The sequence below is a fragment of the Micromesistius poutassou genome (assembly GCF_964030765.1).
Source record: "Micromesistius poutassou genome assembly, chromosome: 6".
NCBI lineage: Eukaryota > Metazoa > Chordata > Actinopteri > Gadiformes > Gadidae > Micromesistius > Micromesistius poutassou.
Window position 1 is genome coordinate 9,812,960 of NC_140276.1, and position 142,919 is coordinate 9,955,878.

Here is a 142,919-nt window from a genome sequence, read left to right on the forward strand (position 1 = left end):
AATGGCTAACTGTGTGTGTGTGTGTGTGTGTGTGTGTGTGTGTGTGTGTGTGTGTGTGTGTGTGTGTGTGTGTGTGTGTGTGTGTGTGTGTGTGTGTGTGTGTTCAGGTCCTGGTGACTCTGTACTGGTTGGGGCGTGCGGCCAACAGCTGTGTGTGGTACAGCGGACCGGCTCTGGACCTGACACAGTTCAGCGGCCTGCTGGCCCACTTGAGACAGGTGGGTGTCTGTCTGTCTCTGTTTACCTCTGTCTGTGTCTCGCTCTCTGTCTGTCTGTCTCTTGCTCTTTTATACATCTGTCTGTTTGTCTGTGTTTACCACTCTACTTCCCAATTCAATGCAATACAATCTCTCTCTCTCTCTCTCTCTCTCTCTCTCTCTCTCTCTCTCTCTCTCTCTCTCTCCCTCTCTGTCTCTCTCTCTCTCTCTCTCTGTCTCTGTGTCTCTCTCTCTCTGTCTCTGTCTCTCTCTCTCTGTTTCTCTCTGAAATGAGTGAGTGATCGACAGTGAGGCCACTGTCCCTCTCTCCTTTCTCTCCCTCTTTGTTCTCTCCCCCTCTCCATTACCCTACGCACAAGAGGGAGGGAGGAAGAGAGGGGGAGGGAGGGAGTGGTATCGGTCTGTAGTGTGGGAACAGTGAGGGGTGGGGCGGACAGGAAGTTCCTGCAGCCCAACAGGAAGGAGCTTTCTCCACCTTCCAGTCCCAGAGAGAGGGGGAGAGAGAAAGAGGGGAGACAGAGACAGAGAGAGGGGGAGACGGAAAGAGGGAGAGGGGGAGAGATGCATAGAGGGAATGACGAGGAAGAGAGTGCAAAGAGGCAATCGATATTCTGTCAATATGCTTGTGTGCTGATGCACACTTCTGTGTGTGCAAGGTGTGCATCTCTACTTGTTTGTGTGCTGTGGATCATGTTAATGTCCCTGATAAATATATCTGTAGTGGAGGAGGAAAGTCTTTAAGCCAGTGTCCTGGACAGCATGTAGGAAATAAAGATTGATATAGATCAGTGGCGGCTGCTGGTCTTTCAAAGAGGGGAAGCTCATTTTCGGCCTACATCATATAAATTGTCAATTTATGTATATGTAAATTCTGCTCTCTGTTCCTTTTCAAGGAAATGCTCTGTGACTCATACCAACTAGCTATCACTCAAATCACTAGTATTTTCCAGTGATTTGACCAGTGTTCTCTCAATGGCCAGCAGAGCTAGGCTGCTTAAACAGCCTTGGCCCATTGTGTTATGGGTGTAGGACTTGAGCCGCTTTAAACAGGAGAAGCTCCTTTCTACACCTGAAGATGTAGCTCCAATTGTTGCCACTAATGAGAAGAGTTTGTAATGCTGAGGCATTGCACTGTCCAACTCCATGTCTTTAAGGAACACCAAGAAATCACACAGCTTTCCCCTGTCACCCTGCAAGTCCTGATCTGAATACAGGACTTGAAGTTCAGACCTCAGGCTCCCTGAATCAAAGTGATGGCCAACTACCGATAATGATATTAAACTTGAACAAGGAAATGTGGGAATTATGATAAACTGAAACAAGGAATTGTGTTTATAACTGTACGAAATGTACGGAAATTGTCTAGCAATTTCGCCAAGCAAATATCAAGAAATTGGTTGCAGTTTGTCTATCGACTCGCTTGCAAAATCCGCGATGGGACTGAGGACTAAAGAGAGCTCCTGCAACGTTTTATAGTTCAAAATCGCTGTCACTCAAACGGCAACTCAGTCTTTCACAAACCCTTCAATCATCACGCAGAAGCCCAGCGTCCAGGCCAGCCCACTCCTCCATTCACCCCCAGAGACGCTGAGCGTCCATGGGAGGGACATAATCGCAGCATTATCCAATGACCATCCGCTTTCGACACACTAAAAAAAGCTGTACTATGCAGCCCGATTGAAGTGGATGGACGCTGAGCTTCAACAGGCAAATGCACTGTAGCTCTACGGGAGTGTGTGAGAAGGAAATCGAGTCAGTCGACCTGCGATAAGCAGCTGATTCTGAACAAACTCGTCTTCGAGATGGACGTGTTCTAACGCATTTTTAGTCAATGAAATGTTAACACAACAGTATATATTTGACCATTTCATTTTGGAAATTTTAGGGGAAGCTGAGCTTCCCTTGTAGTGTTAGAGAAATCACCACTGATATAGATATGTCTGTCTGTGAGTGAGATATATAATACATTAATAAAGATGTTTGCCTCCAGGAGGAAGACAGTCCTGCAGCATCCAGTACAGCGTGGTGAATCATAGATATAGAGATACAGAAATAGATATATTAATATAGATAGATAGATATAGATATATAGACATTAATATAGATGTGTGCGTCTGTAGGAGGAAGCCAGTCCGAAGGCCGGCAGCATCCGGGACAGCGGGTACATCGACTGCTGGGACTCTGAGCGCAGCGACTCGCTGTCGCCGCCGCGGCGCGTGAGGGAGGACTCCTTCGACAGCCTGGACTCCCTGGGCTCCCGCTCCCGCCACACGCCCTCCCCTGACGTCCTGGCCCCCCGCGGCAGCAGTGATGGTACGTGGTCCGCTGACCCCGGAGAACACCCCTCACTGGGGAATCTCTCTCTCTCTCGCTCTCGCTCTCGCTCTCGCTCTCTCTCTCTCTCTCTGGAGAACCCTCCTCTTCTGGAGGGGACACATGAGACAGCTTCTACCTGATGCTGATCTGATCTGTTCTGTTCTCCTCATGCCTCCCAGTAGAAACATGGGGTCATCTTTGTGTGTTTCTCAGTTTTTTCTTTCTTTCTGTCTCTCTCTGTGTCTGTCTGTCGTCTGTGTTTGAGTATTTGTGTGTTTCTTTCTTTCTGTCTTTTTGTGCACGCTACACTATGCCAGGTAAATAGTTGTGTATCCTGTTTCCATACACCGGTGGGGCGGCCATCTTGTCTTGGTGGAGAGGGGAGGGGTGTCCCTGAGTGGTTCTGAAACAAAGGGGGGCTCTGTCTGGAGCCGGGGAGTCTGTTGTCAGGGCGATGGAGCTCTGATGGCCGTCTGGAGGACCAGAGAGAGAATAGAGCGAGCAGACTGAGGACTCTTTGTTTACTGGTGCTGAGCTATATCTGTTAGTGCATGTGTCTGTCACCCTGTATATCTGCACTCTTTTCTGTCTGTCACTCTTTTCTGTCTGTATATATTTCCTCTTCTCTGACTGACTGACTGACTGACTGTATGTCTGCCCCTCTTGTCTGTTCCTCTCTCCGCTATCTGTCTGTCTGTCTGAGTGGTGTAAACCAATGGAGACAGGTCTGTTCACTTCAGTTCAAACATCAAACAAACACCAGATTCCATCAGACGACATCATCACCTGGCGCACAAGTAGAGACCCATTCTCCCTCTCGCTCTCCCTCTCTCTCACGCTCTCTCCCTCTCTCTCACTCTTGCTCTCACTCTCTGTCTCTCATAAACACATCCCTCATAAACCAGAGGGGTGTTTTTTTAGCTTCTTGCCACAGGTTCATAACCTGCAGTTATGATGTCATGCGTGTTGTTGTCGCCGGTCGTCGTCTGAAGCGACCGCGTGAAAACATCCGGACGCTCTGGACTCTGGTCTGGCTTGTGGTGATTGCTTACTTTGTGTACTTTTTTATCGCAGTCTTTAACGTCTTCAGGTTTTAATGAAGGCCCGTAATAGTTTTACGACGGCCAAGGAAACGTCAGAGTTCTGTCCGCTGTACAGACGGCCATGTGGCCCTGCTAGACCAGCACTTCATGGAGCCATCCTTCTACCGTCAGACCCCTTAAGGAGCAGGGAGGGGTGAGGGCGTCCTGCTCATGGACACTGGGGATCGAACCCTCTATCGCTGTGCTGGCAGGGGAACACCCTTACCCAGACCCCAGACCCAGACCCCAGACCCCTGACCCCTGACCCGAGCAGCAGACCCCCCCCAGCCCTCCCCTCTATGTATCACAGCTTGTCCCCCCTCACCCCAGGTCCGGTTCAGTTCTTCCTGAGGAAAGGTGATCTGTGTGCCGTGTTGTTCGGCGGACCGGTTCCTGATCAAGGGGGTCTTTGTGTTCCTGTGGCTCCCAGTCCGCCGCCCCGCCCAGCACAACAAAGCCATCTTTTAGCGACTTCTCTGATTCGCCTCAAACTTCCCCTCAGAAAGCCTCTCCAAACCCGTCAGGTCCTTCAATATCAGACACCGAACCCGGTCTGACGCGGGTTGTCAACGGTCACTCCTCCGTGCTCCAGAACGTTCCTCCGCTCAGCGCCTGGTCTCTGTACAACAGCACCTCAGTCCCGGGTCACTTCCTGTTACCCCGGGTCACTTCCTGCCCCCCGCGCTGTGTTGACTCTGAGGGGGGCAGAGGGGGCCGGCTGTGGGGGGCTACAGGAGGGCTCTGTGCAGCCGGACACACTCCCACCTGTTGGTCCAGAGACCGGACCCCAAGGGAGGCGGTCTGCTGGAGACACTGGCCCCACTCACTGAGGTCTGGAGCCTTCAGCCAATCAGACACCCTACCCCCGCCCTCCATCGGATCAGAAGCCTAGCCCTCCACCCATAGGTGGAGGGGACTCGCATGAACAAACACATAAACACACACTGACACGTTTGCATGTTCACACATGCAAACATACATATTATTGGTTCAAATCCTACAGCCTACCCTGTTCCCCTGTCCCCCATAGCCCTCCACTGATAGGTGGAGGGCTAGGCTTCCCCTGGGGTAGGGTATACGATCTGAACCAATGGGTGGTCTAGTAGGAGGGGGAACACTCTGAGGTCTCTGGGCCTGGACCCCATGACCTCCTCAGATCACCTCCTGAACCCCAGAGGAACCCAGAGGAACCCCAGAGGAACAGACAAATGCTGATCTGATTGATAGTATTGATCCAGGTCTGAAAGTCTTTGAATCCCCACCATAGTGGTTGTCTGTGTCTGTTGGGTCCATTAGATTTGACTTGATTTAACTTAAGTTGTTATTTACTCTGCTTGCAGCAGAGCACAACAAGCGTTCATAGGAATGTTTTACATCCTTCTGCTTGTGGCATTTCCATACACAGCTCCGGCCTCCTGAACACTTTACAAGGCAAATCCCTTGTTTAACCAGCAGGACTTCCTGTGGAGATCAGGAGGAGCCTGTCATTGAACTGGGAGGAGCTTGTTGTTGAACTGGGAGGAGCTTGTTGTTGAACTGGGAGGAGCCAGTTCAGATCTGGGTCCCATGGGGGATTCTGGCCTCCATCTTCTGAAACCTCTGCTGCATTAAGGGAAGACTTGGCGCTTGTGTCTGGTGAGGAGCTTCGAACTTCGAGTGTTGCTCAGGTTCATGGTGGATGTGTGGATGACTGGAGGGGCGTGCGGGGAAAGTCCTGGACTCGTAAAGCATGCTGGCTCCAGGTGTCTCCAGGTGTTCCTCTGAGCCTGGCCCTGAGCGTAGCGCCTGACGGAGACACAGCGAGGCCACGCTGGCTTCGCTCAGCTGTGATTTACGCAGCGAGACGCCAGCATTCCTTCCTCCTCCGTCAGCCTGTTGGTCTACGCTGTGAGGACCCGGGAGAGGACACCACACAACAATACAGACGCACCACTGGTCTGAGGTCTGCTCTCTCACCCTGCAATCAGCGGCCCGACCACGTCTGGTGGCGTCCGCCACTCCGGTTTAGACCTGTTTACTGTTTACTGGGCTATCTCTGTGCCTCACCACTTCGCATCACTCTCTCTCTCTCCATTCAGCTCTCTCTCTCTCTCTCTCTCTCTCTCTCTCTCTCTCTCTCTCTCTCTCTCTCTCTCTCTCTCTCTCTCTCTCTCTCTCTCTCTCTCTCTCTCTCTCTCTCTCTCTCTCTCTCTCTCTCTCTCTCTCTCTGCACCTCTCTCCATCGGCCTCTGACTTACTCACCAACTCTTCATCTCTCTCCCTCCTTCCCTCTCCCTCCCCCCCTCTCCTTCTCCGTCTCCCTCTCCTCCTTCTCTCCCTCCCCCTACTCTCCCTTCCCTCCCTGCCTCTCCCTCCTCTCCTCTCCCCACCTCTCTCCCTCTCTCCCTTCCTCCCCCTCCTTCTCCTCTCCCTCCCTCCCCCTCTCTCCCTCCCTCAAACTCCAGGCCGTGGCTCTGACTCAGAGTCCGACTCCCCGACCCAGCGGAAGGTTCCGGACGTGAGGAAGGACGACATGCTCGCCCGCCGCACCTCGGTGAGCGAGCCGCGCGCCGCTGTGCCCTTCAACCAGTACCTGCCCACCCGCAGCCAGGCCGCCGCCCACCTGGCCCACCCGCGCCCCACCAGGCCGCCGCCCACCTGCCCCCCCCGGCCACCTCCCTGCCCCGCTGCGGCGCCGGAGGGGCGACCAGGAGGAGGCGCCCCGCAGCAGCTGGAGTACCGCTTCCTCGCCTGTAGGGGGCGACAGACCGCTCAGGTGAGGAGGGAGGAGAAGGAGGAGGAGGTTACCTGTAGGGGGCGACAGACCGCTCAGGTGAGGAGGAGAAGGAGGAGGAGGAGGTTACCTGTAGGGGGCGACAGACCGCTCAGGTGAGGAGGAGGAGGAGGAGGAGGTTACCTGTAGGGGGCGACAGACCGCTCAGGTGAGGAGGAGGAGGAGGTTACCTGTAGGGGGCGACAGACCGCTCAGGTGAGGAGGAGGAGGAGGAGGTTACCTGTAGGGGGCGACAGACCGCTCAGGTGAGGAGGAGGGAGGAGGAGGAGGAGGAGGAGGTTACCTGTAGGGGGCGACAGACCGCTCAGGTTAGGAGGAGGAGGAGGAGGAGGAGGAGGTTACCTGTAGGGGGCGACAGACCGCTCAGGTGAGGAGGAGGAGGAGGAGGTTACCTGTAGGGGGCGACAGACCGCTCAGGTGAGGAGGAGGAGGAGGAGGAGGAGGTTACCTGTAGGGGGCGACAGACCGCTCAGGTTAGGAGGAGGAGGAGGAGGAGGAGGAGGAGGTTACCTGTAGGGGGCGACAGACCGCTCAGGTTAGAGGAGGTCACCTCGGTTTGGTTTGGTAGCAGGTGGAAACCCGGGCGTCACAGCAGCAGAAGAAGAGCTTATTATTGTTTATGAAAATATGTAAGGATTCACACACACACACACACATCTTTTATATGCAGTACATCGTATCAGACGTTAATATTAGACCGTGAATGAAATGTGTAGGCAGAGTTTGAATACAAATGTCGTTGTAGATGTTACACTCCTGACGTTGTCTTGAATGTGACTGGGTGTCATAAGGTTCCTGTGGGGTCCTGGTTGTGTCAGACCCCCTGATAGGAAACATGGAGGCAGGGTGCAGAGGTATAGATATAGGTATATAGATAGAGGTGTATATAAGTAGGTATATAGAGGTGTATGTTCTGCTGAAACAGAGAGCAGGGATTATAGATATTTTTTGATGGGAGGCTTTCATTGGCTGTAGAGGAATTGAGCTGACTCTGGATTGGTGCTAAGATTAAAGTTGTTCCCTGAAGGGCTGGGAAGTCAGTTCCTGTTTTTGTGTTGTCATGGACACCATGACATGTTATCATGGACACCATACTACCATGTTGTGTTAGAAGCATCACTTAGAAGCATTGCTTCTAACACAACATAACACAGCAACCTTTTCTTTACCATCAGTTTCAGTCATATATTTATCAAATCATGAATTATCTCCATCGCTTATGTCATAATATATTCAGTTTATGTTCTGTTTAATCTCTCTCCATAACTTTTTCTCCATCTCTAAAAACCTCTGTCTATCCCTCTTTCCATCCCTCTCTTCTCTTTCTCTTTCTTTCTCTCTCCTCTCCATCTCTCCCCATCTGTCTCTCTCTCTCTGTCTGTCTGTCTGTCTGTCTGTCTGTCTGTCTGTCTGTGCCTCTTCTCTCCTTCCTTCTCCACTGTGTGTCATCCTCCTCCTCCTGGACCATATACGGTCGTCCCCTTTGTACCTTCACATCACTTCCTGGTCCCATCGTTGCCGTGGACACCATCCTCTGGGGCCGTGGTTGTGTTATTGTTGTTGTTGCTCCTTTAGTCACATGACCCGCGTCAACAGTCCGTCCCTGGAGCCCCGATCCCATCCTCCTAGCCCCTCCCCTCTCCGAACACCCCATAACACCCCGGTCACCATAGTTACCCCTCCTCCCCCTCCTCTTCCGCTGGTCGCTGGACCGCAGGCCTGGATGACGGAGCAGGAGGAGGTGGGAGGAGCCGCCCCGCCTCCTGGCCTCAGGGGGCTGTACGTCAGGAGGTGTAGTGCTCCCCAGCCCCGCCCCCATGACACGCCTCCCCGGGAGACAGCCAATCAGCTGGCGGTTAGCGCTGACCACAGGTGACTCCTCCCTCCCACAGAGATGACTCCGCCCATATGATGTCATCCCTGTCCCTCTTGCGTAGCTAGACGGTGCAGAGATGGATGAGCGCGTCGATAGATGAATGGCGGACGCGTTCTTCTGAAAATACTTCGGAAAACACTCTCACTGCCTGTTGAACAGGAGAGGATGCATGATGGGTAGAATGCTTGGGTGTCTCACTCTGCAAGCTGCTGTGAAACCAACCCTGCTGGTAAAACACACACACACACACACACACACACACACACACACACACACACACACACACACACACACACACACACACACACACACACACAGTGACAGTGAGGTGGGGACCAGCCCTCAGGATGTGAAGGAAAGGAGGAGGTCTTCCTGGGGTTGTGGGAACGGCGTGACTGACAGTGTGACGGAGAGCAGGTGGTTTATGTGTCTGATTACAGCCCAGTGGTGATTGGAGGAGAGACTCTTGTAGTGTAGGTGCTACGCTAACAGAGCTAGCTCCGCTAAGCTAGGGGGCGTGGCCTGTGTAACACGGCGCTTCTCCCAGCAGCGCCGCGGCACGCTGCTCCTCCGAGGAGCACTTCCTGCGCCCGCCGCCCCTAGCGGCCCCCACCTCACCCACGGACAGGAAGTCGCCGTCTGAAATTTACGGGGAGGAGGAGGAGGCTGTGCTCATCAGGACGAGGGCCGCGTTCTCATTGGCCGGGGTGACGGAGCGAGGCCACAGGCGTTCCCTCCGAACCATGACCCCGTCCCCGCCTCCGTACGCCCCGCCCACCAAGCCCAGCTTCCTGCCCGTGCCGGACGCCAGCGTCGCCATGGCGACCGGCGGTGGGGGGACGCCGGCGCCGTCGCCAACGTGAGCTGCCTGTCGTCACGCCGACGCACTGCATGCGTCTCCACCCGCGGAGAACTACAAACGCAGCCCCGGGAGAACTACAGCTCCCATGATGCATTGCAGCATGTGAACGACACGTTGGCTCGTGCGGGGATGGAATGCTGAGGATCACATGACCACATGATCACATGACCATGTTAGATCAGACCGTCGGCCATGACACTCTGCAATGTTTGTTTTTGTTTTGATTTTTCCCGTTTTTTCGCTGCATGACGCTGCAAGTCGGTTGGCCGACTTTGACCGAATGTTTCCGATGTTCTGTTTTGCTTCCGATCGCCTGGATGATGTTTGGCTGTAGCATGTTCCATCACTCTCGCCTGATTGGTCGGCTCAAAATAGAGCAGCCAATCAGCACGCCGCAAGGGAGGAAACTTTGAAACACGAAAAAATTTAAGTCAGTACGACTGAGGTTTTGCCCAGGAGGCGTGTCCGCTGATCAGTGTCGGTGGAGTCACACGGCAGGGCTTTTATTTTGAAAAGGTAAAGTAACAGGACACAACTTTTATTTTGAAAAGCGTGTGTGTTGTGTTAACACACAGGAAGCTCCACTCCCTGCTTCCTGCCAGGGTAGAAACATCCAACCAGACAGCTCTGTCAGCTGCAGGGTGGAGTAGCTAGCCTCCATTACCCCACTAAAGCCCTCCTGCAGAGACCAGGAAGGGTCCTGAAGCTGGTTCACCTGTCTGTAGGAGTCTGCACCTCTCCACCACAGCCTGGAAGGTCAGCCTCTAGACCTCAGGGATGTGTTTATCCCCACCTCCAAGCTCCTCCTCCTGCGGTCTGGTGGACAGCTCCCCCGTGTGGTCGGAACAGGTGTCTCTGACCTCTTGTCATTGGTTGTCTGTCCGACACCATGTGACCAACTGCCAGCAGGGTTCATGTCTTTCCTATCAATATAAGACGGACTGAATGTGTCATTTACTCATCAAAACAGTTTCCCTCGACTGACACTTTATAGACTGAACACAATGCTTTCTAGTTGAGGCTTATGTCTGCTGAGGTGTGTTTCAGGCTAGCCTCTAGCCAGGTTAGCCATTAGCTGGAGCCTAGAGCTAACTAGCCAATAACCAGGTGTTGTATGATTGTGTGTGTTGTAGGGGTGTAACGATACTCATTCGTAGCGAAATTTTTCGATACGGGTCTAACGGTTCGATGCGTGTTTCATTTCGGTACGTACCAAAAAAAAATTTGACTCAAGTTTTTTTTGATTATCATTGTGTGTCTTGTCTTGTCCTGATGTTTTGTGTTGAGGACCACAATGGAAATAAGTCCTGGACTTGATTGTGTTTTTATCCTCAATTGTATTTTCATTTGTGTTAGGCATTTGTTTGATACAATTTAATAAATCAAATCAAAATCCAATTGTTTAATAAAAATAAAATAATAAAAACTGCTGTACCGAAAAACATACCGAACCGTGACTTAAAAACTGAGGTACGTACCGAATCGTGACTTTTGTGTATCGTTACACCCCTAGTGTGTTGCTATACAGTGTGTGTTGGGTTCTATGGTGGCTCTCTATCATTCTCTCTCTCTGTCTCTCTCCATGGTCCATCAGAACCACTGCTAGTGGGACCACCCAATCACCGTAAGTCCTGCTGTGATTGGCTGCCTGAGGCCTGTCGCTGCAATGCTGCACCCTGCCTATGAAGTTTCTCTTGAACAAATCAGTTGATGGAAGACTGTCGTCAGTTAACTGGATTAAAGCCCCTGGTATAAATGTATAAAATCTAACGGCTTGAATAAGTACTTGGTAACCACTTTTATTCAAACGATTATTCAAATTGTATTGGTGGATTGATGAATTGATTGATTAGTTCATGGAGTTGACTTTGAGCAGAACTTAACTATTAATAAACATGCCTTGGACTTGGTTGCCAGATTGCCTTTGTCTAATCCCCCCTTCTCAGATCTAATCAAAGTGTCTTGAGACACACTATTTTAAGGACACTCTTTAACAATTGTCACGCCCCTAAGGCTGGACACACCCCTAAGGCTGGACACGCCTCTATGACTGGACACGCCTCTAGGACTGGACACACCCCTAATGCTGGATATACTCCCATCTCTGGGCACACCCATTATTATGGACACGCCCCTAATTCTGGACTAGCCCCTAAGACTGGACACGCCTCTAAGACTGGAAAAACAACTAATGCTGGACATGCACCTAACTCAGGGCACGCCCGTTACTATGGACACGCCCCCAGCTCTGGACATGCCCCCAACTCTGGGCCCGCCCCTAATGCTGGACACGCCTTAACTGGGATCCACAGCATGTCTTACTGAGCACGGTCGCCCCCCTGTGCTTGAGATGTTGCTAAGGAACTGGTGGAGGCATGCTGCTACCTTCTGAATGCTAATCAGTAGCCACCGCAGAGAGCAGGCCGGACAGCAGGGACTCTGCCTGCCATCTCTCCTGCTCTAGCTCTATGCTAACCCCTCTGCTCTATTTCTATGCTAACTCTTCTGCTCTAGCTCTATATTGATCCAAGCTCTATGCTACCTCTATGCTGCTCTAGCTCTATGCTAACGCTATTCTGCTCTAGCTCTATGCAGAGTGCTGCCAGAAGACGTCTTCTTGGTCCCCTTGGGAAACGCAGAAGGTGCAGTCAGATGTACAGCCTGTCGCTCTAACTCTGTGTGTGTGTGTCTCTCCAGGAGTGTGAGCATGATTGACATGCGTGGCGAGGAGGCGGGGCTCCAACCCCACTGCCAGGCGCGTCACGAGGGGATCCACAGCCAGTACCACCGCATGAAGGACGACGACGACCACTGGCAGGATGTGAGCTCCCCCACTTCCTGTCCTGTCGTTGTCCACTTCCTGTCCCGTTGTCACTTTCCTGTCCTGTTGTATCTCCTCCTTGTCTGGTTGTCTTCTACTTCCTGTAGCCTGTGATGTGTGTGTAAATGTCTGTGTGTGTCTGAGTGTATGGTGTGTCTTTATACGTCTGTGTGTGTGTGTGTGTGTGTGTGTGTGTATGTTAGGACCTGGCGCGCTGGAAGACGCGACGGCGCAGTGTGTCTCAGGACCTGATGAGGAAGGAGGAGGAGAGGAAAAGGATGGAGCAGCTGATGTCAGGGGGCGGAGCCTCCGCCCAACGCCGGAAAAGCATCAAGACGTACCGCGAGATTGTGGAGGACAAGTACGACCTCCCCTAACCCTAACCTAACCCTCACCTAACCCTCACCTAACCCTCACCTAACCCTCACCCAACCCTAACCCAACCCTAACCTAACCCTAACTCAACCCTGTTTGGGTTAGGGTCTAATTCCTGTTTAAATCTCTATCTTACTCTTCTTCCTATTTACATCTCTATCTGACTCGACTTCCTGTTTATATCTCTATCTGACTCTACTTCCTGTTTACATCTCTATCTGACTCTACTTCCTGTTTACATCTCTATCTGACTCGACTTCCTGTTTACATCTCTATCTAACTCTTCTTCCTGTTTACATCTCTATCTGACTCGACTTCCTGTTTACATCTCTATCTAACTCTTCTTCCTGTTTACATCTCTATCTGACTCTACTTCCTGTTTCCTGTTAACTTTAAATGTTCTACACTGTGTTATGAAATAGAGTTTGTGTTTCATCCTCCACCGGAGGAAGTCGGATGAGAGTGTGGTTGCCTAGTAACCCCCCCTCCCCCTCCCCCCTCCTAGGGAGCGTCGGGAGGAGGAGCTACGGCTGGCCTATCGCAGCGCCCGGTCCCCCGAGGAGGCGGCGGTGGTCCTCCAGCGCTACACCCAGCGCTTCTCCATCAGCGAGGCTGTGATGGAGCGGCTCCAGCTGCCCAAGCTCCTGGACTACAGCGGCGCCTCCCCCTCCTCCCCCCTCTCCCCCCTCTCCCCCCTCGGCCCCGCCCATGACCCCGACGGACCAATGAGGTTCCTGCGGCAGCAGTCGGCCCTGGCGCCCCGCTTCACCGCCACGGTGGAAGCTCGGGTGGAGGAGGTCCCCCGGGACTCCTCCCCCTGCTCGTCCTCCTCGCCCCCCCACCGGCCCCAGATCCGCTCACGCTCCTCGGAGCCCCCCTGCTCTCGGGCTCCCCTCTCCCCTAAAGCCGCCCCTCTGCTGAGCCCCCGGCCCCTCCCCAGGGTCCCCGCCTCCCCCTCCAGACCCCGGGGCCCCTCTGGAGCCCAGGGACCCTCTGTGGAACCAGGACCCTCTGTGGAACCAGGACCCTCTAGAGAACCAGCACCCTCTGTGGAGCCGGGACCCTCTAGAGAATCAGGACCCTCTGTGGAACCAGGACCCTCTGTGGAACCGGGACCCCCTAGAGAACCAGGACCCTCCAGAGAACCAGGACCCTCTGTGGAGCCGGGACCCTCTAGAGAACCAGGACCCTCTGTGGAGCCGGGACCCTCTGTGGAACCAGGACCTTCTACAGAACCCGGACCCTCCGCAGAACCCGGAGCCTCTGGATCTCCTCGACTTCCGAGACCCTCTAGATTTCCAGGACCCTCTAGATCTCCAGGATCTCCAAGATCCTCTGGATCTCCTGGACCCTCTGCAGAACCAAGATACTCTGGATCTCCTGCACCCTCTGGATCTCCTGCACCCTCTGGATCTCCTGGACCCTCTGCAGAACCAAGATACTCTGGATCTCCAGGACCCTCTGGATCTCCAGGACCCTCTAGATCTCCTGCACCCTCTGGATCTCCTAGACCCTCTGGATCTCCTGCACCCTCTGGATCTCCAGGACCCTCAGCAGAACCAGGACCTGTGAGTGGGAAGGTGAGTCTCTCTCCTCTGGACTAAGGTTACACAAACTAAACTACCTAGTTGTAACCACGGTAACTACCTTCTACCACTACTTAGGATAGTCTGGATAAAGGACAGTCTGGGTGTTGGGTCTGGGGGGTCTGGTGGGTGTAGGGTCTGGTGGGTCTGGGGGGTGCAGGGTCTGGTGGGTCTGGGGGGTCTGGTGGGTGCAGGGTCTGGTGGGTGCAGGGTCTGGTGGGTGCAGGGTCTGGTGGGTGCAGGGTCTGGTGGGTGTAGGGTCTGGTGGGTCTGGGGGGTCTGGGGGGTGTAGGGTCTGGTGGGTCTGGGGGGTGTAGGGTCTGGTGGGTCTGGGGGGTGCAGGGTCTGGTGGGTCTGGGGGGTCTGGTGGGTGCAGGGTCTGGTGGGTGCAGGGTCTGGTGGGTGCAGGGTCTGGTGGGTGCAGGGTCTGGTGGGTGTAGGGTCTGGTGGGTCTGGGGGGTCTGGGGGGTGTAGGGTCTGGTGGGTCTGGGGGGTCTGGTGGGTGTAGGGTCTGGTGGGTGCAGGGTCTGGTGGGTGTAGGGTCTGGTGGGTGCAGGGTCTGGTGGGTGTAGGGTTTGGTGGGTGCAGGGTCTGGTGGGTGCAGGGTCTGGTGGGTGTAGGGTTTGGTGGGTGCAGGGTCTGGTGGGTCTGGGGGGTGTAGGGTCTGGGGGGTGTAGGGTCTGGTGGGTCTGGGGGGTGTAGGGTCTGGTGGGTCTGGGGGGTCTGGGGGGTGTAGGGTCTGGTGGGTCTGGTGGGTGTTGGGTGGGTCTAGTGGGTGTTGGGGGTTTAGGGTCTGGATCGGTCGTCGGGGTTACAGGGTTTCTGTCGCGGTCTTTATGAATCGGGGCGAGCGAGATGTGGATCTGGAATGTGTTGTCGGGCCCCCAGTGAATGGGGGCCCACGGTCCTATTGACTTAAGGAGGCGACGAGTGGGGTCACTCGCCCTGTGAAGTGGATCCCAGATGCACAAAGAGAACAGAGAGAGAGAGGGAGAGGGAGAGGGAGAGGGAGAGATTCATCATGGAGCCGCCTCCCCCTCTCTCACATCAAAGGTATTTTAATGTGTAGATCTTCCTGTAAAATGGATTGACTTGCCCCCCCCCCCCCCCCCCTCCCCCCCATACAGGCGGACATTTTGCTGCGCGTCATCGGAGACACAGGAGATGATGTCACCCTCAGCACGCCAACAGCTTCTCCATCCCACCTCGAACCCTCCCCCTCCAGACCCCTGCCTCTCCTCCCCCCTTCACCCACCCCACGCACGCCTCCCCTGGCCACACCCGCCGTGGCCACACCCACATTGCCCTCACCCGCCATGGCCGCGCCCCCCGCCGCCCAGGGGCCTCCACAGCCCGGTCCTGGAGCCCAGAGCCCCGCCCCCCTGGGCCCCTCCCCCCCGGGCAGACCCAGCTCCGCCCCCACGGTGAGGAGGGGGAGGGGCTAGTACTGCAACCAATAAACACTCGGTCTGGATGAGGTTAGACAGTACAGAGACGGGTCATTAAGGAGCAGGTAGGGGTTAGACAGTACAGAGACAAGTCATTAAGGAGCAGGTAGGGGTTAGACAGTACAGAGACAGGTCATTAAGGAGCAGGTAGGGGTTAGACAGTACAGAGACAGGTCATTAAGGAGCAGGTAGGGGTTAGACAGTACAGAGACAGGTCATTAAGGAGCAGGTAGGGGTTAGACAGTACAGAGGCAGGTCATTAAGGAGCAGGTAGGGGTTAGACAGTACAGAGACAGGTCATTAAGGAGCAGGTAGGGGTTAGACAGTACAGAGACGGGTCATTAAGGAGCAGGTAGGGGTTAGACACATTATTACGTGATGCATTCCGTAAAGACACCTCCTGTTTCTCCTCCAGGAGCAAGGAGAGCTGAGAGGAGGCGGAGAAACTGCCGACCATCTGAAGAGGGAGGAGCCAAAGGCTGAAGTTCCGCCCCCAGGTCAGAAGTCACAATCCACTCCTTGCTGCAGGCGGTTCTATGACTGGAGATCTACATTTCATAGACTCTCATAGTTTATATAGATCTACGTTTCTAGTTCTCTTATTGTGTTCATAGAGCTACGTTTCTAGCACTCTCGTTGTGTAAATAGGATATTTGTATTCTTATTTTATTTATTTATTTATACATTTTTACACCTATTTCTGTCCTGCTGTCACCCCCTAGTTTTCTCATTTTCTCTCAGAGTCTGCCCTCGTGTGGACGGTTTAGGAACAGCATCTGAAGCCTCGCTCTGCTGCTGTGATCTGGTGCCGCTGAAACAGAGCCTCACCAGGTCTGTTGTGTTCTGTTACAGAGCCTCAGAGCGTGTCCCAGGAGCCCACGCAAACGCCAAACACCCCCGCTCTCGTCCAATCAGAGGCCAGCGTGTGTGTGCAGCCCGGTGGCTCCGTGCCCGAGTGGTCGTACGCGTCAGACTCCGTCTCCCTCGGTTACAGCTCTCCCTCGGCCACTAGGACAGGTGAATACATCCCATAATGCTAAGGCCGGTTCCTCCTCCTGCACCTCCTCCTCCTGCTTCTTATGGTTTGCTTCCTGGGTGAAAGGTCATGTGTGTAGTGGTTCACCGTCGCTCGCAGGAGAGACCTGAGGTCTGCTCCTCGCCTGACTCCTTCTTCTCTTCCTCCTCCTCCTCCCCCGCCCCTCTCCTCCCCTCCCCTCTTCTTTGTTCTCCTCATTTCCTCTCCTTCTCCGTTGTTCTCCCAACCTCCTTCTCTCCCCCCGCCCTTTCCCTCTCCTCCCCACCTCCCTCCCCCTCTCCCCCCCTCCTCCCCCTCTCCCTTCCCCTCTCCTCCTCCCCTCCTCTCCCCCTCTCCTCCCCTCCTCTTCCCCTCTCCTCCCCTCCTCTCCCCCTTCCTCCTCTTCCCCTTCCTCTCCTCCTCTCCTCCCCACCTCCTCTCCCCCTCCTCTCCTCCCCCTTTCCTCCTCCTCTCCCCTCCTCTCCTCCCCCTCTCCTCCTCCCCACCTCCTCCTCTCCTCCCCACCTCCTCTCCTCCTCTCCCCCCCATCGTCTCCACCTCCCTCTGCTCTCCCCCTCCTCTCCTCCCCCTCTCCTCCTCCTCTCCCCCTCCTCCCCCCCTCCCCCTGTAGAGCTCCTAAACAGTGTGAGTTCCCGTCGGGAGTTCTTCCTCTCGCCAGGTAACCCCGCCCCTCAGATATTGTACAGGGTCTCCCCCCCCCCGCCCCCAGGGGCGCCCCCCCCCCACCCCCCCGCTCCCTTAGCTTGTTGCGTCTTGTTTAGCTTCTGTTCTCGGTCCGCTTCTGCTTTGGACTCTGTTCAAATTAATCCTAGGGGTGGGACTAAATATCGATACGGCGATGTATCGTCGTCCTTTGTTGTGCGATGCAAGAATTGATACACTGGCGCCAAATATCGATATAATAATTTTATATTTTGAAATCTTTTTTATTTATTTTTTTTATTTGCATTTTTATGCTTCATTCCTGAAGAGTTAGGCAGGAAATATCGCCCCAAATATCAATCTTTAAATGAATAAAATATGGCGTTCTAAAAAGATTCCCCTGCTCCTCCAGGTGGCGCTCAACACATGAACGAAGGAAACTATAACGGAAGTTAACTAGCCCAAAACTCAGTTTGGACAGGGAAGTTCAGCACTTTACTTTTTCACGGTTGTTTATTGCGATAGTATCGGTATCGTGGGCCATGTATCGCGTATCGTATCGTGAGGTACCCTGTGATCCCCACCCCTAGTTAACACTGCTTTACTACTATGACGGACAAACCAGTACAAAACAACTCCGCTGTTATTAAAGGAGTCTTTAGTAAGCGTCTGTTAGGAGCCCGCTGACGCCATCGGTGGGTCTTTCCGACTACTCATCCACGCGGACTTGCTTGGTGTTCTCTGTCCGTGGATGAAGACGTTTATGTGCCGTCTGTCTTGTTGACCCCGTTGCTGAAACGCTTCCATGTTGTGGTCTGACGTCACTAAACCCCGTCCGTCGCATGTCCCCCCCTGTGTGCTAGCATGCAGCTCTGTAGCGCTTGCGGCTAACGCTAGCCCTCTGTCTCCCTCTCTCTCCCCCTGCAGATGGCAAGGAGCAGGGTCGCCATAGCAACGTGAGTATGGACCCCCCCCGTCAGGCGTTGGTTATGGGATGTGATCTGAACATGAACAGGAACAAAACAGACTGAAATTTTAGAAAACAGTTTATTACCCACGATGCATTGTGGCACATGACCCATACTACTCCAGATTTGGCTCTCCTTTCACTTTCTCTCTCCTTCTTTCTTCCTCTGTTTCCTTCTCCCCCTCCCTCTCACACTCTCTCTCTCTCTCTCTCTCTCTCTCTCTCTCTCTCTCTCTCTCTCTCTCTCTCTCTCTCTCTCTCTCTCTCTCTCTCTCTCTCTCTCTCTCCCCCTCCCTCCAGTAGTTTCTCTGAGCCTGGTCTTGTAGTCTTGTAGTTGTGTAGTCTTGTAGAAGTGTTCTGTACTCTGTTGTGGTAGAACAACTCTCTCTCTCCCTTTCCTTTCTTCCTCAACGTGGGTGTGTGGTTATGTGTGTGTGTGCGTGCGTGCGTGTGTGTATGCATGTCTATGTATGTGTGTATACGTGTGTGTATGTGGGGGTCCAGGGGCCCCCGGGGGCCCTCCGGGGGGAGCGGGGGCCCTGGGACCCGGAGGACGAGCGGCGGAGACAGGAGAGGTGGCAGCAGGACCAGGACCGGCTGCTGCAGGTACCCTGAGCAAGGCACCAGGCTGCCAGTGCCATTCCCTGTCTCCCTTGAACCTTGAGCCTAAAGCAGGGCACTAACCTGCCAGTGTTGCTGGTTCTATTCCCTGTGTACCTTTAACATGGACCCTGGGCAGCCTGGCAAGGCACTAACTCAGGGTCACTAGTTTAAATTCCCTTTGTACCCTGTGGCAGGCGCAAGCCAGGGCTGCTGGTTCGATTCCATGTATACTTCAACTTGCTGCAGCTACCCTCGGCAGCCGAGCAAGGCACTAACTAGCAGGGGTCGCCAGCTCCATCCCCTACATGCTCTAGTGCCTTTAAAAGTAACACATTCCGGTCTGTTGGACTCTGTCGTGAGGATCAGTTGTGAATGTGGCGCCCCCTGCCGACAGGAAGAGGTTAAAAACATCGAGTTCAAAAGCATCAGCTCATTGAGTCGATGGGGTTGTCACGTTGGAGGAATGCAGCCGCTGCAATATAAACCATGCATGTTTTAATACAGGCAAAACAGCATGAGCTACAATAGCATGTATGCCTCACAGAGAGACCTAGGCTCTAACACAGCAGAGCTCCGTGTGATGCTAGGAGAGATATCTCCTCAGCTAGCTTCGCTCTCCAGCCTCAATCTGCTCCACCGTTTTAGTGTAGTTCACACATCGGCCACTAGGTGGTGTCAGAGCGCCATAGAAAAACGCTGTAGAATTACAACGCTCAGCTTTCTCAGAATACCCCCATCACACCTCCTCACGCAGGGAAGAGTGCGTCTCATGGGTCCAGAGTCAATAGTATAGAATAGTTTAAATCATCTGAACTCCAACTCTGATGCAGACAAGCCGACTCAGCTCTGTTCAGCCGACTTAGTTCAGTGTTCTGTGGGCTCTGAACTCACTGCTCAGAGACTCTTGATGTTCTGCTGTCCCACTCGTATCACTCTATCACTATTTACCTTGATCACTCTTTATGACCTACCTTTATCACTATAACTCTCTCTCTCTCTCTCTCTTCTCTCTCTCTCTCTCTCTCTCTCTCTCTCTCTCTCTCTGTGTGTCTGAACACTCTGATTGGCTGCTTATTCTGCACTCCCTGTTTCCAATGAGTGCAAACTAAACCATCCCACACCCCAGACACTCACACTCTCACTCTCTCTCTCACTCCCTCACACACACTCACTCCCTCAACACACTCATTCACTCACTCACAAGCAGGAGAATCAGAGTGTGTTGTGGTGCTGATGAGGCTGTGTCCCCGTGCTGGTGCTGATGCTGTTGTCGTGGTTACAGGAGCAGTATCTGCGGGAGCAGCAGAGACTGAGGGGGGAGTGGGAGAGGGCCCAGAAGGAGGTGGTGGAGGAGGAGCTGAAGTACCACCAGGAGGTATGTGTGTGTGTGTGTGTGTGTGTGTGTGTGTGTGTGTGTGTGTGTGTGTGTGTGTGTGTGTGTGTGTGTGTGTGTGTGTGTGTGTGTGTGTGTGTGTGTGTGTGTGTGTGTGTGTACACATGTGCGTGTGTGTGTATATGCGTGTGTGTGTCTGTGTGTGAGATACAAGGGTACTTCTATTAATAACTGTAATGCATGTGGGTAATATTTGTTGCAACAGGGAGTAGGAAGAGCTTTATGTGCCTGCTAACAGCACTGCTATGAAGAGGACCCCTAGTAACACTTCAACTGAACCTGTAGCTCAGCAGAGAAACGCAGACATGGCTATGGGACTAACTGAGTGTGTTAGCACATTTTATGTTCTAGCATATCAGGTGTGCTAACATCTTTAGTGTTCTAGCATATTTTATGTTCTAGCGTAGTAAGTGTGCCATCATATGTAGTGTGCTAGCATATTGAGTGTTCTAGCCTAATTAGTGTTCTAGCATATTTAGTGTGCTAGAATATTAAGCACGCTAGCATATTAAGTCATCTAGCATATTAAGCTAGCATATTTAGTCTGGTAGCATATTTAGTGTTATAGCATATTCTAACATATTACGTGTGCTAGCATGTTAAGTGTAGTAGCATTTTATTCAGGAGATACTGCTGTAAAAAGTGTCTCCTCAATGACTAAATGGAGTTATAGCTTGTGTTAATATGACAATGGCTCAACAGCAGTGGCGATTTCTCTAAGACTGCAAGGGAAGCTCGGCTTCCCCTAAAATTTTAAAAATTGAATGGTCATATATATACTGTTGTGTTAACATTTCATTGACTAAAAATGTGTTAGAACATGTCCATCTCAAAAGACGAGTTTGTTCAGAATCAGCTGCTAATCGCTGGTCAACTGACCCGATTTCCTTCTCATACATTCCCTTAGCGTCACAGTTGAAGCTCAGCGTCAATCGACTTCAATGGGGCTGCATAGAACAGCTTTTTTTAGTGCGTCGAAAGTCGACGGTCATTGGATAATACTGCAATTATGTCACTTCTATGGATGCTCAGCGTCTCTGGGGGTGAATGGAGGAGTGGGCTGGCCTGGACGCTGGGCTTCTACGTGATGATTGGAGGGTCTGCGAAAGAGTCGCAGTTTGATTGACAGAGATTTTGAACTATACAACGTCACCGGAGCTTTCTCTGTGTGATTTCTTGGTGTTCCTTAAAGGTACACTGTGTAGTGTTTTAAGTAATTTATTACCTCAAATCAACGTCTTCATTCATAAATATCATTGGTGTAAAATTATGTCTGCCAACAATCTCACTTATCCTCCTGAGTGAAGAATCACTTATCTGTATTTACATAGGACGGGTGAGCTCTACGGAGGCTTCAATGTCCTTCCATAAAAAATGATGAACTGCCGAGAGGGACAAAAAGCACTATCCTATCAAGATTTTCTTTTGTAGCTGCTGGGCGTCTTTGTCGTCGTGGTTGTGACTCTCGTTCTCCTCCTCTTCCTCGTCGTCCTCCCACCGATCCACTGCCTCTCTGTCCTCTCCCTCTTCCTTTCCTGTTTAAAGCGGCTCAAGTCCTACACCCGTAACACAATGGGCCAAGGCTGTTTAAGCAGCCTAGCTCTGCTGGACATTGAGAGGGCACTGGTCAAGTCACTGTAAAAGGCAGCTAGTTGGTATGACAGGGTCACAGAGTATTTCCTTGAAAAGGAACAGAGAGCATAATTTACATATACATAAATTGACAATTTATATGATGTAGGCCGAAAATTAGCTTCCCCTCTTTGAAAGACCAGCAGCCGCCACTGCTCAAGAGGTAGAGCGGGTGGATGGTGCTAGTTCGACTCCTAGCTGAGTGTCGAGGTGTCCCTGAGCAAGACAAGTAACCCTAACTGCTCCCAACGAGCTGGCAGTCACCTTGTATTAAATGTAATGTGGTCCATTTATCGTTTACCATACATATTTATATATTTATGTTTATTTCTGTGTACTCCCAGGAGCGTAAGCTGCTGCAGGAGACTCTTCCCCCACTCACCTCTCCCATGCCCCCCCTCACCTCCCCCCTGCCCTCCCTCTCTTCCCCCCTCGCCTCTCTCCCCTCCCCGCGCCGGGGGGTGCAGAACCCGCGGCCGCCACAGGGGGGCGCTGCTCCCTCGCTGAGCAGCTGGGAGAACCAAGAGCGACAGTCGGTGGGGATCCGATGATAATTAGGAATACGTTCTGATATTATTAATATATCATTATTAATGCTACATGTGCTCGTTGTTATATTTTTACTTTTATTTTCCTATTATATTATATTCCTAATTATATTTTGTTATATTCATGTTATAAAATTATATTCATTTTCTATTTTATTTATGTTATATTATATTATATATATATATATTATTATTATTATTATTATTATTATTATTATTATATAATATACATGTTATTTTGTATTATATTCATATTATATTGTATTATATTTCATTATTTCATTATATTATTTCATTATTTCATTATATTATTTCCATATTGTACTATATTATTTTCATATTATATTGTATATATTATATAATATTCATATTAAGTTTCCTATTTTCATCCTTTGTGATTGGCTGACAGGTTGGAAGTGAAAACTACAGAACGAGTGACATCAGCACAGCAGACGATAGCATGAAGACGGCCAAGAGGTCAGAGTTTACTTCACCACATGACCTTCATCACATGGCCTCTATCACAGCTACAGTCTGTACTTTATCACAGCTACAGTCTGTCCTTTATCACAGTCTGTCCATTATCACAGCTACAGTCTGTCCATTATCACAGCTTCTGTCTGTCCTTTATCACAATCTGTCCTCTATCACAGTCTGTCCTTTATGACAGCTACAGCCTGTCCTATATCACAGCTACTGTCTGTCCTCTATCACAGTCTGTCCTTTATCACAGTCTGTCCTCTATCACAGCTACAGTCTGTCCTTTATCACAGCTACAGTCTGTCCTCTATCACAGCTACAGTCTGTCCTTTATCACAGCTACAGTCTGTCCTCTATCACAGCTACAGTCTGTCCTTTATCACAGTTACAGTCTGTCCTCTATCACAGCTACAGTCTGTCCTTTATCACAGTTACAGTCTGTCCTTTATCACAGCTACAGTCTGTCCTATATCACAGTATGTCCTTTATCACAGCTACAGTCTGTCCTATATCACAGCTACAGTCTGTCCTTCATCACAGTCTGTCCTTTATCACAGTTACAGTCTGTCCTTTATCACAGCTACAGTGTGTCCTTTATCACAGTTACAGTCTGTCCTCTATCACAGCTACAGTCTGTCCTATATCACAGCTACAGTCTGTCCTATATCACAGCTACAGTCTGTCCTTCATCACAGTCTGTCCTTTATCACAGTTACAGTCTGTCCATTATCACAGCTTCTGTCTGTCCTTTATCACAGTTACAGTCTGTCCTATATTATGAGTCCCGTTAGTTATGAAGGAAGCTTCATATTTGTGGATGTATGCCCATATATGCTCTGACCGTGTCACACTTGTCTTGCAGCTCTTTCAGTCTCAACAGCAGCCAATCAGAAGCTGTCCACCAGGCTATGCAAAATGGACAAAAGGCACCGCCTCAAGCCCCGCCCACAACCATGCCCCCTGCCAGAAGCCCCACCCACAGTGGGAAGCAGGAAGAGGTCCTGGACTGTAGCACCCCCACCAAACCCAAAGGAGACCGCAGGTGTGTGTGTGTGTGTGTGTGTGTGTGTGTGTGTGTGTGTGTGTGTGTGTGTGTGTGTGTGTGTGTGTGTGTGTGTGTGTGTGTGTGTGTGTGTGATGAAACTGATCCTGATATCGTCCATAATCCCTTTCGCCACAGGACATTAGAGTGTGTATTTCCCATCTCTGTGAAACGGGCTGCAGTACTTAAGAACGGCCGCCAGGTGGCAGCACACTCCTGTTGATTTCCCCTCGTCACTCTCTGGCCATCAGGCGCTATAACCTCATGACAGCGTCGCAGATATTTTCGCCAATATCTGTCTTAACTATTCCTGATGTTTACCTTCGCGGCGGGTTAGCGTTAACTCGGGGCTGCTCAGGGTGGAGGCGGGCGAAGGTCGACGTCACGCCTGGTCGGCCTGCTGATTGGCTCCTCTCCGCGGGGCCGGGCAGCCAATGGGGTGCGGGCAGCGGTGTGACGTCCTGTTGTTGCTGTCTGTTTTCAGGTGCCGTCCCGTTGAGTTAAACTCTAAGCCCCCCCCCTGCCCCGCCCCCAACAGGTACAGTTTCTGCCCGGTCATTGCGCGCTCTGCTACTTACCCACAATGCACCGGGGGCCCTCCCCCCCCCCTCCTCCTCACAATATGCGGCAAACGGATTGTCGATGACATCATCTCTGCACTCACACCCGTTGATTCCACACGCGTGTGCTGGTGTGTGCGTGTGCCAGCAAGTGTGTGTGTGTGTGTGTGTGTGTGTGTGTGTGCCTGTGTGTGTGTATGTTGTCATTAGTGCGTGTGCCATTGTGTGTGTGTGTGTGTGTGTGTGTGTGTGCGGTCTTGGGGGTGTGCCAGCAAGTAAGTGTGTGTGTGTGTGTGTGTGTGTGTGTGTGTGGTCGTGTATGCGTGTGCCAGCAAGTGTGTGTGTGTGTGTGTGTGTGTGTGTGTGTGTGTGTCTAACCCTTCACACTCACCCAAAATAACCTCTCTAACCTTCTCACCGCGAGCTGTGATTCTAGAGCCACTCTGCAACCCGTCCAGCTCTTAATGTAGCTTCTATGGTTCTGATTCTACGCTTTGATTCGGTCTCTGCCTCTTTAGAGAATTAAAATGAGCTTCCTGATGATTCTACATGTTCTAGATCTATATCACCTATCTCCTCTTCAGTGTCTCTGGTCTCTTCAAGCTTAACGTTATTAAATCATAGAGGAGTACGACTGACACAGTCAGCCGGGGGGGGGGGGGGGGCCGGACAGGAAGCAGCTCCGCCCCTTTGATCCTCTCCATCGCTCCTCTCCTCTCCTTCCCTCCTCCTCTTTCCTCTCTTCCTCTCCTCCTCTCTCCTCTCCTCCCTTCTCCTCTCTCCTTCTCTCCTCCTCTCCTCTTCTCCTCTACTCTTCTCTCCTCCTCTCTCCTCTCCTCCTTTTTTCTCCTCTCCTCTTCTCTCCCCCTCTCCTCTTCTCCTCTCATCTCCTCCTCTCCTTCTCACGTTCTCCATTTGTCTCTTCCTCTCCACCTTTATCTCCTCTGTAACCCCCCCCAGGTCGGTGAGTGGCAGGAAGCTGTGCTCCAGCTGTGGGCGGGCCTTAGGGAAGGGCGCGGCCATGATCATCGAGACGCTCGGACTCTTCTTCCACATCCAGTGTTTCAAGGTACACACACACACACACACACACACACACACACACACACACACACACACACACACACACACACACACACACACGGGGTGTGTCGGGGCCTCTCTCTCTGTTTAAAGGTCTCTCTCCCCTCTCTCTCTCTCTCAGTGCGGGGTGTGTCGGGGCCTCTCTCTCTCTCTCTGTTTAAAGGTCTCTCTCCCCTCTCTCTCTCAGTGCGGGGTGTGTCGGGGCCTCTCTCTCTGTTTAAAGGTCTCTCTCCCCTCTCTCTCTCAGTGCGGGGTGTGTCGGGGGCTGCTCGGGGACACCACCACAGGGACGGACGTCCGGATCAGGAACGGACTCCTCAACTGCCACCAGTGCTACATCCGCTCCCGCTGTACGTGTACGTGTGTGTGTGTGTGTGTGTGTGTGTGTGTGTGTGTGTGTGTGTGTGTGTGTGTGTGTGTGTGTGTGTGTGTGTGTGTGTGTGTGCGCTGAAGGACTGTATGCTTAACAGTCAAAATAGTATGGATGTACATTAGTTATCTAAATAACTCATGCATATAACAATGACTCATTATCTAAATCATTTTTTGGATTCATTCAATTTAATTTCTCTCTCTCCATCTGTCTCAGCTGCTGGTCAGCCGACCACCTTGTGATGTGTAGGAGACCAAAGATGTCCTCCTCCTCATTCTCCTCCTCCACTGGTTCACCTGGTTGGCCCCCCCCCCTGCAGGGCATGGGCCAATCAGAACGTGCGGTAAAAGGTTCCAAGACTTGCCATGTATATGTTATCATATATGTTCATGAAATCTCAGCCAATGGATGTGATTGCTGCGTGTGACATCAGAGTCTCTCCCCCTTCGACCAATCAAGAGACTGCATCAGATCTGACCAAGAAATCAACTTCATGAGATGGTCTGTAAGACCCTCCTTATAGATTACTGCTCTAGAGGGTCCTTATAGATAACTGCTCTATGAGAGGACCCTTATAGACTACTGCTCTATATTATAGACTACTGCTCTATAGAGGATCTTTATAGACTACTGCTCTATGAGACCTTATAGACTACTGCTCTATAATAGATCCTTATAGACTACGGCTCTATAAGAGGACCCTTATAGACTACTGCTCTATGAGACCTTATAGACTACTGCTCTATATTACAGACTTCTGCTCTATAGAGGATCTTTATAGAGTTGTAGTCATCATGTGTCAAATAGCAAGGTTTGAGTCCTGGTCCCACAGAGCAACGAAAAGATGAGCAGAAAATAACTGAGTATATAATCACTGGTATCCAGGTCTTAGAGATATTGTTATTCTAATCCAGTGGTTTTGATTTGTATGTTAAGGATTTCTTTACGCGTAAACTCTGAATGTGATTGGCTTTAGTTAAGTGGCTGTTCCTTCTGTCTCCTGATGACCCCAACGAGGGACGCCTGAGCTGCGTTTGACCTTTGAACTTTGACCTTTTCACCTTACTGACCCATGCAGTAAACAGGCCTTGGCTGCGGTATTTTGCTTGAGATAAATAAATATTTTGTATTTATAATGATGCTTCGTCGATAGAGCAATAACATATTTACCATATTTGTTATTGTATTACTTTATAATAACATGAAGCATATTTTTATCCTTGTTATGGAATCACGATGTACGACGTATGCAAATGTCCCGCTTGTTAAACACCGCCTGATTGGCCGGCCGGTCAGCGGGGGACTTAACGAGGAGAGACTAACGAGGGGCGAGTTACGAGGGGGGGCGAGTTACATGGAGCGAGTAACGAGGAGGGAGGAGCGATAGCGTAAATGTGCCTTAGGGTTAGCAGGACAGAGCTAGCTGGTCTCTCAGAGCTAGCTGGTCTCTCAGAGCTGGCTAGTCTCTCAGAGCTGGCTGGTCTCAGAGCTAGCTGGTCTCTCAGAGCTAGCTGGTCTCTCAGAGCTAGCTGGTCTCTCAGAGCTAGCTGGTCTCAGAGCTAGGGGGGGGGTCTCTCCCAGGGAGCCCCAATTTGGTCGGTCCTGGGGATTTTCACTCTCATTTTCACACTAAAGAAATTGCCGAATTGAAATATTATCAAAATGGTTTCATTTTAAATGTTGTTTATTGCGCCGCAGCTGTTTTCGTGTTTGATGAAATTGCAGATTTAATATGATTATGTTAATTAATCAGCCGACGCGTTCGTACGATTTAACGGCAGAAGTAATATCGGCCGAGCCGCGCTCGCACCGCTGAACTGGGATCTGTGGCACACGACACGCTCTGGTCCAGATGGGATCCAGATGTGGCCCAGATGTTGTGGTGCTGAGGCTGTATGCAGAGGCACGTTGAGCCCAGACCAAACAACCCTCTGCTCTTCGTCTCTCCAGTATTCCTGCGCTCTTCTCATTTGTATTCTTCTTGAGCTTCTGGTTCGGATGTCGCTGAGGCTTCTGGGTAGGATTCATGGCTGGGAATGAGCTGGTATTTATTGTCATATGCACCCAAGGACTTTCCCAATAGGAGCAGGTCAAATGCAGCGGAGTTTCTAGCATAATGTATGTTTATAAATAAAATGTATAAACCAAAGGAGTACTAGTTTGTGTCTTAATGTTTCACCGCTTCACAGTATGGATTTGTCTAAATAGATTTACTTTAATCATATCTCTACTAATACTAACAGATCTACTAATACGAATAGATCTACTAACACTAATATATCTACTAATACTAACATACCTACTAACACTCACTTATATATATTATTACTAATAGATCTAACACTAATATATCTAATACTTATAGATCTACTAACACTAATAGATCTACTAATCCTAATAGATATTCTAATACTAATAGACCTACTAACACTAATATATACTCATAAGAACAGATCTACTAACACTAATATATCTGCTAATACTAACAGATATACTAATAGTAATAGATCTACTAACACTAATAGACCTACTAACACTAATATATACTCATAAGAACAGATCTACTAACACTAATATATCTGCTAATACTAATAGATCTACTAACACTAACAGATCTACTAACACTAATAGATCTACTAACACTAATAGATCTGCTAATACTAACAGATATACTAATACTAATAGATCTACTAACACTCATATCGACTAACACTAACAGATCTACTAATACTAATAGATGTATACTAATAGATCTACTAACACTAATATATCTAATACTTGTAGATCTACTAACACTAATATATCTACTAATACTAACAGATATACTAATACGAATAACACTGATAGACCTTAATTATAGCTCTAACACTAAAAGGCCTACCTTACTAATATATCTATTAATACTGATAGGCCCACTTTAACCTCTAGCGCTCTACTAAATCTGCTAGGTAGGCCTGATGCATCCTGACCAGCCCCACACAGACTAAATTAACTATTGTCGGGCAGATGCGCGAAACTAGATCAAGATCTTTAATATTTACTAGTAAAGCTTGGTTTGGATCTACTTCATTGTTTTGACTTTACAAACGGCGCTGTCCGTGGTGCTGAAGCACGCCTCGGCTGACGTCACACCTGCAGCCCTCCAGACCTGAACTAGAAAAGTACCGTAGGCCTATTTATAATAACATGAAATAGACTCGGTCATTTGATCATCAATAACACGTGACGAGGCATCTTGGACCATTATTTTTTTTTTTATCATCAACAATCATTTCAATGGTACACCTGGAAAACTATGTGCACGTGTAGAAATAGTTCCTTATTCTTAAATATAAGCATTCATGACCTACATATAAATAACTTTGAATCCGGACGAAACGAGTTACATAAAGTTCACAGAGTGAGGTGGGGGAAGGGGGGGTGGGGGGGGGAGAGACGACATGCAAATGAGACGAAATAAATACAAAGGCTTGCATCACTTCTCGGATGAGCGGAATCAGAGGGGGGGGGGGGGGGGGAGAGCGGAATCGGGGGGGGGGGGATGCTCCAGAGATGAACTACGTCAGACGAGAGTACACAACACCACAAAACACTTGCGTACAAACACACACAAACATACAGGGGGGGGGGGGGGGGGGGGGAGGGGGCACTGCGGGGCGTTGTGCGGTTCGAGGCGGCGGGGCTCCGCTCTTATCGATCAGCTTTCGATCGGTGAACGGAAACCACCGCGAGCCCTGAAATCTGTGATGAGCCGCGTGCATGACGACGATCTAGAAAAACAAAATGATGCACGCGCATCCCCCCCACCTTCTCAGTCTGTCGGGGGCGCGCGAAGTGTCTTTTCCGTCCTGAAACAAGAGTCGGCAGCGAGCGGACGACGCGTCTTGTCCCAAACTTCGACTCTGATCGGATCGATGATCGATGCTCTGCTGCTGCTGTGGTGGTGGCGCGATGACGTCACCTTGTGATTCTTCTAACCTGACCGCGCGAGGAGCCGGGGAGGGAGGGAGGGAGGGAGAGAGGGAGGGAGGGAGGGAAGGAGGGAGCGACCCCCGCAGCGGAAGTCGTCATCGTCTTGTTGATGTGTTATTATGTGTGTCCGTCGGTCATGTCCACCCCCCCCCCCCCCCCCCCGCTACAGTCCTCCTTCCCGTCCGCCGCGGACCCGCTAAAACATGCCGCTCTTCACGAGCGCCGCCTTGTTGGCGCCGTTCTGTCTCTGCAGGGACGACAGCACGCTCGCGAAGGGCCCGCCCAACGAGTCCGGGATGGAGGTGATGGTCCCGGGGCCGCCGGCCCAGGAGCCCTGGCCCCCCTGGCCTCCCGGGACACCCATGGACCCCGAGTTCTTCCCCGGGTCCCCCTGCCCGCTGCCCGGGCTGCTGAGCGCGCCCCCCACGGGGCTGGGCCCGGAGCAGGAGGAAGGGGGCCCCGCGGAATGCGGCCCCCCAGGGCCCCCCGTACTGTCTGGGTCGGCGCTCTTCTGCTCCTTGCTGTCCTCGTCGCGCGGGTCCGACTTCTTCCCGGTTCCGTTCTTTGCCGCAGCGGCGGCGGCCGCGGCCGCGCGCTCCTGCTTGCGGAACTTTGCGCGTCGGTTCTGGAACCAAACCTAGAAATACGAGATCTAGATCAGTACTCAATAATTTTCTCATTATTGAAATGATGGTTAATATGATCAGTAATATGACCATTAATATGATCATATTAGGCTACTGATCGATGATCAATGCATGAATAAAACACCACAAAAAATATAATTAAAAAGTATGAAAATGATAACTTGTAAATAATGACACACCGATAGAGGTCCTGCGGGTAAAGTAAAATAATAATTTATTATATTCCATAGTGCGTTTATGTTTTGTGTGTGTTTATATCTCGTGCCGTAGTGACGGTGCGGGCGCGCGCGGGGCATACCTGCACGCGGGCTTCGGTCAGGTCGATCTTGAGGGCGAGCTCCTCGCGGGTGTAGATGTCCGGGTAGTGCGTCTCCGCGAACACCCGCTCGAGCTCCTTCAGCTGCGCGCTCGTGAATGTGGTCCGGATGCGCCTCTGCTTCCGCTTCTCGTTCAGCCCGCCGTGGTCCGTGAACAGCTTGTAGGGAACTGGAGGAGAGGGGGGGCAGGGTCCCGTTAGGGGGGCGGACAGGGTCCGGTTAGGGGGGCTGGACCGAGTCCCGGGGTGCGCGGACACCCCGGTGTATTCGGGTCACCGAGCGGAAGTCAACTTAAAATTCAGTATTTTGTGTAAAATGAGTCGCGCGGTGATAGTATAGGCGCGTGAGTCGCTGAGGTGCGGAGTAGATGCGCGCCGCGCTCCGTGATGCGCTTAATTGTAATGTTAACTTAATTGTAATGTTAACTTAATTGTAATGTTGACCTAATTGTTTGGCTTGGGGTTGGTGATGTTGTCATAATGTTGTGTACCGTGATGTACCGCCGCTCCATCTCGTTATTAAGATGCTTCTCGTCTCAGAGTAAATAAATGATTCTCTCCTTCCTAAGATGATGTTGTTGGCGGTTAGGGCGCGAGGAGGACAGCATAACCCGCTAACCCAATTACCGCCGCCTGCAATCGCTCCTAACCTGATAAATCCGCTTCATTTGGGTAAGCAGATTCGCTTTGGTAAATACTAAACACGTTTCGGCGTGGAAACGCAATCACAGACTTTATAAAGACTACCGGGAGCGGCTCGCGCATGGGGGCTTACCTGCGGCGTACGGGCTGCTCTGGTGGTCTCGGAGGGTCCCGAGGCTGCAGGAGCCGGGCGCGAGGGACGGGCAGCCCGCGGTGGTGCCGAACGACGTCCGGATGGGGTTGTACTGGAAGCCGCTCGCCTGGCTGCACGAGCTGAAGTCGGCGTAGGCGGAGGCCAGGCTGCCGCTGTCCATCCCGGCCATACACGACTCGTAGGCGGAGGAGTTCAGGTAAGAGTATTCCATTTTATACATCGGAAGAGGCTTCGTGGAGACGGAAAGACGCACTTCCTAGGAAACCAAGAAAAAAATGTGGAAACAACAAAACGCGAAATTGGATTTAAACACACGGAGAGGAGGACGCGCGTGACTCGTGGCGCGGCGGGAGCGGGGCGGAGGAGATGTTGACTGGTCGGCGGCCGCTCCTCGACTGGCCTGCTTTATAGGCGCCTCGCCCGCTTTTATGAAAAGCCCCCTAAGAGCCGCCTAGCCCCACGGTCTCTAGAGCATCCAGCGCTCCTAATAAACTTGGCTCTTTCCGCTTGGACAATAGCAAAGCGTTTGGTCTTATTGCTCGCGCTTTTTTACATGACAATAACTCATCAGTCTATTGGGCTGGCACTGGGGGCCTCGCGCTGTCCAACCTCCCTCCCATTGATCCGCTGCGTCTCTAATTAGAATTTAATACCGCGCGCCATTACGCGCCAAGCCTCCGCGCGCCATCCACCCCTCTCCTCTCTAACCGCCATCTTGCCCTTTAATTCAATCACACCACTTGGAAATAATGAAAGTTGGGTGACGATTCTCCCTGATCCAATTTTCTCCCCGAGCTTTTAAGCCTTTTAAGCGCGCGGATACCTTGGGCAAATTTCACGTCGGATCCTCCGCGTCTCTCTGGCGCGCGCCGCGGACGGCCTCGCTGCTGCTCTCGTGACTGCAGATGCGACACGCACACGCACACACACGCACACGCACACGTACACGCACACATACAAATAGAAAACAAACACACATGCACACGCAAAACAACTACACGCACGCACACGCGCACACACACACGCAGACGCACACGCACACACACGGTTAACTGCGACTATTCTGCGGACTGTGTTTTTATTTATTTGAATTTATTTGTATTTCATTTAATTACATTTTTATTTTTATTAGGTTACTTCAACGAAATGACGCCCAATTATGTAAAGATAAAAGCTGAAACGCCGTAACATTCTGAGTGAAGGATACCAACCCTTCGGTCCAGATGTGTGTTTCCCGGCCCGTCGGTCGGTCTATTTATTACCCAACACCCCGGCTCCAAGAGGCCTTTATCTCATCAGCTTCGCGGCCTTGATTCAAACGAGATCGTAATTACTATTATTGGCTTCATAATTCCCTTTATTCGGCGAAGAACATCTTTGTAATGAATGCGAGGAACTCGCGTCCAACCTCTCTGGCTGATAATCCGGTTTCCGTAATGAGAGGAACCTTTTGGTTTGTGTTTACACCTCCTCCCTTCTTACCTCATCTCCTCTCCTCTTATCTCCTCTCCTCTCTCCTCTCTCTCCTTATCTCATCTTCTCTCAACTCCTCTCCTCTCTCCTCTCTCCCCTCTCCTCTCCTCTCCTTTTCTCTCCTCTCTCCTTAACTCCTCTCCTCTCTCTTCTCTCCTTATCTCCTTTCCTCTCCTCTCCTCTATCCTCTCTCCTTATCCTCTCTCCTTATCTATTCTCCTCTCTCCATATTGGCTGTGTGTTTTTCCTCTCCTATTCTAACGGTTTATTCGTAGTGCGCGCACTCCTGTTGTCTGAATCCGGTTTAAGGCCGTGACGGAACTGGTTTAACTCATGAATTCATATTCCATCACCGCGGCCTTTAATGCCATTACTTTTGTTGCGCGTATAAACAGTTATTAATAAAATATGAATTTAATCTCGACGGGGACAATGGGATGACCATTCTCTGAATCGCATGTTATTTAGTGTGCAAGAGGTAATCAATAAAATAATACTTTAAATAGTGTTTCTAAAGTGCTGAAGTGTCATATTAGATCATTTCAATTTAAAATAGGCCCAGTTTCAGTTTGAACTATTTACTATTTATTTTTTGTCCTTGTCAGCAGCATTTAATAGTTCAGCAGAACCACGTTTACGCATAGTTCAGATGACCAGAGAGTGTGCGTGCGCGTTGCGATTAAACGGGCATCTGGCCTCCACGCGCACGCAGATGACCCGCGCGCCAGCCTCCGCCATCCATCTGACTCCTGCCGCGTCGCGCCTTCCCTTTAAGGACCATCCGCGCCACAAGTTAACTCTCTGTGGACAACAACGCGCCCCCTGTTATGCAAATCCGCTCTTTCTTTCCTTTCTGCACGCGAGCCGGGACCTGAACGTTGTACCGAACGTTAATCTGATTATTCAGAGCAAAGAGCCAACTGGTGCTCCGTCCCTCCACGTGTCTGGCGGGAGAGAAGCCATCTCGGAATTAATCGAATCATGCTGAAAGAAACGAGACGTCTTTTCTGATATTCCGCCGAGCAAATACAATTATAGCTTTTAGCCGCGCGCTTCTTTCAGCGCAGCGCCGCCTCGTCCTGTGGTTCTATTGCGCGCGGTTCTATTGCGCGCGGTTCTATTGCGCGCGGCTCTATTGCGCACGGCTCTATAGCGCGCTTCTATTGCGCGCAGCTCTATATCGCGCGCTTCTATTGCGCGCGGCTCTATATCGCGCGCTTCTATTGCGCGCGGCTCTATTGCGCGCGGGTCTATTGCACTAAGTCCTTTGAATTCTATCGACCTGAACATCAGCCGCACACTAAACACACACACGCACATGGACACACACACACACACACACACACACACACACACACACACACTCACACACACACTGCGGCCTCCTCGCGAGGCTAGAGGAACTCCTTCACTTCATGACAGAATCTTCCTCTTTCCTACATAAATAAATAAACGCGCGGGGGGTCAAGCCTCCGAGGTGAACCGCGTCTCGCGCCCGCCGCGCAAGGAGTGATTTACAGTACCATGTAATGGCGCTTTAACGCGCACGCCGGCAGTTAAAGTCCAGTCACGAGCGGCGGCGGCCATATGCCGTCACTTAAATAAATCAGGGCGAGGCGATGTTTGCAAGACCCTAAATTTCCCTGGCAAGTGCGGGACAATAGCGGGGGACGTTTTGAGGGCGTGCGGGTCCCTCCCCCCCATTTAGCGGCTGGTCGCGTTGCCGCGCGGCCCAGGAATGCGGCGTGACAGCGCGGACAAAGCGCGCGGAATAATGCGGTGTGTGAGGAGCGATGGGATGGAGCGGAGATAAAGCGCGAGGGCAAGGGGAGGGCCCGCGCTGTCACGGGCCGCCTGACGTCTCACTCCGCCTCGAGTCTCACTCCCCTAACGTCTCACTCCGTCTATGCGCGCGGATCAGAGGAGTTATTAATAAGGGATCTGGTCGCTGAGGGAGAGATGGCGTCAAATATTCATTCACGTGCCCTCCTGACAATTCAGTTTGATGTCTCAATCTGACAGCTGAGGCCCGGGAACTCTGAACCATCGAGCGATGTTATCATCATAATAGGAATCATATGATCAACATTATTATTAATAATGATATGATGATACGCTAATACTATTTCCATCATTATTGTTATATTGTTGTTATTATTAATATTATAATTATGATGGTTGTTGTCAGTATGACAATAATTATCATTATAATAATGGTTGAGTGAGACCGAACGTAATATTATATGAGGCCTATACTATTATTGTTAATAGTTTTATTATTATTATTATTATTATTATTATTATTATTATTATTATTATTATTAAATGATCCCCGTTGTGATACTATTATGATATTATGGCCGTGTTTTTGCTTTCGTCATAAGGAAACGTTATTGTTGGTTTATTTACATTTAAATGTGAATATGAATCTTTAATGGCTTCAGGTGATCCGCGGAAGCGCACGAGACGAATCACATCTCCACGCAGGTAAAAAGTGACGTCATCTGCGGCGGCAGCAAACTCAATCAGCAGAGCGTGCCCTCGGTTTCCGGTGTGCGGGAGGAGACCCGCGCGCAGGTCGGGGTTCGGTTAACGGTTCTCTGATGTGATGCGTGATGAGGAATATTCCGATCCTTCTTCGTGTTTTTGTTCTGCTCCACCATGATGACACCTCCTCCCCCTCCTCCTCCTGGCCTCCTCCTCCTCCTCCTCGTCTTCCTTTCCTCTCCTCCTCCTCCTCCTCCTCCTCCTCCTTTTCCTTTTCCTCTTCCTCCTCTTCCTCCTCCCCCTCCTTCTCCTTCTCGGACCTCCTTCAAGTCTTCTCGGAGGATTAGCATATAAATCTCATTCCGTTGGAGGAGATGATCCAACATGGAGGAGGAGGAGGAGGAGGAGGAGGAGGAGAGCCAGAGAATCAATTACTAAATGACTCCGGCCTCTAAGTCGACATTAACGGAGAGGAATGCTATCGACCGCTCGGAAACAAGATTTTCAAAAGATGGGATCATTAAATCTCTTGCCAGTGTTCAAGAATTTGATTCATAAAATCGTCTGAAATGAGATGAAATTAAATTCTTATCGGGGCTCTTGTCATCGTCCCGCCTCACGAGCTCCGCCGGAAACAAACCTAATAAGGATCCGGAGACGTTGTTTAGTTGTTACTAATTTATTGCAGGAGGATTATGGATATGAATCCAGACAGGACAGCCCAGGGTACGGAGGACCATTCCAGCGTCTTACATCGTCTTACATCACTGGAATGTATATATATATATATATATATATATATATATATATATATATATATATATATATATATATATATATACATCACTGGAATGTATATATATATATATATATATATATATATATATATATACATTCCAGTGATGTAAGACGCTGGAATGGTCCTCCGTACCCTGGGCTGTCCTGTCTGGATTCATATCCATAATCCTCCTGCAATAAATAAAGATGTAGACGTATATATCTATATCTATATCTATATCTATATCTATATATATATATATATATATATATATATATATAGATATAGATATAGATATATACGTCTACATCTATACATATATCTATATAGATAGATAGATAGATAGATTTAGGCCTCCATCTATATAAATGTATATGTTATATATATACTGTATATATTTATGTGCAATATACATAGATATATATTACATATTAGAGGGACTGCAGTGATCTCTCGGCCTTCAGACCAAACCCAACATCACACCAACCTGTATTATTTTGTTTGTGTTATTTCTGTTAGTTTGTGTGTATTATTTATGTGAGTTAGTGTGTATTATTTAGTTAGTGTGTCTCTCCGTCCTCACGGGGTCAGGCCATATCTTAGCCCGCAGCTCGCTCCATTATTCTCCACATTAGCAATTGACAATTATTATCCCCCTCCTCATAAATCAGCGCGCGGCGCGTTATTATTGTTCAGCTGAATGGCTGTTGGGGAAGTCGGGGTCAGTGTCATTAACTCCGCCCCCCCCGGCCCCGGGCCCCCCGCGCTCCCACCCCCTCGGGCCCCCCTCTATACAAGGACCTGCTGGCTAAAAGCTTAATCACACATGCATTAGCGCAAGACAGCGCGCTATTGTGCCGCGGTTCACTGGAATGAAGCGCTGCGCGGCGCCAGCGCGGCAGGCGACGCGGCGGCGTCAGGATGATGGAGCGCTTTTTAATGTCGAGGCCGGAATCCGCGCGGTGTCGCCGCTCCGCCGCTCGTGGCGTCACGCGGCGCGGCAATTACAGTAGACACGTCCTCGCGATCCATCATAACGCGTCAATGTCACCGTGCGTCATAATAATTACGATACCCCTTTGTGGTGTTTATTGCGGCGCTATTATAATATGCACGATGGAATTAACCATGTAAGCACCTGCTATCAAGTTCACGGGCCGCCTAATTTGTCTCGCCTCGTGCAGCAGGCGCCATTGTTTCCCGTGAGGCGGACGACCGACGGGCGGGATTCCCTCCAGGCGCCGGAGCGGTCACCTAAGCTCCTCACGAGGAGGACCCCAATCATCGTGTCAGAATGAACATGTTGATGTGTTAATCTGCCGTCTGGTCCCATACCATGTAGTGTGTGTGTGTGTGTGTGTGTGTGTGTGTGTGTGTGTGTGTGTGTGTGTGTGTGTGTGTGTGTGTGTGTGTGTGTGTGTGTGTGTGTGTGTGTGTGTGTGTGTGTGTGTGTGTGTGTGTGTGTGTGTGTACAGGACTGAACATATTGAGAGCATCAAAACATCTCTGTAGTTTATGATAAATACACTTACAGTATGGTAAAGGCTTTAAAACAACATGCTGCTCTGAAAGATATTCTGTTCATAAGGTCCCAACAAATCACTATCAATAACTGATTTATTAATATTCCACTGGATATTGAATAACGGCCGATGTTTTGAAAGAACCAACAATAAAACGATATGAGAATCAATTATTTTAGAGCTTTATTATATTCATACTGTATTTACACACATCGAATATTCCCCTTATATTGAGTTTATTACTGCTTGTTTTGTCTCCTGTTTGATTTCATCGATAATGATGAACCAAACCATCATTAAATCAGGAGATCAGAAGCTACTTACCTTACAACAGGTTAAACACCAAATATATTCATCATTCATTCATTCATCTCCAGCAGACTTCATATGAAACATATCTGGTTGTTTGACAATAATCTTCTGAAATGGTTCCCCCCTTATCCCCCCCACCCCTCTTACACACTTATTGTTCTCAGCATCATGTAGCATCTTATCCTAGCTCTGTTGTATACGGGGAATGGGTTAACCTAGTGATGGTTAGTGCTTGGCGCTCGGTTCTATGAACATCCTTACTGTACCGACAGAGAGATATATTGTTGTTTCTCTTTCTTCTGACAAATGTACTCATTGTAATTCGCATTGGATAAAAGCGTCTCGTAAACGCCCTAAATGTAAATGTTCAAAACCATGAAACAAAAGGTGATTCTGCATGTTGCGTTCCTATAACATGTTGTGTAACATGTCCAGACCCCCCCCCCCACTCCCGGTCCTATTGTGTCCCGGTCCGGGCGGCGGCGGTCCCCTCTCCCCCCCGCTGATCTCCGTGCCGATGCTGCGCTGATCCATCAGTGCTGATCTGATTGGCTGTAGTCCTTAAAGAATAACCAGATGGAACATCAGATGTACTCCCCCCTCACCCTCTCGTCCCATCACCCCTCTCACCCCCCTCACCCCATCTCACCCTCTCCCCCCCTGCCCCTCACCCCACTCACCCCCTTGCCCCTCACCCCCCTCACCCCCTCGCCCCTCCCTCCCCTCACCCCCCCTCACCCCTCACCCCTCACCCTGGTTCCCAGCAGAATGCCACTGTAACACAGAGCTAGAATAACTAGAACAGAAACCCACTGTGCTTCCAGCGATCTGTGACAGATCCCACGGCCGGTCTGTTCTGGTTCTATGCGTTCTGGTTCTAGGCGTTCTGGTTTTCGGTATTCAGGTTCTAGGCGTTCTGGTTCTGTGTGCTCTAAGTCTATGTGCTCTGGTTCTATGTGCTCTAGTTCTACCTGCTCCTCCTCCAGCTCCTCTCTGAGGTCTGGTTCTATGTGCTCCTCCTCCAGCTCCTCTCGGAGGACGGTTCTATGTGTTGTGGTTGTACGTGCTCCTCCTGCAGCTCCTCTCTGAGGACTCCTCCTGACAGATCGCCCGATCGGCACTTCTGTGCAGCGAGCAGCTCGGTGTTCATCACCACCGCCAGAATGTGATCAGGTCCCCCCCTGACTCCCCCGTCGCCACGGTGATGAATCGACCTATTAGAGGTGATGTTTATGCATCAGGCCCCCCCCACCCCCCCCCCCGCCAATCAGAGCCCTGTGGGCCGGCAGGTGTATCCCCTCGTCAGCGAATCATCTAGAAGATTATCATCACCAGGAACTGGGAATGGAGAATACTGTAGTACTACTGGAAGAAAAAGTAGTATTAGTACAGAGTAGTACTAGACTATAAGTACTTTTCTTTTTTTAACAATAAACTATAGGATTACTAGTACTACAGTAGTACTGGAATGACAGTAGTATTAGTATATATAGTACTACAGTAGTACTACTGTAGTACTAGTCCTCCTTAGTATAGAGTAATACTAGACTTACAGTGCTAAAGTAGTACTATTACTATAGTAGTACTAGTACTATAATAGTACTGTAATAAAAGTATAATTAGTAGAGAGTAGTACTTGAGTAACAGTATTACAGTAGTATTAGTACACAGTGCTCCTCCCTGTAGATCAAAGTTTCTGATACCTTACTGAACAGTAAGTAGAAAGCAATTAGAGTAACATTAGAACTGTATCAGCTTAATAACCTTTAAAAAACAGTGTCAAAAACATAATGGAATGGAATTCGAAAGTCTATTAATATTCTTTATTGTTATTATTAATGGCAATAAAGTCCATGTTATATCAAAACAAAGTGTTGTGATATAAAACATGTTACAAGCAGTGTTAAGTTACAGTTCTGTTACGTGCATTTTAGACGTGTAACTTAAGATCTCTAGGGGGACAGGATAGAGGCCTTTTACAATCCTCCTCATCCTCATCCTGCTCCTCTCTATAACCTTGTTTCTGATTGGAGGGTTTGTTTAGTAGAAGATGTATATGTGGGTTGACATGATATAAATACCTTCATTATGTTAATTCATGTCAACACTGTTTTCCTTTCTTAATGACATCATCCCTTCCCATCCCCATCCCATACATCCTTTTATATTGACAACAGAAAGCTAAATGGAGATTCTTCCTTTCCTCCTTTTTCTCCACTGGAACCCTCTCAGCCAATCAGCCATCAGCTCTGGTCGCCCGGGCAACAGACAAGATGGGATGAAATAATAATAAAGTTTTGTTTGAGTAAAAAAACCCGACCATTGCATTCCAATAATAGCTCCTCCTCTAATCCAATCGCAGGGCTCTCAGAGGACTTGTGTTTTTTGTTCAATATCTCACAGCACAAAGGCCGTGAAACATCTCTGTCGTATAATCTCCGCTACACAGAACTCGTCTTTATGAAAACCAACCAAGCTTTCTTCATCATCTCCAACAATAAGAGACCCAGCGTTCTAACCATAAGATACACCATGCTGCTGCATCGCTGCTGTTGGGATAAATCAGGTGAACATGAATGATAAGCGCTTTATATTCCAGTTATGAATCAGGTGAACATGAACGATAAGCACTTTATATTCCAGTTATGAATCAGGTAAACATGAACAATAAACGCTTTATATTCCAGTAATAAATCAGGTAAACATGAACGGCTAGCAGTTTATATTCCAGTTATAAATCAGGTAAACATGAACGGTAAGCGGTTTATATTCCCGTCCATGACAACGTCTCTTGTCCTGCTGTGTCTCTCAGTCCTCCTTTCTTTACTTCCTGTCTTCAAAACAAACAAGATGGCGGCCAGTCGGCCGGCCACTCTCTGTCCTTCTGCTACGAGTCTCCTCAGTTTGTTGTTGTGCATGCAGATCAGCAGCCCGGGGGCTGGGGGGGGGGGGGGGGGGGTAGATGGATGTCATGGAGCCCGCCGTGCTGACCTTTGCTGTAAGACCCTCAGCAGACATCACAAACTCTCACATCAATTTGGTCCAATTGGACGTGGCAGCTCCCTGCTAACTCGATTTGAGGAGCAATGCACCTGTCTCTGTATTCTCTCCCCACAGGGAGGGGGGGAGGGAGGGGGGAGGGAGGGGAGGGGGAGGGAGGGAGGGGGGAGGGGGGGGGATGGGGGGTGGGGGGGCGGGGGGGCATCCCAAGGCACTGGCACGCACTCCGGCACACACAGGCTCGCTCACTCTCTCTCCCTCACTCTGTGCACAAACACGTGTGTGTGTGTGTGTGTGTGTGTGTGTGTGTGTGTATGTGTGTGCATGTGCATCTGTGAGTGTGTGTGTGTGTTTGCACGGTCCTTGCAGAGCGTGCCTGTGTGTGTGTGTGTGTGTGTGTGTGTGTGTGTGTGTGTGTGCAGAGGGGGTACATAAATGCCATTATCCATCATTAGTTCCATTAGCACAGTTTACCCTATTCGCAATATTAGCAAAGTTATCACCGTTATCGTTGTTGGCAGTGTTAGCACTGTTAGCACTGTTAGCATCACTAGCAGTGTTAGCGGGTGGTAAGAGCTATTCGGAAGAGAGATGAGCTAAGGTATCCTCTCCTACTGTGTGTGTGTGTGTGTGTGTGTGTGTGTGTGTGTGTAGGCCTACTATGACATGAATCTCCATGCATACCAAGTATACATCCTCTCACACACACGCACACGCACACGCAGCAGGCCCCCAGCTGGTCTTGTGTTTCTCTGTCCTGCTGGTATTGACTGGCCGGTCAATACCAGCAGGACAGAGGCTCAGTCCTCCATTCACTTACCATCGACCTCACCGGTCTCTGTTGGACCCTGCTGGACCAAGACTACACTCAGACCAGACCCTACTGGACTAGACTCCAACCAGACCCTACTGGACTACACTCAGACCAGACCCTACTGGACTACACTCAGACCAGACCCTACTGGACTACACTCAGACCAGACCCTACTGGACTAAACTCAGACCAGACCCTACTGGACTACACTCAGACCAGACCCTACTGGACTACACTCAGACCCTACTGGACTACACTCAGACCAGACCCTACTGGACTACACTCAGACCAGACCCTACTGGACTACACTCAGACCAGACCCTACTGGACTAAACTCAGACCAGACCCTACTGGACTACACTCAGACCAGACCCTACTGGACTACACTCAGACCCTACTGGACTACACTCAGACCAGACCCTACTGGACTACACTCAGACCCTACTGGACTACACTCAGACCAGACCCTACTGGACTACACTCAGACCCTACTGGACTACACTCAGACCAGACCCTACTGGACTACACTCAGCCCCTACTGGACTACACTCAGACCAGACCCCCCCTCACCCCTTCCCTCACCCTGTCCTCCGGTCTGTGAGGTGATACCGTCTCTTCTGGCCACCGGTCCAGCAGAGTGAGAGATCAGAGTCTCACATCACAACAGACACCACAAGGCCACCGTGTGTGTTTGTGTGCAGAGGTTTCTAAACTATGTGAGGCTCGAGTCAACCACAGAATGGACAAAATGCCCCCCCCCTCCCCCCCCCCCACAGAGACTCACACTCACACCCACACCCTAGGCTCCACCCCCCACCCCCACCCAAGGATTCACCACCACCCAGGGCCACCCCTCCCCACCCACCCGCTCCCAGAGCACCATCGGGGCCCTGAACCCCCTGTGCCCCCCTCCATAGAGCAGTCCGGGACTTTTAGGGGCCGGGGGAGAGGAGGAGGAGGTGGTGGTGTGGGGGGGGCGGGGGAGTTTCTGAAAGATTGATGGTGTAAAATTGGATGGAGGAGTAAGAGGAGGTGGGGCAGGAGCAGGTGGTTAAGGAGAAATGTCCTCCTTAATGCCCTGCCTGCGAGTTAATCGAATCACTATGAAGAGTGGCTCAGGAGAGGAGGAGGAGGAGAAGGAGGAGGGAGGGGATGGAGGGATGGAGGGATGGACATATAGATAGATAGATTCCTCTATTTGATAGATAGACAGACAAATAGAGGGATGGATAGATGGAGTGAGAGATAGAGAGATAGATAGTTATGTAAATATAGTTGTATAACAGGGTGTATGGTTAGGCTGAGGGTCAGGTGTTGGTGTTGGTGGTTTCCTCAAAGGCTTCCTGATAAACATCAGAGTGGTGAAGTCCACCAGGAGAACACCTCACTTGTTCAGTGCCCAGGTGTGTCCTCATGTTGACTCTCTCCTTCTGCTCATCTAGTTTATTTAAATGGTTTGTCGCTTAGTGAAACACAACATGTCAGGCTAACTTCTAATCTGGCAGGAAGGACGACTCCAGCTGGTAGAATCTAATCTCAGGGTTATCTCTGTTGTTGGAGGGCACTAATATCCCTCCTATGATTATTGGTTCACATGTGTACTCTCCTCTCTCCTCTCTCCTCTCTCCTCTCTCCTCTCTCTTCTCTCCTCTCTCCTCTCTCCTCTCTCCCCTCTCCTCTCTCCTCTCCACTTCTGGAAACATCCGTCCTTCTGAGTATTAATGGCACACAAGATGGAGTCTTGTGTGTGGAGTTTGTTTTCTGCCAGAGCTGTGGTTTATCAGACCTGCCTGTCAATAAAACATCTCAGACAGCACGTGAAACTCTCTCCGTGAAATCCTCCTCATCTTTCATCTTCTCCCCCTCCTCCTCCCTCACCTCCTCCTCCTCCTCCTCCTCCTCTTCCTCCTCTCCTCTCATCCTCCCTCTCCTCCTCCTCTTCCTCCTCTCCGTCGCTTGTCTCTTGTACTCTGCTCTCCTCTGTCTCTCTCCCTCTCCAAGATGTATTGATAATTTCCCACAGAAATCGGGTTTGAGTTTATTCTACAGAACGCTCCGCTGCGCTCCTGAAGTGGATCTGTTTTAGCGAGGGGACAATAAGCCGCAGCCGCCACTCGCTGCTTATTGTTCAGAAGAGACCGTCTGCGTTACAGGAAGCAATAGAGTATAATCTCATCACGCATGTCTCTGCCTGCGCCGACACTAACATTCATCTGGTCCGCCGTGGCCCGGCCCCGTGACAACGGCGCGTTGCCCCGGTTACAGAGGAGCGTTGCCATGGGGACAGCGGTCCACCCGGTCCTCTGGACCGGTATGAGTCCCGGAACCAGTCCGGGATCGGGTGTGTTTAGAATTTATAAATAAATAATAAATATGATTATATAGGTTATTAAATAAGATTATATAGGTTATTAAATATGATTATATCGATTGTTAAATATGATTCTAAAGATTATTAAATATGATTATATAGGTTATTAAATAAGATTATATAGGTTATTAAATATGATTAGATTGATTGTTAAATATGATTCTAAATGTTATTCAATATGATTATATAGGTTATTAAATAAGATAATATAGGTTATTAAATATGATTAGATTGATTGTTAAATATGATTCTAAAAATGATTTAATATGATTATATAGGTTATTAAATATGATTATATAGGTTATTAAATATGATTAGATTTATGATTATATCGGTTATGAAATATGATTATACAGGTTATTACATATCATTACACAGGTTATTAAATATTATTAAATCAGTTTTTAAATATAATAATATAGGTTATTAAATTTGATTAAAAAGGTTATTAAATAGGATTGTATAGGTTATTATATATTATTATGTTGGTTATTAAATAATATTCTATAAAAAATGATGATGAATCTCATTTCTGATTCTAACCAGCCTCTAACTAATCTCTAACCAACCACTGACCAGCCACCGGGTCAAACCTGTATAACCAACCTCTCACCAGCCTCTCACCAACCTCTAACCAACTTCTATCCAACCTCCAACCAACCTCTATCCAGCCTCTAACCAACCTCTAACCTTCCTCTGGTTCAAACCGGTATAACCAGCCTGTAACGCTCCTCCGGTTCAAAGCGGTATCAGCCTCTAACCAGCCTCTAACCCCCTCTTACTAGCCTCTAACCAGCCTCTGGTTCAAACCGGTGATACAGAACCTGAACCGAGAGGAACCAGAGAAATAGGAGTAATGTGTGATGGGAGTGCGAGGCTGTGTGAGGTGGAGAGGAGAGAGAGAGAGCAGATGGTGAGGAATGGCCACTTTTACACAAGCAGACAAGCAAAGAAAAACAAGAAGGCAGGCCAACATGAACCCTGAGAGGGAGTGTGTGTGTGTGTGTGTGTGTGTGTGTGTGTGTGTGTGTGTGTGTGTGTGTGTGTGTGTGTGGTGTGTGTGTGTGTGTGGGGGGGGGGTATCTGTGTCTCTGTGTGTGTGTGTGTGTGTGTGTGTGTGTGTGTGTGTGTGTGTGTGTGAGGGCCAGGGGGGTTAAGTATGGTAGCATGGAGTCATACTTCAGAGTGGCAGCAGGAGAATCCAATCAGGGCCCGGAATTCAATTACCTGCCTCTGAGGGGCCCACCGGCCGGCTGCTATAGGGGGCCGCCTGCTGCTCACCAGGCCCCCAGTCTCCAGACCCAGACCCACATGACCAACCTCCCAGGACACCCTAGACCCAGACCCACATGACCAACCTCCCAGGACCCCCTAGACCCAGACCCACATGACCAACCTCCCAGGACCCCCTAGACCCAGACCCACATGACCAACCTCCCAGGACCCCCTAGACCCAGACCCACATGACCAACCTCCCAGGACCCCCTAGACCCAGACCCACATGACCAACCTCCCAGGACCCTCTAGACCCAGACCCACAGGTCTGGGTCTGGGTCTGGGGTCTAGACCCAGACTTTATAAGACTAACCGCCAGACCCACAAGACAAGCCTCTCAGGACCCCCTAGATCCAGACTACACAAGACCAGGACCCCCTAGACCCAGACTATACAAGACCAGCCTCCCGGACCCCCTAGACCCAGCCTCCCCGGACCACCTAGACCCAGCCTAGTAATAGAGAGAGAGAGAGAGGCTCTTTGTCGCCCTGACTCCATGTTGTGATGTTGTAAACTCCACCTCGGCCCGGCCTCCATTACCCGGACGATCAGATTATCTTTACACTCCTCGGTCTGACAACAGCTCTGAGGTTGGCCTCGTGCTCACCCCGGCGCCGGCCGTCGTTAGCTGCTAGCAGTTAGCATTTTGGCCCAGGCAGTTAGCTGAGAACGTTAGCGGTTAGCTGCTAGCCATTAGCCTCTGGCCTGGGGCAGTTAGCTGAGAACATTAGCAGTTTGCTGCTAGCCCGTTAGCTTCTAGCCGAAAGCGTCTGGCCTGGGGCAGTTAGCTGGGTAAGTAAGCGGTTAGCTGCTAGCCAATTAGCTGCTAGCCATTAGCCTCTGGCCTGGGGCAGTTAGCTGAGAACATTAGCGGTTTGCTGCTAGCCCATTAGCTGCTATCCGTTAGCCTCTGGCCTGGGGCAGTGAGCTTAGAACGTTAGCACTTAGCCTCTTGCCTCAGGCAGTTAGCTGAGAACCTTAGCGGTTAGCTGCCACCCCAATACCTGCTAGCAGCAGGCAGGAGCAGCTGTTGACCGTTGACTGTTAGCATTAAATGGCGGGAATGCTAATCCAGCGTTTAGTGTCTGTAGGCTAGCTTGTTGTTATTGTCGTTATTGTATTATTCCGATTGAAACAGACAACTGTTATGTTATTATAACAACGATAATAGGAGCACATTTAGACGACTGTCACCTCCACACCTGGAGCCTGAGAGGTGGAATGGGTTCCATTGCTTGATTACGACTCAGATCTGATCGTTAAAGCCCCTGGAACCTGGTTAGGAAACCCCATGCATTCACCCCCGCTGCGTTTCATTAGCGGGCTGTGATTGGACACTGCCTTGTAATCAGGGATAGTTGATGTAATCAGGGATGGTTGATAGCAGGGTCCTCAGTGATACTGAGAGCATGTGAAGCTATTTAGTAAAACACTGTTACCAAAACAACGGGACAAATGTTGGTTTATTCTGCGTTTTCACAGCAGCTTTTCTGTTGTGAAGAGACAAGTTTTACAGTTGTATTTATGATACAGTATTCTTATTAAATATATTTGTATTATATTTGTAATAGGCCTATCATTATTCTCCTCAATTCAGTTCTCTTGTGTTTCTTATGTGTAGAAATACATTTAATATGAAGATTAAATGTACAGCATGTAAATAATATTATTAATAATATTATAATGATAATACAATCATGAACTAAAATATAGCCTGTATATTAATAAACGAACAGACAGCAAATGCCAAGATAAATTCTTTAAATTTCTGTTTAATTGTTTATTATCAGATTATTATCATATTAAAAAATTGACAAATTTGATATCAGCAATATATATTTTTTTACATTTATCATCGTATTTTACAGACATAATTTATCCATGATTATTCAAATAAGGCCACTACAGTAAAATCCATCCGAACTATTTCATCCATGGAGAACTAAACGGGAGAAAGCTCTTTTTGTTCCAATATGAATATTGCAGTCATCTCCAGCACAGTTATTGTGTGAAAAAGGAAACGGTGTTGATTGATCGGTGAATGGCTAAGCAGGCTTCATAACAGCTCGACTCTTTGTCCCCCGCTCCGCACTGAGCGGGTCGCGGCGGGCCAGCGCCCCCGCTGCCCCCGCGCCCCGTCCGGCCAGCTCCAGCCGAGCGGCCCGCGGGGCTCCGTGTCCCCGCCGCTCGGAGCAGATTGCCGGCTAATTGTGCCATTGAGCGCCGCTGTGAGCCGGGGGTCGGGGCTGGACTCCAGCCGTCCGGCCGCACAGCGGTGATGTCTGGCCGGCCCGGCGGCTCTCGGTGATCCGAGGTCAGCTCCGTCTGCGCATGCGTGGTGCACCTGTTACAGACGACAGGGGAAGAATGCTGTAATCATGCACTAATACATGCACTTTAATCTATATCTTTATCTATATCTATATCGATATCTAGATAAAGATATATATATATATATATATATATATATATATATATATATTATATATATCGAGGTCTTTGCTTATTATTTGTTATCACTAATCAATACAGTATGCTGATCTATCGTTAAAAACAATAATTTAGATTTTATATTAAATATAGCTGATGTAATTTCTCTCTCTCTCTCTCTCTCTCTCTCTCTCACTCTCTCTCTCTCTCTCTCTCTCTCTCTCCACCAGCTATTTTCACCCCCCCCACACATCCGTCGCTGCACTTACCCCTCCATCAGACGGCTGCTAGCTCAATGGCTAAACGGATTAGCCAAGAAACAGACCCCCCCCTCCTGTAGCCATGGGTCGGGTGGGGGTGGAGGAGGTGGTGGAGGAGGTGGAGGAGCGGGGCCCTTCATAGGGGCTCTATGGAGCCTGTATGCGCCTTTCTTCTGCTGGAGCGCGCCCTTGCCCTCGCCGTCATCAATCATCCGCGAGCCCAGACAGCCGGCCAATCACAGGCTTCCAGGAAGCTATAGAGGAGAGAGAGAGGGAGACGGGGGAGACGGGGGAGGAAGAGTGAGATGTGTTACCGTGGCGGCCAGGCTACTTTGACTGACGTCTCACTGGTGGGTACACCGCGCGCGGACTCGCGCGCGCGCGCGTACGCCCACACAACCGCAAAAAACACACACACCAGCGCGCGCACACGCGCACACGGACGCACCACACACACACACACACCCACACACACACACACACACACACACACACACACACACACACGATGATGATTATGGCGTGTGTTTAAATAACACCAGCAGGTATTATGAGGCCCAACAACACAACGAGGAGGGTGGGTTTGGGGGGGGGGGGGGGGGGGGGGCTCTTCAGAGTTCAGACCGGTGGGAAAGTAATCTAGCGCGGAGGCGCGGCGGAGACGCGGTGGAGACGCGGTGAAAAGGTGCCTCTGACATCACTTTGTGTTTTTCATCAAACCTCGACGGCGTGTCGCCTCGCCGCGCTGCCCTTAACTTTTTTAATAACGATTCCTCTCCTCGCGCTCCGCTCCAGGAGGAATCCCGCAATCGGATTACAGCCTCCGTCCTCCCGCCCGCAATAAAGACACCGCGGCGGGGCGGGGAGCGGGGCCGCGCCCGTCAATTAGAGCTTTATTACCGGCCCTCACCTCAGGAAACACGCGCGGCTTCGCAGGCCGCTGAAATTAAACAATTCTTCAATCCCGACAAACGCTAGAGACCCTCAGAGCTCCCCGCGTCCGGGGGCCAATTAGCAGCGCTGTAATCACCGCGAGCTGTTATCAAAGAGCCCCGGTACCATTAATCCGCCAGTTGACCCCTGACCACGGGCGGACACCGCGTCAATACGGGATGATTAGCCACCACTCCGAGGCCGCTTAAGGAAAGCTCCCGTTGGGGACCGGAGGACGGATTTATGATTCATCTGATTCGTCTCGCTGCTCCAGTTTTGATTAAAAAACCTCAGATTCCCTCAATCACGCCTCGGTCGCTTTGGTCTGAATGACTGAAGTGCTGAGAAACCTCGGCTGGGATCACGACGCTTAGTGCTGAGATTATAATAACTATTTCAGCCACACTGTTATAATAGCATATATATATATATACAGTGATGTTATAATTATAATATATTTCTATATTATATATATATATATATATATAGGGAGACAGGGAGAGTGAGATTGAGAGAAATAGAGAGTGAGAGAGAGTGAGACAGGGGGTGAACGTGAGAGAGATATAGAGTGAGATTGAGAGAGAGTGATTGAGAGAGAGTGTGAGATTGAGAGAGAGTGAGAGTGAGAGAGACAGAGAGACATCGACCTGTATAGGTTAGAGGCCCGCAGTCAGACCTTGCATCGCGTGCAGGTATCCCCCTGATCACACGCATCGATTAGGTGACGTCAGACACCGTTAAAGGACCCTCTGTAACTCGCGCCGCATTCCTCCCGGATGTGTGTTGGTTCCCAGTGCGCGCGGCACGTATATGTCTCTCTTGGCGCATCAAAGGGCGCCATTTATCATCAGGGGGAGGGGGGACAGCTCCGAGCTTCTACCTTCTCGGTCCCAGACCCGAATTCAGCATTTTTATGGAAAACCTCCGTCATTTTGATTGATGAAATCCAAAGACGCGGAACACAGCGCCGCAGCTCCCCGACCGCGCGCGAACGGCAGGGTGCTGCAGTGTCCCATTGTGTCGCGAGGAGAAAGGGGCGCGCGGGAGAAAAGCGTCGCGGAGAGAAACCGCGGATTGGGTTCAAAAGGAGCAGAAAGCGTTTCTTTACAGCCACTGGGAAACAGAGGCTTCCCAGTGCGCGTGCGTGCTCGCGCATGCATGCGTGCGTGCTCGCGTGTGCGTGCATAGAAGCAGGATAAAGCATATAGTATATACCGTTAGGAGTGTGTGTGTGTGTGTGTGTGTGTGTGTGTGTGTGTGTGTGTGTGTGTGTGTGTGTGTGTGTGTGTGTGTGTGTGTGTGTGTCTGTCTGTTACGGTGTGTGTGTGTGTGTGTGTGTCTGTCTGTTACGGTGTGTGTGTGTGTGTGTGTGTGTGTGTGTGTGTGCGTGTGTGTGTGTGTGTGTGTGTGTGTGTGTGTGTGTGTGTGTGTGTGTGTGTGTGTTTGCATTGTGTGTGTGTGTGTGTGTGTGTGTGTGTGTGTGTGTGTGTGTGTGTGTGTGTGTGTGTGTGTGTGTGTGTGTGTTTGCATTGTGTGTGTGTGTGTGTGTGTGTGTGTGTGTGTGTGTGTGTGTGTGTGTGTGTGTGTGTGTGTGTGTGTGTGTGTGTGTGTGTGTGTGTGTGTGAAACGTCCGTATTACTGGTAAAACACTCATCTGATCTGCGATTGTTCTGACAAAAACAGCAAACATATTTCCGTGTATCCTGGGGGGGCGAGGAGGGGCGGTATGGACAAGAGGCGGGGGGGTCGTCTGAGCTCGTCTTGTTGGGCTGTGATTCATAACGTCAACAGTGGAGTCACCTGTCCGCCCTAATCGTCGCGTGCTCCTCTTATTAAACACCGGCGCGCCTCGCGCGCAGAGGAACGAGGCGATATTACTTAACCCGCGTCGCCCGGGGGCCTCCATAAATCTCCCGCTAACTGCGTTTCAGCCCCAAGTCCTCCGGGCGGGAGCCAGCTGCTGCCAGACAGACACGGCCTTGTCAATTACTCGCTGACGGGCCCCGCGGCCACAGTGGGACTGCGGCCCCGCAATTAGCGTCCATCCCGGTGCGGCTAAACGGCCCCACGTCGGCCAAGTCCCGCGAGACTTCTGAATGCGCCCTCCATTCAGAAATATCGTGGGACTTGGCCAACGTCGGGCGGGGTCGCCTCCGTTGTTGGTGTTGATGTTGCCGCCTGCGGTTCTCCGCTCGGCGGCTCAGAGTGGGTCTCTGACAGTAAATAAACGTTGGCGCAACAACATTGTCCGCGTGCTGACAAGCCGCAGAACGATTGCTCACCGCGCGCCATTGTGGCCGGTGTCACCGCGAGCAGCTGGTGGTGCCATTCCCGGGCCCTCGGCCGGTGGCCTTTGCCCTCGTGGGGGGAGTGGGGGTGACTCTGGACAGGGTCGCGCGGAGCCCCTGGTCGCTCGGGTCAGCGCAAGGAGCTAAAGTTTTCGCTGAGCGGCAGCTGAGCGCGAACAAAACGTCCTCAGCGCGGGCCGTGGAGTCAGGGGCGAGCGTTTGTTGAACTAATTAGCGCGCTGGGCGGGCGCGGGGGGGAGGGGTACCGGGTTAGGTACCGGGTTCAGAGTACAGGACGTGGACACGTCGCTCCGAAGTTCAAGCACTGAGCAAACAGAGAGAGAGAAAGAGAAAGAGAGAGAGAGAGAGAGAGAGAGAGAGAGAGAGAGAGAGAGAGAGAGAGAGAGAGAGAGAGAGAAAGGGGGGGGGGGGTGAAGATGGGAAAGTTTGGGGAGGGTGGGGGTCGTGTCATCGGGTCAAGAAAAGTCAACAGGAGAGCGGTCTGGATGACAGAAGGAATTTGATATCAAAAATGCATAAATCTTCACGTGAGGGGCGGGCGCACAATGGGGACAAAGAGCGCGAGTGGCGGAGTCAACATGGATGAGCTGTTAACGGTCACCATAAACCACCGGGGCCGCGCGAGGGCGGCGCGCGGACGGGCGATGCGCATCTCGCGGGGGTTCGTCTTCTTTTATTCAGGCTAACGCACGATCTGCCACCTGACGTCATCAAATAAGAATTAAATGAACGGTTAAAAATACAATGCGTAGAAAGCGTAAAATCCTTTCAGAGCGCATTGGAATGGCGTCGCCAGGACTGCGCGGGTTAAAGTTCTGATCCCGTCCCCTGGAGACGTCTACTCAGACCCTCTATTGGTCCACCGGGGTCCGGACTGGGAGCTTCTGGGCTCTGATGGCACCTCTGATGGTGGTCTGTACTGGTCTCAGTCCTTGCTGTCGCTACCGGTCTCTGGTCTCCCACTGGTCTCTGTCTCTACAGTTCTGGTCTCTACTCTCCTATCTCTCTCGGCCTCTGGTCCGGTCTCCAGACTCCAGTCTTCTCTCCCTTCTCCACTCTTCTGGCCTCTAATGTCCTCTACAGGTCTCTACAGGTCTGGGGTCTTCTGGTCTCCAATGTTTTTGTCTCTACTGGTCTGGTCTCTCCTTGTCTCTTCTGGTCTCTAAAGTTCTCTACTCGTCTCCACTGGTCTGCTGTCTACCACTGGTCTCTAATGGTCTCTCTCTACTGGTATCTCTTTGTCTCTACTGGTCTAGTCCTACTGGTTTGGGCTCTACTGGTCTGGTCCAACTGGTCTGGCCCGGTCTGGTCTCTACTGGTCTGGTCTCTACTGGTCTGGTCTCTACTGATCTGTCCTGGTCTGGTCTACCTGTCTCTACTGGTCCAATCTCTACTGGTCTTCTGGTCTCTACTGGTCTGGTCTAACCGGTCCCATGAGAACTGGGGTTGACCTTTGGCCGGGCTGCAGCAGAGCGTCCCAGCATGGCGTCGCCCCCCCCTTTCCCCCACCTACCAGACCCCCCGCCCCCCCTCCCCCTCTGAACTCCATACTTCTGGACCAAAAGGCGCTATTAGAGAAATCCTTCCTTTTTGACAATTTAATAGTGCAAACCAATCATGTGTGTGACACGCCTCATTCATCTCCTCGGAGAGACAAAGCCTGGTCTCTCCGGCGTCTGGACCGCCGGACCCGCCAGTCAGGCCGCTCGCTATTTCCAGACCCCCGGACAATGTGCGCATTGTGGGGGCCGCCCGGCGTGTTTGTGGAGCCCCCACAGGCCAGAGGAGTGGATGTTTTACCCCCAGGACGACAGATAATGTCCAGGATCACAGAGAGGGACGTGAACGGGACGCAAACCCAGAACCCAGCCCTGAACCCGGAAGGACAGACAGACCCAGATCCCTGAAGGACAGACCCAGAACACTGACAGACAGATAGACCCAGAACCCTGAAGGACAGACCCAGAACCCTGACAGACAGACAGACCCGGAACCCTGTGCTGAACCCTTTCGGACAGAACCGGTACCCGGCGCTGAACCCCGACGGCCCCCCGAACAGGGCCCCATCCCTCCTCTGAAGCCACATCTCAAAGCCAGGGAGAGGAAAACACGCCTTGGTAAAATTGCTTGAATCCCCGAGTTATGAATTTGTTTGTGAATCAATTTGGAGGTTCTGGGTATTTTGCGAGCGGTGTTCCGGGTAACGAGGCGGGATGGCTCCCGGGAGACCCCCCCCCCTCACCGCTCCGCAATAAAAGAGACAGCAGCCCCCCTAGACTACTGTATAATTTTTAATATATATACAATAAATGTTCAATTTGTTTCCTGAAATGACGGGAAATAATAACGTCACATTCTGCAGCCATCCGTTACCGCCAGAGGATGTGCGTGTTGCCCCCCCCCCCCCCCGATTAATTCACCTGCGGATTGTGTTTGATAAGCAATAACACTACCGGAGGACCGCCCCCTGGCCCACTGGCCAATGAGAGCGCAGCGTCTGCCGGCAAGGTGTGACTGTAGCGCTTTTTAATCTGTCAATATTGAATTTATTAAAGTGGGATTAGAGCCTAATGCAGCAGTACAGCAGAGAGGGGGTTTCCAGCCTTACAGTGTCAACACCTCGGAGAGTTAGGGCCATGCTTCATAACCACACAGAGATAGTTAATAACCTCTGGTAACTCGCTCTTGGTCTGGGTTTGGTACTTTATGTTGTGTCATGAAGGCCTGTGGGCCTCATCTCTGATAAGAGATGATCGCTGAGACATTGGATTAGCTGGAATATTTGCCTTGTTAAAAGTAGGCTTCACAAATTATATGAAAATAGACCTGCACTATGTAGATGCATATCCAGTACATACTAATATGTAGATACTATAGATGATACAGATTAGGATGAAACCAGAGGGTAGGCTGTTTCATTCACTGAGTGACAGCGGTGTTATGTAGGCCTACACACTCTACACACTCAAACTGGAGAGTTAATGTGTTGTTATTACTTTATGAGTGGGATATCATCACACAATATTTGATGAATCACACACTAGAAGTGGGCTAGTCTGCATAATAAGTATAGACCCGGACACAAATAGCAGTGGCAAGGCCACGGCTAGGCTAGGCTACAGGCTAGCTAAAGTTAGAAGGCTATGCTATAGCAGCACGGTGCGGTGTTGGTGTCTGTGTAACTCGTAACTCACACATGCGTACACGATACATTGATAAAGCTTTGTAACAGAGGCCTGGATGCTAAGGAGTTATTAGCTATTGACTTTCGTAGATGTTTTCTACCTACGTTTTCAAATATTCTCTCTGACCACCCATAAGGGGGGATAAATAAAGAACATCTTATCTCAGCGTAAGCCTATTGTTAGCTTACTATAGCTCAGTCTAAGCTAATAACGCTAAATCTCGCCGGCTAACCACGGCTATATTTCGTGGTTATTGTTTAAACATTGTTCCAGTCCCCTCTGCCCTGATGTGTTGTGGCCCAGAGCGGTTTCCCAAACGGTCACGACCCCACGAGGGGCTCAGACCTCATGAGTGGCGCCATTATCCACTGCCGCGACCAGAGCCTCAGACACAGACCCCATTAATGGTAATGCTTTAACTAAACTCCACAATAAGGCAGCTGCGGCCTCAAACTTGCTCTGTGGTTTAAGTTCAACAAGGAAACAAGCCATTCACAGAGTTAAGAAATAAAACAACTAACCCTACGTGGTTTTAATTATGAGCTCGTTCTATTCCTGCCCCTCAGTTGCCTATAGGGGCCCCCGGACCCCAACTTTGACCACCCAGTCTGGAGCCACAGTAGATGTGTCCTTCTCTAGAACTTCAGTGTCCTTCCCTAGACCTTAAGTGTCCTTAGACCCTTAGTGTCCTTCTCCAGATCCTAAGTGTCCTTCCCTAGACCCTAAGTGTCCTTAGACCCTATGTCCTTCTCTAGAGTAGATGTGTCCTTAAACCCTAAGTCCTGACTCATTCTCTAGAGGAGATGTGTGAATTTGTTCACCGCAGCCTTGAGTCTCAAACAGATTTGTTTTAACGAGAACAATTCACCAGGAAAATATAATGAATAAATAAAAGGTTTAGGTGTAGATATAATTACATATTTTATATTCAATTTAGTCTGTGATCTATATTTTGACCAAAGCCATGAGTTGAGTCCTTGAAAAAATAATTGTTTATTTTTTTGTTTATTTATAATTGTTGTCTCGTCATGAGTCTATTTTATTGTATTCACAGGCTAATCAATATTTTATTATAGTCATCAGTCTTTATTCATATTTAATCTCGTAATATATTTTATTGTCTATAGGCCTATTTAATGGTCATCATGAGCCTAAATTCTATATTATGTTGTCTTCGTGAATCTATATTTGGTTTCTACAAGGCTATATCTAATGTTATTGTGGAAATGTGTGTGTGTGTGTGTGTGTGTGTGTGTGTGTGTGTGTGTGTGTGTGTGTGTGTGTGTGTGTGGAAATAAATGTGTGTATCGGTAAATAAATGTGTACGTGCGTGTATAAATAACTGTGTGTATAAATATGTGTGTAAATAAACGTGTGCATAAACGGCTGTGTAGACCTAGATTGTGTCTCTAATTGATTGTGTCATTATAAGGCTTTGTGTGTCTCTATAAACGACGCGGTGTTCCAGTGTATTGTTCGAGGCTCCAAAAGGTCGTGTTTGAACTATCCGACGAATCCTGTGATTCCGCGACAGGCCGGCCGGACTGTGACCGATGACGGAACGCCCAAACCATTTGTTGAGACAATCACGAATCAATCCCGTCAGACCCCATTCAGCCGCAAACAAACACGCTTTCAGAGGACGGAGGAGGAACCAGTCCACTGCCCTGTGTAAACAGGAGAGTGGACTGGTTCAGGGTAACCCGGTTAGCCGGACTCGACCCAACAGGCCGACACTCCCTCCTCTGAACCGGAGTAAAACCAGGCGGACCCACGACCGGGTTCACGTTATTTAGAATCAACCTCAAATACATTTCTGAAAATAACAAGAATTGTGTCTATAAGCCATACAATATTTAATAATTAGTAATAATAGGCCTATACATCGTATAATGACAATATAAATATAAATAACATTATTAACCACACCAGAAAATAAAATAAATCGGAATAGTACTAGCCTTGTTTTTATAGTGTATTATTATGTAACAAAAATATGATTTGATATCATAATTCTAATATTATATATTATACAGTTAAATGTAGGATATATGAATTATCAATAACATTGTGCGGCCAATATTTTATTTATTTTATTTTATTGTGCCTTTACGTCAATAATTTCCTCCAGATTATTATTCTTATTATTTATCGTGTCACGTGAAGAAAGCGCCGTGAGGATCCTTGCCCTTGCAAGACCAGGTTGAGGAGCGGGGTCTACCTGCCCCCGCGCGACCAGGCTTATTATAGACTTTTACAATTCTTATCCCATTCTTATTATTAAGATTATTGTTCTATAATATTATAATATTGATAATATTGTTCAAATACACCATCTTTAATTATTCTTATTCAGATGAACCAGGCGCACAGAAGAAGAATGGTATAAAACCATTAAGATTACATATAGGACCTAAATTATAGTATAATAGTATAATAAGTTACTCTTATTAATAATATAATTAATAATATTATACTGTGTATTTGAACAAGTTGAGAGCTGCGGTATTAAGGTCTCTCTGAGGCCGACGGCCTCTCGGGGGGGGGGGGGGGGGGGGTTCTCCATTCGGTGAAAAGATATGTAATGTAAATCCACTATAATTATGACATAATAAACTATGGTACAGTCCAAGCGGGTTATTGTTAAGCGGGCGGACGGGGCGATCCTGGGAACTCTAACCCGTCTGGAGCCGCAGCGGCCTGTCCCCTCCTGTCTCCGGGGAACAGGCTCTCTCTCTCCGGTCCAGAGAAGCTCTTTAGCGCTAAGAGGTTCGGTCTGACGCGGAGTTAAAGTCGAGGAGCTCAAAATCACCAAATTTATTCGATGTTTAAGGGCCTATTTTTTATTATTTGTATTTTATTCTTTACTTTGAGTCATGTCGGATTTATGATTCATATAAAAGCTGTGGCAGATAAACGTGACAAATAGGCTACACCAAACCACGACATAACCCTCTGAATAACGAGAAGAAACATCTTCATGTTTGTATAACAGCCTGGCGCTCTGATTTAGGATGTGAGTTATTTATTTTATGTATTTTTTGTATTTTATATTATTTTGTATATTATTTGAGGGTCGATTTTAAATGCCTGTTTTTATTCTTTATTTTGAGTCGTGACGTTATGATTAATTATTTATAGAAAAAACTGTGGCAGATAAGTGAAATTAATAAATGTGACCACGTTCGCAGCAAAACGCGTCTGAACGCAGACGGTTTAAACGCGTGAAAGTGAGACTTTGGGAGCGTTCTTGGGTCTGGCCCCCCGCGGTGAGGGGCTCCAGACGGCCGAAAGGTCCTCAAGGAATTCTCTCGTCACGACGTGACGAGCTTCTCTTAACGAACACACTCGTTCACATCATTTCACCAAAGCACCGAAATCCACATTGTGTTCCTGACCGTGGATCAGATGTTTGTTCTGCCGGTGAGCGGTGGAGCGGAGAGCCATGCGGAGGATAGAGAGGATAGAGAGGATACTGTAATAGAGAGGATACTCACATCTCTGACGACCTTCTGTCATTACGCGCTGCTTCCCAACACGATGGTGTCCAAACTCTGCGACTATTTCTCAGGGATTCTCTTTAACAAGTGAAAGTTGGCTTCCTCCTCCTGCCCCATTTTATACATGATGAGCCGTCAGTAATGGGATTATTAAACAAAAACGTTTCAGGCGGCTGGCGTTAACCTTAATGCCTAATTAGGTTTTGCAAAGAAATAATTAGATTCTCCAGTGCTTACACTGCCTATATTTTCAAATGCCGTCCACAGACAACACTCTGTGCCAACCCTCTTGGATCATACGTGGTAGGCTACTGTAGCAGTCATATATACGATTTTAAAACATGTTGGGACCAAATAAGATGCACTTAGAGCTAAAATAATTATCTTCAATCCGGTGAAAGCTCGTCCATGAAAAACCAAAATAAAACCGGTCGAGCGGTGACCTCTGGTGGCGAGACGCGGATCTACACCACCGCTTATATTATATTTATATATTTATATCATTATAATCGGAGTAACATCAGTCTTAACTGTGTGTTTGTTGAACTTCTATTTGTGCATGAAATAACTTCATGTAAGAGTAATGTATGAGTCCAGATACATTATTTTATCATGTAATGATGAATCTGTGCTCGATTCAGGTATAGGCCTATACGTGTAGCGGTTATTGATATAAATAAAGATATGCACCGAGTAGCCTATAGGCGCAGTGTAAATCTTCTGATGGTAGTTGTGGTTAGGCCTACAACACACACACACAGAAAAAGCTGAAAAAGCTGAAAAATAAACATATCAACAGAGTACCATACAACAGCGCTCTGGACGCCCTCTCGTGGCGGTCCCACGGAACGACATGTGTGTGTTAAAGTAAATATATATATAAAATCCAATTATCCAAACTATGGACAGGACTACTTTCCACCTGCAGTTTACGCAGTGACAAACAGTTATTTATTAATATATATATATATTTATTTATTTATTCATGTATTCCTGTATACTACTACCTTTTCTATTCACAAACATTACAACGACAAGACCAACGGCCACGGCGACATCCACATGGACGGTGAAACCCAGCTGAAGCAATGCAGCTCTGAAGTATCGCGATAGTAATTCCCTTCGGGATCGCGAGGAGGTCAGCTGATCGTTTCACCGGAGCACCGTGGGACTCTGAGCGCCGTCATCACGAGCCCAGCGGAGGATCATTCATCCGCTTATTTAGCCCGTGAGTGAGTGGCTTTAAAGTCTTTATTCCGTAAACGTGCAGCCAGGTGCCGCCGCGTTCCCCGCCCGGTGAGCGGCTCTCCGGGCGGCCTCCTCCCGGGACGCTCCGCGTTACCGGAGCGACTAGCTACAACACGGCTAACCTGTTAGCGTGCCGAGCTAGCACTGGCGAGAATATTCTAGACATCCTGCTGGTTCAGTGCTAATGCTAATGCTAATGCTAATGCAGTCTGTACACTGGGCTCTGCTTAGTGATGCAGCAGCTAAGGTGCTAGTGCTAGTGAGTGCTACTGCATCCCATCCACTGGGCTCTGCTAGTGATGCAGCAGCTAATGTGCTAGTGCTCGTGGTAATGGTCGTGAAGGGGTGAGACCCTGTGTGTGTGTGTGTGTGTGTGTGTGTGTGTGTGTGTGTGTGTGTGTGTGTGTGTAGAGGTGAGACCCTGTGTGTGTGTGTGTGTGTAGAGGTGAGACCCTGTGTGTGTGTGTGTGTGTAGAGGTGAGACCCTGTGTGTGTGTGTGTGTGAAGGGGTGAGACCCTGTGTGTGTTTGTGAAGGGGTGAGACCCTGTGTGTGTGTGTGTGTTTGTGAAGGGGTGAGACCCTGTGTGTGTGTGTGTGAAGGGGTGCGACCCTGTTTGTGTGTGTGAAGGGGTGAGACCCTGTGTGTTTGTGTGAAGGGTTGAGTGTGTGTGTGAAGAGGTGAGACCCTGTGTATGAAGGGCTGAGGGCCAGGTGCGTCTACAGGCTGGTCTTTAGAGGTGCTGATCTGTGATTTTTATCAACAGCAAAAGAAAGACTTTAATCCTCCCAAGATGTCTGACACCGACCAGCAGACCCCGCCCCCGGCCCCCCGCACGGGGCCACTGGTGAGTAGGACCCTCCTACATTCAACGAATGGCTCTATAGAATGGCTCTATAGAACCACTCTAGGACCCCTCTATAGAACCTCTCTAGGACCCCTCTATAGAACCTCTCTAGGACCCCTCTATAGAACCTCTCTCAAAACTCTCAAGTACATTTAACTTCTCTTTAGAACTACTTGATAGAACCTGTCCGTTAGTCTGCATGTAGCAGCAGTAGCTATAACCTCTATATAATCTATCTATATAATCTCTCCTGTAGAACCTCTCTATATAATATCTATAGAACCTCTCTAAGTAGCGCTGACAGCCTTGATCGACAGGATTGTGTCGCTATGAAACATGTTAAAGGGGTAGTTCGGGATTTTGGACATTGGACCTCATTTCCAAGTGAGTCAGTGTGTTATTAATCATTGGAGACCGTTTTCAACACTTTTCATTCAGTCCTTCTAGTTGCAGAAATCGCTGGTGCTAGGCTAGTGCAAGGCGAGTGGAACTGCTAGCCTGCCAATAAAAACAGTTTTAACCACTCCACACACCAATTATAATGCCAGACCATCGATGTAAATGTCTGTGTTGATAGAATGTTAGAAATAAAACTACCCTTGCATCGAGTTTATAATCCCTGTGGTTAGAAGCAGGCTACGGTAGCGGCGGACTGATATTACCTGGAGTGCACTTCTCTGTTTACGTTCTGCTGTAGTGAATTAGTTGCTACACCGGAGCAAAGTGAAATTCCGCTGCTGCTTAGAAAGTAGTCCCTCAAAATGTAATGCGATCATTGCGATACAAGGATAGTTTTATTTCTAACATTATTCTATCAACACAGACATTTTCATTGATAGTCGGGCATTAGAATTGGTTTGCATTGGGTGTACTGTGGAGTGGGTAAAACAGTTTTTATTGGCAGGCTAGCAGTTCCCCTCGACTTGCGCTAGCCTAGCACCAGCAATTTCTGCAACTAGAAGGACTGAATGAAATATGACCGAAAAATCAGTCTCCAATGATAAATAACACATTGGCTCACTTGGAAATGAGGTCCGATGTCCAAAATTACGAACTACCTCTTTAATAGATGTCGATCAGAAAATGTCATGTATAGCAACCAGAATCAGAAATACGTTCCTGAATGTGATGTCAAGGGCTGAAGTCATCCTTAAGGCCGATGTCACTGTTGGGGTGTGAGTGTTATCTTGAGCCTGGACTGGTCCATCTTATCTCACTCCTTTATTAAGTCACCTCACTCCTTCATTAACACACCATACACCTCACTCTTTCATTAAAAGGCATCACTCCATTAACGCACCTCACCCCCTGATTAAGATGCCTCACTCCTTCATTGTCCTGGGGGTCAGGATGTGTTGAGCTGGTCCTCCACTCTCCTCTGAAACGCTGAACTTTTCCTCCACAGCAATTCCTGCTGAGCAACAAGCTGGAAACGGCCATGTGGCTGTCCCGGCTCTTCACCGTCTACTGCTCAGTCATGTTCATCCTGCCGCTGCTCGGGTACGTCTGGGGGGGGTGAGGGAGGGAGGGAGGAGAGAGGAGCAGCCTCAGTCTGGGGCCCTGGGCGGGGGGGGGGAGACATGCGTCACGTGGGGAGGGATGGGGCTGCCTGTCCCCAGACCAGGTCCTTTGTAGAGTTGTTCCGATATCGATACCAGTATTGTAAATTCCTCCGGTACCGCCTAGAACACAGTATCAGGTATCGGCGAGTACGCAAGTCTATGCGGCGATCCGATACCGATACTAGCTCATTACTACACAGAGAACCTCACAAACAATACAGTGTTATGCTGCGTTTGTTAATGGTCGTATACCTACGTGCATTTAAGCTACCGAGTCGGAAAAGCATGGCTGCATGGACACTTAACTCCAAGAATGTATTATTATAATTAAAGATTATAATTGTAAATTATCTGAGTATACTCAAGTTCAGGAAACGGAATCGGTATCAGGAAGGAACAGATGGTATGGGAACATCTGTAGTCCTGATGTTGGAACCTGGACCTGGGAATGTAGCAGGGGAGACAGAGCTGTCGTCACCCTGACACCTTTGACCTTTGTGGAGGAGGGCTGGGCGTAACCGTGAGCGACAGCCACTGGGGGCAGCTGACATGAGACCCATGGTGACGCTGAATGGTTGGCAGGGCAGTGGTTATCAGTGTGTGGGTCAGCTGTCTGAACCGGGTGGACAAAGACTCGAAGATAGGACCTGGAAGACGTTTAGACTGTACATACTCTTACGTGTGTCTCTGTGCCTGTGTGTGTTGAAGGGCGCACGCGGCGGCTAACTTCTACCAGCGCGCCCTGCTGGCCAACGCCCTGACCAGCGCCCTGCGGCTGCACCAGCGGCTGCCCCACTTCCAGCTGAGCCGGGCCTTCCTGTCCCAGGCGCTGCAGGAGGACAGCTGCCACTACCTGCTGTACTCCCTCATCCTGGTCAACTCCTACCCCATCACCAGTATCCTCTGCTGCTCCACCCAGCCGGCCCCAGTAGCAGGCGACGTAGCTGAGCTTGTGGTGTTTACACGAGGAGAGTCGCTCCCCAGGTTCCACAAAAGACTCAAGCCTCACTTGTTCAGAGTTCACCTAGACTCTGCATAGCCTCCCCCCTTACCCCCCTCACACCCCACTTACACCCCTCTTATTGTATGTTGTACGTCCTGGCCCTTAAAATAGTACTTAGCATTGTGTAGCATCTTATCCTAGCTATCTTTGTTGTATACAAGGAATAGGTTAACCTAGTGATTATTATGTACTTATCGTAAGTCGTTTTGGATAAACGCGTCTAATAAATGCCCCTAATATGTAAACTCGGTGTGTCATCATGTACACGTATGATGGGTCAGCCCACCAGTTGGTACGGCCCACTTGTAGGAGATCCCATCATGCATCTGGGAGGCCCTTCAGCAGCCAGTCAGTATCCCACCTGGTGATGTGGAGATGTACAATTTGTGTTGAGCCACTCTCTGCTAGATCCTTAACCAATGTACCCAGTGAGCATCTTCCCAGTCTTCCTCTTCTCTCTACTCCACGCCACCACCTACACCAAGAAGGTCCTCGACGTAAGTCCACCCCCCCTGAACACCGACACCCCTGCCACCTCCATAACCACCACCACCACCACCCTATAGCATTGGCGTGACATAGAACACGCATTACCAAGGCACTGATGTATTCAACTGAAGCTAGCTTGGTGTGTGGTCACCTAATGGTCAGACGGTCATGTGACCACACACCAAGCGGTCCACTGATGTGTCGTAGGGTCGTTACGGCCACCGTTAACGAGGTCAATAGCAGCATGCTGCACTGTGTTGAAGGGGTCAGGTTGGACTAGTAGGCTAGTAGACTCTGCATTCACTGCGGAGATGGAATCCAATGTAGTGGTGGGATTAGATCACAAACCGGCCATTTTGTTATGTGTTCAAATTTAGTTTGAAGAAGTAGTCCAGAAACCAATTTGTCCTGGTTTGAGTAAGGTCTCACTGAGTGTGTCCTGGTTTGAGTCTCACTGAGTGTGTCCTGGTTTGAGTCTTACTGAGTGTGTCCTGGTTTGAGTCTTACTGAGTGTGTCCTCGTTTGAGTCTTACTGAGTGTGTCCTGGTTTGAGTCTTACTGAGTGTGTCCTGGTTTGAGTCTTACTGAGTGTGTCCTGGTTTGAGTCTTACTGAGTGTGTCCTGGTTTGAGTCTTACTGAGTGTGTCCTGGTTTGAGTCTTACTGAGTGTGTCCTGGTTTGAGTCTTACTGAGTGTGTCCTGGTTTGAGTCTTACTGAGTGTGTCCTGGTTTGAGTCTTACTGAGTGTGTCCTGGTTTGAGTCTTACTGAGTGTGTCCTGGTTTGAGTCTTACTGAGTGTGTCCTGGTTTGAGTCTTACTGAGTGTGTCCTGGTCCCTGCAGTCTGTGGGCCCCACCAGCCTCGGCTTCATCAGGAACTTCCTGGACAAGCTGACGGCCAACCAGCAGAACATCCTGAAGTTCATCGCCTGCAACGAGATCTTCCTGATGCCCGCCACCGTCTTCATGCTCTTCAGGTAGGGACCGCTCGCCAGCTTCTACCGGCTTCATCCTTCTAGGTTGGGTTACTAAGGAGCACTTTCGAACATCCGGGTTTAAATGTTCTATTTAAACACCATGATCTTTATTGTATTATTATAATGGGCAGTAACTCTTAATACGGCCAGTTTTTCTGTCGCACCAGTATGTAGGACTGATGAGATTATTTGGGCTAGTAGAAGCTAATGGATGTTGGCCTTGAGGCCAGCAGCTCGGGACCTGCTCTTGTGTGAAAGTGTGTTCTGAATGTGAGCCAGCGAGGTGCACGCCTTGTCGGTTAATCAGCAGTTTAACCGACAAATCAGTCGGTTTTGAAGACCTAGCACTTAATGTACACACTTATTGTATGTTGTACGTCCTAGCATTTAAAAACAGTACATAGCATTGTGTAGCGTCTTATCCTAGCTATCTGTGTTGTGTATGGGGAATGGTTTAACCTAGTGATTGTAAGTGCTTGGCACTTGGTTCTATGAACATCCTTACTGTATCGACAGCGATATATTGTTGGTTCTGTTTCTTCTGACAAATGTCCATTTGTCATTGTAAGTCGCTTTGGATAAAAGCGTCTGCTAAAAATTAATGTTTCACTGCACTCAATATGTTCCTCCTGAAATAGTAACCGCTGCTCTGGTTAATGTTGACTATCTCTCCAGGGGTCAGGGTTAATGTTCTTATCTCTCTCTAGGGGTCAGGGTTAATGTTCTTGTCTCTCTCCAGGGGTCAGGGTTAATGTTCTTGTCTCTCTCCAGTGGTCAGGGTTAATGTTCTTGTCTCTCTCCAGGGGTCAGGGTTAATGTTCTTGTCTCTCTCCAGTGGTGAGGGTTAATGTTCTTGTCTCTCTCCAGGGGTCAGGGTTAATGTTCTCGTCTCTCTCCATTGGTCAGGGTTAATGTTCTTGTCTCTCTCCAGTGGTGAGGGTTAATGTTCTTGTCTCTCTCCAGTGGTCAGGGTTAATGTTCTTGTCTCTCTCCAGTGGTCAGGGTTAATGTTCTTGTCTCTCTCCAGTGGTCAGGGTTAATGTTCTTGTCTCGCTCTAGGGGTCAGGGTTAATGTTCTTGTCTCTCTTCAGTGGTCAGGGTTAATGTTCTTGTCTCTCTCTAGGGGTCAGGGTTAATGTTCTCGTCTCTCTCCATTGGTCAGGGTTAATGTTCTTGTCTCTCTCCAGTGGTGAGGGTTAATGTTCTTGTCTCTCTCCAGTGGTCAGGGTTAATGTTCTTGTCTCTCTCCAGTGGTCAGGGTTAATGTTCTTGTCTCTCTCCAGGGGTCAGGGTTAATGTTCTCATCTCTCTCCATTGGTCAGGGTTAATGTTCTTGTCTCTCTCCAGTGGTGAGGGTTAATGTTCTTGTCTCTCTCCAGTGGTCAGGGTTAATGTTCTTGTCTCTCTCCAGTGGTCAGGGCAGTATGCTCCAGCCCTTCATCTACTACCGGTTCCTTAGCCTGCGCTACACGTCCAGGAGGAATCCCTACTGCCGGTAAGCTAGCCCGCTAACGCTAACTCTTAGCCCGCTAACGCCAACTCTTAGCCCGCTAACGCCAACTCTTAGCCCGCTAACGCTAGCTCTTAACCCGCTAACGTTAACTCTTAGCCTGCTAACTCTTACTCTTAGCCCGCTAACTCGTAGCTGCATGCTGACCTGTACGTACGTTTATTGGTTCGTCTGTATCAAACCAAACGTGCTAATCTGTTTTGTATGTTCTCCACGTTCATCTCTATACTCATCCTCTAATCTGTTGGTTCATGCAGTCATCTTGACGATTATCTGTTTCTACGGTAGCGGTACGTCTCAGTTCCTCCGTGCGCTGTATCTGTGTGTGTGTGTGTGTCCGTTTTCCTCTCGATGTATCTGAGTGCTGACCCCCTCACCCCCCCCCCCCCCCCCCCCCAGCACACTGTTCACGGAGCTGCGCGTCCTCCTGGAGCACTTCATCATGAAGCCCACCTGCCCCGCCTTCTTCAGGAAGATGTGTCTGAGCAGCATCGCCTTCGTCAGCCGCCTGGCGCCCACCGGGGTCTGAGCCCCCCCCCCACCCCCCCCTCCACCCACACTCCTTTGTTTTGGTTTTAAACTTCTTGGGTCGCCCCCCTCCCCGGCCCGCCCAGAGGGACCAGGCTCGAACTCGGGGAGGGGAGGAACAGACGTTACCATGCCAACAGAAGAAAACGTTCTCTGAATGTCCACCACTATTTTTTTTTTTTTCCTGCTTCTCTTTCTCTCTCTTTCTCTCTCTCTCTCTCTCTCTCTCTCTCTCTCTCTCTCCACGTCCGGTTGCCGTCGACGACCGGCCTGCTAGCACTGAGCCCGTCATGCTGTCTCTTTTTTTTTTTACTGATCTGACATATGGACTTGCCTCTTTGCCCATCCTCCCTTCCTCCCCATGCCCCGCCCCCCATCGGGTGTCATGCCTGGAGGGGCGTGGTCTGTCTGGGGTGGGAGGAGCTACGCGGTGCTGAGGCTGTAGCGCCGCCCCTCCGTACCATGGTCTTATTTATGTGATGTCTGCTGACCGTTGCCACGGTAGCGCTCTGAGATTATTGATGGTCGAGCGGCGGTTTTTCACATCGCGCTCTGACAGTGCACGGATGGGGGGGGTGGGGTGGGGGGATATTTCTATTCATTTTTTTCTGTATAACCTTTTGGATTTTATGATGTCTTACTACTTGTGCTATTAAACTTCTAATAATTGCCATTAACTTAAGTTTAGCTGCATTGGTTGGGGTAGGTAGGTGTGTCTTGATAAGTAACATGTATTTTAAATTTGAAGGTCTATTGTTCACGAGTTGCGCTGAATTATCCACTATTTCCATGTTTGGCGTTCCGGGAGTGAATGTGAGCGGCCAATCGCATCGCAGCTGACCCTCCCCGCCTGAACTACTTTGTTTGTACGCTTCCTGCTAATGTCGCTTCCTGGAGTACCGCATGTTCTGATTTTTTGACATGTTAAATGTATTTATTTGCGTATTCAAATGCTATGTTTGTAGATAGTAATAATAAATCCTTAAATGAATAAAATATTAAGATTAAATAAGATTGATTCAGAATACGAGACGTGTCTCACTCGCCTGCTGTCTGATTTTAACTTTAACCTGAACTAATGGACAACTTTTACACAACTTGAACCTGAGAAACAAATCATTGACTTAAAGAAATTAAAGATTTCCAGTGTCACGGTAAGCGCGACATAGGTTGAATATGTTTGCCTTTCAGTTTTGAGTATATTACATTTTTTATCTTATAAATATGAAGTCGTATTTTATTTTACATTTTTATATATTTTTTCTTTTTTTTTTTTTACTATGCAAGACCTCTTACAAACTTTGTTCGTCTTTGTTTGAAACGGTGCGCAAACCTTAAGGGGCGTAAGGGGAGTGAGGATGATGAAGCCAACCAATCAAAACGTGTCTACATCCATGTCGTCGACTCTCGGCCAATCAGGCGCCGATTTAGTGGGAAGCTTCGTTACCAGGACAACGGGCCAGTGCGTCGACGTGTTGTGAAGAAGGGTTCAGTCAGACGTCCTCCGGAGAAGTGATGGACTCATCGGTTGACGTGGTCCAGCTGTAGGTCATCATGTGTCGGAGTTAGAGGTAGCGGGTTGGAAGCTAGGCTAACAAGCTAACACCGAGCTAATGCTAACGTAAAACCGCCTCGCTAATCCCCGAGTGGCGGATAATCCCGACCTCTCGCCGGCTGCTCCTCCAACACCGCTCGGTGTTATGAGCGGCTCTTCTCCGAGGAACCGGTCCGTCCAATGATCTGAGCAGCAGCTCCCGGGTCCCCTCCGTGTCTCCTGTCTCCTCCTGTGGTCCGGCTCCACTCTCCGCCGTGTCTCCTCCACCCTCGTCTCCTCCACCCCCGGGGTCCTGCTCCACTCTCAGCCGTGTCTCCTCGTCTCCTTCACCCTCGTCTCCTCCACCCCCTGAGGTCCTGGTCCACTCTCCGCCTTGTCTCCTCCACCCCCTGTGGTCCTGGTCCACTCTCCGACGTGTCTCCTCCACCCCTGTGGTCCTGCTCCACTGAGCATCATGGAGCTCCACCTGAACCGGGTGGACTACATGCAGGTGATCCTCAGTGACACTGAAACGTGTCCCTGGTCGGATGAAGCTCAGCACGACACCATCTGTTATTCTTAAATAACATTCATAACATACCGAGTTATATCTGATGGAGATGTTCCCGTTTATGACCCGCAGGTCGGGGTCACCTCCCAGAAGACCATGAGACTGCTGCCCGCCCTGGGGAAGAAGACCACCGCGAAGGTACTGCTGGTCTGTCTGGAGGTGGTCTGACTGAGGGGTGGGCTCTGTCTGTCTGCCTGGAGGTAGGCTGTCTGTCTGTCTGGAGGTGGTCGGTCTGTCTGTCTGGAGGTGGTCTGTGTGTCTGTCTGTCTGGAGGTGGTCTTTCTGAGAGGAGGGGGGGGCTGACTGAGGGACAGGAACCAGGTCAGCATCTTAAAGCCTGTCCTGAATATCACCCTGATCTTCCTCTTCCTCAGGTGGCTGTTGCAGACCAAGATGGAGTGGTGACGTGTTTTGGGATGAAGAAGGGCGAGCCGGTGGTAGGTCTCTCTACCGTCTCTGTACATGAACACAACGTTAATAAGCAGAACGTTCTTTCTCAACTGTTGTGTTTATTGTCTGTGATTTTGTTTTAAAGTGTAAATCAGTTTCCACCTAGATGTATGACTAATAGATGAGCCGTCCGTGTCCCTGTCTGTGTGTCCAGCCTGTGTTTAAGACCCTTCCCGGTCAGAAGGTGAGCCGGCTGGACCTGGGGGGGGCGCTGGGGACCCCCCAGGAGAAGATCTTTGTGTGTTCGGGGTCAGAGGTCCGCGGCTTCACCAAGAAGGGGAAACAGTTCCTCACCTTCGAGGCCAACCTCACCGAGAGCATCAACGCCATGTAGGGGCTAGGGGATAGGGGATAGGAGCTACTGCAATTACACTAGCATTAGCAGCAACTCCTCATTACACTATACACTAGCATGAGGAGCTACTCCTTATTAGACTAGCATTAGCATAACATTTACACTAACATTAGGAAGACGTTAGCAGTACATGGGATTTCCATTAACATTAACAACACCATCAACAGTAGTATTTATACTAACATTTACCTACATTTACATGTACTCATCCAGTAACTCTTCCATTCCACCAACCCTCCCTGTGATTGGCTGTGACACTAACCCTCCCTGTGATTGGCTGTGCAGGCGGGTGTTGGGGGCGGACCTATTCGTGTGCGCCAGCTACATCTACAACCACTACTGCGACTGTAAGGACCAGGACTACTTCCTGTCCGGAGACAAGATCAATGACATCACCTGTGTGACCTCACCGCACCTGGAGAGAACTGCGCCCGTCCTCGCCTGTCAGGACCGCCTCCTCAGGGTGCTGCAGGTGGGTGGGGTCAGGGTGGGTGGGGGTAAGGGTCACCAGCACCTCCAGGTGGGTGGGGTTAGGGTCCGTTAGTGATACCTCCAGGTAGGTGGGGTTAGGGTGGGTGGGGCTAGTGTCACCAGCATCTCCAGGTGGGTGGGGTTAGGCAGGGATTTGTTTGTCCCTTTGGTCATTCCTTACCTGTGCAAAATCCCAGCATTTCAGCCACTTCAGTTGTAGTTGCATAACTTTTAGTGTATATATCCGTATTTCAGCATATTCCATGTGTTCATTCTTAACTGTAACTGTATCCATGCAGGGCTCAGAGCTCCTGTATGACGTGGAGGTCCCTGGCCCCCCCTCGGTCCTACAGCTCTACAACAAAGACGGAGGCAAGTCACCCACTCCTCTCATTCATCTATATGAAGTCATTAGCAGACCCTCCCAGGAGACTCAGTACGTTTGAGGTGAGGCTGAGAACCATTACAATGGCTTAGTGCTGCACAGTCTGGTGGCAGCAGCTGGAGAGTGCAGAGTCGCTGTAGGACTCAGAGACACACGGCCAGTACACCTCCTCTACGTTCACTGGGGCTGTGAACCGCAACCCTAGATCTCACACGCCACAACATTCAATGTTATAATGCTTTATCCACACAAAGACACTCACGGTGAACAGCACCTCCTAGAACAGGTCGGCTCCACCTACTGTCTAGAAGCTCACACACGTCCTCCCCTGACCCAGCGTCCTGTTGACCCCTGACCCAGCATCCTGTTGACCCTTGACCCAGCATCCTGTTGACCCCTGACCCAGCGTCCTGTTGACCCCTGACCCAGCATCCTGTTGACCCCTGACCCTGCGTCCTGTTGACCCCTGACCCCAGGTGAGGACGTGCTCTACGGGACGGCGGACGGTAAGGTCGGCCTGCTGAAGATGGGCGAGTCGTCAGCGAGCGCCCAGTGGGAGATGGACAACGAGCAGAAGAAAGGAGGTACTGGTCATACTGTTCAGAGTGATGTAGCACTCTTATTCACTCTACCCAGAGTGATGTATCACTCTTATCCACTCTATCCAGAGTGAGGTAGCAGACACTCTCATTCACACTGTTCAGAGTGATGTAGCACTCTTATTCACACACTTGAGAGTGATGTAGCACTCATGAACATTATTCAGAGTGATGTAGCAGACTCCTCACCCCTAGACTAGCTGGGTGTAGCGTGTTGGTGGAGGCGGGGTCACAGTAGGGATGGATGGATTATGGAATTATGGAAAAAATCATAATCACGATTATTTTGGTCAATATTGAAATCTCGATTGTTCAAACGATTATTTTTGAGTTTGAAAACATGATGCATTTATTCATAATTTCTCTCCAAAAAAACCACTTTGTAAATGAGAACTTTGAAATTTCCCCTTAAAAATATACACAAAATGGTCAAATAGAAAATAAAGTCCAGATATGAATCCAGCTGTTCTGCAATTTCTATAAAAAATTTTTTTTAATCGTTTCAACTCAATTATATTAGTTTGGTGATCGTTTCACTCTGAAATCGAAATCGCGATCAAAATTCGATTAATCGCCCAGCCCTAGGTCACAGCGTGGGTCACAGCGTGTGGGTGGAGGCGGGGTCACAGCGTGTGGGTGGAGGTGGGGTCACAGCGTGTGGGTGGAGGCGGGGTCACAGCACGTGGATGTAGTGGGTCACCGCGCGTGGGTGGAGGCGGAGTCACAGTTTGTGGGTGTAGTGGGTCACAGTGTGTGGGTGTAGCGGGTCACAGTGTGTGGGTGTAGCCGGTCACAGTGTGTGGGTGTAGGGGGTCACAGTGTGTGGGTGGAGGCCGGGTCACAGTGTGTGGGTGGAGGCGGGGTCACAGTGTGTGGGTGGAGGCGGGGTCACAGCGTGTGGGTGGAGGCGGGGTCACAGCGTGTGGGTGGAGGCGGGGTCACAGCGTGTCCTCCTCCGCCCTCCAGGGGTCCTCTGCATCGACACCTATGACATCACGGGTGACGGCGTGGGCGACCTGCTGATTGGCCGAGACGACGGCGGCGTGGAGGTGTACGGCTTCGACGGCTCCGGGGAGCCGGCGCTGCGCTACGAGCATGTGAGTCTGAGAGCCGGACCGCCTCCTCCTCACCGCAGGGGGACAGGACCCCTGCTGGGAGGGGGACAGGACCCCTGGACAAGGCACCTTCAGGGGTTTTGATGGAAATGGTCCGATACCTTTTTTACCTCCCGATTCCTGAACTTGAGTATTGGCCGATACCGAGTATATACCGATACAGCGTCCAGCATCGTAACTACTAATAGAACCTGTTCTAGATTGTTCCTGAACTAGATAATTTACATTTATAATCTATATTTATAATAATACATTTGTATTCTTGTAGTTAAGCATCCATGTTTTTCAGACTTGGTAGCTCAACCGCACGTAGGTCCGAGATGACGTGTTTCCCATTCTGACTTTCCACCTCCGACCGTTAACGAACGCAGCATAACACCGCGTGTTTGTGATGTTCTCTGTGTAGTAATTGAGTCATGTGATAGTATCGGATCAGAACATAGACTTGCGTACTCGGCCGATAGCTGATACTGTGTTTTCGGCAGTATTCAAGGAATTTCCGATACTGGTATCGGTATGGGAACAACTCTAGTTTTTGACAACACCACGTTTCTAACAGCGGCCAGACGCCTGTATGGGAGGCAGGTCTGGATGTTTTTGTTCAACTGTCATCAGTTCATTCAGCCGTCAGCTGCCTGCTTAAGTGTCGCTGTGTTAAAGGTAGACTGAGAGATGTTTCCTGACGCACCCCCCCACCCCCTCCTCCAGGTGTTGTCTGAGAGCGTGACGTCCATCCAGGGGGGGTGTGTCGGAAAGGACTCCTACGACGAGGTCATCACCGCCACCTACACAGGTGATGGTTGATGTGTCGCGGTGTGTCTCTTTGTGTCGTGATGTGGTGCGGTGTGTGGCGGTGGGTTGATGGGTGTTGGTGTGTCGCATTGTGTTGATATGTGTTTGTGTGTTACTGTGTGTCGTGGTGTGTTGACGTGCTGCTGTCTCCAGGCTGGGTGACCGGTCTGACCACGGAGCCCCAGAAGGCGGAGGCGGGGCCTGGAGACGAGCTGCGCATGAGCAAGGAGACCCAGACCAAAGTGGCTGCTCTCAGGTACAGAACCAGGGGAGAGAACCAGGGGAGCCAGGGGAGAGAACCAGGGGAGAGAACCAGGGGAGAGGGCCAGGGGGGAACGACACCTTACTACACCACCCATAACACAGACACTTTACTACACGCTACGCTTTACTACGTCGGTAGTAAAGCCGACGTGGCTATCGTTGGCGCGGTGACTACATTACCCACGCTGCCCCTGTGTCCCAGGCTGGAGCTGGAGCAGCTGCAGGGCCGCGTGCTGCAGGGCCGCGAGCGCTACCAGCAGACGGCCCAGTCCGCCACGGCCGTGTCCGCCGTGCCCGTGTTCAGCATCAACGACAGGTTCACGCTCTGCCAGGACGACGCCAGCTACAGCCTGACGCTGGAGGTCCAGACGGCCATCGACAACCTGCTGCTGCAGGTCAGCACCGCACCACGGGCTAATGTGGGCTAATGTGGGCTAACACATGTTAAGCATCAGAATTTCACGTGTATTAGCATGGTAAACATCACAACAGAATGTTTATTAGCATGTTGAGCCTCACATTAACATGTGTATTAGCATGTTTATCCTCCAATAGCATGTGTATTAGCATGTTGAGCATAACAATAGCATTCGTATTAGCATGTTTAGCCTCCAATAGCATGTATATTAGCATGTTGAGCCTCACCCTAGCATGCATATTAGCATGTTTAGCCTCCAATACTATATGATTTAGCATGTGTCCTCCAATAACATGTGTATTAGCTTCTTGAGTTTCACAACAGTTAGTGCTGTTGGAGGCTAAACATGCTTATACACCTGCTGTTCAACCAGCTAATACACATGCTATTGTGATGCTAAACAAGCTATATAAATGCTATTGTTATGCTCAACATGTTAATACACGTGCAATTGTGATTCCCGTGATGTCCATGTACGCTAACGATTAGCTGTAGGATGCTAGTCCAGGGGAGCTAACGGCTAGAGCTAGCCTGCTTACTGCTGTGTGTGTGTGTGTCCAGAGCGACGTGCCCATCGACCTCCTGGACGTGGATAAGAACTCGGCTGTGGTCAGCTTCAGCGAGTGTGACTCAGAGGTGAGGACCTGCTCAGGTCAAAGGTCACATCATCCCCACCATACCTGTAAGAGCCAAATGCTGCTTTGTATTCATGTTGTAATTTCTTTTATGTAACACTGGGTGGCGCATGTCTGTAAATTGGCCTCAGGTATATAGGTAGGAAATACACTGTTGTTGGCAGGTGTTTGAGCCGGAAGGGCAAAGGGTTTTTGACCGCTTGTGCGCGGCGCCTTGTTATGAGCAATGTGCTGTATTGGAATAAATGGACCACTTTGGATTTCAACATCAAGATCGTCTACATGCGTTTGTTTAGCACAGGGCAATCAAGTGAGCGTAGCATTCTTAACATCTAGCGCGTCAGCCAGGCCTTCCCCGGTCTCAGGCACCTCAGTAGTAGTAGTTCTGTGTTAGACCGAACTCCTTTAACAGTACCCTCTGCTAACGTGTGTCTCCGTCTGACCTCAGCAGCCCAACGGGAACTTTCTGCTGGCCACGTACCGTTGCCAGGCCAACACCACCAGGCTGGAGCTGAAGGTGAGCCGGCCCTCGTCTTCATCACCTCCTCTTCCTCCCTTCAGCTCAGACCTGCAGAGGAAGAGGAGAATGTTTGGACTGATGGATACTCATGCAGACAGCAGCCTACCTCCTAGCTGTAGGTCTCATGCAGCCTACTTCCTAGCTGTAGATCTCATGCAGCATAATTCCTAGCTGTAGGTCTCATGTAGACAGCAGCCTACCTCCTAGCTGTAGGTCTCATGCAGCCTACCTCCTAGCTGTAGGTCTCATGCAGACAGCAGCCTACCTCCACCTCCTCCATCATCATGTAGCTCCTAGCATTACCCGTGGGGCTAATCGGGTCCAGAGAACGAGGCTCTGCTGCTGATCCCTCGTAGCGCAACAGGACTCCCTGGGGTCAGGGGTCGCATGAGGACGCGGTCTCACACACGTCGCACTTCTCGGTCAGAGGACTAGAGACTGACCAGCTCCTGAATCAGGTCCTGGTGGGAGAGTCCTCAGAGCTGGAGATGTAGTTCATTTTCACTTTCACTTTGTTTCATTTTCAGTGTTAGTACCTGAGCAGTGTGTTCCCACCAGGAGACAGACCATAATACTGTGTTTCAGGTGCGCTCCATCGAGGGGCAGTACGGGACCCTGCGGGCCTACGTCACCCCCCGCCTTCAACCCAAGACCTGCCAGCTCCGTCAGTACCCCATCAAGCCGCTCTCGCTCCACCAGAGGACTCACAGCCTGCAGCAGGAGCGGTCAGCACCACCCGCATACTACACCTCCACACCTCTACTTAACTCTACACCTCCACCTCTCTACCTAACTCTACACTTCCACCTCTCTACTTAACTCTGTCTCTCTCTCCCCCCCTCTCTCCCTCTCATGATTTTTCTCCCCCTCTCCCTCTCACATGTCTCCCCCCCCCCCTCCCCTCTCCCCCTCACTCTCTCATGATGTCTCTCTCCCCCTCACTCCCTCTCCCCCCTCCAGTCCGATGAGCCGTCTGAGTCTGTCCGGTCAGTTCAGTCTGGCTGAGATCCACTCCTGGGTGGGCTTCTGTCTGCCCGAGGTCCCGGAGAAGACCCCCGCTGGTGACACCGTCACCCTGCACTTCACCAACACCTTCCTGGGCACCCAGCTGGAGGCCACCTACTGGTAAACCCACGCATGCACGCACACACACACACACGGTTTTGGTTTGGAGCTAGTGAACACGCATCGTTTGCTAAAGTCCACTGGGTAGACTGATCTATCCAGCGTACATCTAGGTGGACGTGCCCACTTGTGATGTCACAATGAAAATCATTCCTTCTCTGTGCCAAACGGCATGTACCAACTAATCACACCCACGCCTGGTGGCATGACATGAGCCCTTTAAATGATTGGGGGAGGCGGGACACACACACACACACACACACACACACACACACACACACACACACACACACACACACACACACACACACACACACACACACACACACACACACACACACACACACACACACACCCTGTCCTATGTTCAGATGAAGGCAGCTGTGCTCCTCTCCTCCAGTAAAGGAGAAGGCCACTTCCGCTCGGACAACATCTCCACCATCTCAATCCTCAGCGACGTCCTCTCCAAGGAGGCCACGCAGCGCAAGATCAACCTCAACGTGTCCTACGGTGGGCGGGAGGCCTGGCACAAGACGGGGTCACATGACATCATCACGTGACAACAACATCACATCACTAACAACATCACGCCAAACACTATGACATAACACTAACATAACATTACACGTAACACAACATTTACATCACATGCTATTAAAGATATCAATTGCGAGTGTGTGCGAGATGTATTGTTCATCTTTATCGTAGTATTGACTCTGTGTGTTAGATAAATTGATCATGTTTATAGGTATGATAAGGATTGTGTTCATCATAGTACTGACTGAGATAGGTGTATTGATCATGTTTATTATAGTGTTGGGTAGATATATCGATGTGTATAGGTATCATGAATGATTGTGTATTGACTGTGACTGTAGATATAAACGATGAGTCGGTGAGCCACACCCTGAGGATGATCCACCCTAAGCTGGAGTACCAGTTGATGCTGGCCAAGAAGGTGCAGCTCATCGACGCCTTGAAGGTCAGACCATCTCTCAGAACGCCTGGAGGACATTCTGGATCAATCGCCTCATCTCCCTGTGTGCTGATCTGTTATCTCCCCCGTCTCCCCCTTCTCCCTCACTCTCTCTAATAATCCCCCTTCTCCCTCACTCTCCCTTCTCCCTCACTCTCCCCCCTCACCCCTCTGCCTCATTTCGCCATCACCTCCCCCTCCCTCCTTCCCTCCTCCCTCTCCCCTCCCTTCCCCCTCATTCCCCAGGAGCTGCAGGTCCACGAGGGCACCGCTGACTTCCTGATCCCGGAGTACCGCAGCATCCTGGACGAGTCGCAGCACCTCCTGGACGAGTACAAGAAGCAGCCAGCGCACCTTGAGAGACTCTACGGTGAGGACCCCTCCATACTGTACCTTTAACTATCACCATACTCTACCTTTAACTCTCACCATACTTTACCTTTAACTATCACTGTACTGTACCTTTAACTATCACCACACCATACTGTACCTTTAACTAACCATACATCTTATACATCTCTCACAACAATCACAAATACACTCTGTCCATATCTGACGTTTCATTGAGATAATGTTTAATAATGTATCACGTGTGTATTATCACTATCTGGACTCTGCAGGGATGATCACAGACCTCTTCATCGATAAGTTCAAGTTTAAAGGTCAAAACGTGAAGACCAAGGTGTCCGCGCTTCTGGAGATCCTGGACAACTACGACCTGAACTCCCTGCTGGACTTCTTCAGTGAAGCTTAGTCTAGTCTAGTGGACCATGGAAGTGTTGTGGATAGAATTCTGTCGGACAGTCTGAATGTTAGTATGGATGTGTTGTGGATAGAAGAGCTCTGTTTGACAGTCTGAATCTTAGCATGGATGCAGTTATGTGATAATTGGAGGATATACTTATAGGTCAGATATAATAGAAGTTTGATCTGATGTACACTTAAATGGATCATTGACATTAAATACATGCAAATATACATTTTATAGAGGTTTTAAGAGAATATGTGATGTGATCAAATAAAGTTCAAAAGCTGTGTATGAGTTGACCCAACTATTAATTGATTTCAAGTAATTACATTTTTATATAGTTAAAAATAACTTCATATTAATTATTCTGCTAATATTAAGTAGCAACGATAATTTAATGACTGATCATGAAATGCTTGGATTTCTGGCATCTTCAACTGTCACAAATAACAGTGTTAATAAAATATATGAATACAATTATGTACATGTAAAATATTAAGAAGACCAGTAATAAAAAGTATTAAAAAATAAAATATGAACACTAAGAAATCTGGACATAAAGTACAAGGATGAGGTGACCAAAACTAGTTTTTAGTATCGCAAATCCACTATAATAAAAGTATTAAATAAGCCTATTAATAACTTCATAATTTCATATGAACCTGTACAATATCAGTTAAAACATTGGTTTATAGGAATGCTAAGAACTGTTGGTATAAAGAACAATGATGCCTTTTTTTGGGGCAAACCACCCAAATAAAACTTTAAACATTACTATTAAATTAACTTATTCATAATGGCATACATTATTGCATACGAACCTGTGACATTTAGACATCGCGTACAGAGTGTCCCCGCCGGCCGCCGTAGTCCCGACGCGTCACGGCCTGCACCGCCTCCCATTGGTCCGTTCAATAGTCGCGGGCTACTTGAACTGCAGAAGCAGCAGAGAGAGAAAGACGCGACCTGCAGCACTGTGTGGGAATCGCAGAGTGTGGAGAGTTAGTGGTCGTTTAATAGTGTTTTAATGGTCTTTCTGTTCGAAGTGTTGCATTGAGTGGTCGGTGTCCGCGTTTAAGGCTGAAGTCTCCTCAGACCTCCTCCTCAGACCTCCTCCGACCTCCTCCTCCCTTCTCCTCCGGACCTGAGTGTAAGTACCTCCAAGCTGCTTGGCTTCCCCATCAGAAGATCCAGACCTAACCCCACCGCTCTAGACCCTAACCTCACCCCTCCGTGTGTCTGATCCCCGGTGCAGACCTCGGTCCATCGCCCTCCTCTCTCTGTGTCCCCGGAGGTCTGAAGATGTCAGAAGCCCCGGTGTCAGAGCTCCACAACCAGGAGAACATGCTCTCCCGGCTCCGGGGAGCCGCCAAGAGCCGGGCTCCGGCCCCGGAGAACCGGGAGAACCTCCCGCCCAAGAGCCGGGCCCTGGCCCCGGAGAACCAGGAGAACCTCCCGCCCCGGACGGTGCTCGGCGCCCTGCAGCAGAACGCTTCCAGCCGGGCACAGAATCAGCGCGCCGCTGGCAAACAGGTCGGGAGCTACCAGTGCTAAGCTATCGGTGCTAAGCTAACTGCTATTAGTGCTGCACCGCCGATCAGTTGCACTAATGTTGCGTTTAGGAGCCGGGATTGTCTTCAAGATGGCGATAGTGACCTGAGACTATGAACAGAAGGTCTTATTATAACATATTTCAAACATTGGACCGAAAACACGCTCTTCAGACTAGTCCGCCATTTTAAGTGGTTACTTAAGACCTTAATTGACATGCGCACTTTGCTCTGTTGTCCTTCCACTGATCACCCTACAATACATTAAAACATTGCATTGTGTCTGGGCGGCATGTGGCTCAGGAGGAGGAGCGGGTCGGCTGTTAACTGAAGGTTGCTGGTTCGATCCCCGGCCCCTTCAAGCTGAGTGGCGAGGTGTCCCTGAGCAAGACGCCTCACCCTGACTGCTCCCGACAGCAGCCTTGAGGGGTTGACTCCGCCGTCAGTGAATGCATGTGTGCATGACTGGGTGAATGTTAGGCAGTATTTTAAAGCGCTTTGAGTGGCCACTGGTTAGGAAAGCGCTGTGTAAATGCAGACCGTTTACGTTTCTATTTGACGTGTGTGACTCTATTTTCCCAGCTCATTAATCTGTGTCCTCATCTCCAGGGAGGCTCCTCCCAGCTGTCCTGTAAGAATGAAGACTTCAGTAAAGGCTGCACCGAGAAGACCTCCAAGCAGCCTGTCTTCCAGATCCACGTGGACGAGCCCGACAGCGCCGGCTCCAGGAGGCCCGCCGCCCACAGAGCGAAGCCTGACGATGGGTCCACGGTGGCACTGCACACGGCCTTGACCCGCCTCCGACCACCACTCGCCCCCCTGGACCTCCCCTCCGCCATGGACGTCAGCTTTGGTGGGTTGGAGAGGAAATAGATTACAGTTGTTATACCTTTATTTAATTAAGCTTTAGCACACTTGCTCTCCCACTGTCTCTCCTGTCTCCCGCACGCTCTCCTGTCTCCACAATAAAGGTTTTATATATGACAGTTGTAGCGTGACATGGCTCTACTGTGTGCCCCCCTCTGAGTCTGACGGTCTGTCTCCCCCAGGCGACTCCCCCATGGACATGTCTCTGATGGAGGGCGAGGAGCGGGCCCTCGACACCACCGAGGTCCCAGAGTACGCCAAGGAGATCCACACCTACCTGAGGGAGATGGAGGTGCGAGTTCCTGCTTAACATGTTTATGTAGTGTCAAAGTTCACAGCATGCATTTCTCTTCAAGGAGTCTTTTTGATCCACACCTTGCAGAGCTTCCGTAGAGGAAGCTTTTGCTGCTCATGAATACTAGAAGTCTCCTCCCTCTAAACGGTGAGCACGGCCCATTTGACTAAACATGTCTCTCTGTCTCTGTCTCTGTCTCCTCTCCCAGGTGAAAATGCGTCCCAAGGCGGGCTACATGAAGAAGCAGCCCGACATCACAGGCAGCATGCGGGCCATCCTGGTGGACTGGCTGGTGGAGGTGGGCGAGGAGTACAAGCTGCAGAACGAGACGCTGTACCTCGCAGTCAACTACATCGACCGCTTCCTGTCCTCCATGTCTGTGCTGAGGGGGAAGCTGCAGCTGGTGGGGACGGCCGCCATGCTGCTGGCCTCGTAAGTCAAACCAGTCTGCCACCCACTCCCTCTTCAGGGGATAACTGGTCTCGATCCTTGCGACCCTCGATCCCTGGGAGGGGATCCACCTGGTCTAGATTGGAGATGTTCTGATGCATTTATTTTTTTTTCTGAACCTGAGTATTGGCTGATACAGAGTGTATATACAGAATACATTTATGTTCTAGTAAAGCGTGAGCATCCATGTGTTTACAACTTGGTAGCTCGACCGCACGTAGGTCGGAGATGACGCGTTTCCCATTCCGACCTTCCACCGCTGACCGTTAACGAACACAGCATATCACCGTAGTGTTTGATGTTCTTTGCCTGTGTAATTGAGTCATGTGATCGGCGCATAGACTTGCATACTCGTCGTTACCGCCTAAAATTCAGTAGCAGAGGAATTTGCTATTTGCTATCGGAACAACTCTAGTGTAGTTCCTCTGCCCCAGAGGACTTGGTTTGGGTGTAGCGTGTGCTGCAGAAGGTTCTAACAAGATGTTCCTTGTGTTCTGTTGCAGCAAGTTTGAGGAGATCTACCCCCCCGAGGTGGCGGAGTTTGTGTACATAACGGACGACACCTACACCAAGAAGCAGGTGCTGAGGATGGAGCACCTGGTGCTGAAGGTCCTCTCCTTCGACCTGGCCGCGCCCACCATCAACCAGTTCCTGTCGCAGTACTTCCTGCACCACGCTGTCAACAAGAGGGTGGAGAGCCTGGCCATGGTGAGGGGACCTCCACCCTAGAGCTGGAGAAGGGGTTCTGTAAACGAATCAGCTCCACGCCTGGTTGGATTTTGATGTGACTTCTTGAAAGAGCTTCATGAAGGAGCTTCAAGGAGCAGCTTGGCGTTGGGCTGGAGGCCGCTGCTCTGTGGGGCTTTTATGAATGACACTAAGTCCTTTTTTTTTACTAGTAACAAGATGCAAACCCCAGCTGTCTTAAAATCCTTAGCTGCAGCTTTGAGACTGTCTTGTGTGTTCTGTTCTTCACTCCCCTGAGAGTCGGGTCACAGAGCTGCTCTAACAGCAGAACGTTCTCCTCCTCAGTACCTGTCGGAGCTGAGCCTAGTCGACTCAGAGCCGTTCCTCAAGTACCTCCCGTCGCACACGGCTGCCGCTGCCCTCCTCCTTGCCCACCACACCATCACAGGGGAATCCTGGGTAAGCCTGGGCCACTGCGGACAGCCGGGCTGTAGGCTAGAGGTTCTGCTAAACACTGACTGGGTTTGAGCTTGGTTGTGGTGCACACAGTGTCACTCCCGAGCTCACAGTAGACGCACCTGCTCAGAGTTTACCTCGACTCCCTAGACCCCACCCCTCTTATGCACTTATTGTATGTTTTACGTCCTGGCACTTATAAGCAGTACATAGCATGCTGTTGCGTCTTATCCTAGCTATCTGTTGTATACTGGGAATGGGTTAACCTAGTGATTGTTAGTGCTTGGCACTTGGTTCTTTGACCATCCTTAATGTACTGACAGATATATTGTTTCTCTTCTGACAAATGTACCTATTGTAAGTCGCTGTGGCTAAAAGCGTCTACTGAATGGTCCTCTCCCCCTCCCTGTGGTTCTCCTCAGCCTGTGGTCCTGGGGGAGATGTCGGGCTACTCGGTGGAGGACCTGACCCCGTGTCTGCAGGACCTTCACCAGATGTTCCTCGCCGCCTCGCAGCACGCCCAGCAGTCGGTCCCCGACAAGTACAAGAGTGCCAAGTAAGACCAGCAACCCCCCCCACAGTCTAGAGATGTTCCAATACGATGGGTTCCGATTCCTGAACTTGAGTATCGGCCACTCTAGCATTTTAACTACCAACTAGCACTTGTTCTCTTACAGCAATCTAGTCAGTTCTCTTACTGTTGACCAAATTTGTTTTCAGAACTAGATCATTCACATCTAGACTTCTTAAGTTACTTGAGTTAAGTAGCCATGGTTTTCCGACTTCCCATAGTGATTTGAGCTTCTCTGCCTGTGTAGTAAAGGAGCCATGTGATGTATCTGCTCGGTGCGTAGACATGTGTTCTTCCGTTAATGCCTAAAATGCAGTATCAGAAGAAGTTCCTTTTTACTGCTATCGGAACAACCCTTCCCCAGACCCAGCCCCTCCTTTATCACTCCTTGCTCCCACTAACGTCTCCTCTCCTCTGCTCCACAGGTACCATGAGGTCTCCCTTATTACTCCTCCTGCCACGCTCACCATCACCTAACCTCTCCCGACCTTGCGTCTTCACCAGCACATCGTAGACCTCACCGCTCACCCACTTTTTTAGGGTGGTGGTGGTTTAGGAATTTTAACGCTATTTTTCTACTGTCCTGTGGGGACGGCTTTTAATCGCCTCGTTACAGCGAGGTCATCGCCTTGTTACAGCGAGGTCGGTCTGCGGGCCGCACCTCGGCTCTTTGATGTGATGTACAAAAAAAAAAGCATTTCTCTGCAGTCTTTCTATTTTTTTAATGTTTTTCTACCCGTTTCCACGGAGACACCAGTTCTCTTCAGAGCCACATGTTTTTACTCGGAGCTGTGTTTGATGTTATGTACATATTTTTATACACTCTGCCAGTCCAGTCTCATGCAGTCCCATGTTGCCTCAGGGATGCACAGCAAGTCTTCCAGCCCGCCCACAGGGCTCGTCGGTTGTCTCGGTCGTCTATCACTCCACCTGCTCTGTAAGATAACGCTGTTGTAAATAAATCCTACTGTAGACTGCACTTTTTCTCATGTCTGTTTATTGGCCGCTGGGGGGCAGCAGAGAGCCACAGTCCTCATGTGGTTATTGGCCGCTGCGGAGAGTCGCAGGCCTCATGTATTATTGGCCGCTGGGGGCAGCAGAGAGCTACTTAGCTGGAAAGAGGCGGGAGAGTTGGTTTATTGCTGGCGTGTCTTTCAAATGAACAACGGTATGGTAATGAGATTAATCGGACCTCATAATGCAGACTTCAAATTATTTTTAATTAAAAACTATATTGCAGGCAATGATATCCTATTCCCCCCCCAGCAGCTTCTTAAACTCAACATCTTGTCATTACTCTGCCTAACAGCTTAATGCTCGTCTGCAGAAACATTAGTTTAATGGCATGTGAATAATTTGCCGTTATGATTGTGGCGGCTGATCTGGAGGGGTGTGATTGCCGCCGCCTCCTCTCCTGAGGAGGGGGTAGTCTCCACCCTCTCTGCTCCTGATGGAGGGTTCAGCCCCTCACAACGCCACAGCCCTGCCTGAGCAGAGCAGCTCCTCCTCTCCTGGTCTTCTCCTCAGACCCTCCTGGTCTCATCAGCTCCTCCTCCTGGTGATGGTGTCCCCGCGGCGCTACCTGGAGACCTCCACCTCGCTGCCACTGGCTCTCAGCTGGGGGGTCAACGTGGGCCTGTACCTGGGCCTGCTCCTGCTGCTCCTGCTCCTCCTGGTGCTCCTCCTCTGGCTGCTCCTCCGCCAGCTGAAGCACTCGGTGGGGTTCTCGGGCCGGGGGGGGGCACGCTCCCTCCCGGAGCCCTTCGGGATCCGCTGGTCCTCCTGCTAGCTGGCCCAGGGAGGGACGGGTGGAGGGGGAGCTAGAATTGTCAGCCCCCCCCGTCACTGTGGAGCTCCTTGCGTTGCCGTGGGGACACTGAGCTTCACCAGGACCTCCTCCTCCTCTACCCCCAGGGACCTGACGGGGTTCTTTAACCTCGTCGCTCCATCTGGGATCCGCCTGTTGCGACGCTGGACGTCTGAGGCTCGTCTTCACCGTCTGGGAGGTGTTCTGTCCTCAGTGTGGACCCGTCTGTACAACCTCTGGTCTGCAGGGAGGCCTGAGGACGGCTGCAGGTGGAGGAAGGTGGAGTGAACTCTGATGGAGCAGAACTAGAAGGAGGTTATCTCCACCCCCACCGAGAGGTAATGTAAACCAAGATGGCTGAACCCTGACTATGTAAACATGTTTAGTGTCTGAGCTCAGTGATGTGAGGACCGCTGCAGAGCTGTTGCTCTGCTCGCTGGAGAACCGGTTCTAAACGAGGGATTGGATTCCACCAGGAGGGGGATGTGATGGAGAGCAGTGAAGGGAATCAATACTCTCTCCCCCGGCGCTGAGGGCTAATTTAAACACTTGATTTCTCCATTCAGACGCACAATAACAACTAAGCAGTCGGTGTTGAGAGTTTTGGAGGCAGTCAGTAGCAGTCTGCAATAAAACCCGACGTTTCAGAGTATAAGACCTACACACTGCTCTGTCAAGAATGAGCTTATTAAATGTATTAAGAGTGCATTATTTAACTCCTAACGAAAAGTGCTTTGTCTTGATGTGGATGTAATGTAGGCTTTAAGACCCCGAGGGGGGTTATTGATTTGAAAGTGCATTCTAGAAGGGGTATTTAAAGTTAACGAGTATCAGATCTAACCTATAGACAAATGGAGGCTTTTTTTTTTTTTTTAAGAGAATTGTCAGCATGACTTATTTCTCCTAAAACGTCCAGCATGTAGCTGGAACGGATGTCATTCTTTAATGATGTCCATGAGGGGCGGCATGATGCTCAGGAGATAGAGCGGGTCGGCTGGTAACCTGAAGGCATTGGTTAGTAGTACTGTGTAGTTCGATCCCCTGCTCCTCCTAGAGTGTCGAGGTGTCCCTGAGCGAGACGCCTCACCCTAACTACTCCAGCTGGTTGTCGCCCTGCGGGGTTGACACCACCGTCGGTGTGTGAATGTGTGTATGAATGGGTGAGTGTTAAAGGTGACATATTATACCACCAGGTGTGAGTGTGATTAGCCATTACAAGCCGTTTTGAAAATGTGCGGCCGATGCGAAAATCGGAGTGTAATTCGCAATTGAGAAATAACAACGGTGGACCTGTTCGTAATTCATTTCTATATTTTGAAAATTGTAATGTAATAATGATCAACCTTAATTTTGCCCCCCCCCCCAGAGGTACTTGGGACCCTACGCGCTCTGCGTACCATACTGCGCATGGGGAGCGGGGGCACTGGGCATGTCCACCTAGATGTGTGCTGGATAGATCAGTCTACCATCTACTCATCTAGCCATTTTCACAACGGTGTGTAATGGCTCATCACACTCACACCTGGTGGTATATGTCCCCTTTAAGCGTTATTGTGCAGCGCTGGTTAGAGAAGCGCTGTATAAATGCAGTCCGTTTACCATGAGGTGGTGACACAGGACGTCCGGTCGTCTGCCATCACCTGGTCATCTGGAGGTAAACAGGGATGTCTCTTCTGTTACTCACATCCACGACACGTAATTACGACCCCGCGTTCCGCCGCCTCGTGGTGCTTTCACCGTGCGGTGTGATCTGCTACACACACACACACACACACCTTACTATCTACCTGTCTGTTACACGCGACATAAGCACAACTATATACCAAGCATGTTATTTTTTAAATGTATATTTTATTATAGTATGAACGTGTTCAGGGACGTCAGGTCACCTCCAAACCATCGCTTTCGGAGGCGTGGCCTCATTGTTTTTGCTCAACCAATTATAATTAATCCCAACCGTCCGGGTCATGTGTCTGTTTCGCTCTCTCGAGACACCCGATTCAGCCGGAAGTCATGTGTCTCAGCAGCTGTCACGGCTACTAATAACTGATCACATCAATTAATCATTGGCCTGATTATATGAACACAATATTGATGTGTTTAGGGTAAGGTGGATCAATAGTTGGGTCAATAGATGAATGGCGTCATTCAATGTCTTTAGAAAAGAGAAGAGAAAATGTTATAATTCTTCCTCACTTAAATTAAGGTCTCTCTCGCTCGCTCGCTGTGTGTGCGTGGGTTTGGATGGGTGTGGTTGTGTGCGTCTGTCTCTCTCAATTCCATTTGCTTTAATGACATGAGTGATGAAACTGCTGCTAAAGCCTCTGACAAACAACATGCAAACAAAACAAACAAATGTCAAACTCATAAATGATCAAATCAAATAAACATTAACTATTGACGGTTGAATACCAAAATGTAAAATTGAGACCTGTCTGTCTGTCTGTCTCTATCGCTAGAGTCAGGTTCATAGGTGTTGGGTTGTTGTTGATATGTTTTACAAATAAAACTAAACCTATTAACTATAGACGATAAACTATGTGCTCACTAAGAATAGAAACGCAGCCCAGACGTGGTCAACATAATTAATGATATATTATTATATATATTATTAATGAGGGCTGTAACAACACGATTGAACGTCCATCAGTGTGCTGTCAGGTGACTCTAAACGCTCCGGTCCAGCGGTCAGACCCCCCACCATCAACACGAGGGGGGGAGGACCCCAGGAAGTGATGTTTAATTGACCCATTTCCTGTGTCATGTCTTCAAGCTGTCACCTGACCCGGGTCCCATCGCCGTGGCAACCGGAGCCGACCAAGGGGTGGCGGTGTTGTGATGTTATGAACCTCATGAAGGATTCAGCGGAACCCGAGAACGCCACAACAAGGTGGTTTCTCAGATGTTAAGACATGAGTTTAAATATTTAAAGCTTTATTTAGAAAGTCAACAGGCTGCCGTCTGACTGATTGATTCCCGGCCAGCTGACACTTTAAGACGGAGCTCTCCATCACTGGGCACTGCTCCCAGTACACTGCTGAATAAATAAATACTGCGTAAATACAACCCGTGTCTCTCATGTACTGTGTACTTTTATAAACGGATCACTGAGACTAGACAGATCTATAAGAAGCGTTTCCGAAACGTTTGAATAAGTTAACGTTTCATGTTTTCATCTTTCATTACAACAAAGTACCGTACGGTTTGCTGCCTTTTCAAACTAAGTACGATTTCTTGTTTCTGTTTGCATAACTCGTGTTTCAGTGATGAGTTGTTCAAGGCTCCACAAGGGTTAGTGGTTCTCTGTCCTGTTTCCTTCCAAGCCGCTCAGAACCATCCAACAGCTGGCTCATCTTGGGGAAGAATTGAGGAAGGATGTCATTTTTTGCTGTGAGAATTCCAGAAAGGCTGATAATAAATAAGAAAATATAACCTAAATAATAATCTTTGGATTGACCCTAATCATTATCCATTTGATTAGTTTTGTATAAATTATAAAAATCATTCCCTCTTCCCTTCGTCCCCTGATTAGATTCTGTTTACTGTTCAGGATTAATGGTGGCACTGGGAACATTCTGGTGGCACTGGGAACATTCTGGTGGCACTGGGAACATTAAGATGGTCCCTGGGAACATTTCGGTTACACTGGAAATATTCACTGGGAACAGGCACTGGGAACATAACTAAGGTCACTGGAAACATTTCAATGCAATGTTTTCAGGGTGTGTGTGGATGTTTCTCATCCACACACACTGGACACAGGTCACTGGAAACATTGTGGGGCCAGAGCAGAGCTACGTCGGTCACTGGAGACCAGAGCGGCAGCGGATCCGGTCGGATGACACTGGACACCGCGGTGTTGGGTGACGTCATGGTGATGTCACGGGATCACAGAGCACCTTAAGGTGCTGAGCGGAGGGACGACGGGGCAGATCCTCTCCTCCACGCGCCGACGCCTGCGGTAAGACCTGCACCTTCCTGGGAAACCTTGTTACCCCGGGATCAATTAGTCTGTTAAGAAGGTGAGCTTATGTTGTGAAAAAACTGATTGGAGTTTGTACTGTTCCCCTGTCCAGGAAACTGCCCCACCTCGGCTCCACCTCTCCCCGACCTTGTCTCCACCACCTCTCCTCCACCTCGTCTCCACCTCTCCTCCACCTCTCCTCCGACTCGTTGGTCTCAGCAGGATGGTGAGTACTCCTCCTCTGTGGAGGACTGTGTGTTGAAGAGATGTTGCTGTCCGGCTAGCTTCATGTTCAGTGTGGAGGGTCACTAGGGTCTGAGGGGCGTGGAGGAGGGCCGTGGGTCTGAGGGGGGGGGAGGAGGGCCGAGGGCCATGGGTCTGAGGGGGGTGGAGGAGGGCCGTGGGTCTGGGGGGGGGGGGGGGGGGGGGGGGGTGTTGGAGGAGGGCCGTGGGTCTGCGGTTCAGTGGAGCGAGTGTTGACCTAAAGTCATGTTGTCACGCTGAATGCTCCATCGGAGCGGAACAACAGACACGCTCACCTCCACCCCCCCACCTCCCCCTCCCCAACACCGGAGCGACGGGGGTCCACCGTCTTCTCCCTTTCCTTCCACATTGTTTCCATCCCCTGGCCTCGTGAGGCGGTCTGGGGTTGTGTTGAGTTACTGTCCGCATGAAACCACGGCAACGGCGTCTGGGTCCGGCGCTCCTTCAGGGATCGATGTCATCAGGGCCCCTCGGTCTGGGTCTGGTCGGGAGATCCAAGACCTGTCTCTCTCTCCCTCCCTCTTTCTCTATCTTTCTGTTTGTCTCTCTCTCGCTCTCTCTCCCTCCTCCTCGTCTTCCCTCTGTCTCCTCTTCTCCTCCTGTGCGTCTCTGCTCCTCCTCTCCTCCTCCTCTCCTGAGGAGGTGGTGGAGTGGATGAAGCGGTGCCTGATGGGTTAATGGAGCAGTAGTCTCAGGCGGTGGATCAGCTCCAGAGCGGTCTGAAGCCAACCATTAGGCTGGGGGAGAGATGATATCTAGATGAGGAAGGTCGTGGTTGACAGTATATCTCTTTCTCACACACATCGTTATAATGTATATTATTATTATTTCACATCCTTCACATCTACACACCGGCTGGAGGCCACGGGTCAGGGTCAAAGGTTCTGGGTTCAATGCCCAATGCCTCAATCTACCTGAAGTCTACCTGCCTTCTAGAGCCGGATGATCTCTAACCCCTACCTGCTCCTTAAGGACCTGTCTCTGTACTGTCTAACCCCTACCTGCTCGCTAAATACCTGTCTCTGTACTGTCTAACCCCTACCTGCTCCTTAATGACCTGTCTCTGTACTGTCTAACCCCTACCTGCTCCTTAATGACCTGTCTCTGTACTGTCTAACCCCTACCTGCTCCTTAATGACCTGTCTCTGTACTGTCTAACCCCTACCTGCACTGGTCTGGTCCTAGGATTACAGAGGAACCGTCCGTCCCTTCGTCCACTTCGACCCAAAATCAGATGCCGAGTTCCTGCACAAGGCGATGAAAGGAATAGGTCAGTCACCTCCTCCTCCTCCCCTCCTTCTCCCCCTCATTCTCCTCTACCTCCTTCTTCTTCCTCCTCCTCCTTCTCCTCCTCAGTTACCCTAATACCTAAACTAAACTAATAGCTCAACCTAAGAAATATACTTATATATTGATAGATCAGGTATTGATGTATTGATCGATCAGGTATTGATGTATTGATCTGGTGTATTGATGGATCAGGTTTTGATCTATTGATAGATCAGGTATTGATCAATCAGGTATTGATTGATCAGATGTATTGATCAGGAACGGACGAGGATGCGGTGCTGATGCTGCTGACGGCTCGGAGCAACAGCCAGCGACAGGAGATCAAAGAGGCCTATAAGAAGAGTCACAAGAAGGTAGGTGGAGCCTGAGGACACGCCCCCAGGGCTCTGTGTAGGCGGAGCCTGAGGACACACCCCCAGGGCTCTGTGTAGGTGGAGCCTGAGGACACGCCCCCAGGGCTCTGTGTAGGCGGAGCCTGAGGACACACCCCCAGGGCTCTGTGTAGGTGGAGCCTGAGGACACGCCCCCAGGGCTCTGTGTAGGCGGAGCCTGAGGACACACCCCCAGGGCTCTGTGTAGGTGGAGCCTGAGGACACGCCCCCAGGGCTCTGTGTAGGCGGAGCCTGAGGACACGCCCCCAGGGCTCTGTGTAGGTGGAGCCTGAGGACACGCTCCCAGGGCTCTGTGTAGGCGGAGCCTGAAGACACACCCCCAGGGCTCTGTGTAGGCGGAGCCTGAAGACACGCCCCCAAGGCTCTGTGTAGGTGGAGCCTGAAGACACGCCCCCAGGGCTCTGTGTAGGCGGAGCCTGAAGACACGCCCCCAGGGCTCTGTGTAGGCGGAGCCTGAAGACACGCCCCCAGGGCTCTGTGTAGGCGGAGCCTGAAGACACGCCCCCAGGGCTCTGTGTAGGCGGAGCCTGAAGACACGCCCCCAGGGCTTTGGGGGCATTGCTATAGAAAGTTGTATGGATTTCTCTACAGATTGTTCAGATGTGTAGAGATGTAATCCAGAGACAGTGATACTGTAATGGTTCCAGTTGATTCCTTTGTGTTCCCAGGACCTGGTGAGCGCTCTGAAGTCTGAGCTGCAGGGTTTGTTTGAGAGTCTGATCTTAGCACTGATGACCCCTCCAGTGCTGTACGACGCCTCGCTGCTGAACAAGGCCCTGAAGGTACTCAGCGGGTCACTGTTAACCTGCTAACATGTTAACCTGCTAACGCAATATGTTAACCTGCAAACTCAAAATGTTAACCTGCGAACTCAACATGATAAGCTAACTCAACATGTTATCATGCTGAATCAACATATTAGCATGCTAACTCAACATGTTATCACACTAACTCAACATGTTGTCACGCTAACTCAACATGTTAACCTGCTTACTCAACATGTTATGCTAACTCAACATGTTGTCACGCTAACTCATGTTATCATGCTGACTCAACATATTAGCATGCTAACTCAACATGTTATCACGCTAACTCAACATGTTGTCACGCTAACTCAACATGTTAACCTGCTCACTCAACATGTTATCATGCTAACTCAACATATTAACCTGCTCACTCAACATGTTAACCTGCTAACTCAACATGTTATCATGCTAACTCAACATGTTAACCTGCTAACTCAACATGTTAACCTGCTCACTCAACATGTTAACCTGCTAACTCAACATGTTAACCTGCTAACTCAACATGTTATCATGCTAACTCAACATGTTAACCTGCTCACTCAACATCTTAACCTGCTCACTCAACATCTTAACCTGCTCACTCAACATGTTAACCTGCTAACTCAACATGTTATCCTCATGCTCATAGCAGCCTGTGTTTGTCTGTAACTGAAGATGCGCTGTTGTGACGTGTCGTCAGGGCGCAGGGACCAACGACGAGGTTCTGATTGAGGTCCTGGCATCGCGGAGCCCAGAGCGGCTGAAGGCCGTCATCAAGACCTACAAGAAAGGTCTCATCTCATTCCTCCTCCTAGAGGAGCGTCTCTGGAGGGTCTGCTCCTCCCCTCCTCACCTACTCCTCACCTCCTCCTTCTCCTCTTTCTCCTTCTCCTCTCAGAGTTTGGCGGGAAACTGGAGAAAGACATCATGAGCGACACGTCAGGACACTATGAGAAACTCCTGCTGCTCCTCCTACAGGTGGGAAGGAAGGGGGAGGGAGGAAGGGAGGGAGGGGGGGATGAGGAGGGAGGAGGAGGGAGTAGTTTCTGGAATCACCTTGTGTGATTTCATGTCTGTCATCTGATCTGTCTATCCTTCTCCAGGGGAACAGGGAGGAAGGGGTTAACGAGGGAAAGATTGAGAAAGACGCCAAGGTAAGAAACCAGTTTATTCCTAAAACCAGTAAGAAACCAGTTTACACAGAGTCTTACAACCAGTTTACATTCTGACTTCAAGTGTGTGTGTGTGTGTGTGTGTGTGTGTGTGTGTGTGTGTGTGTGTGTGTGTGTGTGTGTGTGTGTGTGTGTGTGTGTGTGTGTGTGTGTGTGTGTGTGTGTAGGACCTGTTTGAGGCCGGAGCCTCTAAGGTGGGGACGGATGAGGAGGTGTTCATCTCCATCCTGGGCAAGAGGAGCCATGAACACCTGAGACTGGGTTTGGTTTTCACTACCATCCACTAACCTCCTTACTATCTTTACTAACAACACCTAACTCACTATACTCACCAGACTCACCTCCTAACTCACTACTGTCCACTAACCTCCTTACTATCTTTACTAACCACACCCACCCCCTAACTCACTATACTCATCTCCTAACTCACTATACTAACCACTCTCACCTGAGCTAACTCTTTGGCAAAGCAAATTTGCCAAAACCCAGATTACTGTATAATATATTCACTTCAAAACGTTTTAAATAACAATAGTGTCAGACAGCCATACCACCAAGAACACGCCCGATCTCATCTGATCTCATCTGATCTCATCTGATCTCGGAAGCTAAGCATGGTCGGGCTTGGTTAGTACTTGGATGGGAGACTACCAGGTGCTGTAAGTGGTGTTGGGTGGTGGCCAGTAGGTGGCACTGTTCCCTCTGGCCAAAACATCAATCCCCATGCCCCAGTGCAGTGACGGGGACACTGTGCTGTGGAAGGTGCGTCCTTCGGAGGAGACGTAAATCCGAGGTCCTGACTCACTGAGGTCATAAAAGATCCCAGGGCACTTATCGAAAAGACTAGGGGATCCCCCGGTGTCCTGGCTAAAACTGCCCAACCAGGCTCATTCAGTCTGGCCCCCTAATCATCCCCCTGTATAATTGGCTCATTCATTAATTCCCTCACTTTCCACCTCAACCTGTGGTGAGCGTTCTGGCGCCGATTGGCTGCCGTGCATCACCCAAATGGGTGCTACACATTGGTGGTGGTTAGTGAGGTCACTCTTCACTGTAAAGCATCTTTGAGTGTCTAGAAAAGTGCTATATAAATCCAATCAATTATAGTGTGAATGTGGCTGAATCAGCCTGAATCGTTTATGTTTGAATAATGTACATGATGTTTCCCTCACAACCTGTGTGTTATGTCATGTATGTATATATATATTATTTACATTTAAATTTAGGGCATTTAGCAGACACTTTTCACTTACAATAAGTACATTTGTCAGAAGAAAGAGAAACAATACAATACAATATATCTCTGTGGGTACAGTAAGGATGTTCATAGAACCAAGTGCCAAGCACTTACAATCACTAGGTTAACCCATTCCCCATACACAACAGTGATAGCTAGGATAAGATGCTACGCAACGCTAAGTACTATTACATTAAGTGCCAGGACGTACAACATACAATAAGTACCTTACAATCTCCTCCAGTGTTCGCTGCCTATAAGAAGCTGGCCGGGACGGACATTGAGGAGAGCATCAAGAGTGAGACGACCGGGAACCTGGAGAACCTCATGGTGGCCATCGGTGAGATGAACACATGAAGGGTGAACACATGAAGGATGAACACATGATAGATGGACACATGATAGATGGTCACATTAATAAAGGTAGTATTATAGCAGGGGTATACATTGTTGTAATACTAGTGTATTAGTATAAATAGTGTAGCCATAGTGTAGTATGGTAGTATTACAGTAGTAGTATTAATAATGCAGTGTTGAGATTAATAGTACTAGTAGTAGTATTAATAGTGCAGTGTGATAAATAAATAATAAATAATAAATAAATAAATAGTAACAGCAGTAGTATTAATAGTATTAGCAGTAGTAGTAGTAATAGTATTAGTAGTATAGTAGTATATTAATGTAAGTGTTTTTTCTTCTAGTGAAGTGCATTCGAAGCGTTCCAGCCTATTTCGCTGAGGTGCTTTATGGATCCATGAGGGTAACACGCACTCGTACTTGATTTAAAGCTTGTCTGTGATTGGCTAGCAAGTTTCTAAAGCTTGTCTGTGAATGGCCCGCATGCAGGGTTGTTTCTAAAGCTTGTCTGTGAGTGGCCAGCATGTTTCTAAAGCTTGTCTGTGAGTGGCAAGCGTGTTTCTAAAGCTTGTCTGTGAGTGGCTAGCATGTTTCTAAAGCTTGTCTGTTATTGGCCAGCGTATTTCTAAAGCTTGTCTTTGATTGGCCAGTGTGTTTCTAAAGCCTGTCTGTGATTGGCCAGCGTGCAGGTTTTTTTCTAAAGCTTGTCTGTGAATGGCTTGCATGATTCTAAAGCTTTTCTGTGATTGGCCAGCGTGCAATGGTGTTTCTAAAGCTTGGGCCCTATTTTCATGGTCTGAAATGCAAGTATGAATCGCGAAACGCAAGTAGCTTTTTGGGCGGATCTCTGGTGCTGTTGCTATTATACCGGCGGATAAATTAGTCTTGTGCCTGACGCAAATCTAAAATGGGTTGGTCTGAATGCTGGTAGGTGTGTTTTGGGCGTAACATGCAATAAATCAATGAGAGTGCCTCAATGAGAGTGATCTCCCATCCCCTTTAAGAGCCATGAGCGCATTTGAAGTTGACAAGTTGATATTTTGACAGTGCGTTTGCAGTCTCCGCTGAGACAGATGCATGACCACATGAATTTCAAACTTCAAATGGCTCAGTTTATGGCCAAATAATAGGCCTAATTCACACAGAAACTTTGTGAAGCTGCTCCGAACCCACCACCCACCCAAAAACATGACATTGTGGGGAATGGTATATGTACATTGTGATAGAGCCTTAGATCTAACATATCAACAGGCATGAAGACAGACGGACAGAAAAAAGGACTAGAGGATCAGATAACAATTAGACAAACAATTAGACAAACAGATGAGACAAGACGAGCTGACAGGACAAAACAGACAAACAGATAAATAGACAGACATTCAGTCAAATGAAGTGGTATAAGCTGTTTGAGATGAGACTGAGGGTTGGGGGGGGGGGGGGGGGGGGAGAAAATAAAAGACAAAAGAAAGGTAAAAATAAGTAGTTGTGTGTGTGTGTGTGTGTGTGTGTGTGTGTGTGTGTGTGTGTGTGTGTGTGTGTGTGTGTCTGTGCGCGTGCGTGCAAATGCGTGTGTGTGTGAGTAGCAAAGGTAAAGAGGGGGATAGAGAAGTAGTGAAAGGGACAGATTAGATATGGATGTTGGTGTTATTGTGGATTGGTGAGTAAATGGCTGGAATTTTGCAGGAAGATTAAAAATGGGTTCCAGATTTCTTTAAAGGCCGATATATTGTTCTGTTTGTGAGCGGAAATTTCTGTTGAGATGTGTTCGGAAATTACGTTGGTCCAGTGTGTGAGGTGACAGGTGACTTAGCAACAGTTAGAGATACGAGTACAGGATTTTTGTGTTCTGGTGGGATGGGGGCTTCTGTAATGTCACCTAAAAAACATAGTGAAGGTGATAGTGGGATTCTGCAGTCAAAGATGGTGGAAAGGGTTTTAGTGACTGATGTCCAAAGTAGGTGAACAGGTTGACAGATCCAGGTGGCATGGAAGTAGGTGTCAGTGCTACCCAGAGTGCATTGTGAACAGATGTCCGTTTCAGCTAATCCCATTTTAAACATTTTGCTCTGTGTGATGTGGAACCTGTGGATGGTTTTATATTGTATGAGTTGTAAGTTGGTGTTAGGGGTCATAGTGAAAACATTTTTATAGATGTCTGTCCAGAAATCTGGGGTTCGAGAAAGTTCCAGGTCGATTTCCCATTTTGAGTTTGAGGAGTAGTGGTGGGGAGGGGTTGCAGTTCGGTGATCTGAGGATCGCATCACTGCTCTTTGCAGATGATGTGGTCCTGATGGCATCATCGGCCTGTGACCTTCAGCACTCACTGGATCGGCTGGCGGCCGAGTGTGAAGCGGCTGGGATGAGGATCAGCACCACTAAATCTGAGGCCATGACTCTTAGCAGGAAACCGGTGGATTGCCCTCTCCGGGTAGGAAATGAGTCCTTAGCCCAAGTGAAGGAGTTTAAGTACCTCGGGGTCTTGTTCACGAGTGAGGGTATGATGGAGCGTGAGATTGGCCGGAGAATCGGAGCAGCGGGGGCGGTATTGCATTCGCTTTACCGCACTGTTGTGACGAAAAGAGAGCTGAGCCGCAAGGCAAAGCTCTCGATCTACCGGTCGATCTTCGTTCCTACCCTCACCTATGGTCATGAGGGGTGGGTGATGACCGAAAGGACGAGATCGCGGATACAAGCGGCCGAGATGAGTTTTCTCAGGAGGGTGGCTGGCTTCTCCCTTAGGGATAGGGTGAGAAGTTCAGCCATCCGGGAGGAACTCGGATTAGAGCCGCTGCTCCTTTGCTTAGAAAGGAGTCAGTTGAGGTGGTTCGGGCATCTGGTAAGGATGCCCACTGGACGCCTCCCTTGGGAGGTGTTCCAGGCACGACCAGTGGGGAGGAGACCCCGGGGAAGACCCAGGACTAGGTGGAGAGATTATATCTCAACACTGGCCTGGGAACGCCTCGGGATCCCCCCGTCAGAGCTGGTCAATGTGGCCCGGGAAAGGGAAGTCTGGGGCCCCCTGCTTGAGCTGCTGCCCCCGCGACCCGACCCCGGATAAGCGGACGACGATGAGGATGAGGATGAGGAGAGTTTGAGGAGGTGATAATTCTGTAAAGTTTGGAGATTATTTTCTGGGGGTGATCTGCAATAGCCATTGTTGGCTGTTGTTTGTCAGATTGATTTTTGATCTGATTGCTGATTTGAACTGTTGATAATGGAGAAATTGGTCCTTTGCAACCCCAAATTTCTGTACAATTGAGTTGATAGACATGAATTGGTTATTTTCATATAAGTGGTGAAGGTGAGGGATTCCCTTTGATTGCCATTTGGGGAAGTGATACATGGTGCCAGTGTTGTTTTGGTGATCTTATTGGTTTTCCACCAGGCTGTCAGAGCTGTGGAAATGGTGGTGTAACAGAAAAAGTCTGATTTCTTGATTGATTGTGGGAGAAAGGGCAGGTCGGCTATTGTAGTGGGATTGCATAGGTCTTGTTCTACTGTTAACCAGGGATGTATATGTTTTGGTTGCTGTGTCCATTTGAATAAATACTGTAGTTGGTTATGGTTTGCAAGGAAATAGTGATAGAAGTGTGGTGCTTAAAGTCTGCCTTGTTGTTTAGTATTGTTTAGTGTTGTTTGTAATGTTGAGAGGGAGATTCTTGATTGCTTGTTTTTCCAGTAAAAGTGAGTGGTTAGTGAGTCTATTGTTTTGAACCATTTGTCTGTAGGGGTGGTGGGGGTCATGGCGAATAAGTAGTTGATCTGTGGAAGGGTTTTCATTTTAACTGTTGCTATTCGGCCAATGAGTGTGAGGGGGAGTTTGTTCCAGCGTTTGTAGTCATCTATTTTTTTAACATAGGGGCGTGGTTGAGATTGAAAAGCTCTGACAGCCTGAGGGAAAACACAATGCCTTGATATTTGATATTGCCGGTATTAAGAGGGAGTGTAGGATCTTGGACTGGATGATTTATGGTTGATTTTTTCCAGTTTACCGTATAGTGTGAGACTTTAGAGAAATGGTTGATGGTCTTGAAGGCTTCTTGAAGTGAGGCGTGGGGAGTTTGTAGGTATAATAACAGATCATCGGCATATAGGCTAATCTTGTATTGTGAGTTGGCTTTTTGGATTCCTTTAATTTTACTGTTTTGACGTATTGCTGCTGCAAGTGGTTCGATGAATATGGCGAAGAGAGATGGGGATAGTGGGCATCTTTGTCTAGTTCCCTGGTGCAGTGTGAAGCTTGGTGAAGTGATCCCATTGGTGACAATAGTGGCCCTAGGTGATTTGTAAAGTGTCCTTATCCAATGGATGAATGACTCCCCAAAACCAAATTTGCGGAGTGTGGTGAAAAGGAAGATCCAGTTGACTTTGTCAAATGCCTTTTCTGCATCCAGCGACACAATGATGCTTTTCTGTTGTTGTTTTTGTGATATATTTATGAGATTGAAGAGTTGACGGGTGTTATCAGATGCGTGCCTGTTCTTTATAAATCCTGTCTGATCGAGGTGAATTATGGTGTGCATGACCATCTATCCTAGTTGCTAATCCTAGTTGCTAATTTTAAGGTCTGTGTTGATCAGAGATAGCGGTCGGTAACTTGAGGGGTGGGTGGGGTCTTTGTTGGGTTTCAGTAGAAGACTGATGACCGCTGTATTCATGTGAGTGGGTATGGAGGAAGTGGCTTTGATATCTGTAGTTAATCGGATGAATAGTGGTGATAAAAGGTCCCAAAAATGTTTGTAAAATTCAGCCGGTAGTCCATCAGGTCCAGGTGATTTGTTATTGGGCATGTTATTAAGTGCTTTAAAGAGTTCTTCTGTTGTGATTGTTTTTTCTAGTAGGCTGGATTGATCTGAGGTTATTGAAGGGAGGTCCAAAGAGTTTAGAAAGGTGTCGATTTCTGATTGGGTGGGTATGTTACCAGCAGAATACAAGTTGCTATAGCAATGTCTGAATGTGTTATTTATGTCCTGAGGGTCCTGAGTTGGTTCACCATATGTGGATGAATATATTTTGTCAAATTATTTTAACTTGAGATGTTGGAGCTCATTGACTGTCAAGTGTGTTTCTTGTAAGAAGCATATATCGGCCCTTAATTTAGTGAGGTGGTTAATTACTTTGATTCTTTTAGATTGTGTATGAAAGCCACGTACATTCCATGTTATCAGTTTAAGTGGATGTATGAGTGTGTGGAGTGTATGTCGTATGTGATGAATAAGTAAGTTGTAAGAATGGAGTTAATAGGGAGGAAGGGAGTAGGGTAGAAAGATATGGGTTTGGGAGGGGGCAGGGGGAGAGAAAGTAAGAAGAGGGGATTGGGAGAAAATGTGATAATAAATTGTGTGCATGTGGCAGGGAAGCTAGCCTAACTTGTAGGCTATCTAAGAGGGGGAAAAGGGCGTACTTCACTAAGAAATAATGGAGCAGCTTCATATAACCCCTCAGTATAGGTCGAGGTTGGCTTAGACTTACTGACACAATTACACTGAACATACATGGGTTGAACATGAGGACATTGTTGACATAGAGACATTGAACACAGACCTCATCAGACCTCATTTCCAAGTGAGCCAGTATTTATCATTGGAGACCGTTTTTCAACACTTTTTATTCAGTCCTTCTAGTTGCGGAAATCGCTGGTGCTAGGCTAGCGCAAGTCGATGGGGATCTGCTAGCCTGCCAATAAAAACAGTTTTACCCACTCCACAGTATACCCGAGGCAAATCAATTATAAGGCCAGACTAGCAGTGTAAATGTCTGTGTTGATAGAATGTTAGAAATAAAACTATCCTTGTATCGCCATGAGCACATTACATTTTGAGGGACTTATTTTCTTTTTCCACAATCCACATGCTATTTCTAAGCAGTTTGACACATATGAACAATCTTTGACATCATAATATTTCAATTAGGCTAATCGTTTGCATGCTTTTGCTGTGTATATCCTACGTGTGTGTAAGCTTATGTTGCTGTTCCGACCTGCCATGGCACGCAAAATAGCAACACCAACTGCACTATCCGCTAGTGCATTCAGACCAGTTATTGCTGGTCAGTTGCGCAATTGCTTTATGGATCAGTGAAATAGCACCAAGTATCATCTGTGTCAGTGATTGGCCAGCATGCGGAGGTGTTTCTGAAGCTTGTCTGTGATTGGCCAGGGTGCGGGGACAGACGACGGGACCCTGATACGGGTCATGGTGTCTCGGAGCGAGGTGGACATGTTGGACATAAGAGAAGTCTTCTGCGAAACCTACAAAGTGTCTCTGTACAACACCATCCAGGTACACTATCTATACCTATATATCTATACCTCTCCTCTCTAGAAGTAGTTCACTTAGATTTATAGCTCTCCTCTCTAGTAGTAGTTCACCTAGATCTATACCTCTCCTCTCTAGAAGTAGTTCACCTAGATCTATACCTCTCCTCTCTAGAAGTAATTCACCTAGATCTGTCTCCTCTCTAGAAGTAGTTCACCTAGATCTGTCTCCTCTCTTGCAGTAGTTAAACTATAGATCTATATGTTTATCTGCTCTATACTAGCGGTGATGTAGTGGTGATGTCGCGTGACGTAGCTTTCAAATCCCTGGCACTGGGCCTCAGGGTTAATGATGTCATCAGTCATCACGACGTAATTCCACCAGTGGCCCCCCCACTCCCTTGTGGTCTCCATGGCTACTGAGATGTGTGAGCGGTCTGAAGTCATAACCCAACCTCCCTCCCCCCACCCCCCCCCCCCCCCCCCCCAGGAGGACACTAAGGGGGACTATGAGAAGGCTCTCCTCTACCTTTGCGGTGGGAACGACCGTGCCGGCGCCTTCTGATGAAGTCAGAAGGCGAACCCCCCCCCCCCGGCAGCTCTGGGACCTGGTCCAGGACCGGGACCTGGTCCGGGACCGGGAGCAGGTCCGGGAGCAGGATCAGGACCTGGACCTCCTCCTTATCGACCCCTCTCTGTTGTCGTGGACATCAGCCTTTGCCGGGCTCTTCAGAACGCCTCCCTGCGGAGCGATGACCTCATGGATGAGCTCATGGATGAGCTCATCGCATTGCAAGCTTTCCACAGATAAATTAAAATTAAATGTATGAATATAAAGGAGGATTCGTAGTGTGTTCCTGGGCTCTGTCGTCGTGGTTTATCGCATTAAATATCTTTGTTTGGTTAACGTTGACCATCTCTCAATGATTTCCTATCCTACATCATGTGACACTGACAGTTGTGTGTGTCTGCGTATATGTGTATGTGTGTCTGCATACATGCATGTATGCGTGTGTGTGTGTGTGTCTGCATGTGTGTGTCTGCGTGGACGTTAAGCGCTTGAGAAGCAGTGAGTGAAGGTGAATTATTAAAGCTGTCCATGTAAACTTGTCTGCTGCTCATTAATTAAACCCCCGGTCGTGTTTGTTGAGTAAGGGAAGATGTTGTCCTGGTTTTGTCAACAGAGATTGAACGCTTTGGCAGCAAAACTCTGCTGATGAACCACAAGGGGGCGGTAAAACCTGGGGGGTATTCCATCAACCAAGCTAAACCCAAAGCCGGGCTTATTTTGCTTAGCCTGGCTTCTTTCTGTCAGGCTAACTTGAGCGGTGCTTCAGAGAAATCCACCTGTCAGCAACAATTGTACCATCAGAAGGTTCCGCCAAGCCTAGTCCTCACAATTTTGTCATAAATGTACATATATGAAGTACAAACAGCGTATATTTTCACTAAGGGTCTAAGATTAAATGAAATAATTCAATGAATTGCTATCTATTATCACTTTTTCCAACACATTTTTACACAAATCTATGTATTATCGCATCATCAGTAATCAGCGGCTGGGTGAATGGTCTAGCACTTGCCCTGTGATATGCACAACCTGAGTTCGCGTCTAGACTAATGCGTAGTATTCTTGGCGTTGGCTACATTTTGTAATTCCCTTTATTAATTTTATTAATTCCCTAATTAAGAATATTCAAAGAAATGGAAAATAAATGGCATGAAAAGTTACTTGATTTCTCTAGTAATCCTTCCTATATTACTATTACTTGCGTGGGGATAGAACCCCGGACGACCGGGTGCAAGTCCGACACGTTAACTCGAGACTATCTCCCTGCTTTTAAATCAATGGTCAATATTAAATTAAAATATGTTACGCTTAATACTACTTATGCATTCAACAGATCGCCGATTTTTGTGCCAGGCAGCCTCCCTGTTTCTATTAATGGTTACGGTGTTCCCTTTTTGAGTTATTATATGCGTGTACTCCTCATAGACCTCCACAAGAAGCTTCTGTTCGCCGCTGGAAAAGATCCCGCTCGGTCCTTTTCGGACATTTGATCCATGATTCGACATTCACGGTTCTGGGCTGGTTACATATCTCGTGAAAGAGTGTAATCCAGGATAACGTGAGCCTGGTTTGAACTAACCTGAGCAAGGCGCGGCTGAACTGCGTTGATGGAACGGCTTAAGCCTCAAGTGGAAGTTGGCGCTAGTTCTAACCAGGCTTAATCAACTAATCGCCGCTTTCGTTAGCGACTTTGATGGAATACCCCCCTGGTTCTACTGACTGAGGAACATGACCACTCACAATCGCTAGGAACCCGTTCCCCGTAAGACGATACATACGTACTGTTTTTAAGTGCAAGGATGTACAACATTCAATAAGTGCGTTCATTAAAGGGGTAGTTCAGGATTTTGGACATCGGGTCTCATTTCCAAGTGAGCCAGTGTGTTATTTATCATTGGAGACCGTTTTCAACACTTTCCATTCAGTCCTAGTTGCAGAAATCGCTGGTGCTAGGCTAACGCAAGTCGAGGGGAACTGCTAGCCTGCCAATAAACAGTTTTACCCACTCCCACTACCCCTTTAAGTGGGTTCTTATTGGGGGGGGGGGGGGGGGGGGGGTCTAGGGTTGGGTCTTTGGTCCTAGGCTTAGGGCATTCTATGAGGGCTAGGCTCTAGGGTTCATTATTATCATAGCTTTGTGTGTGTTTGTGTACAGAACGCATCAGTGTGCCAGTGACGCCCTCTGCTGGCGGTTACCGGTGCCGCCTGTCAGCGAGTCAACATTAACATGAAGTGAAATGTGTCCATGCTGCCCCCCAGTGGCCGCAGTCGGTCATTACTCCCTGACTGAACATGTGTACTTTAATATGTTAGTCTCCTCATGATGACACATGACTCTCCTCAGAATGAACACATGACTCCTCATGATGAACACATGACTCTATTGAACACATGACTCTCCTCATGATGAACACATTAATCCTCATGAACACATGACTATCATGATGAACACATGAATCCTCATGATGAACACATGACTCTCATGATGAACACATGACTTCTAGTTGTGGAACTGGATTCTACTGTTTTCGAACACATACCAAATTTCGGATCAGAAATCCCATTTTAGAGCCGACATTTGGTGTATAATTGTGAGTCAAAGAGTCAAATTGTCCCTCTACAGCGAGCCATTGTATTGCTTCATATCCATATTTTTTGGAAACTCAAAAAGCAGCAATATTCAAAGACGGAGGATTCAAATGGAAGCCAGCCGTCGCGTCGCCTGACCTGATTCCATATTTTAAACCTGCAGCTCGTCTGCTGCTGCTATTTACTCCATTAAAAGTTGTTCTGAACTAGAAAGTTTCTCCGGAATAAAACGCGTCCATCCATGGAGTCAATCCTTCGGGGAATGTCTCTCTCTCTAAATCTCTTGATTATGGTCCGTGGGCAGAGTTCCGCGGTGAGTGTCCTCCTGGGAGCGGCCGCCAGGGGGCGACAGAACGTTGGACGGCCGCCGGACAAACGGACGAGTGTCTGCAGCCGATTAACACAATCGCTCCTCCCGCCTTCGGTCGCGGTACAAAAATCTGCACTAATCTTTTGGGATTTCTTAGCCCAAATAAAGTCTGGAAGGGGGTTAACACTGAAAGATGAGACCAAACCTCCCAGAACACAGTACATCATGTAGGTATTCTAACTGTATGAACACTATAGGTTAGTAACACTAACACTAACAGGTAAGGGCTAACCCCAACCAAACTGTTGGGCCTGTAGGGTTAGATATGGGTAAATAAGGTAAAGTAAGGGTTAGGTTATGTTGGGGTAAATAGGGTTACAGTGACTGTACTGATAGGGTTAGGTCAGGGTAAAAAGGGTTAGGGTATAACGTAAGGCTAGGGTGTGAGAGTAGGGTTAGGGTCAGGGTGGGAATTTCACGACGGCCATGGCCGTCGTTGCCCCGCACTTTGGCTTTGATGCCCTGTGAAAAAATGTTACAGTGAAAATGTTAAAATGTTACAGTGTAAACAACACTAGTGACGCGTTTTATGGAACGCTTTATGGAATTACGGCCATCCTAGTGCGCGCAGTAGGCTAGTCCCGTGTCTGTGGATCAGAGCGATTGCTCTGCTGTGATTGTTCCAAAATAGAACTTGCGCAACTTCGCGAGCCGCGCAGGTGAAGTATCAACATCACATGAAAGAAGAATGGCAACCAGCCTCCTCAGCAGTGTTTGTAATAACGCTGTTTAAAATAACGGCGTTAGGTAGCACCGTTATTTTTTCAGTAACGGGGTAATCTAACTAATTACTTTTCCGTTGTTACAACGCTGTTACTGTTACTGACAGTTAAATGCGGTGCGTTACTATGAATTGATTGAATAAACTGCATAATCCGGAAATGCGAACGAACGAACGAACAAATGAACGACTCTTCTTAGCGAACTGACCAACGCGAACTGATTCATTCAAACGAATCATGAAATCCACCACTAGTCCACACAAACTCGTGAGGAGCCCGGGTGGTTTAACAAAGAGATAAGCGATTATTATTGGCTAAGGCAGAGTCATGTTTCATGGTAGCCAATCTGAGCCAGTGTTTTTACACACAAGCCAGGATATGCGTGCCACACGCACACGCACACACAAACACCAAACAGATTCGATGAAGCAGTAGAAATGGCGAGTCCGGAGCAATCCGATGAAAAGTTGGCATTTTCAAGGTGGAGATATAAGCACTACTTCAAATTCATTGAGGTCAAAGGCAAGAACGTGCATGTAAAGTGAACATTATGTCCAGGAGCAAAGACTTTGTCGACATCCGTTGTAAGCAACTCTAATTTAATGAAGCATCTCACAACGACACACGCATCTACAAAGCTACTTTTTTTTTTTTTTACAGTAACGCAAATAATTTGCTTTGAAACAGCTTTGAATCTACTATTTTTCTTGCTATGTTTTGATATAATACATGACTTATATGGGTTATGGCTGAACTTAATGTATACGTTTAAGAAACACTATTGATATTTTTTACTCTTAGATGAACTCAGGCAGGAGATTCATTTAGCCATCTTTTCAAAATAGGTGCTTTTGCCATCTTTTCAAAACAGGTTAATTTGTCATTTTCCAAAAATGTTCTTTGTAATATATTTAATATATTGTGCACTGCACTGTGTCAGGAGAAAGTGTATCTCTGATACTTCTGTGTTTAGGTCACAGTGGTGGCTGTTGTCTTTCTGTAGCAGTATTTGTCTGTAATTTCTCACTTCTATGGCCAGGCTTTGCACACTGTTTCAGCCTCTCTCTCACTCACATTATCTCTCTCACATTCTCTCTCTCTCTCTCACACACACACACACACACACACTCTCTCTCTTTCTCAATGCAATGTTTTACAATATATGTTTGTTTAAAATGCTTTTAAATTAAAACAAATGTCTTAATACATAATTAATAAACAAATCTTTTAATACATAATTAATGTTTCTTGGTGAATGAGAATGTTAAGGTATTAATCTGAAAGGTAAAACCAGCGTCATTTAACCAAACGGCCTTTGTGCCCTGTCATGTGGCCTTTGTGCCCTTAAAAAAAATGTGAACGGGAAGGCCAAATGGCCTTGCCCCTAAAATGAGGAAATTCCAAGCCTGGTTAGGGTAGAGAGTAAAGTTAGAGAGTAGGGTTAGGGTAGAGAGTAGGGTGAGAGAGTAGGGTTAGGATTAGGTTTAGGGGTAGGGGTAGAGGGTAGGATAAGGGTTAGGTTTAGGGTTAGGGTTTGGGTTGGGGTTAGGTTTAGGGTTAGAGAATAAGGTTTAGAGAATAGTGTTGGATAGTAGGGTTAGAGAGTAGGCCTATGGTTAGGGTTGAGTAAAGCTATGTTTAGAACATAGGGTTAAGGTTAGAGAATATGGTTATTATTAGAGAGTAAGGTTTAGAAAATTGGATAGTAGGGTTAGGGTTAGAGAGTAAGATTACCTGACTTAGTCAAGACACTAGAAGTAGTACAACACTCTAAATGTAATTGGTCTATACATACCATCTGTGATCTCAGATCTGACAGATACAAAAACCGTGGCTCTGAGATTTCAAATGTTTTTATAAGAGTACCACTCTAACAAAATGAAAAAGACTTGAGATATGTCAAATTGAGAAATAGTACAATTCCATTTGAACATGATTCTGCCTTTCCTGCCTTTGTTGTCAAAGACGAAGTGACTTTTCACTTTAGCTGCAGAGTGATGGACTGCCTCCATCAGCTGTGTGTGGGAAAATGTTGATTGTGCTGAAATACATTAGAGGTGTGCAGGCTGCGGCTGCATCCACAACCCAATCTGTGGAGCCCTGTGCAGGGGGCCAGGTGCACACTTGCATACTAAAAATACAGCCCTCTCATTGGTCTATCTCCCCGAGATGCCATTTTCTCATGCATTATGTATATATGCTAATGTATTAGCATATATGGTAATGAACGACAAGGAAACGTATTACCTGAAAGGGCAGCGGCGGAGGCGTCAGGGGAAATGAACGGACTGTTGCTATCATTTAACAACATCAAGCTACAGTTACTAGCACAGAAATATAGCATTTAGCAACATCATGCTACATTAACTAGCACAGAAATATAGCATTTAGCAACATCAGGCTGGATTTACTAGCACGAAAATATAGCATTTAGCAACTTCAGGCTACATTTACTAGCACGGAAATATTCTTTCTACTATGATTTAGTAGAAATAACTAGTAATAATTAGTGTTTCTAAATATCTGACCTTAAAAACAAAAGTGTTTATTTGTCCATGATCATACAGCCCCCTAAACCCTACATACTATCAAGATTCCTAAACCCTACATCCTAACCATCATTATAAGCCGAGGAAAAAGGAGAGGGGATAGGAAAGGAGTTGACACACAAACGCCTCCCAAACTCATGCGATGAAGAATTTCATGAAATCCTCGTGTAGTACCGCAGTGCACCGCACGGCGGGGCTGTTGCATTCCTGCTTCTTGTGAAGTCGGTTAAGGCTGGGTGTGCGCCTCACGTCACTCACAGTAACAATATTCATAGATAATTGGACAATTTTATAGAAGAACCTTTGAATAACACTGTATAAATATGAAATATTTATATAAATATTAATGATATCAATTAATATAACAGATCATATCAGAATATATATCAGATAAGTATTAAAACTATGAATTCAAATGTTATACTGTGCTAAATATAATAAATATACGAACACAGTAGGCAACACATTGTATGCCTATTGTATATATATATATATATATATATATATATATATATAGTAGAATACAATTAAAACACTAATACTATAGAGTTCCACAGTAGGTCAGTAAAACAGTAGGCTAACACTAGTAATACAATAGACTCATAGTTACACAGTAGGTCAGTAAAACAGTAGGCTAACACTCATAACACAGTATTGATTGCAGTATTGATCCAGCAGGTAGCATCAGGGGCTACTGTTGCTAGGAAAACCTTCTGTGCTCACAACTGCCGCTCAAAGGGCAGGCTGTCATAGGAGGAGATTGTGGAGGATCACCAATAAACCGCTGGAATTTAAATTTTGAAAGCTATCCAAAGCCATTATTTTCATTGTCAACATAGTGTCCTCGAAGTAATAGGATATTATCTGACGGACCCCAGGAGAGGCCAGGCAGCCATCCTGACGGGAGTGATTAGTGAATCCTAAATGAGGCCACAATTACTGCTACACGTAAACTTCGCCTCTGCCTTACTTCCCTCGATATCTAACGGGTGGGAGTGTCAGAGCCAGATGATTCAAACGGCAGGTTAGCCAACCATATCTGTACAGCCCTAAACCACAGCCTCACATTCATGAGGAAAGCAGAGCGGGGGAACCCCTCTGTCCAGGGATGGTGGGGAGCGCTATGGGCGCCATAACTGACAAACATTGTTGTTACACAAGCAAACATTGTAAAGACAAAGGTTTTTGAAATAGGTTTTATCAACAGGGCCAGGCTGCTGATAGGGGAGCCAGCTCAGTCCAGTCACGACCAGCGCAGCACACTCAAACAGAGACAGAGTTATGGTTTGCTGGGGCTGGGCTGACAGGAGACAGACTCTAATCTGGAGGCTATCTGCACCGGGGGGGGGGGGGGGGCTGCCGGCCAACAGGTCGATGCTGTTGTAATGAGAGGAGAGGGACTCTGAGCAGCCAAATGAGATAGTAAAGAGGTAGGTGTTATGTTTGGATTTGGATTTCTCAGCAGTCAGCTTCCCTGATTACGGGGGGCAGACGGTTCCGTGATGGGCCCTCAATAATAGAGCGCTCTGTTTCCTGCAGGTTTCTTTTGAACTTCTGGAATCAATAGAAGGCCAGCGCCTGAAGACTGCAGGGCCGAGGAGGACAGCAGGGAATACTAAGGTCCTCAGGTAGGACGGTGCTGAACTGCAGGATTTCAGAGGTATGTAGTAGCACCTTGATATTCGACCTGGCATTAATTGTAGGCCAACCACCATGTATCAAACCAGAGGTTACACCACCATGTATCAAACCAGAGGTTACACCACCATGTATCAAACCCCAGGTTACACCACCATGTGCGAGCAGGAACTACAGACAAATTTAGCATTTTATTTTATTTTATTTTTATCATTTTACTTTCCTAGACTGAAAGAACCGTCACTTCGGTTTTTTGAAATGTGCTTTGTTTACACTATTGGCAGTTATGGTAATAGGGTGCTCCTGAATTGTTACGTAAATGCTGGCTGCTGTCACCAAAATATCGGTCCTAGCAGTTTTATACCAAGTTGTAGAACTAGTCTAGATGGTGTGCTATAAAGTAGGCTAGATTAATACAGTGATACATCAAATAGGTGTGCTAAAAGTAGGTTAGATTGATACATCAGTAATACATCAGATAGGTGTGCTATGAAGTAAGCTAGATGAATACAGTGATACATCAGATAGGTGTGCTATAAAGAAAGTTAGATTAACGTGGAAAAATAAAAAGGAAAGTAAGGAAGTACAAAAGTACCTTCTTTTCTTTTGCATTTGGTCCCAATACAATCAACTGAACCTTAGTTAGACTAGTCCCCATAGCACAGTAATGTATTTCAGAGTGAATGATTGGCCACTCATTAGCTGCCAGGCTCATAAAGCTCATGATAGTTCAATTGATTCCTATTCCCTGGATGTTGGCCTGCCTCTTCCTTACATTAATGAGCGGGCTCCACTTTATCTGAGTAATGGGGTTGACCTTTCGGAGAACTGAAATGATCTCTGTCTTCTGTGATCGGTATCCAAGGTTATATTTACTTTGGGTAATTAAACATACATAAATATATACTATAATATGGCCAATGTTCAGTCCATTCTGTAGGCTGCTGGGCTACAGAATGGAGTATACTGAGTATAAACTGATGAGGACAACAGAATCAATCCGTTTTGAGTTCAGAGTTATGTCTGGAATAGACAATATAAAACCAGGACAATCTCCTTGATAGGAGCTGCTGCTCCAGTGGGGAATGAGCAGACGTAGCTCATACTAAGTCCTTATACTAAGTCCTCATACTTAGTTCATACTAAGTCCTCATACTTAGTTCATACTAAGTCCTCATAATAAGTCCTCATACTTAGCTTCATACTAAGTCCTCATACTTAGCTTCACACTTTGTCCCTGTCTTCTGGATGTTTCTCAGAAACGTCCACAAATTTTCCACAAATCCTAACCCCAGCAATATTAATACTCAACCTGACTCCTTACATTATCCAAAGCAATGTTTCACCAGACTTTATTTAACAGTGTTTGAACTGATGTTTTAGAGTATCTTTAGTGATATTTGCTCCTTTCAAACGAGAATGTGGTTACTAGGCAACAAGCAGCAGGTTCAGTAGACAGAGGTAAAAAAGTTGATATCTCCTCTCTTCATCTTTCTGCTCCACCCCTCACCTCTACCTTTCTGCTCCACCTCTCCCTCCTTCTCTCTATCTTGCTACGCTGCTTCTCTCCTCTCACTCGTTCTACTGCACCTCTCTCTCATCTTCTCTCGCCTCCCTTGTTTCTCTTCCACCTGTGGACGTCTTGACCAGGTTCTGAACTCCTCTTTCAAGGTGCATCGACCATCTGGCCCTCATGGAGCTACACTGACTGCGGTTACATGGTCAGACCAGATCGACTTATCATGGATTAAACCATATAACGATGTTGCCACTCGACGGGGGGGCTGTCACTTGTCTGAGTATACATACATCGGATCAGACTGGAATAATGTTCAGAGACCTGGCTGACTCCGCTATGCTAGGTGGCGCTGTAGTCCTTTCAACAACAGGCAGGGCTGCCTGGCCGGAGTGAGATTCTGTAGAATATTGTAATGCATACCTTATAGCAGGGTCCGCGGATGTAAATGTTGACTGGGGGGAGGGGGGGCGATCGGGATTGTTGACAAACTATCTGGCGGCACCTGTCACTCAGGTGTGTTTTGGTCTGACCGCAGACAGCAACGGAGGCAGAATGGGCAGAACTCACCGTGATCATCTTAAATGTTGCTGCAGCGATGCATCATATATTCTGTTGCATCCACAACATCCGCATCAATCGATGAAAGATTGGAGCATGAGTTACAGACAAATAGAAGAAACGACAAATAAGAAAGGCGTCGCGAACGACTGCGTTACCGGAGGAAGAGAGCCTTCTTTTGCTTAATTTCTCATCTAACAAACACTGGGACAAATGTAGTTGATATCTGTGTTTAACTGAGAAAACAGGGAGTGGAAGGCCGGGACCCTGAAATGTTCAGCTAACTGTTGTAAATAATAAGTGTTACGAGAGTAGCGTATGTGTGTGCGCGGGAATGGCAGTGTGTGTGTGTGAGTGAGTCGACGAGCGAGGAGAACGAGCGGTAGCGTGTGTCAGTTTAGTGAAGTAATGAACGAGTCCGGTTGTGTCTGTACAAACGTGTATTGTAACGTTAGTGAAACTAAGAATAAAATACCCAGCCTGTCAATCATCGGCGACCGCTTCATTCTGACCATATTCAAACCTATAAGCAGAGGTTATAGGTTCGACACCCATCGGCGTCTCCCCTGTGCTCCTCGACTACGGTCTGGGAGCCGACAGCAGGAAAGGTGTAACATAATAATAATAAAAATAATATAAATAAATATTGTGCACCCCTAATACAAATGCATATGAGCGAACAAATGGAGCGTTTTGCTGCGGCGGCGGAGATAGAACTTCTGGGTGAAATCCCCAGCCGAAAATCTCGACCATGCGCAGGACACGAACCCCTGGCAAAACGATACGATCGAGTACACATGCAGGTAGATAGCCGCCTATGACAGGCTCATGCCCAGCTATCCTATCGACTTCGCAAATCCTGTCCTGAGACGATCCTTTTGGCAAAGCAGATTGAATAAACCTGTTTACATGAATCCAATCTTTATTCAATACGTTCAATACACGATTATGCTCCAGCATGTAAATGCAGTGACTGATGAGGTAGGACTACTGAGAACATCACAAGTAGATATCATGAGGTATCATTAGGCTACTGAAGAACGTCCCCCGTATCATGAGGTAGGACTACTGAAGAACGTCCTTGGTATCGTGAGGTAGGACTACTGAAGAACGTCTTGGGATCATGAAGTAGGACTACTTAAGAACGTTCCTGGTATCAAGAGGTAGGATTACTGGAGAACGTCCTGGGATCATGAGGTAGGACTACTGAAGACAGCCTGGTATCATGAGGTAGGACTATTGAAGAACATCCTGGTAGATATAATAAGGTAGGACTACAGAAGAACATCTTGATATCATGAGGTAGGACTACTGAAGACCATACTGATATCATGAGGTAGGACTACTGGAGACTGTCTCTAGTAGTCTCTAGTCTGTAAGGTAGTCTCTAGTCTCTAAGGTGGTCTCTAGGTTAGTCTCTAGGGTATGGTGGTGTTTAGGGGGTGACTAGGGTCTAGGGTAGTCTCTTAGTCCAGGGTGGGGTAGGAGATGTGAGACGGATAGTGTGGGGGGTCCATAGATTCAACATCTAGCCGCATAACATTTTTTCTACCGAGTGTTCTTTTTTTACAGAACACACGACAAATTACAGCCGCTGTTCGGAAACATGGAAATTTATTCTGGCAAATGTTGACACAGACCATTATCCAATTTGAAAGTCTAATCAGAGCAAAGGGTTACGGAAGAAAAGAGCCGACCTGATCAAAAGAAGCCTTGTGCCGACAAAGAGAATCTCTTCATTGGCCGAGCCGAACTAGAGGCCTGCCAGCGCCGGCTTTGAGAGGGGGAGTTTCTGTTACCTTGACTCGCCGCTTTACATCAAAGACATGCAGCACTCATGCAACGTCCTCACAACAAGATGCATCATGTGTCATTCCATTCTAGGAAACGACAGCTCTATTTAGAGCTCGCTCTGCTATATCATGAGGTAGGCCTACTGAAGACCGTCCTGATATCATGAGGTAGGACTACTACTGGAGACCGTCTCTAGTAGTCTCTAGTCTCTAAGGTAGTCTCTCCGATCATAAAAAACGATCATAAAATAATCACAGATGTATCTCGATGAGATGAAAGATAAAGTCATAATAAGATGTGAATGTGTTGAGAAGCATGATGACAACAGGTAAACAAAAATTCAGAATGAACTGCAGTGTTAGCTGGCTACATGTGTCCTACGCGTAGGACCCACCTAGTGCATCAGATACACACTTACTATATCACTACTGTAGGACGCACCATAGTGCATAGGGGAAAATTCACAAAGAAACATATCAACATACACATCATACGTATATATATATATAATAACATAACATACAGAAGTAACATAACATATGGCAGTAGCAACGTGTATCAAACATAGCATAGAGAAGGAACATCAACATCTAGCACACAGCAGTAACATACTGTGGAAGCATGGAAGTGTGGGCAGGGACTTTATCACATCTATTAAATGTTTGATTAAAGTCTCTGTAACTCGTTCATACCCCCCCAGGGGAAACCTCAGATATCGACCTCAATTCGCCAGCATTTTCTTGGAGGATTCGTGTAATTAGGACAGGGGTGAAGACATGGAACATGTTCCTCCTACAGAGCAGAAGCATGCAGTAGACCTAGCAGTAAGCCAGGGTTACCAGGCTGAAGCCTAAATACTAAAGTCACTCTGAGAGCAGAGTTAAGTCAACATGGGGATGAGTGTTCTTATTAGTTTACATTGGGTTGAACATCCTTCAGTCTGACATCTTTCTAACACTTCTATCTTTAACAATGATTTCAGACACTGTGGATCATGTAAATGGCCTCCAAACAGACTTCCTCAACACAATAGAGACGGCTGGGTGTTTTTTGGGTAACAGATTTATCTGACAATAGAGATGTCTGTCAGCCTCCAGAGGAGACACAGCACCTGTCCCTTGCTTCAAAGGCTGCCCATGCATCTTGTCACTCCCTATCGTGCTCTGGGGCTGCCAGCTTTGATTGGTCTATTAACATCTGAGACAGCCAGCATATAGCAAGCCCTCCTAACTCTCTGGACCTTCTGAAACCCTCTGAACCCCTAAAATCACTCTGAAACCCTCTGAAACCATCTAAAACCCTCTGGGGCCTTCTAAAAACCTCTGAAACCCTCAAATCACTCTAAAACTCTCTGAAACCATCTGACCCCCTGAGGTCTACAACAGAGTGTATTAAAGCAGGACTACAACAGAGTGTGTTAAAGCAGGACTATGACAGACGACGACTTAATGCAGGTTATATTCATTCACTGTGCTTAATTGTGTAGCATGTACTTAATTGTGTTGTGTATGCATGTTGTGTAGCATGTACTTAGTTGTGTAGTATCTGCAGTAGCTAGCTATCACTGCTGTATACGGGGAATGGGGTTAGCCTGGCGATTGTTAGTACTTGCACTTGGTTCTATGAACATCTTTACTGTACCGACAGCGATATATTGTTTCACTTCTTATGAAAAATGTACTTATTGTAAGTCGCTTTGGATAAAAGCATCTGCTAAATGCCCTAAATGTAAATGTTAAAGCAGGACTACGACAGAGTGTGTTAAAGCAGGACTACGACAGAGTGTTTTAAAGCAATGTGGGTGCAGTGCCTGCTGAGGAGGCCAGGCCTCTGGGTTTATGTGCCATAAAAATAAAAACACAAACAATGGGGCAGAAATAATTTCAGTAGCAGTCTTCAGCCAGAGGAGATGGGGAATAATGAGCGCACATCCAACAATAAAAGTGAAATAATAGCAGGATTAGCAGTGGCCCGAGCCCGCGCTGTATTATTTACTAGCTGAGAGCCGAGTAGTGCTGTAGCTGCAGATAATAGCATTGTCTTCAGCCGGGAAGCAAGACATGGAAACGTCTCGCGCGCTCCCCCAGACGGAGACAGGAGACATCATTAGCCAGAGGTATGGCTTCATTTCTCCACCATTCCTTTATTTCATTTCTTCACACTACATCCTTACTTAATTTCTTTCCACTATTTCTTCACACCATCTCTTACCTTTTTTTCTTTACTTTATTACTTAAGATTATTTCGTTTCTGTAGACTATCTCTACTTCTTTATTTACTATATTTCTTCATTAGAAGTTATCCACTTTAGATAATTAGAGTAAAAGACTAGAAATAGAAAAAACACATTATATATATATATATATATATATTTATATATATATATATATATATATATAAAAATAAAATAAATACAACTCTAGATGTTGCTCTATAGATGAAGCTGGACTATAACTAATCACAGGTGTAGCTCTATAGATGTAGCTCTATAGATGAAGCTGGACTATCACTAATGACAGGTGTAGCTATATAAATGTAGCTGGACTATAACTAATCACATGTGTAGCTCTATAGATGTAGCTCTATAGATAGACACAGAACCCTCTTGTGGGATCTCTCTGCTGCACTCGCGGTTTAACCGCTCTTAATTTCTCCGAACAGGAAACCGGGTGTGACTCAGCATCCTGCGCCCAGTGAGATCTCCCCCCAGGAGGTCTGCTGGGGCGCAGGATGACTGGAGTGAGTCTGGGATCAGGGGGGAAGGCTTCAGAGCTCCACATAACATCCACAGAGCCGTGGTTCCTCCAGCGGGTCCAGAGATGAGCCTCCAAGGTCAACGTGTCTTCATTGAGGTTAGGGTGAGGGTTAAGGCCAATTTACACCGCAGACGTTTTAGATGCATTTTTTAGCCGGCTGTCAGACGTCCGACTTCAGCTAGAGATAGAATTCATTCAAACTAGTGCACTGATTTACACCGGCAGCGTTTTACGCCCGTCTCACGGCCGACCAAAGCTTAACTTACGCTTCACTTCTATTTTCAAGCGTTTCTGAAGCGTCTCGGTTATGATGTTATCTGATGAAACTTGAAAATATAGCGAAAAAAACGGCGGCGTGTGAATTGATACGCCTACGTTACGCCTATGTTACGCTCACGTCTCTCTCTCGCCTGCGGTGTAAATTCCCCTTTAGGGTAAGGAGCTCAGCACCCGTGAACAGGGCAGGGTTTCGTACCACAGACCCGTTTGCGTATCTATTCCTCTGAGCCGGGCGGGAGAGGCATTCAGTCCTCAGGAGCCTCGCACCTTAAAGCACTGAGGGTCTGTGAGCATATAACCCTCGTGTAGAATCATTCATATCAGTTTATTACCTGCTATGTCACAGTGCCGGGGGAGGTGATCTGGAGCCGGTATCACCGTCTGGGGATGAGGAGGGAGAACCAGCCTGACCTAGATGGATAACCTGTATATATTACTAACACGGCTAGATGTATAACCTGTGTATAACTTACCTGTGGATATAACTAACCTGACTTGATATAAATAGTGTATATAGAGTGTATATCACTAACCTGAGTATACAGTATATCACTAATGTGAGTATATCTAACTAACCTGAGTATATATCACTAACCTGATTATATTTAATTAACCTGAGTGTATAACTTACCTGGGTATATATAAATAACCTGGGTAAATATATCTAACCTGGATATATCTAACTGGCTGGTATCTCTCTCTAATGCCGTGCTCCTCTTCCTCCTCCTCCTCCTCGCCTGTCTGCCTCGCTCAGCCCAGCGTCTCTGAAAGGGTTCCTCAGAATGTGCAGCTGCCCTGGCAGGGTGCCCGGACGTGAGGCTGTCTCTGAGTTGATCCCCTCTCCGTCTCTCTCGCTCTCGTCTCTCTCTCTCTCTCTTTCCTTCTCCTCTCTCCCTCTCCTCTGTCTCCTAACAATCTCTCCCTCTCCTCTGTCTCCCGACACTCTCTCTCTCTATCTCCTTCTCTCTCTATCCCAATAGGATCGACAAGAGAGTATACAGAGAGAGAGACCAGGGACCAAAAAGAGACCAAAGAGAGACCAGAGAGAGAGACCACATATGGTGCATTTCCACTGGCGAAGAAGAAGAACGCGCACAATGAACAAAGAGCAAGCAACAATGTAGGAAGTCCAAGATGGACGGCAAACTTTTGCACGACATTTTCCATAATCAAAACTTTCGCCGTTGTCCAGAAATATCTTGCGGGAACTGTGTTTGTTTGTTATCCCCCTGTCGCACGGAAGGGATGATTCTGTCGACCAATCAACGGATGGCGTGTGTAGCTCAAACTTGCCGGGATCCTTTCAGGCATCTCAGTACCTCAACGGAGTAGTACTGTGAGACGAGTACGGCTCAATACGGCTCAGTCCGGGTCACACCCACTTTTGGCGGTGGAAACACGAGCCATGCCGCACCTTTGCAGACTGAACCGACCCACGCCCTCCGGTGGAAATGTGCCAATAGAGACCACATAGAGAGACCAACGAGAGAGGGGAACCAGAGAAAGGGACCATAAGGAGAGAGCATAGAGAGACAAAAAAGAGAGACCAGAGATAAGAGAGCCCATGGAGAGACCAGAGACAGACATAGTACCAGAGAGAGAGACCGTAGAGAGAGACCGTAGAGAGATACCAGAGAGAGCCACCAGAGGAGAATATTTGTATTATTAAACATTGTAAACAACTCAATGGTACAAATACATTTTCATTTATTTCACATACATCAGATTTTTTGTTTACTTTTGAACTTTTCAGAATCTAAATGACTTTACAACAAAATGGGAACCTACCACAACTTTGTTACCGGGGAAAATATGACAGTCACTTTAAAATGGAGCCAAGCATGATCAAAAGAATGGAAGGAGACACAATGAGACAGGACAGCTGATTGGTTCCTCGGCCAAATCCACTTCCTCTCAGAGACCAGCGTCTTGGTCCAAAATGGCAGAGGGGTCAAATGCTCGCCCAGCCGTGATCGATCGAGGACTCCATTCGGAAACCCTCTGAATGTTTGATAAATAAAATATTTGTATATTTAATAATAATATATATAAATATAAATATACCATAACGTGGAGTCAATTGAGGAACAGGTTTCATATCTGATGGTCCCCAACAGAAGCCCCCCTGGTCCGGGTCTGCTTGAAGCTCCAGGATTACACATCCTTTGAGTATTGCTATGAGTTGTTCTTCAGGATGGATACAGACGAACATGGACACAATGAAGCAGGGGTACACATGTGCAAAGTACCGAACAAAGGGAGGGATGGGCGCGACTCTGCGGGGTGAGGGAAGAAGCATGGAGCAGGACTAAGTTTGAGTAATAGCTTGGATACAAATGTTCACTGTACACGGTTCAGCCAAGTCTGGGGCTCCAAACAGCCATGATTGTTTGCCTTCTTTTTTAATACATTCCCAAAAGCAGGAGGTCCTTTACTTTGAGTCTTTGTGGTGCGGATGTCCGTCGCCCCATCCATAAATTGAAGAAGTTGTCGCCCTGGGAACGATGTGAGAACACATGTCAACTTTAATGCATTTCGGGAATCACATGACCCAGCGATCTGCTCGTCCCTCATCGCTCCCGACGCCAGGAGGACGCTCCATCCCGTCAGCAATAAAAATACATAATCTTCTCTGGCATCCAAATGTCCTCTGAAATCCCATCTCTAAAAAAGCGGTTACATCATCTTCATGTTGAAGCGGCGCGGCCCGGCCTGTACGTCGGCCGAGTCCACGTTGGTCCCGTTGGACTTGGAGCGCGGAACGTACTCCACGTCGATGTTGTTTTTATGCTTCCCTTTGCCCCGGCTCCACACAAACAGGAGCAGGAAGCAGAACAGAACCACCCCCAGGAAGGTGAAGCAGCCCATGGCCGTCGACACCAGGATAGTCTTAAGGTCCAAGCCCAGGGTGATGTTGGCTGTGCTGTTGGCAGTGGCATTGCCGGGGTCGGCGTGGTACTGGGTCCTGTTGGCGTAGAGCGACCCTAAACTCTTCACCGCCAGTGAAGTCATCAGGGAGTCGTTCCCCGCCGTGTTGGACGCCAGGCAGAGGTACACACCGCTGTCCTGTACCTCCGCTGACACAATCTCCAGCGTCCCGTTGCTGTGGACACGGACCCTCCCGTGGCTCTTGCTGGTGAGCAGGCGTCCCCGCGGCGACAGCCAGGAGACACTGGGCCGCGGGGTCCCGTCGGCCGTGCAGCGCAGCAGCGCCTGCTGGCCCTCGTCCACCGTCACCGTCTGCGTCCGGTTCTCCCGGATCTTGGGCTTCGTGCACGTCACGTAGTAGGACAGCAGCATCTCCTTGAACTCCTTGAAGGCGCGGCCGCGGATCCCCTCCGGCGTGCTGCACTCGGGCTGCGCCTCGCCGAAGAACACGAACTGACGCTTCTGGAGCAGCCACATGAGCCGGCAGTCGCACACCAGGGGGTTGTGGTCGATGAGCAGCACCTCCAGGGCCTCGGGGGCCTGGAATACGCCCTTCTCCAGGGTTTCCAGGTGGTTGTGGGACACGTTGAGGATCCGGAGCCAGCGGAGGCCCTGGAAGGCATGGGGCTCGATGCTGGACAGCTGTGCCCCCACCAGGTGCAGCTCCCGCAGCCGCACCAGCTCCAGCAGCATCCCCGCCTCAATGTGGCGGATGCGGTTGAAGGACAGGTTGAGGTGCGTCAGGAAGGGCAGGTGCTTCAGTGCCTGGGAGGGGAAGGCGGAGAGGTTGGTGTTGGTGATGAAGAGGGTGGTTAGATTGAGGCCGTGCAGGGAGTTGACTGGGACCAGGTCCAGGGAGGGCCAGTGGTCGATCTCCAGGTGCTGCAGGCGGAACAGCTTCTTGAAGGAGTAGGGGTGCAGCGAGCTGATGCTCAGGTGCCTCAGGTGGAGGCTCACCAGGTTGTGAAGGTGGGACAGCGCCTCTGTGGGCACCACGCTCAGGTTACACCGCTCCAGAGTCAGGATCTCCAGGCTGGAGAGTCCGCTGAACGCACGGTGAGAAATGTACACCAGGTCATTGTCCCCCACCTCCAGGAACCTCAGGTTGTGCAGGTCCTGGAACATGTAGTCCAACAGGATCACTATCTTGTTATCACTGATATCCAGCCGGGTGAGGTTGGTCAAGCCAGCGAACACTCCTAGGGGGATCAGCTTGATGCGGTTGCTCTTGAGGCTGAGTGAGTGCATGGTGAACAGAGCGTTGAAGGCTCCTGGCTCCACGTAGCTCACGATGTTCCCGCTCAGGTCCAGCTCCTCCAGACCTGGAAAGGCAGAAAAGTCGTCGGGGTTGATCATGGTCAGCTTGTTCTTGCTGAGGTCCAGCAGCCGGGTCTCGATGGGGATGCCGTCGGGGATGCTGGGCATGCGCTTGCGGTGGCAGACCACGCCCTTGCTCTGGGCGGAGCACTCGCAGCGGGACGGGCAGGCCAGGGCGGCGCTGAGGAGGACCACCAGCAGGGCCAGACCCAGGACCAGGGGCCAGCATGAGGCCATCATGACTCTGGTCGTAGTCCACCCTGTCACGGCTCTGCAGAGAGATCAGGAGACATGGTTAGAGCTGTCACACCTTTCTATGTTTAAAGAGACCAGAGACCCAATGATAACCCAACATATCACCTAACCCTACTAACCCCAGCCCTACACATCCTACCCTATAAAGACAAAGCCTAATCCTACTAACCCTAACCATACTAACTCTTACCCTACTATCCCTAACCATATTATCCCAGCCCTAATAACTGGACTAGGGGTGTCCTGGACCTGGATTCTGCATGGTCTAATCTGATGTTCCTTGGTGACTTTTATCAGTTAATGGGGTTCTCAGGCGAGACGCAGCAGTAAATGACCGCCTCTACAAACAAATTCAGAATATGACAGAAATGTGCGTTTATGTCGGCATCTGCATCCATGCTGACAGAAAATATAGGCTACTTCATAGCAGCCTATATTTTCTGTCCAATATATATACTTATATACTATAACATATTTAAATATAATACACTGTGGTTTACAGAAAATATTCTGAATTCAGTGGGAAGTCTGTGTGCAGACTGAGAGCTCTCTCTCTGATTACGGTATTCCCATCGTGACACAACCCTATCAACAAAGAGACTGTACAAGCGTTTGACACATCAACACAGCATCAATTTATCAGAGCAGTGAACATGGACTACTGAGCTACAACAGAGCTCATCTCACCAGCAGTGTACGAAACAACAGCTGCTGTAGGCACACTTTGAAGATGACTTTTTTTGGACCATCTTTAATATTTTTGAACGGCTGCCAAACTCTGGAAGTTTTTTCCTCATGCATTGTATTCTGCCAGACTTACGGTCTAGAATGTGCTCTACTTAGGAAATCAAAGGATTGGATAGAGCCACTGCCATTACACAAAGGGGTTATTAAACTAACAATAAGGACGTTTATTGAAAGCGAAACAAAACATAACAGAGATTGCACACAGAAGACTTGGAGGTTCTCCTCTAGAGACCGAGCTACGCTGTGGTATCATCCAACACCCCCATCATCCTCATGGAACATCCCGCCGCTACAATACTGTGGAATCATCCAACACCCCCCTCTACCTCATGGAACGTCCCACTGCTACACAAGCAACATTTTCCCGACACAGCGATTAGACGATTACAAAGTCGATTAAATGTCTTTATATCAAAGATTTTAGGGGGACCCCCAACTCCAACCATGCTAACCCTTACTATATTAAACAAACCCTACTAACCCAACCCTACTAACCCAATCCTACTGACCCAACCCTACTAACCCAACCCTACTAAGCCAACCCTACTAACCTTTACCATGCTAACCCTTACTATATTAACCAAACCCTACTTACCCAACTCTACTGACCCAACCCTACTAACCCAACCCTACTAAGCCAACCCTACTAACCCTTACCATGCTAACCCTTACTATATTGACCAAACCCTACTGACCCAACCCTACTAACCCTTACCATGCTAACCCTTACTATATTAACCCAACCCTACTAACCCAACCCTACTAACCCAACCCTACTAACCCAAACCCTACTAACCCCAACCCTACTAACCTAACCCTAATAACGTAACCCTACTAACCCTGACCATACTAACCCAACCCTACTTACCTAACCATACTAACCCTAACCATACTTACCCAATCATACTCACCCTTACCACTAACTAACCCTACCAGCCCTATTAACCTTTACACTTGCAGGCTCAGCAGCATGGAGCTCAAATGAAAACCTCCATATTCTATGATAATCAATAATAGACAATAAATGCATAATCCTTTCTCACAATGAATAGTCTAAACAAGCACTATAAACAAAGGTACGTATCGTATCTGTGAGACTTCTCCTCAATGGAGCTTGTGTTTGAATGAATACCAAAGCAGAGTCAACCTGGTGAATGAAATGGTTTGTTCAGATATGCAGAGCAGCTCCTCTAAGCCCTCCCTCCTCCAGCAGGAAGGTCCTGATCAGCACCGCGGGCCCTGGGAGGACAGATAACGCCTAATGGATCCTGACTCAGCAACTCTCTCAGCAGCCTGCTCACGGCCTGGGTGCTGAGGCGGTGTGGAAACACGGATTATCACAGACAACCTATGGCTGATCACAGGCAGCTCATCCATGGGAGAAAGCCCATCGACTTTTGGAATGAAGTGTTTCTGATCCACATATTGTTGACTGTTGCTTTTACAAGCTAATTTACAAATCAATGGGAACAAACAAGACCCTTTCCTCCTATAACTCACTGCAGAGGCTATATGGACGGTATCGAACAAAGTCATGTCAATAAAGAGAGAGGGGAGAGCGTGTTGCTACGGGGGAACAGTTTCCACACACAGGAGCAATACCTAGGAGACAAGGTAGGGTGCACTAGACCAGGCTAGGGTGCTCTAGAACATAGAAGGTCTATTCAACATGGTAGGATGCCATACAACATGGCATGACACACACGCAATAGAATTGTAATCAGTGTGTGAGTCTTTCAATGGTTTAATTCTGCCGATGAGTAATTGTCACCAGCGTAATTGCAAGATAAAGCTATTAAACTGTCATGTATTGAATTAATCCCTGAAGCAGGCTGCAGCAGACATGGAGGTTCGATCTGCGGAGCGGAGCTGGGATCGTGTGAAGACTCAGGGCTTTACATGAATTATGATAACAATAATGACTAAACTAAAACATGTTTCTGCACTCATCAGAAGCAAAATAGTTAATTGTGAATCCTGCTCACAGGGCTCCAGTGGCCAGGAGGAGCTGTGAGGACCAGTGGGCCTAATCGGGATCAATGTGAGCATGAGGCTGTGGAGCAGCGGAACAGAAGAGCGCCGGAGGCCAGCGGCGGCCTTCTGCCTCAGCACGCAGCGCCCAAACCAACTCATCCACGCAACTAAGCCCACTAATTACAGCTGAGGCTGCTTGATTAACTCTGACGCTCCTTTGATATTTCAGAAAACACCCTATGGCAACTAACCCTAAATAGCCTAACCGTAGTACCACAAGTACCCTAACCCTAAATACCACAAGTATCCTAACCCTAAATACCCTAACCGTAGTACCACAAGTACCCTAACCCTAAGTACCCTAACCGTAGTACCACAAGTACCCTAACCCTAAATACCCTAACCCTAAATACCCTAACCGTAGTACCACAAGAACCCTAACCCTTAATAGCCTAACCCTAATTACCACAAATACCCTAAACCTGAATACCCTAACCGTAGTACCACAAGTACCCTAACCCTAAATACCCTAAGCCTAAATACCACAAGTACCCTAACCCTAAATACCCTAACCCTGGTACCCTAACCCAATAACTCTAAGCCTAAGTATCCTAACTCTAGCTCTCACATTTCTTACAAAAGAAGCTGTGCAGAGTTCCTACATCTACAAGGTATTTATTTGGTAATTAATATTAATGAGCCTGTATTTAGCAACAGTATGCTGATTAACTGTATGATGTAATCTATCAATCAATCCATGATGATATAAATATGACTAATCACTAGTGCATCAAACAACTACGGTAGCAATACTATTAAGTATTATCCGCTAATAATATTACGATATAGTAATACGAACATCCAATCCTATCGTTATGAGAAGTAGTGTTTCCTGCGTCCAAAGTTTTCCATTGTGTTTACTATCAGCTCTACTCACCATCATCTTCAATGGAACTAGTTTGTGTAAATGCCAGTCATTCCTGGAATAGACACAGTTCAGAACAATGTGGAGCCAGGATCTCAGCCTAACAAGTCACACTACTGAATCACCACGAGGCTGCAGGCAGATGAGGAGGGCTTCTGCTTCCCAGCCCAGCCTTCCTCCTCATGACAAACACACAAATAGGCCACCATTGTCTGTTCGGTTGGAGTGAACAAAATGAAATGCTGCAAAATGTGGTGCTGGACGTAGGAATGCACATATGGATGAGAGTCATTACTGACACAGACTCGATAGACTGCACACAGAGCTGTGTTACGGCATGGTCATGTTTTAACAAGACTCTAGAGACTCTATAGACCTTCGAGCCCACACTGAACATAGACCTGTACATTTACATTCAGGGTGTTGAGCAGACGTGTTTAGCAGACACTTTTATCCAAAGCGACTTACAAAGATTACATTTGTCAGAAGAAAGAGAAACAACAATATATCGCTGTCGGTAACTGCACTAACAATTGCTAGGTTAATCCATTCCCCGTATACAACAAAGATAGCTAGGATAAGATTCTCCTCACCTCCTCTCCACCTCCCTCCCACTTCCTCCATCCTTCCTCCTACCTCCTCCATCCTCCTCTCCTCCTCACCTCCCCCATTCTCTCCTCCTCTCCTCCTCACCACCTCCTCCTCCCTCCTCTCCTCCCTCCTCCCCTCCTCTCCTCCTCTCTGTTCTTCTGTGACCTGCTAAACGATGAGTCTGTTCTAAGACATCATGTGCTGAGCTACACTATTTCTGACAGTCAATGCGGCGTCAGTTTTAAGGACACTTTGGGAATTATTCATAAAGGCAGCCGCCCCCGCTGCAGAGGAACTGTTATTTTCTCTGTCTCGGGTCATGAGAGAACCATAGTCCACTTGATGGTTATCTCTTCAACTAATCAATATCTCAACCTCTGCCCTACAATAACACTGTAACCGTACCATTATGACTGTAGGCTATACTCTCCCAGGAAAGTGATTCTAGTCTCAGATAAGCGTCATTAACCTATCGTGAGCTACACGGTTGATCTAGAACCCTGAAACTGGCACTCTTTATTAACACAAACGCCATTAAATGTTTTAATAATGGCAGAAGTCTCTCCTGCTATTTCTACCTTTGTTTCTTGTGTTTCTATATGTCCACAAACAGCACATGCTGTAGTGTTATAGTAGGGTTATGGGCTGTTTGTGGACATCATCTAGAAATACAAGAAATTAATGTAGAAATAGCAGTCGTGGACTTAATTTCTAAATATTGTCATGTTGACAGCCACGTCTCCATGGTAACAACGACCCAGAATGGATGCAGAACTGTAGACGATGATAATGATTAGAATCAAACTATACAAATCACAGCGGACTGCAGACCGGACCGTAGGACACCTGCAACCGACCAATCAGAGAAGAGTGTGGCCCAGGGAGGAATCAAGATGGCCACTTTCATACTTTCATCGCTCCCGGGGGACACGGTCACAAAGATGTCCACTCCTTATTGGCCTTCGATCGCCATGGTGATGGAAACGAGAGGAGCTCTGAACGGCCGCCAGCTGATTGCAGCCATAATGCTGTAATCAATAGCTGTGATTGTTGATGTTTGAGGTTCAGTTTCGTTCCAAATGCTCATTGTGGATCCATGTTTACATTTGGTCTTCTTCTCTTGGGGCGATAACTCTGACCCCCACAACCTCTAGACCTGAGATCTGATTGGTCCTGGTGATGAGGTCATGTTTAGCCTGGTGATGAGGTCATGGCGATGAGGTCATGTTAAGCCTGGTGATGAGGTCATGGTGATGAGGTCATGTTTGGCCTGGTGATGAGGTCATGGTGATGAGGTCATGTTTGGCCTGCAGAGGTCATGGTGATGAGGTCATGTTTGGCCTGGTGATGAGGTCATGGTGATGAGGTCATGTTTAGCCTGATGATGAGGTCATGGTGATTAGCCTGATTCCTTAAGGTGATACAGCTCTAAGCTAGTAGTGCTGAGCTACGAGCACTAAGCTACCAACAGTATGCTAAGCTACTAGCACTAATCTACCAACAGTACGCTATGGAACTAGCACTAAGCTACCAAAAGTACACTAATGAACTAGCACTTAGCTACAAAAAGTACACTTAAGAACTAGCACTAGGCTACCAAAAGTACACTAATGAACTAGCACTAAACTACCAACAATACACTAAGGAACTAGCATTAAGCTACCAACAGTATGCTAAGCTTCTAGCACTAAGCTACCAACGGTCTGCTAAGCTACTAGCACTTAGCTACCAACAGTACATTAATGAACTAGCACTAAATTACTAACAAACTAGCACTAGAAGGGGAATATAAAATAAAAGTTTCTATAAAGAAATGTGATGAATGAGGCACAATCCGATAAAAGAAAAACCTGTTGAACAAAACAATAAAAATAATTGAAGTGCTGAGTGCGTCTGCTGTAGCGGTGAGGGTGAGGCTGGGCCACTATCTCGTTAGCGCTCTAATTAAGCCCCTGTGTGCAGCAGGCTGGTCCAATGCACCACCTCCACATTGTAAACAGCATCAAAGTGTTGTAGTAAACACATTGTCCTGCTCCCTGGGGAACCATTAATCAGCTCCTGGAGCAGTCCACCGCATGCTGGAGGACCTACTGCCTACCCTCCTAAACCTACTGCGTTACCCTACCCTACGTACATGCACACGCACAAGGCCTAACCCTACCTACTGCCTAACCCTACCTACTGCCTAGCCCTACCTACAGCCTACCCTACTAAACCTACTGCCTAACCCAACCTACTGCCTATCCTACAAAAACTACTGCCTAAACCCATCTACTGCTTACCCTACTAACATCACTGCCTAACCCCATCTAGTACCTACCCTACTAAGCCTTACTTCCTAACCCTATCTACTAGCTAACTTACTAAATCTTACTGCCTAACCCTTCCTACTAGCTACCCTACTAAACCGTACTGCCTAACTCTCTCCGTCTAGCCAACCTGCTAAACCTTACTACCGTCCTAACCCTACCTACTAGCTAACATGCTAAACCTGTGTGTCTAACCATTCCTATTAGCTAACCCGCATGTCTAACTCCAACCTCCATCTCCATTGATCTGCAGACGGGGTTTGATCAGTGAACACCTGCGTGGGTTCATTGTTTGGTGATGAATGGACTGGTTCAGTGTTAGTTGATGAATGGGTTCAGTGTTGGGAGATGAATGAGTTCAGTGTTTGGTGATGAATGGACTGGTTCAGTGTTAGTTGATGAATTTGTTCAGTGTTGGGTGATGCATGGGTTCAGTGTTGGGTGATGAATGAGTTCAGTGTTGGGTGATGAATGGACTGGTTCAGTGTTGGGTGATGAATGGACTGGTTGAGTGTTGGGTGATGAATGGACTAGTTCAGTGTTGGTTGATGAATTGGTTCAGTGTTGGGTGATGAATGGGTGCAGTGTTGGATGATGAAGGGGTTCAGTGTTGATTGATGAAGGGGTTGTTGATCCTCAGTGGAAAAGATGGAGCAGAACACTGGGTTGTAATGCTCTGATGTTGATCACATCGTCCATCAATCAACCCGCGGTTCTGAGACCACAGAAACACTGAATAAAACATCCAACCCCACACAACTTCTGCTCCTAAACACAAAACATCGATTGGTGTTTCCACGGCGAGGAGATATGGGCTCAAATCTCCACTCATCTGAATTAAACAATATAGTGGAGTGATATGCAGTGTTCCCCGGCTTATCTCGTCAGGACGAGGGAGACATCCCAAACATATCTCTATCTGGACGCTCACATCGAAACAGCTAGAGAGGGAGGGAGGGAGGGAGGGAGGGAGAGACTAGAGAGAGATAGAGATACATATGATAGATATACGAGTCACATAGATAGAGAGCGAGAGAGAGAGAGAAAGAGAGAGAGACTATATAATTAAAAAGAGATAGAGAGAGAGAGAGAGACTATACAATTAAAGAGACAAAGAGAGAGAGAGAGACATACTATGTATAGATAGTCAGAATATAGATAGAGAGAGAGAAGAAGATACCGTCTTTATGTATATATAAATATATATATATATAGAGAGAGAGAGAGAGGAAGAAAGAGAGAGGAAGAGAGAAAGACGAAGAGAGAAAGAGGAAGAGTGAGGGACAGAGAGAGGAAGAGAGAAAGAGAGGAAGAGAGTTCTGCCTCACCCTGTTCTCACCCCCTGTATAGCTGAGAGAACATCGCTGACACAACGAAATTCAGAGCACTTCAGAAACAACACACAGGCACACACAAACGCACACAAGCACTCACACACACACATACACACACACAAACACACCCACACACACACACGTACATGCACACGCACGAGGCCAGCAGGGTCGGTGTAAACGTGTATTGATTTGAATCAACGGTGGATTCCACGACGGCTGCAAGGCGGTGGTTTGGACGGCCATTTAAGGGGCTACTTAAAGCGTTTAATAATGCCTTAGAAACACCTTTGATAACGTACACTGACACAAGCCCTGCCTCTCGCCTTAAGCAGAGAGCAGTGATGGATTCATAATGCCACCTTCTATGACTGGGAACAATGAGGACACACACACACACACACACACACACACACACACACACACACTAGTGGTGGATTTCATGATTTGTTTGCATGAATCAGTTTGCGTCGGTCAGTTCGCCAAGAAGAGTCGTTTGTTTGTTCGTTCGCATTTACGGTAGCGGTGAATCATGATTCTCAGTCACTGAGTCGGTCAGACTCGGCTCCTCCCTTGTTCTCGTTCAAACGATTCGCGAATGCACGTTCTCAGCTGAGTCGGTCTGACTCAGCTCCTCCTTCGTTCTCATTCTCAAACGAATCACGATCGTGCAATGGTGCAAACGGTCATCAATCAACACAACATTAACTAAGTTCCTTTTAGCTGAGGAGCGCTTCATGTTCGGAATCGGGATGTTGTTGTCCGGCTGACTCTCATGACTTCTCAGTCCTCGAGTCTTCACCGCTAAACACAGTCAGTGAACGAACGGCAACTCGCGAGTCAGCGACTAGTGGGTGGAGCTGGGATTCGAGTCTCGGAGAACGAACGAGACGAACAACGACGAACGAGAGCGGCGAATCAGGTCGGTTCGTTCGTTTTAAAGAGTCGTTCGTTCAAACTGATTCGTTCGTGAACGAGCCACCACTAACACACACACACACACACACACACACACACACACACACACACACACACACAGGATGGTTGCATACACACATCCTTACACACATAGCATGTTTCTATGTAGCTATAGCATGTTAAATGTGTAGCATGTAACCACAGCAGCATCTTATAGCTGATATAGCCTCCTAAAATATTTGAACATAATAGCTTGGTTGCATGTGTTTGCAGCAGAATCCAATACATAGCATGCTACGATATTAGCATGCAATAGCTTGGTAGCATGAAGCTATATCGGAATGTAAGATCATGGTATTCTTTTTCTAGCTTGTAGCTATAGCATCATCCTCATCCAATATACAGCATGTTAAGAAACAGCACAATATAGCATTGTAGCATATAGCTATATCAGCATGTAAGATATTAGCATGCTTTTGCTAGCTTGTAGCTATAGCATCATCCTAGTCCAATATACAGCATGTTAAGAAACAGCACAATATAGCATTGTAGCATGTAGCTATAGTAGCAGCTAAGATCTCAGCATGCTATAGCTAAAGCATGATACAGCTTAGAGCTCTCTGTTATGAGGCTGTATACCGCTATTCTATTCCGGTATTCTGAGCATTATGATCTCCTGTCCCATAAGCACAGTTCCTTATTGAGTCGTCAAAATCTGCAGAATCTGCTGTCAACACAACAAAAACTCTTTAGCAGTTACTACCGATGGTAAAGCAGACACACACACACACACACGCACACACACACACACACACACACATGCACACAGCGGGGTGCTGACGTCAGCTGGGTATTGTCTGCTGAAAGAACCATGAGAGGAGGACATCTCTGACGCAGGTTCCACCCATTCCTCCAAGGTCAGTGGTGAAGTAAACCTTTCTCACCAAAACAAGATATAAGCATGCAATAGCTTGGTAGCATGAAGCTATAGCAGTATGTAAGATCTTAGCATGCTATTGCTAGCTTGTAGCTGTAGCATCATCCAATATACAGCATGTTAAGAAACAGCACACTATAGGGTGGTAGCACACAGCTATAGTAGCATCGAAGATCTAGTAAGTGAAGCTGTGACCGCAGCACCTCCCTCCCATGTGAGTTCTGAGCACAGAGCCGCTCAGACTGCCCACATGTCCACTGAAGAGCCGCTCTGTTCAGTTCCGTTCAAACCCCATGGAACTCAGAGAAGCTGTTTCTCAATTCGCGTTCTTGTGTGTTCTCGTGTACTTGCGTTCTCGATAAACGTCATCAGTGGTAGCCCAAGCACTGTTCCAATTCCGAGTACGCGAGTACGCGAGTACTGTCGTAAAACCCGGAAGTGTTCTCGATGCGTTCTCGGTGAGGCCGTTCTACCGAGGATGCATCGGAGGTGACTCGTGTGGACTTGGGACCGTTAAATATCCAAGAATGCAATCGAGTCCGCTGCTGTTCCAATTGCAGGTGCGTACTCGCGTTCTTGGAAGTCTGTACTTGAAAGTCCGGACTTGCCAAGTACGTACTTCCAAGTCCGCGAGTACGTAGTCCGCGTACTTGGTATTGAGAAACGGCTAGAGATGGAGTTCTGTGCTTAGGGAGGAAGGAGGAGGGGGACCCAGAGCAACTCTAGGAGACCTTCTATAAGCTAGTGCCGTTGTTCTAGAGGGGCTCTGGCCTCCTCTCAGACACTGGAAGGGTCTTGAACCTTCTGTCTGTGTCTGGGGGGGGGGGGGGGGGGGTCCGCCAAATGCTTGATGACGATGAGGGTCCGCCTGGAGCCAAAGGTTGGGGAACACTGACCCTGAGAACGGTACGGCTGTGAGACCTCTGTCTGTAGGAGCTGAGGAGTCAAGCGAGTCTGAGGAACACTAGTTAGGGAAGAGAGAGGGCTTTAACACGTCAACTAGTTAGGGAGGAGAGAGGGCTTACTATCAGGTCCACTAGTTATGGAGGAGAGAGGGCTTTCTAAATGAAAGGTTCTCTCTCTCCCGGATTCTGGGTTATTTTACCCACACAGCCACAGAGAGGGGCCATGACACCTCACACACTTCCACTGCCGCACTAGTTGTTATCAAAACAGCAGTTTCTATGGCAACCGAAGGACAAGTAGATCTGTGTGGCGTCAGTCAGGAGGAACTCAGTCCATTCATCTTGACACGCACACACATGCACACACCCACACATATACCATATATACAGTGTAAAAATACATGTCCATATTTAAATATGCACCCACACACACACTTACCAAAACACACAAACATTATCATATATAGGTTAAGGAATAGATCTAGGATAAGGGACTCAGGGAAATGTCTAGGTTAAGGGATAGATTTAGGTCTATGGATAGGACTAGGTTTAGGGACAAGTCTAGACTAAGGGAAATCTCAAGGTTAAGGGAAAGATCTAGGTTTAGGGGCAAGTATAGATAGTCTAGGTTAAGGCACAAGTCTAGGTTAAGGGATAGATCTAAGTCTATGGATAGGACTAGGTTTAGGGATAGCTCTATGTCAAGGCTTAGGTTAAGACATAGTGATGGCAGCAGGTTTAATTAATCCTAACTAAGCAGATACTTTGAGGCCTCTGTGAAGTGATCACCAGCGGGACCATTCCTCACTCCTCCCTCCTCACTCCTCACTCCTCATGAGGACACTCACAGAAACAAAGATACCAGGTGAGGTGTTCCCAGCTCAGCAGCTGGTGTGGGGGCGGGCGGGGGGGGGAGAGGGGCCAGCAGCACTCATAACCTCATCCATCATTCAGAGAACCAGGCTTTGATGGAACAGGAAAGAGAAACTACAGACACTGGCTGACGAGACAGTTCACAGAGCTAGCTGGCTAGCTAACACTGTTTTAGATAGCTACTAGCTAAAGCTACAGTACTGACTGATGTCTGTATGAGTTCAGTTGGACAGACAGGAACTGGTGGTGTCTGTGGGGCATCAGAGTGGTCATTCATACGATTAAAGTACAATCACTATTAGTAGATATAAACTACAGTCATTATTAAGGGTAAACTACAGCCATAAATAAAAATAAACTACACTCATTATTAAGTGTAATCTACAGCCATTAGTAAATATAAACTACAGTCATTGTTAAAGTTAAACTACAGCCATTATTATAAGTATAAAATACAGTCAATATTAAGTACAAACTACAATCATTAGAAAAGATAGACTACAATAATTTTCAAATGATCAATAAGTTCACTGTTACCATGAATAAGTGCCGCATTACCAAAAGTCAGAACACCAGTCATCCAAAGTGATGATTCTGTTGTCTGCTGTCATCATCTAAATGTTGATCTGAAACAAACAGCTCACATTGTGAGCTTTATCTTTCATTTGTCGGCATTTACACTTTCTTCTTTCAGATGAGGTTTGTGAAGTACAAATTATTCATTTGGAGGCGATACGGTTCCCTGGAAACGTCTTCTCCCATTGGTCCTCAACCCTCACATCATCCAACCAATAAAGTACTGTAATTTATCACAACAACACACTATTCATGATGACACCATAAGGAAAATAAGGGATAGTAAAATGATTCTGAAATGCTTTGGAGTGCTTTTGCGTTCTGGTTCCTTTTTATCAGCGGAGAAGTATGTTTGTTTAGATGTTCTCAAGACTTAAAAGAGCCCTGCTCCACCCGGAGGTGGAGGTGGATCATTGTTACACCTGATAGTACACCCAGGACATGCTCCACCTCCTACCTGATGCTACACCTAGGGGATGTCCTGCTCCACCCGTGACCTGATACTACACCCAGGACATGCTCCACCACCTACCTGATGCTACACCTAGGGACATGTCCTGCTCCACCCGTAACCTGATGCTACACCCAGGGACATGTCCTGCTCCACCACCTACCTGATGCTACACCCAGGGACATGTCCTGCTCCACCCGTAACCTGATACTACACCCAGGACATGTCCTGCTCCACCTATAAGGTATAAAGTACAAGGTATAAGGTATAAGGTATGAGGTATAAAGTAGGATAAGGATATGGACTCCTGAACATAAGAGTGACGTCTCACTCCAGATCTCCGGACCCTTTAAGGATCCCTGTGCTCCTCGTCTCATACGGCGCCCTTGAATATTTTATTGTCCAGTGTTCTATATTCCTCCTCTGGCAGTCCCCGGCCCCGCTGGGATCCCAACAGTGCTCCTGCATTCTCCACGCATCCTGGGAGCAGCCGACAACGACGGCCTCGTTGGCATTCCTCTCCGGCCGCCGCGTCAGCCTCCTCTCCGGACCGAGCTGTCTTTGTGAGCGGGAGGTGAACTTCACACTCGTCTAATCTCTGATCGCTCAGCGGAAGCTCGGGCAGAGGAGCTGGCACTAATCCAATCAGTGCCCGTGATTGGCAGGGAGGCCCCGGGGAGTGCCAAAAAACACCTTTGTGCTCCGGAAGAATCGTGGAGAGGAGATATGTGTCCCAGAGTTAAATAACGCTGGAGGTCGGACGGCCACACAGTAGCTGTCGATAAATCAAGTGGGTGCTAAACAGCACGCTTTACATGAATCTACAGCGCTTTGGTTGTTTAGTCGATACAGCCGCATCAGCAAGATGAACGCCACTCCAAACCTTGGACTACAAACATGGAGGTCACTTCAGTCATACTACAAACATGGTGGTCACTTCAGCCAGACCACAAACTTGGAGATACTTCAGCAGAAGAAGAGACGATGATGGAGGCATCTCTCTTGGGCTGCGGCAGCTCAGGTTAGCGCTATCTTAACTGATGGCAGCGCTGTCTGAAACAGCTCTGCTGAAATATTAACTAGTGCAAAACATAGCTTGAGGAGCTAGACAGTTAGACAAGGAGGTCCGCCACCCAGCAACACTGAGAGGTCCTCCACCCAGCAACACTAAGAGGTCCTCCACCCAGCAACACTAAGAGGTCCTCCACCCAGCAACACTAAGAGGTCCTCCACCCAGCAACACTCAGCTCCACCCGGAGGTCCTCCACCCAGCAACACTGAGAGGTCCTCCACCCAACAACACTAAGAGGTCCTCCACCCAGCAACACTGAGAGGTCCTCCACCCAGCAACACTGAGAGGTCCTCCACCCAGCCTCACTCAGCACCACCCAGAGGTCCGCCACCCAGCTCCACCCGGAGCTCCTCCACCCAGTATGGTCTATCCTCCTGACACCAGAAGCCTATCGTGTTCACAGCGGGTCAGTTGGGGCTAAAGCCTCCAGTTGGACCGAGTGGACAGTGATCAGTCAGATAGCTGTTACAAATCCTCGCCTCCTGCCAGAACACACAGAGACCAGCCGCGGCCCCGACACAGCAGCGGCTCAAGTTGGGCTCCTTCTCCCCATCGCCGGAGAGACAGAACCACTGCCAAGCCCTCTTCAGCTAAAAGGATTTGGAACAATGCTGCCAGAAAGCTTGGCCTTCCAAACTCATTACTTTGTGCTCTTTGTCACCTGGGATCTCTGTTTCATCTCTGAGAAGCGGCGGTCCTAAGCCTGCACACGATTATCTCTCTAAACGCTAAACTGGCCAAGAGTCAGAGCTAGGCCTGCTAGCTGGAGTCACAGCTAGGCCTGCTAGCTGGAGTCACAGCTAGGCCTGCTAGCTGCAGTCAGAGCTAGGCCTGCTAGCTGGAGTCACAGCTAGGCCTGCTAGCTGCAGTCAGAGCTAGGCCTGCTAGCTGGAGTCACAGCTAGGCCTGCTAGTTGGAGTCAGGGGCAAACCTGCTAGCGCTTGACTCCTGGCCTCCATATCCCCACCCCTCACTCCTAGAAGCAGCTTCCGTCTCTCAGCCTCACTCTTAGATGCAGCATCCATATCTCAGCCTGACTCCTAGAGGCAGCCTCCATAGCTCAGCCTCAGTCTTAGAGCTGCCATCACTGTAACGACAGCCATTGAAAGAAGCACACAGACGATAAATCAATTAAAATATGGCTTTGTCATCGTCTGAAACTCCTTCACCACATTCATCATGTCCTATGCTGAGTTGAGGGGAGGGAGACAGGAGAGAGGCGGAGAGAGAGAGGGGGGACAGAGGGAGAGCCATATGAGGGAGAGATGAGATGAGAGGAGATAGAAAGGGGAGAGAGAGAGGAGAGAGGTGTGGATATGTTGTGTACCTTTGTGTTACCGAAGACATTTTGTTTTTCCCTTTCTGTTGTCTTCGGTAACAGAAAAACATGTCCTGAGGAGTGGTTTATAAAACATATATAAACCATATATAATACGAACAGGGGTACCCTATCTCATGTTCCTCCTGCTTCTACAGGTTATGTGATAATGAAACCAAGTCCCTAACCAGGTTACATGTGATACCTTCAGCATGTTAGCTTGATGTAATTGTTAATGTTAATTACCACATGTTAGGTTGATGTAATTGTTAATGTTAATTACCACATGTTAGGTTGATGTAATTGTTAATGTTAATTACTACATGTTAAGTTGATGTAATTGTTAATGTTAATTACTACATGTTAGGTTGCTGTAATTGGACAGGTAATCTGACAGCCCATGAATGAAGTGCACATGTTTGAGTGATATTTAGTGTTTATTGCCACACCATCAGCGAGGAAACGGCTGTGCGACGGTCAAATGGCAGTGAAATGCCAGCGACGCTACGGCTAGCTCGTCAACGCTGGCAAACAACCAGCCAGTGCATTAGCATATCTCATTAGCATAGCTCCAGTGGGATTAGCACACCATCCTCACCCTAAAATAAATCTTGAGTCACCTCTGACCTCAGTTAGCAGAGTGCTAATGGTGACGGTGAGTCACTAGCCTCATCCCTCACTATCTCTATCTTTAGACCCTGACACACTCCAACCCTGAACAGATTCAAACTGACAACGTCCCCCCTTCCTTTACACTTGCTGTCCCAGCATACCGCACTGCCCCGTCCTCCTCCCTGCTGAGGAGGGAGGAGGACGAGTGGAACGGACGGATGTCCCCGAAACACATCCTGCACTGGAAACCAATTAGTGGATCTATACATTCATCTGATACCCTAATCTAATCTATATCCATCTACTTTAACTCTGATACCCTAATCTAATCTATATCCATCTACTTTAACTCTGATACCCTAATCTAATCTATATCCATCTACTTTAACTCTGATACCCTAATCTAATCTATATCCATCTACTTTAACTCTGATACCCTAATCTAATCTATATCCATCTACATTAACCCTGATAACCTTATCTAATCTATATCCATCTACTTTAACCCTGATAACCTAATCTAATCTATATCCATCTACTTTAACTCTGATACCCTAATCTAATCTATATCCATCTATATTAACCCTGATAACCTAATCTAATCTATATCCATCTACATTAACCCTGATACCCTAAACAAATCTATACCCATCTACATTAATCCTGATACCCTAATCTAATCTATATCCCTATATCCATCTACATTAACCCTGATACCCTAATCTAATCTATATCCATATACATTAATCCTGATACCCTAATCTAATCTATATCCCTATATCCATCTACATTAACCCTGATACCCTAAACAAATCTATACCCATCTACATTAATCCTGATACCCTAATCTAATCTATATCCCTATATCCATCTACATTAACCCTGATACCCTAATCTAATCTATATCCATCTGCATTAACCCTGATACACTAATCTAATCAATATCCACCTACATTAACCCTGATACTCTAATCAAATATAATCTATATCCATCTACATTAACCCTGATACCCTAATCTAATCTAATCTTTATCTACACTTTATCTTTATCTACACTCACCCTACTACTCTAATTTAATCTACATTTACCCTAATACCGCAATCTATACATTCATTCATCTACACTAACCCTAATATCGTAATCCATACAATCATTGACCTGATAGCCTTGTGCGCGTCTTAGTAGCTAGCTTCTACCTTCTAATAAAACTAGCTGCAAACAAACTCCTGATCCACGGTAAAATCACGGAAAAGTGGGATTATTGGCATCACTGCTCTGAGATTAGCTTTTAAATTGTTTGATTTGGAAAATGTTCCAATTTGTCGACAAATAGTTTACAGAAACTTTGTGGACATTGCAAATGGCACATATTAAACAACACTAGAGCAGTACTCTGTTATAGTATAAAATACACAGCACATCTCATAGTAGTAAACAGCCGAGTGTGACAATTCCCCTAGAAGACAGATTTAAATGTTTAAATGGCGACGTAATAAGGCACTCAGGGCCCGAGGTGAGATAATATGAAGTTAATATCAGGCAGCATCAGATGGCCCCGGGCCCCTGGCAGAGTGAGGGACTCCGTGGCTCCTGAAGCCTTTGCTTTTTGTTTATTTTCCTGAATATCTGACAGACGCTGGTGATCACAACGGCTCCAGCGGCACTTTGCTGGCTGCCTCTCTCATCTCCCTCACCAACCCTCTTTCATCTGCCTCCTCTTATCCTCCTATCCTGTCTTAACCTTTGTCCGGCGTGGACTAAACTTCACTCTGAGTGTTGGAGTGTGTTCCCTCAAATGGGAAAGGACAGACTGATGTCTAATACCCTAACCCTCCTCCCTGGCCCTTAACCTGAATACCCCTCACTCGCTGAGCCGGACCCGGACTAACTCTACGACCAGAGCCAGAGCCAGAGTGAGACGAGGGTGAGGCTGAGGGCGAGAGCGAGGGCGAGGGCGAGAGCCAGAGGGTGAGGGTTAGGGCGAGGGTGAGGCGAGGGTGAAGCGAGGCGAGGCGGTCTGTATGAAGTGGTGTCAGACCAGTTTGAACCAGCGGTATGAAGTGGTGTGAAACCTGTTTGAACCGTCTGTATGAAGTGGTGTCAGATCTGTTCCTAAACTGTCTGTATGACGTTGTCGCAGACCGGTTTGTACTGTCTGTAGGAAGTGGTGTCAGACCGGTTTAAGCCAGCAGTTCCACCCTTCCATCCATCTCGACTGAGCGGTGCTAAAGTATTCCATGAAATATTGAGCGTGTCTGCGTTCCCCTCTCTGGCGGTTAGATCCGCCTGCAGTCCTCACATGCGTTCCATATTTATAATATTTATATATTTATAATGTTTATTATGTTTGGTGGGTTACCGCCACCTCGCTGTATACCCAGGAGGAGTAATGAAGAGAAGGAGGGGGGAGGAGGATGAGGGGGGAGAAGGAGAGGGGAGTGATGAGGAGGAGAGGGAGGAGTGATGAAGAGGAGGAGGGGGGAGGAGGATGAGGGGGGAGAAGGAGGGGGGAGTGATGAGGAGGAGAGGGAGGAGGGAGGAGTGATGAAGAGGAGGAGGGAGGGTGATGAAGAGGAGGAGTCCTCCTCTTCATCAGCCCTCTCTGCTCGCCCACTCTCCCTTCAGCCCGTCCGTCAGTCTGTGCACAACAGACCGGACTCTCACAAACAACAGAGAAAAGGCCTTTCATAAATATATTATACGTTACCATATTTCCATATCATTACCCAAGATGTCTCAGAAATCTCCCTCTCTCTCTCCCTCTGCCCCTCTCCCCCCCTCTCTCTCCCTCTCATTTAAATGCAGAGATGCCGTACTGTGTCTGTCTTGTCTGTTAAGTAGCACTGCACTGTAGTGTGTATGTGTGTTTCCTAACTAGTTTCTCTCTACCTGATCAGTGTGTTCTCCAACTAGTCTGGTCAGTGTGTTCTCTAACTAGTCCAACCAGGTCTGAGACTAGTTCTCTAACTAGTCTAACCTGGTCAGTGAGCTTCCTCACTACTGTCCATCACACTGCAAACAGCTTTACAACAGCTTTTATCTCTCTCTCTCTCTCTCTCTCTCTCTCTCTCTCTCTCTCTCTCTCTCTCTCTCTCTCTCTCTCTCTCCCTCCCTCCCTCCCTCTCCCTCTCCCTCTCCCTCTCTCTCTCTCTCTCTCTGAAACAGGCACACAGCTGTACCGATAATGACATCATAAATAATTGATTGTTTTTCCTGCAGCAGAAGAAACAGAGATTCTGGTCCTGATTACCAGCGGCCCGGTTACTGACGACTCCCAGTACAGAGGGAAGTGCTGCAGTTGTGAACACTGGGAAGGAAGCCATGGTGGGCTTCAGAGTGTGGTGGTTCCTCTGGATCTACTATCTAGGTCAGCGTCATGGCGGACCTGAGGGCCGTGTGTCTGGGGTCCCTCTAGGGGGTCCCTCTAGGGGGTCACTTTAGGGGGTCTCTCTAAGGGGCCCCTGTAGCGGTCCCTCCCCACTCACCGCTCTGAGCAGCAGGGGTCCTCTGTGCCATGGCCCACTGAGTGGAGGTCTGTCCCGGTTCAGCCGGCTCTTCTGGAACACAAGAGCAACACCAGCGAGGGGGGGGTTAACAAAACACAATCACCACAGAGACGCAGACCGCTCAAATGACGTCAGCCGAAGTCCCAGAGAGAAAGAGTCAAATCAACAGAACCCCAGCGGGGGGGCCTCCTGGACCCCTGACTGAACACCAGAATGCCCCCGCCCAGAGGATCTGAACCTTGTTAGTCGGTCAGTAAGTTAGTTAGTTTGTTGTTTGGTTATTAACAGCTCAAGGACAGCAGAATGACCCGAGAATAACAACGAGCGAGGAATCTCTCTGTTGGATTTATGTCAGTCAGTCTCCCAGATCTCCATCCATCTTTTACGTTTATGTTCAGGGCGTTTAGCAGACGCTTTTATCCAAAGAGACTTACAATAAGTCCATTAGTCAGAAGAAAGATAAACAACAGTAAGGATGTTCATAGAAACCAAGTGCCAAGCACTAACAATCACTAGGTAAACCCATTCCCTGTATACAACAGACAGCTAGGATAAGATGCTATGCTAGTACTATTTTTAAGTGCCAGGACGTACAACATACAATAAAGACTTTCATAGACTTTCAGCAGGTCAACAGGGGGTTCCCCATTAGACCTGACGGTCTCCCCTCCACTGTGGCTAACGGCTTACGGCTAACGGCTAACAGCTAATGTCATCGCTTCACTTTAGTGTGGACGTTGGGAGACACCTCCTGTAAAGCAGCCTGGACCTGAACGCTGGGTAAGATTGAAGAGCTATTCTTTGACTCCAATTAGTTAGAAAAAGCCTCCCAATCCGTCAGCGATTAGAGAGTGAAATGTGCTGCGAGAATCCGTTTCCAGTCGACAGCACCGGCCTCCTGTGAACCACTTTAGATTCTGACCGCTCCCATCTGATTTCAACCAATAAGGGCATCTCTTTGCTGATTGGTTCAGGGAATCCATCTTGCCTGTCAATCACAGTGGCGTGACGGGGGGGGGGGGGGGGAGTGAGGGAGCAGAGAAGGAGAGGAGGGCTCATTTTAGTTTAGTTTTAAACTCTTGCTCTCTTCTGCTCTCTCTTTACTTGGATCTAAAGGACGGTCAGTCTTGGCTGCATAGAGCAAGCAGCACATATATATTTATAAATAAATAAATAAATATATATATATATATATATATATATATATATATATATATATATATATTTGTATATAAATGTTAGCTGTGCTAAGCTAACAGTGCTAATGCTAGCGGTTTGAATAACCCACTGCTATTCCAGCTCAGATGATAAATAATATATAATTAGAATAAATTATTTATAATTATGATTAATAAACCATTAACAGTCATGCTGTGTTAGAAATGGTTCAGATTAAAGGCTTTCTGTTTTTCCAGGAGATCTATTTTGAGAGCTAACGGCTGGCGCTAGTGCCAGACCCTGACCTTTAGAGACGTGTCGTTTGTGTTCCCCCCCCCCCCCCCCGCAGTCGAACCCGGGCCCGCGCCCTGACCCGGTGTTTGGGGGTATTATCTCCGACACTGGGGGTTTTACTGCTGACCTTTGTGGACGGTAGGGCTGAGCTCTCGGAGTGTGTGACCTCGTATCATTACGTGTTGAAGACCATGTGGTTCAGGTTCTCTTAAAGGTTCCTGAGGGTTCCCCGGACAGTGGCCCGGACCCAACGGGGTCACCCACCCTCAGAGGCGGAGCAGTTCATTGGCACTGTTTAGGATTAGCATTTCTACTGATTAATGGTATCACATAATGCATGACATATTGAATATTATATATTGAATAGTAGGTTACCCAACTAAAGAGGTATTGAATATTAGATATAATTATAATATATAATCAAATTATTATAATAATCTAATATATTATATTATTAGTTATCATGTTAGTTACTAAGCTATGTTGAATATTAGATAACAGGTTAAATAACAAGTGGGGATGCAAGAACATCTTTCCCTGATTGGAGAAGGTGGGACCCAGAGAGAACGAGAAGTGGTTGAGATGAGTAAAAGGACTTTCTCTTTTCAACACTTGCAGCTTTGCTGTGGAGTTTAGCCCTTGAGTTTACAAAGACACTGTCTCTCGTCCCTCAGGGCTCTGTCCATTTATCTGGAAACAAGAGTGTAGCTTTTTTATTTATAAGGCAGCCTCGGGAAATAGAAGATTTGTGCTCCGAGTCTCCAACATGAAGGGTCAGGCATTACCTTTAAGTCTTTACCTCTCCCTTTAACTCTGTCATGACCTCGACTCTACCTTCACGTCTTTACCTCTCCCTTTAACTCTGTCATGACCTCGACTCTACCTTTAACTCTTTTATTACCTCTACATTTATCTCTGTCATGACCTTGACTCTACCTTTAACTCTTTTATTACCTCTACATTTATCTCTGTCATGACCTTGAATCTAACTTTAACTCATTGCCTCTACTCTTCCGCTACCTCTAACAGTACCTCTCCTCTTCCTCTAGTGGAGGTGCAGGAGGAGTCTGGACCTCCTAGAGTCCTTGTCTTCCCACTAGAGGAACATTAACTGGTGCAGACTCCCTCCCCCCCGGCCGTCTGACTGGACCAGCTGTACAGACGGCTCCGATACGCCGGACAGCAGAAACAGAAAACAGAAAGGAAACACGCCCCCCACAGGGCTGCAGGGGGCGGCTCGTCAGACACCACACAGTGGTGGCATCGTGTGATTAGATGGAGCGGAGTCAGAGAATGATAAACAGACTTCATTTATACAGAGCTTCTCTAACCAGCGGCCACTCAAAGCGCTTTACAACATTGCCTAACATTAACCCGTTCATGTACATATTCACACACTGACAGCGGAGTCAGCCACGCAGGGCGACAGCCAGCTCGTCAGGAGCAGTCAGGGTGAGGCGTCTCACTCAGGGACACCTCAACACTAGGAGGAGCCGGGGATCGAACTAGCAACCTTCCGGTTACCAGTCAACCCCATTGTACCTCCTGAGCCACATGCCGCCCCTCACATGATGGAGAAGTCACACTCCACCTGCAAGCTTTGGTGGGTGGAGGTCCTAACATACATTTAGCTTGCTCCACCTAACCGAGTTACTGCGGTAACAACAATCAGGACCCAATAAGGGGGGCTGGCCTCACAGAGTGACGGTGTTATCCTATCCTTATCTTATCTGACAGGTGTGTGTGCTTCCCAGTTGGTGTCTCAAACACACAATCTGCCAGCTCAGCGTGATGCATTGTTCCTCCTGTCCGTGATAAAGGACCAGGACGTAAGCAGAGACAACGTCTGTCCGCCAATCACCAGACGACCAGGACGAGACACAATGGGCAGATTACTGATTGGTCTAACCTGATACATACATATCTACTCTATAGATGGTCTGGTCTCAAGTTACCTAGCACTGTTAGCTCTGAGCTAGGGCTAGGGAGAGGAGGGTTTTTAGATGCTACATTTATTTATTTACACATTTATATAATAACCTATGCTATTTAGCTATCTACATTAAAAAGCTAGCTTTGTTATACCTACCTATGTCATATAGCTATCTACGTTAAGATATTTTTCCCAACATAATCTGATTTTCTTCATTGGTTCAGGGCAAAGCAAATTGTTCGAATATCTAATCTTGTTTTACTCTGTAATTCCAAAACAACAGCTTGAAATGAATTGCTTATTAAATCAACATTAACCTTACGACACCATTTACTGTGGAGAATTACCACATCAGAATGGAATAAAACACAGTAATGTTCAACATGCTCACACACAAACAAACACACGCACACACACACACACACACACACACACACACACACACACACACACACACACACACACACATGCACACACACATGTACACAAACTATTTGTGTGGTAATTGTTATTACAGAAACAAGGTACATTTACACTCTACCTGAACCTAACTAGCATCCACATGATGAAGTATCTAATGAACACAGTCGACCTCTTTAGAGGATTTAAAATAGGCCACTTCTAAGGTACAAATTATATAAAGTACATAGTATTAAGATATATAATATCTCAATAACATTATTAATACTAGCATTAAAAATATGATATACACCCTGCTAGTCTCTAAAGGCTTTCTTTAACACATTGATCTGCACGGCTATTCATAACAAGCACAACCATATTTTAATGAAGGTAATGAACTTCCTGCACATCAGTATTAGTGCAGGAAGTTCATTAAAAGGTACTATCATTCAGAGTTGGGTCAGGGTTAGGGTCAGATTTCAGGGCTAGGCTCAGAGTCCAGGGTTAGGGTCAGAGTTCAGAGTTAGGGTCAGAGCTCAGAGTTAGGGTCAGAGTTAAGAGTTAGGGTAAGGGTTCAGAGTTAGGGTCAGAGTTTATGGTTAGCTTCACGGTTCAAAGTTA

General features: G+C 48.2%; 7 protein-coding genes across 8 annotated transcripts in view; 5 read left to right on the plus strand and 2 right to left on the minus strand.

The window, feature by feature from the left end:
* LOC311344825 (LIM and calponin homology domains-containing protein 1-like) overlaps positions 1-26,453 on the plus strand; it is a 47,137-nt gene extending 20,684 nt beyond the window's left edge. Inside the window, exons 6-26 of the mRNA XM_084469161.1 lie at positions 108-218; positions 2,339-2,531; positions 6,061-6,218; positions 6,250-6,371; positions 10,722-10,751; positions 11,825-11,948; positions 12,152-12,309; positions 12,829-13,268; positions 13,419-13,903; positions 15,037-15,333; positions 15,773-15,854; positions 16,210-16,374; positions 17,963-17,991; positions 19,888-19,980; positions 21,975-22,166; positions 22,588-22,655; positions 23,521-23,700; positions 24,185-24,238; positions 25,221-25,329; positions 25,591-25,693; positions 25,933-26,453. Of these exons, the coding sequence (XP_084325287.1) occupies positions 108-218; positions 2,339-2,531; positions 6,061-6,218; positions 6,250-6,371; positions 10,722-10,751; positions 11,825-11,948; positions 12,152-12,309; positions 12,829-13,268; positions 13,419-13,903; positions 15,037-15,333; positions 15,773-15,854; positions 16,210-16,374; positions 17,963-17,991; positions 19,888-19,980; positions 21,975-22,166; positions 22,588-22,655; positions 23,521-23,700; positions 24,185-24,238; positions 25,221-25,329; positions 25,591-25,693; positions 25,933-25,958 (3,219 nt within the window). The 3' untranslated portion in view covers positions 25,959-26,453. The remainder of the gene's footprint in view (positions 1-107; positions 219-2,338; positions 2,532-6,060; positions 6,219-6,249; positions 6,372-10,721; positions 10,752-11,824; positions 11,949-12,151; positions 12,310-12,828; positions 13,269-13,418; positions 13,904-15,036; positions 15,334-15,772; positions 15,855-16,209; positions 16,375-17,962; positions 17,992-19,887; positions 19,981-21,974; positions 22,167-22,587; positions 22,656-23,520; positions 23,701-24,184; positions 24,239-25,220; positions 25,330-25,590; positions 25,694-25,932) is intronic.
* A 3,431-nt stretch (positions 26,454-29,884) lies between these two features.
* Positions 29,885-31,667, minus strand: phox2bb (paired like homeobox 2Bb; the record flags this gene model as incomplete). Its single annotated transcript, XM_084469420.1, has 3 exons — positions 29,885-30,325; positions 30,634-30,821; positions 31,427-31,667. The coding sequence occupies 3 exons, from the start codon at positions 31,665-31,667 to the stop codon at positions 29,885-29,887; spliced, it is 870 nt and encodes a 289-aa protein (XP_084325546.1).
* A 27,560-nt stretch (positions 31,668-59,227) lies between these two features.
* tmem33 (transmembrane protein 33) lies at positions 59,228-67,289 on the plus strand. Of its 2 annotated transcripts, none has more exons than XM_084469408.1 (8): positions 59,228-59,325; positions 60,111-60,191; positions 61,597-61,691; positions 62,462-62,649; positions 63,186-63,253; positions 64,088-64,221; positions 65,633-65,716; positions 66,131-67,289. In XM_084469408.1, exons 2-8 carry the CDS (start codon positions 60,138-60,140, stop codon positions 66,258-66,260), a joined length of 753 nt encoding a protein of 250 aa, XP_084325534.1. In that variant the 5' UTR covers positions 59,228-59,325; positions 60,111-60,137; the 3' UTR covers positions 66,261-67,289. The 2 variants fall into 2 exon arrangements, with proteins under 2 accessions (XP_084325534.1, XP_084325533.1); XM_084469407.1 differs by having other exon boundaries at positions 59,230-59,329.
* Positions 67,290-68,233: 944 nt separating this feature from the next.
* Positions 68,234-77,419, plus strand: bbs7 (Bardet-Biedl syndrome 7). Its single transcript, XM_084469195.1, has 19 exons — positions 68,234-68,304; positions 68,437-68,502; positions 68,739-68,801; positions 68,969-69,144; positions 69,455-69,641; positions 69,940-70,012; positions 70,502-70,609; positions 71,591-71,721; positions 72,448-72,532; positions 72,685-72,787; positions 72,998-73,190; positions 73,775-73,849; positions 74,297-74,365; positions 74,954-75,093; positions 75,329-75,493; positions 75,894-76,003; positions 76,372-76,475; positions 76,716-76,839; positions 77,090-77,419. The coding sequence occupies exons 1-19, from the start codon at positions 68,269-68,271 to the stop codon at positions 77,221-77,223; spliced, it is 2,142 nt and encodes a 713-aa protein (XP_084325321.1). The 5' UTR covers positions 68,234-68,268; the 3' UTR covers positions 77,224-77,419.
* Positions 77,420-78,177: 758 nt separating this feature from the next.
* On the plus strand, positions 78,178-83,046 carry ccna2 (cyclin A2). Its single transcript, XM_084469311.1, has 9 exons — positions 78,178-78,367; positions 78,473-78,750; positions 79,377-79,620; positions 79,817-79,926; positions 80,138-80,361; positions 80,883-81,087; positions 81,412-81,525; positions 81,945-82,078; positions 82,519-83,046. The coding sequence occupies exons 2-9, from the start codon at positions 78,520-78,522 to the stop codon at positions 82,568-82,570; spliced, it is 1,314 nt and encodes a 437-aa protein (XP_084325437.1). The 5' UTR covers positions 78,178-78,367; positions 78,473-78,519; the 3' UTR covers positions 82,571-83,046.
* Positions 83,047-87,738: 4,692 nt separating this feature from the next.
* On the plus strand, positions 87,739-100,182 carry anxa5a (annexin A5a; the record flags this gene model as incomplete). Its single annotated transcript, XM_084469162.1, has 12 exons — positions 87,739-87,774; positions 89,314-89,398; positions 89,677-89,771; positions 90,479-90,592; positions 91,296-91,386; positions 91,494-91,573; positions 91,699-91,749; positions 91,935-92,028; positions 93,249-93,344; positions 93,706-93,764; positions 99,520-99,642; positions 100,108-100,182. 12 exons carry the CDS (start codon positions 87,739-87,741, stop codon positions 100,180-100,182), a joined length of 999 nt encoding a protein of 332 aa, XP_084325288.1.
* Positions 100,183-117,638: 17,456 nt separating this feature from the next.
* On the minus strand, positions 117,639-119,447 carry lingo2 (leucine rich repeat and Ig domain containing 2; the record flags this gene model as incomplete). Its single annotated transcript, XM_084469589.1, has 1 exon — positions 117,639-119,447. The coding sequence occupies one exon, from the start codon at positions 119,445-119,447 to the stop codon at positions 117,639-117,641; it is 1,809 nt and encodes a 602-aa protein (XP_084325715.1).
* Between the last annotated feature and the right edge of the window lie 23,472 nt (positions 119,448-142,919).

Coding starts and splice junctions, on each gene's coding strand:
- tmem33 (XM_084469408.1), top strand. CDS start 60,138: ATGTCTGACACCGACCAGCAGACCCCGCCCCCGGCCCCCCGCACGGGG. Junction 61,692..62,461: donor TTCATCCTGCCGCTGCTCGG/GTACGTCTGGGG, acceptor TGTGTGTTGAAG/GGCGCACGCGGCGGCTAACT. Junction 62,650..63,185: donor CAACTCCTACCCCATCACCA/GTATCCTCTGCT, acceptor CAATGTACCCAG/TGAGCATCTTCCCAGTCTTC.
- bbs7 (XM_084469195.1), top strand. CDS start 68,269: ATGGAGCTCCACCTGAACCGGGTGGACTACATGCAG. Junction 74,366..74,953: donor CCACCAGGCTGGAGCTGAAG/GTGAGCCGGCCC, acceptor ACTGTGTTTCAG/GTGCGCTCCATCGAGGGGCA. Junction 76,004..76,371: donor CAACCTCAACGTGTCCTACG/GTGGGCGGGAGG, acceptor CTGTGACTGTAG/ATATAAACGATGAGTCGGTG.
- ccna2 (XM_084469311.1), top strand. CDS start 78,520: ATGTCAGAAGCCCCGGTGTCAGAGCTCCACAACCAGGAGAACATGCTC. Junction 78,751..79,376: donor AGCGCGCCGCTGGCAAACAG/GTCGGGAGCTAC, acceptor CCTCATCTCCAG/GGAGGCTCCTCCCAGCTGTC. Junction 81,088..81,411: donor GGGTGGAGAGCCTGGCCATG/GTGAGGGGACCT, acceptor TCTCCTCCTCAG/TACCTGTCGGAGCTGAGCCT.